The sequence below is a fragment of the Sturnus vulgaris genome, chromosome 3 (assembly GCF_052056855.1).
Source record: "Sturnus vulgaris isolate bStuVul1 chromosome 3, bStuVul1.hap1, whole genome shotgun sequence".
In the NCBI taxonomy this organism is placed as follows: Eukaryota; Metazoa; Chordata; class Aves; order Passeriformes; family Sturnidae; genus Sturnus; species Sturnus vulgaris.
In genome coordinates, this window is record NC_142245.1 from 24366576 (window position 1) to 24509489 (window position 142914).

Here is a 142914-nt window from a genome sequence, read left to right on the forward strand (position 1 = left end):
CCCCACCAATGTTTTTGAATTGTTTTGTCTTGGCTTTAAAAATCTGTTATGTGGTAAAATTGATATATAAAAAAGAGGCTTTAGGATGGCTTGCTAAAGAGAGCTGTATTAACTTCTAATGTGTTTATTGAAGAAGAGAAATCCTACTTTTGAGTAGAGAAGGAAAAATTAAGCAGATTACAATCCAAAATTTTCTAAAGACAAAAGGTCGTAGAAAAGATGTATGATGAGAGTAGAAGGAAGCCTGGCATGTGTATGAACTATAAGTTACAGTTAATCTAACTAACTTTTTGTAACAGAAGGATAATAGCTAAATACAGATATGATTAAGTCACTGCAGTTCTCTATTGCAACATGCAATGTGTCTGAGTCCATACTGGCAACTGAGATCGAGATTAAAGTTTTGTTCCTTTTTCAGAATTTTGTCTGTTGGAAGCGGATGCAATATTGGCAATAGCACAGTGCTGTGGAAGAGCACAGACAGCCATTTCTGGTCAGAACTATCTCTGTCATCCCATCACCCTACTTTCAGCCATTTCTCTTCTCTATTTTATATTCCTCAGCACAGAAGCAAATTATTTTGCTGATTTAATTCAAAATTGAATGTACCCTGTGTAGGTTTTGTTGAAGGAGTTTAAAATAGCCATCCACGTCTTCTGCTCTGAATTTTCCCATTCAGAACTGTAACCTGAATTTTTATACAAGTCTTTTATAGTCGTACATGCCAGTTACTTCAAGGTCTCACTGTGTCTTACTTATTTTTTTCTTACGTATGTGACAGTGGGCAGACATGCATTTAAACTGTAGGGATACAGCTGTAAAGATTTAAAAATGCTATTAACTCACATGGCTAGACTGATACTGTATATCCAATATATATACAGTATTTCTGTTTATAGTGATGTAGGGCACTTTACATCATCAGAAATAAGCTGTACTGTTTCACAATTTTACAGTGATGGGAATGCACTTACAGTAGAAGACATCCTCCTTTACATTTCTGTGCCACTGTTTTTGTTTGGTGGCCCCAAAATACTTGAGGAGGTGGGAGCTGCACTGAAAAACCAAAAGCAGAAAATACAGTGAAGTTACTGTACAGCTGCAGTGAGATAGGGAACTGCAAGGAACCCCTATAAAGCAGGTTAACAAAATTAATAGTACAGGGAGACCAATTTGCTCTATAGCTGTGAAAGTTTTGCCTGCAGCAGCTGAAGGGCAGCAGATGACAAATCCAGGCATATGTAAACACGTGAAGTCTTTCTGATGGACCAATTTTACTTCTAGAGAAAAAGAAACTGTCTCCATCACATTCAAATGGCCTGTGGATCTCCAAATTAGTGTGGAAGTTGGGAAATTAAACAGGGGATCCCCAGAGCAATCTCCTGTAGTGCTCCTGATGCAAGCTTAGGTCTGTGAGACTAAATTCTCAGACTTTTGGGTCTGTTCTGCTGAGAAAAGAGGTAATGATGAAAATTAAGCATGAGATTTTTTTCAGAGGTGAAAAAGAAGAGACCTTCTTTTGGGTCACTAAAGTGTGGAATTTTCCTATAAAATTCTCCAAAATTTTCTTCTAGCAGTGGGTAGTACAAGCTGGTCCTCCCGTATCTGAGAGCTCCCTGGGAACCCACCAATAATGACTGGATAACCTAGGGACCAGAAGGCTCATCTTTTAAGTCTGCAGTACCTACCACATTGCCAGCTTACTAGAAAAGCTTGAAGAAATATGGGGAAGGAAAAGAGGTTTCTTAAATTAACTTTTGGTTTAGTTGATGTGCTGGTCTGCAGAATCCATTTCACTTTATTCCAAAATTCTAACAACAACAAGGCATATATTTGTGTTTTGCTGGGTTTATATTTTACAGCTTATGCGTCTTCTTACCATGCCAACCCATCCTCTAAACCCCTTTGAGAGGGCAAGTACAGTTCCATGGATTTTTGAGTCCCAAGCCAGTTGAATAATCTAGCAGCTAGCAATAGCTGAAGATTGAGGCACTGATAATTCCTCTGCAGCCCAGACAGGGGCAAAGGAGCTAATTATACTGTGATTGTCTATCAGTTGAGGAAATCCCCAGATGAGGAGTTGTGGGTGTGTTTCGCTTTTCATGCACTGCTTGAGTGATGCGCTGGGAAGAAAGGAGGGCAAAAAAATAAATTCAGCCCTAATTACTCATACTGAACTTGTGGCCTTCTTAAACTAAGCTCAACTAAAAAAAAAACCAGGGTTGAGAGAGACTTCTTCCAGACTTGTTTTAAGACTGCGCCATTAGAGGCCGTTCTCGCTGAAGTGTCTGCCAAAACCCTCTTGAGTCTGTGTTTAAGGAGCAGTCCTGCGTGGAGGTCCTTCCCTGGTGGTGTGCCAGTGTTTTTCCCTTCCTATTAGAATACTATCTGAAGATCTTGGACCTGTTCCACACTTCAACTCCAAGCATCTTTATTGTCCTTGCAATATGATAGGCCAGAAACTTTTACTGTCTGGCCTTTTGTAAGTCTTGTTTCACAATACGGGTAATATAGATTTCTGTTTCCCATTTCCACTTCTGTAATATTTGTTCTATACAATTGTATGTCTTGGGGTTCATTTCTGCAGCTCCTGCCTACCTTTCATGCAGTTTTTCTTCTTATCTTCAATTGCTATCTATACTCTCAATCATCTCATCTCATCTCATCTCTCTTTATTAGTAATAGATCCAGTCAGTTCTTATGTTTGCATACACTCTAGGATGGTAATGTTTTGTCTTGCCAGCAGACAGAGATTTTAAAGTTGTGATAACCTATATGCTTGTCTGAGGGATGTGAAAATAGTGTTATGAATGTTGTTTATGAAAACTGGGGTTTGCAACCTTCAGTTATTTTCACATACTGTAGCTGACTGTCCTCAAAGAAGGGACAAGCAGAACAGACAGCACGGCAAGCCCATCGTTCACATCTGATCCTAACTAACCGACCAGGAAAATCCTCAGCATTTTCCCTCAGTTACCTCTATGTAGATACCACTTTGAGGATAGTTTTATTTAAATCATTCTACACTTTCTTTGCTCTATTTTAAACTCTGATTATACCTTATTTCCTCTTCCTAATGTTGTCTTCTACTGACCTTGCACTATGCACAAACATTCTTCATAGGGAAATTAGTGAGCTATTTGTTGTTAATTTTTTATGTCTTAGTTTTTGTGCCCAGTACATAATGATCCACTTACATCTCAACTTGCATGCTGTAACCTCCACTTTTGACTTCTCTTTCCTGCCAACAAAGCAAGTTTATTTTCTAATAACTTAAAGTACCTCCTTTTATTCTTAACTCTCTAAAGATGATTTCCTCCTTCTTTGTTAATCAATTCTCTCTGTTTCCAAGGATCCTCTGCCTAGGACTGTGCCTGTCTCCTGTGCCATGTCATGCTCTGAGATGGAAAGTGACAGGTAGGCGCTCCTGTCCCCCTCCCATTCCTGAGCATTGCAGTAGAAGGATGCCAGCTTGCTCAAAAGGGCTCTTGGCCAGTTTTTGAGAAAGTGTTTTGAAAACTAGTTAGGCAGTTTTCCCACTGTAGACAGGCTCGTGGAAGGACCATTAATTACTCAGTGCAGGCTTAACCATGGGCAGAAAAAGGGGGCTTTTGTGCGATTGTCAAACCCTCACCATTATTTGTACATGTTGGTTTTGTATTTAATAGGATTACATGACTTCTTTGCTCTATATGCCAAAATGGATGGTTCCATTCAGTAATAAAACAAAGCCAATAACCTGAAAGGAACCACGGCTCAAAAGCACAAACTTGACCTCTGAGTGACCTTGACATTTATAGACTAAAAAGAACTTTTCTTTGAACAGACAGAAGTCAGGGAGCCAGCAAGAACCAGGAGAAAATGGTTTTGTTGCTTTCTGATTACATTGTTTAAACCAACATACTACATGGTTTACAATACTTCATTACAATGTATTAGGGCCTGGAGGTGATTTAATGTCTGTTTATAACTGAGACTAATCTTGAAATAAACAAATGAATGTTTGGAAAATGGATGAAGCTGTTCTGCCGGAGACAGCGTTAAATGCATCTCTGAAGAGTAAATCATGGATGTAGAGCACTTAAATGCTTTTTATTTCTACCTTCAGTTGTATTTCAGTAGTTTTATCTAACAAAATTAATCATGGTGCAGTAAAAAATTTCTAATTGGTTAGGACTGCCTAGCAGCCATACATTCTATAACAAATCCACAATTTAAAAACTGTTTAGCCCTTTAAAATCGGGGAAGAAGATAAACTAGAATATGCTGTAGCATTATACTAGGCACCATGGTGATCTAAATTAAATCTGTTACAACCTGTTCTAATTTAAAATTGCTCTGTTGTGTGAATGAAGGGGAAAAGAAGAAGAGTTAGTTCACTTGTTCAAAGCATTTTCATATTCCCAGACAAATCTTTCATCCACCCTGCTTTTGCTTGTGAGCTGCATGTTCCCATTTCCTTTGTGCATCCCTTGCATAACTGCACATAAATGTGGCTTCAGATGGAGTCAAGAACTCTTTCTTCAGCGATTCAGTATCAGTTCTGGTCTCCATCAGCCAAGAACAAGCACTGTCACCGAGTGTCACCATCGGATGCCCAGCTGCTCCCGCCGCTCAGAAGCTCCTCTGCGGCGCTGAGGCACGGACCTTGGTACAGAAGGTTGCTCCAGTTTCTTCTCCCAAAGGATAACTGCAGCAATCATCCTGCCATCCACTTCTGCAGACAACTCCTTGGCCACTTCTGCTTTCTCCCTGTCTTGCTTCTCCTACCACCCAAAGTCCCATCCATGGCCTCCAGCCACTGCCCAGCACATTTCTCTCCTTCTAACATCTAACTCATTCCAAAAATGCCTTGAATTTCCCGAATTATCAGCTACTAAGCAGTTAAAGCTTGATTTGAGGGGGGTGGGGGAGGGAAGCGAACTCGCATGGCTGCTCCAGCCCAGCACCCACCCACACCCTTCCGGCTGCAGGCTGGAGCGAGCGGGAGCTGGGAGCGCAGGCTGGGAGCGGCGGGAGCGGGGCGCTCCTGCACCGCCGTGCCCGCGCCGCCTGCCGACACCTGGCGCCGGCAGCGGGAAGAGCAAGGAGAGCCGGGCTCTTCCCTCACCCCTCGCCGGAGGCTCCGGTGGGAGCCACGACAGCGGGCATGGCTCAGGAGGACTGCTTAACCCGTCTACCTCACCATGTCCTACAGCCGCTGGAGCAGCTTTGAGGCCCCGAGCTCTGGCAGTGCACTTGTTTGCGCCGCAGTGGATGCTAAATGCCGTGACCGCTCTTTGATGGTGCAAGGGTTCTAAAGGTCTGGTCCTACGGCAACGCAGCATCAACAGTTGCACTTCATAGACTTCATAGTGAGTATATTTAGGGGCTGACCCCCCTTCCTGCCACTTGGTTTGCCACGCAAACACAAGTGGCAGAAGTCTCAAGAATATTTAAGTTTGTTCAAATTTGAAAAATAGCCAACCACGTGAAAGAAAGTCCTGCGGAGAGGAAGGTTGCAACATAAGCCTGTATGTTCATTGGCATCAATAAATGGAGGGGAAGGGCGTTAGCTACAGAACAGATTTCAAGTGGTTCTTGCACATTCCTAAGTGTTAAAGCTGACCACCCTGCACCACAAACATAGATTTTCTTGGTACCAACCCACATACCACTTTGTATCCTAAAATCATGGAACGATTCAGTTTGGAAGTCACCTTAAATATCACATAGTTTGAAACCTCTTGCTGTTAGCAGGGACACCTTCCACTAGAGCAGGCTATTCAGAGCTCCATCAAGACTGGCTTTAAACACTTACAGGGATGGAGCATCCACAGCTTCTCTGGGCAGGCTGTTCCAGTGCCTCACTACCCTCACAATAAAGAATTTTTTCCCAATATCTATTCTAAACCTCAGTTTGAAGCTATTCCCCCTTGTCCTGTCACTACATGCTCTTGTGAAAAGTCCCTCCTCATCTTTCTTGTAGGATCCTTACAGGTACTGAAAGGCCAAAATTAGGGCACTCTGAAGCCTTTTCTTGTCCAGGCTGAACAATCCCAATTTTCTCAGTATTTTCTCATAGGACAGGTGCTCCATGCCTCTAAGCATCTTGGTTGCCTCCTCTGGATTCCCTCCAGCAGGTCCATGTCCTTCCTGAGCTGAGGACCCCAGAGCTGGACACAGCACTGCAGGAGGGGTCTCACCAGGGGGGAGCAGAGACAGAATCCCCTTTCCTTGACCAACTGCCCAGGCTCCTTTGGATGCAGCCCAGGACACGTTTGGCTTTCTGGGGTGCCAATGCACATGGCTGGGTCATGTCCAGCTTTTCATCCACCAGCACCCCCAAGTCCTTGGCAGGGCTACTCTTAATCTGTTTATCCCCCAGCCTGTATTAACTGCTATGTCTAAATACACACTAGCAGTGTTCTGAATTTACAGTGAAAACAGATGAGATCAGGCACATTTTTGCATGTGCAGTTTCTTTTTTCTTTTGCGCCCTTGTTAATTTTTCCCCCTGTGCAACTCATTAGAGACTATTATCTTAGCTCCAGTTAAATCTCTTTTAGAGGCTGGTGCTGTAACTTACCAGCTTGAGCTCTAGACTGTTGACACGTTACGCTGCAGAAGGCAGTGAAATTATCATGGACTGAGTTGGCACTGTATTTTTTCTAAGGCACTGCGTGATGAGAATAAATCACGTTGTCCCCTTGACATGATCCACTAATGAAGATGCACATCCTCTTGCCCTGCCTTCTTACTGGATGTAAGTGAGAGCCCTTCCTCTGTCTTTTTTCTTCATTTCCACTGTGGAAGAAGCTTTCTAATTCTGCACATTGGTTTGCTTAGCAATATTGCTGTTGCCTAATGCAATAAAAATCAGTTATGTAACTGCCTTTGCTAGACTTGCAGAGAGCATTCACCAGACGGGAACATGGCCACAGTATCTTTATACTTTCATTATGCTTCCTATGTTCGCTGTTATTATGCAATATTCTCTGCTTTCAGTGTCTTTTTAAAAATAATTTTCCTTGACATCATGTTTAGAATATTATACACCTATAATCTAAGTTCATGCAAAGACAGAGCAGAGAAAAGAAATAAGCTTATTTGGATTTATTGCTAAAAGGGCTGATATTATAGCACTAGTGCCTCCAAGGAACAAAGAATCACCTACAGTTTGTCAGATAGTATTTTTAATACTCTAATTCAGAACCAAATTCCTAAAATAACCTGTGTTTGCAGATTACCGTGTGCTCTTTTGTTCTGAATAATGTCTTGCTTAGTGAACTATGTCTTATCAATTCACCAAGTACTGGGTGTCATTGTTCACCTCATTCACAATTCATCTTTTAATTAACATTATCACAGGAAAATTCTATTTTGGTCAGCATAATTTGTCATTGGAATTGGCAGTACAGAAATAAAAGAATTACCATCTGAATTTATCTGAAGACTATGAAGGAGATGGTGACTACAAACCTACCTCATCTGGCACTGAAAGGGAAGGGAGGGAAACCATGTAAATGATAATGACTTTAAAAATTGTATTTGCTATGTAAAAATCACTACTTTGGTCACTCAGTATCTGCTAAGCAAACAGATTCATCAAAATTACTGTTACTGACCTGAATCCTACATTGAGACACATGCTTTATTTGGTGGAAAGGATTGCTGACTTAGGGAAGATTTAAGAGATACAAATGTCTTTTCAAAGTGATGTTTTTAGATATAGATATGTAATATCAACTTCATGCAGCAAAATGCTGATGATTTGCTTTAATAGTTAAACCTCAAATTAAGTTGCAAGTGCATCATTGTTTGAGTGAACAGACATGGAAGTGCTTTTAAAATGTTTTTTAACTGTACCAGGAAACATTTCACAGTGAATAGAAACATTTCTGAATCCTTTTCACAAGACTCACCTTTCATAATGATTTCCAGAAAACTGTATTAAATAGCTTGTTGTTTTTCTGAGTCTTCTTTATAGACATTTATCCCTGCAGTCTAGATAAGCAGTATTTTTCTATTTACATTCAAATTAATACAGTGATGTCAAATCGACTGCATCTAAGGTACACCAGCAAACCAGCTGCTTAAAAATTCTCTCCAACATCCCTTTACCTTTTGATTTCATCCTTTTCTAGCTGCAAATACAACAGGTCCTGAAGATGATCATGTTCAAGTAGCATTCAGCCAGGATAATAGGAATTATTGTATGCTGAGCGTGCTCTACTGGAGGTCCTTTCTCTTTCAAACCAGCTGGGCTTCAGATTTACTGCTATGGGTGAGTTCTGGGGCATTGAGAAACAGTCTTCCAGTGGGTGCTTCATTAATACCTTCTAAAATAGATTTTAGAAAGGAACCATTAGTCCCCACTGTGACAACATTTCCTCAATTATGCCTATTGTGTTGGTTAAGGATGGGGTAGAGTTAATTGTCTTCCCAGTGGTTGGTATGGGGCAATATTTTGGATGTGTGCTGAACACAGGATTGATAATATGGAGATTTTTTTTGTTATTGCAGAGGGGAGACTTACACAGAGCCAAGGCCTCTTCTGCTTTTTTGTGCTGCCACACTGGTAAGGAAGCGTGGGATGTTGGGAGGAGACACAGGTGACAGGTGACCCCAACTGACCAAAGGGATATTCCAGACCACAGGACATCATGCTCAGGATATTAGGTGGGGGGCAGAAGGAAGAGGGAGGAACTTTTTGAGTGATACTGTTTTCTTTTCCAGATAAATGCATGTGATTGAGCCCTGCTTTCCTGGAGATGGCTGAACAGCTGCCTGCCCTTGGGAAGCAGTGAATTAATTCCTTGGTTTTATTTGTTTGTGAGTGCAGCTTTTGCTTTGCCCATTAAATTCTCTTTATCTCAACCCACAAGTTTTCTGCCTTTTACCCTCCCAATTCTTTCCCCAATCCTACTGGCTCGAGGGTAAGCAAGTAGCTGGATGGCACTTGGTTGCTGTCTGGGGTTAAACCCAGGGCACCTTTTTACATTTTTGTGTTCTTAACGGACACAGCATTTATTAAAAATACTGGACCTCAATTAAGTTAATTGATCTCCAGTCAAAGTACCATTTCGTTTTGGGTTTTTTTCTCTCTCTTTTTTTTTTTTTTTTTTTTTTTAATGGTAGAGGCAAGCAGTGCTTGAACAGACAGACCAGGAGATGAAAGACCAGGAGATGACATCTGCATCTTTCATAACCATGGTCTGTAGCATTCTGTGGGCTGTCTTGTGAGTTGAAAGCATGGTGAGATCCAGAAACATTTCAGCTAGAGCAGAGAAATGCCATGAAGGTTTACTATTAACCCTACTGAAAAGTTAAAATTGTCTAGCTTTCTCTTTTTCAGTTTCTATCTGATAATAGATTTGGTAAGAGTTAGGCTTTTTGGCAGAAGATAAAGGCAGTCTCCTCAACCTTAATTATTACTCCTGAATTTAAATAGTACCTTTGCTTATGAAGTAAATGGCACAGGTTAATGTTATGGAAAATTCTTCCCAAAGTTGTAAAAAGTGATACTCAGGAAGTTGTTATGTTCATATTGAAATAATGACTTTGCCGGCTAATTTCTGTTTGGGTTGCCCACTTTGCTATGTAAAATAACATGCCTTTAACATTACTAAACTCCAGGATTTTTTGAACACTTTCTTCATGCAGCCCAGAAAGGGAAACAAATCATACAGCTCTCCTTCAACCTGTGCTATTTTCCAAAGAAGATTCATGTTCTGTATTGTGTAGGTATGCACAGTGCATGAATGAGAAACAGTGTGGGCTTTACTGATCTTCTAAGGAATCTATAATTATTTTCTGCATTTTAAGAACAATTACTTAAGAAGTGGCAAAGGAGATAAAAATAAATACAGTAAAATATGTAACCTGCATACAGGAAAGGTACATACAAAAGGAAATTATGCTTATTCTTGGGAAACTTGATATGTAAATTATTTATTGAGGGGAGAAAGAGGAGAAGGGAGAGGAAAGGAGATAAAAAAAGGGAAGAAGCAACTATGCATGCTCACTATGACAATGCTTACAAAGTTTTAAGGAATGTAGGCTGTGAAGCAGCTCTCACTCTCAAGGCACAGCTTTGCTGTAACTTAGCACTGTTTGGCAAAGGTGACATTTATAGGTGCCTTCAGCTAGTACTGCAGGCAATTATGACTTGGTCTGCCTTTTCTGCCTGATTATTCCCCTCCCATGCATTGTCTAGATTTGGAAGTGTAAATTCTCCAGAGCAGAGATTTCCTCAGCAGGATTTGCTAGCTTAGGCTCTTGCTGGGTGGGTCATTATCTCAACCATGAAGGCTGACAGGAGCTGGGAGGTAGAAGTATCACTCTGTGCATGACACTTAGGTCCATGCAGAAGTTGCCAGCAAGGAAAGGAAGGTGTGTTTTTAAACCTCAGCATGCTCAGGTGCCCTGTGGCTGCACGCATGGTCAGACACGTCTGCTTGCTTTGGGCCCAGCTGTAATTACAGAGGTGCAAGGCAAGCCCATGGGTACAGCAGTGGTACAACAGGTTTTCAGAAAGGCCTCGTAAGATGTCGAGCCTGTATGTGCTGAAAAGGAGTTCTGGAGGATGATCGTTTGCTGGGTTTGGTGGCCGTGACTTGTTTTTCGAGACGTAGACTGGCATCCCCACTTGAGTGAGCAAGCCACGCCTCAGTTTGGGTGGCCCCCTGGAAGCTGAGCAACAGAATTTATAGCTTCTGCTATTTAGTAACATTTGTCCTAAAGCCACAGTTGTCGCATTCATGTAATTCACCAATTTATTTTCTGTCTGCCCTCGTAGAAGGTTGGAGCCTTCCCTGAAGCCCTCACTGACCACTGGCATCGCTGACAAGGGCATTTCAGCTGAGGGGACACCCAGCTTTGCCAGCCACACTGGAGATGTCCCCAGTCCCAGACACTGAGAGACACTGGTGAACAACAAGCTGGTGGTGCTGGTGTTCAACAAGTTGTCCATGAGTCAGCAATGTCCAAGGTGGCCATCAAAATCCTGGGGTGCATTAGGAGTAGCATTGCCAGCAGGTCAGGGGAGGTGATCCTGCTCTGGTGAGGCCTCATCTGGAGTGCTGTGTTCAGTTCTGGGCTCTTTGGTACAAAAGAGATGGAGCTCCTGCAGCAGGTCCAGTGGAGGGCAATGAGGATGATTGAGAGACTGGGAGATCTTTCCTATGAGGAAAGGCTGAGGGAGCTGGGCCTCTTCAGCCTCAAGAAGAGATGACTGAGACGGGACCTCATCAATGTCTATAAGGATGTGAAGGGAAGAGGATGGAGCTGGGCCCTTCTCAGTGGTGCTGAGCAATAAGACAGAGGCAAGGAGTAGAAACTGAGGCACAGAACTTCCGCTTTTTCCATGAGAAAGAACTTCTTTACAGTGCTGTGACCAAGCGCTGGAACAGATTGCTCAGAGAGGTTGTGGAGTGTCCCTCACTGGAGATACTCATAAACCACCTGGACTAAAACCTATGCCACGTGCTCTGGGATGACCCTGCTTGAGCAGGGAGGTTGGACCAGATGTGGTCCCTTCCAGCGTGACCTATCCCGTGATCCTGGGCTTCCGTGAGCCGAGAAGGGCGGGCGGCCCGCGGAGGCGGCCGGGGGCAGGTCCCGACCGCCGGCCCGGCCCCGCAGGTCCCGGAGCGCCGCGTCTCGGCCGAGCAGCGCCGGGGAAGGACTGCAGCCCCCAGAACGCGGCGCGGCGGGCGGTGACGTGCGGGAGGCGGGGCGGAAGTGTGTGTTCCCCGGGCTGGGCGGCCGCCCGGGCCCCGTTCCGGCTGTCCCGGCCTCGGCCTCGGCGGCGCGGGGCAGGGGGCAGGAGGAGGGAGAAGATGGCGGCGGACCTGGAGGCGGAGGTGCAGGCCATTGACAAGAGCCTGCTGGAGTGCTCCGCCGAGGAGATCGCCGTGGTGAGGCGGCGGGCCCGGCGCGGGGAGGGAGCGGGGGCTCGGAGGCCGCGGGAGGCACCGGCCTGGGGAGCCGGGGCCGGGGCGAGGCCGCTCCGCGGGGCGAGCGAGCTCTCCGGGACGGGCCGTCCCCGCCGGGGCTGGCTCTGAGGGCACCCCCGGCCGGCAGCTCCGTCCCGCTGTGGCCTCAGCGCGCTGTTGTCGCCAGCGTCGCTGTTGCAGCAGCCGAAAGCCATGGCAGCGATCAGCCAGCTTTTCCTGTTGTGCCGGCTGGCGCAGGTGGCTCCCTGGAAGCCGCCTGGACGTGGCCATCCCCTGCCGGGGGCGGCCGGGCATCTCGCCCCTTCCTTAGCTGCTTCCCGAAGTTACGTTCCTCCACCTCTGCTGCCCTTTTGCCTCTCTCACGCCTAGACCTGAGGAGATCCCCCCTTCCCCATTAATGGATGAATGTCCGACCCCAATACGTGTCTAAGTGCCATTACAGGATTCTTCCTTCCTCCCCACTATTTAAGATGCGATTCTGGAAAAGCTTGCAGTAGTTAATCTCAGGATTATTAGAATGGGGTGTTTGTAGAGGAAGTATTAGTAAAATCAGTGTAACATTTGAAGAAATCTGCTTCTGTTTATATACTTTTCCTGCTCTTACAAAGGAGAGGAATGTAATCTCGAGGGTAGAGTCTTTGTTTCTGGCATAAATGTTTGTCCATTTAGACACTTGGGCATTTGGGGAACTGGATGTATTTGTTAAAAGTATTGAGACTGCTCATGTGCATATCTGTAGGATAAAACCTCGAAGAGCTGTATGTCTCTCAATGGAAATTACATTGGCTGCTTTCCAAATGAAAAATAAAAGACTGTTGTAATTCAGATTATCCTCAGATTATGCTTGTGTATCTTCAGTGCAGACAAAGGTATGATTAGATGGGCAAATGTGCACAGTTAGCTATATCCTAGTTAGTTTAGCTCCAGGATTAGTTTTCCTTCTTCTCTGCAGCAACCAAATAATTCCATCAAAAATTTATAAAGTAGTCCAATTGAGCCCAAATTACCTTGTCTGTGTAAATAGATGTTTTTTTTGGATCACACTGTAGGTAAACTCAAGACAATCATGTACCCAGGGGAATGCATTTAGGAATTTGCTGAAGGTGGAAATGCCAACTTAAATGTTGTCAATTCCTTCTCATTTTTATTATGTGTTCACCTGCACAAGCTCCAATTCTGAAATCTGTCACTCAAATCTAGTGTGATTTTTCTTCCTCCTTTGCTGATAGCATTACTTTTCTGATAGCCCAGTATTAACAAAATAAATACCATCCCCAAAGCAGTAGTTGCAGCACTTAAGGCTTCAGTTTCTTGTGGCAACACCTTAATGATAAACTTCCAAAGAAGAAAAATCAAAACAGTAAGTTCTCTTTAACGTAACATGAGCCTACATTGCAAGTATTTTTTTGTGTAGCTAAAAAACCCATAAATTATACCTTTTAGCTTTTGAAACAGAGAAGTGAGTTGTTTTATGGCTTATTAGTATTCTCCATTTTGTTCTCCTGGTATCTCTTACTAAGATGGGAATTTAATAGAAACCCTGATAAACCATTAGGTATTTGCTTATGTAAGGTGTTGTTTGATCGATGCTTTGCACACTTTTTTTTCCCAGGGCAGTTAAAGTTGTTGCAGGAGAGTAAGTGTGAGGAGGGAGGAAGTGAAGAGGAATAGACTTCCCTTTTTTAATAAGAACCTCTCTTGGGAGGGTAGAATATTAGCTTTTCTTGCATGTGATTTCAGGTTAGAAGATAGACAAATAATAATTGGAACCTTGCCTAAATGCAGAATGCTTTCATGAAAGAACAAAGTTTTGCGTAGTTTTTCTGGAGTTCAGTGCTCCCCAGGTAGCGACTTAGAAAGGCAGTGCAACATATGTATACATATGTATATATTTCTATTAACAGTCTCACTTGCACAACAGACCTGTGAGTTGCCTTCCTGGCTGCTCTTAGGGTCACATGTTTCCTTGTCCTAGTAGCCTGGATTTCCTTCTGGTATTATTTCATCCACGATCTAATTTCCAAAACTGTATGCAGTTATGTGTGTAGAACTGGCTCCACAAACAGATGTAGGTGTGATGATGCTCATTGTTGCCACTCCTAAATTTCAGACAACTATTCCCAGAATTTTTGGGATGAGAAAGTCATTTACTCGAGGAACAAGAATTTTCTCTGCCTAGGTATTTGTTTGAGCTTGTAGTGTAGATATGCACTGTGTGTTTTCTAGATAGAAATTAGTAAGGTACTGCTGAATTAGGAGACTGAAGTTAAAGGTATTTTGCTGAAAAAATCCTGCAGTTTAATAACAAGTATATGCTATAGAAAATAATGCAAAAACAAGTTTATTAAATGGAAATCATGGAAGTGATTAAGTCACTGCCACTGTGATTGGGTCAGTTCCTGGCAGTAGTAGCTACTTGGCAAAACTGATGAAAGGAGAGGAAAAGATGAATGAACTGGTGGGAAAAATAAAATTCTTGTTGAAACCTTTACTTGTTAACCTTTTTTTCTGAGGTATTCTCTGAATCCTGGTGGGAATGGTGAGGTTATCTGTAAACTTCTAGATTCTTTGCTGTGGCTTTTTGGCAACCTTTTCCCATGGACTTCCTTGGGAAAAAAATGGGCTTTGACCATCAAAACTAGATGAATATAGAAGGATTTAGCAGATCAATCATGATTCTAAGAAGTCAAAATTAGGACAGGAGAAGTGAAGAAAGCACCCTGACAAATTAGGTTTTTTTTAAATACCAAGTTCTACTTTAGAAAAACGTATCTAATAAATGAAACTACTTCAATATATTAAAAAATGGCAAAAATACAGCCAGTCTGCACAGATGCTCAGCTGACTCTTAATGTCTGTATCCCGAGGAACTTACTACAACTGTGTTATCTCAAACATAAGTTCTTTCGAGTAAGTTATAAATAATTCAGAGTAAATCAAGCTCTAACATTTGAACACTAAACCCATTTATTTTGGCATAATTAATTTTGTGTTTTCATGACAGTTTTAGGTTGATTCTGAACTCTTTTTTTGGAAGTTGCCAGGGGGTATCTGGTTGTCACATTTACAATGAGAAATGGCATGCTGAGGCTGTTTATGTAACACAGGATTTAATCAGTGGACACTTGCAGTATCTGCTTGCTCCCGTTTGTTCATTATAAAAACCTTGCAGTCTTAACTTACAGTTTAAACCTCTCTAAATTTGTTATCCACAAGGCAGAAATAAAACAAATGCTGTCCCAGAATATTTTTTTATTCTGTGGGTATATACCAGGGAGAAAAAAATCCTAGGAGAAGCTGTGGGTTTTTAAGTGGCTTAGGGCAGTAGTTTGAAGCCTTTTAAAAACTGCCAACATTGTTTTTTACAATTGATTGACTAAGAGAATTGTAGTGAGTTGACGTTGGCTGGATGCCAGGTACCCACCAAAGCTGCTCTCTCACTCCCCTCCTCAGCTGGAGAGGGGAGAAAATACAACAGAAGGCTTGTGGTGGAGATAAGGAGCAGGAGAGGGCATTCAGCAATTACTGTCATGGACAAAACAGACTCCAGTAGGGGAAGAAATTATTTCGTTTCTCACCATTCAAATCAGAGTAGGGTAATGAGAGACGGAACCAAATCTTAAAAACACCTTCCCCCCGTCCTTCTCATATTCCCTGGCTCAAGTTCATTCATGTTTTCCCTACCTCCTCCCGTGAGCAGTAGAGGTGGATGCAGGATGGGATTTGTGGCCAGTTCCTCACATGTTGTCTCTGCACTCCTTCCTCCTCAAGGGGAGGGCTCCTCACATCCTTCCTCTGCTCCAGCGTGGGTTCCCTCCCACAGGAGACGTCCTCCGTGAACTTTTCCAGTGTCAGTGCTTCCCACGGGCTACAGTTCTTCATGAACTGCTCCAGCCTGGGTCTCTCACAGGGAGTGCAATCCTTCAGGAACAGGCTGCTGCCGTGAGGGTGTCCCATGGTGTCACCAGTGCTGCCAGCAAGCCTGCTCCAGCATGGGCTCCTCTCTCCATGGGGGCCTGCCAGGAGCCTCTTCCATCGTGGTCTTCCCATGGAGTCACAGCCTCTGGGGGGCATCCAGCTGCTCTGGCATGGGATCGCTCATGGGCTGCAGGTAGATCCCTGTTCCCCTCTGGACCTCCGTGGGCTGCAGGGGGATCTCTGCTCTGGTGTCTGGAGCACCTTCTGCCCCTCCTTCTGCACTGATTTTGGGGTCTGCAGGGCTGTTTTCTCCTGTATTCTTACTCACGTCTCCCAGCTGCTATTGTTCTCTTTTTGTCCCCTTAAATATGCTATTCCTCATTAAATCTGTTATCCCAGATGTGCTACTGCTGACTCCAATGGGCTCAGCCTGGCCAGCTGTGGGTCCATCTTGGAGCCATCTGGTGTTGGCTCTCTTGGACATGGAGAAGTTTCTGGCAGCTTTTATAGAAGCCAGCCTGTAGTCCCCTTGCTACCAAAACCTTGCCTCACAAACCCAGTGGAAGAATTAATGGATCTAACATTGCACTTGAAATAGTAATTCAAATGAGTTATTTTGGTTGCAGAAGAAACCAAAACTCCCTCATTTTCACAGGTGATTTGTTGAAATTAAATGAGAAAGGGACTGTTACCTAATGCTGTGTTTGCTTTTCTCCATGTACTTTTTGTCTCTGTTCCTTGCCAACTCTAGGCTCCCGCTGATCCTCTGTGTCCCAAGCTGGCAGCATCTGCACTCCAGAGAAATGTGACCAATGTAGTCTAGGCCATGTCCTAAAAATCACTGCCAACATTTTACTGGTCATTCATCCTGGAAAATTTTAGTGATTTTTTTCTCTTTAATCTTCTGTATGTCACAAGGATAAAATGTGTGAGCAGGGAAACAAATGATTCGTTTCCTGACGTCTGTCTTTTGTGATCATTTAGATTTAACTCTTAGAAGGATGCATGGTTTTCTAGTTTTGCAATGGCATTTTAGATATTTCACTTAGAAATAAAATAACTTAAATGACTAGAACTATGTTTGGTGTGTTTATTAATGAAGAATTTGTGTTCTCATTTCTTCTAATATAAAAGAAATGGCTGCAAGCAAATGACCTTCAGAAAGAGGTATACCAGCATCTGGCCTATTATGTACCAAAAATTTACTGCAGGGGTCCCAACCCTGCCCCTCAGAGAGAAGACATGCTGGCACAACACGTTTTGCTGGGACCAATGGAATGGTATCTCTGTGGTGAAGATCCTGCATTTGGTTTTCCAAAGCTTGAGCAAGCAAACAAACCTTCCCATCTCTGTGGCCGTGTCTTTAAAGTGGGAGAGCCTACGTATTCCTGCAGGTAGTTCAACTTAACATTGTGAAGTATTTATGATTTGTGAAGTCATGGAACATTTTGCAATAAGAATGTACTGTCTTAATGAAAAATTAATAGCCAAAATGTATTTTTAAAGTAACCTTGCAGTCTTTCATGACAGGTGGGATCAGGGGAAAATTAACACACTACAGGTGTATAAACGGAAAAATATTAATTAGTATAATATAGAATGTTTTCTGTACAAAAGAAATACAAGATTAAGAAAACATTTGGAGGGACCTTTCAGGGTGATTTAAGGGCATTAATCAGAAGTAAGTGGGCAAGTGTATGTGTGTGTATTTTGGATATTTAATATCACCTGTTAGTGTTGATCCTGTACTTTAGACCTCTTTCCATGACCTGCTTAACCAATCTATCAGATGCTTAAAACAAGCGTATCAACTCCTTCCCTACCTCTATCTCTAGATCTCTAAAAATACTTTTACTTGAAAGAGAACAGGCCAATTACAGGTATTTAAAAGAATATTCAGTTTTAAGACATTGTATTACTAACTGTAGGTTCATTTTCATCTTCTATTTTCTGAGCTGTTCGTAGTTTAAGTTTTATTTGTGTCAACAAATTCCTTCTTTGTGTGGTGTCTACCACTCACTGGGACACTTGAACACTTGGTAAGGTGACATGGGGACAGAATGTCTCTCTAATTTCAAGCGTTTATTTGTCTGGGTTTCCATCCCCTTCATTTACAAGGAGAGAATGATAGTGGAAGAATTTTTCTTTCTAGTGCTCTCCTCTTCTAGAAACGTAATATCCTACTAGCCTTTGGGTTTGGAAATGCTTTGAGACCTCTTTATAATGAGAGGGATAAGATTAAACTGGTGAGTACTTTAGATACATGTTGAGTTGTTGGTCTTGGAAAAGAAAATTACAGACAACGTTTTCCTTGCTCCATATGAACAGTGTTTAATCATTAATATACTGTTATGTGTTAATTTTCTTTAACTTATGGCTGGTAATGAAGAATAGTGAGAGTTTAATTTAAGCTTTTGTGGAATACAGCAAAGAATTATTTTCCAAGTCCACATTAAAAGCAGTGGATTTTCTGTGCAGTTGTGCAGCTTACAGGTTTGCTTCTGCTTTAGGTGTAGGCACAATTACTTGTCTGAGAAATTGCTTGACAAATGGTACTGAATTTGTAAGTACACTGCCATGAGTTTAGAGCTGTGAAGAATCAACATTCAGTATTATAGAACTGATCTACCAAATCCTGCAGGCACGTTGTTGCATTAAGTGGTGGTTTGTTTGGTTTTGTTTTTTTAATCTAAAAAAAAATAATGCATTGACATAAACTATTCTAAAAAAGAAGAGCTTTGTATAATTTTGCTTTGATATTTTCACCTTTAGAGGCTCCTCTGTAGAAAACACATGTGCATAGTAAAAGTCATGGTTGCCTGATGATCTTTCCATCATTTATTTTGATTAAATGAAATTAAGAGAATTATTGATAATGATTTCATGTGATCTCTAGTGTTTTCTATTAAACAAAATAAGTTGTTTCTCTGAATTCTGGTTTTAATAATAATCATCATAAGGCAAACATTCTCTTGCTATTTATTTTTACATTGCAAAGCCCAGCTGCCTCAATCTTGAGGTGACTTGAAGTCAGTTGCATTACATGAGTTCATGCATTTTCACTGTTTTTCAGGGAGACAGTTAAATATAATGCAGAATTATCTCATTTGTTTTAGCCCTTTTTGCTAGAAATACTCTTTCTGTCTAATACATGAGTGTTTGTGGACAAAACCTTATAATGGTCTCTGATCTCCTGGTTGAGAAAATTGTGTTCTTGCAGCTCACCAGTGAGCTTGTAGGGCTGAACTTGGAAGCAGAGGTTTGATTTAGTCAGTTGGGTGCGATCTTTCTTCCCAGTGTTCAGTGAAAAATATCTTCTCTGATTGCTGGAAATCATTAATGCTGGTACTCTGTACCTCAGAGAACTTACTTGGGTTTATTCTGGGTTATGTAATTAATCTGTTTACTTGCCTATATACTTGTCTCACCTCTTGAAGGCAATGTCTGTATTACACAGCTAGGCATTCTACCCACACAATATTTTAAAGGTTTATTTTTGTTGTGAGAACAGATTTTTTTCCTATCTCATTTGTTTCCCCTCTTTAAAGCCATCCCTTTCCTCTTTCAGAGTAATATATACATACATTAAAAGGTTTATATTGGTGATATTTGAAAATTACGTGTTGCAAAATGTGTAATTAAAGGCAAAAGCAAGTGTTTAATGCTTTTTTTTTTCCTTTCTCTTGTTGCTATTCTCAGAGACTGCGCAGTTGACCCAACTTGTGTGTTGTGCATGGAATGCTTTCTTGGAAGCATTCACAGAGAGCACCGATACAGGGTTAGTGATCTTGCAGGATAATGACATAGTTCTTAGTGATTTTGTATGTGTGTGAAACAGTTTCAAGTTTAAGAATGTATACAGTATTTCCAAATGCTGAATGAACACAAAGTTCAGAATGTCTGCAGTAATCCTATGTGAACTTGACTGTTTGATCTGAGTGTAACTTCTGGAAGTTAACACTTTAAAATATTGAGCAATGAAATTTTATGTGCAACAGTTAAGCTTACAAATGTGTGTTATTTGTAACACATGCCCTTTAGTGAATTTTACAGGTTTAGTCTTGGATTTTAAATTGTTTTGACTTTTGCATTTAACTGTTTTTAAAAGCTATTAAAAAACCTTTATTAAGAAGCCACTTCTATGTAAAACTTAAACATTAAGCTAAAAAACTAAAACTGTAAATGCTGTTTATTTTAGTAATATGCTATTACTACTAGTACAGATTAGTTTAAAAAACCCTTCAAACAAAGCCAAGAATGCCTTGGTGTGTTTTTAAACTAAGAAGTTAAGTGAAAACTACCAGTGCAGCCTTTCTGTAAATCTGTTTTCAACGATACTGCACTGCTGCTAATGCAAATCTGTTCACTGCATGGTTACAGTGAGCAGTAGGATTCAGGAAAAAAACTTCAAGCACAACTTTTATCAAGAAATTAAATCAAATAAAATATGATAATTTGCTGATATCAGCTTAGTTCTTATACGGAGATTTTTACTTTTAGAGCCTATTGAATTAACAAGTCTAGGCAACTTCCAAAAGTATGCAAATGCTCTTTCAGATGTCCATCTAGTTTTGTTGATAGTGTAAGATGTGCCTTTATGCATAGAGTATATCAAGTATGCCAAAAACAGGTGAAAGAAGAATTCTTCTATGCATCAGTTAATAGTTGTGATTCAAAAAAAGAAGTATTATTACACTTATTAACTTGAGGTGGTCTTTAAAATAAATTTTATTAAAACAATGTAAATATACCATCAAAATTTCCAAATGCTTTTTTTTCTGTGCTTGCATATTTGAAAAATTTAAGTATCTCAATTCCTTTTGTCATAAAGCATGTCTTTTACTTGCTGTCTAATAGTACTATGTGAAATTATTTAGCTTTGTTCAAATTAAAACTCTGAGAATTTGGCATAGTACAGATGCCATGGCAAGTAATAAATTCAGAAAATCTGAAAACTTCAGGTAGGGCAGAATGGAGGTGTTTGAAGGTGTTTCGTTGTTCAGGGTTTTTTCTTTTGACATAGGCACGCTGATGTGGTAAACAAACTTTCAGCTGTCATAAAAGCAGACATGATTCCACTGCTATTCTGTCTAAAGCTATCTGGTGTTGTGATCATGCTTTTGTAGTACTGCTGTGACTACTCATTTCTTAATGTGCATGTATGATATATATGCATATTCACATGAATTGTTATGGTCTTAAATAATTTCAGATGACAACATCAGGTGGAGGAGGTTTCTGTGACTGTGGTGATACAGAAGCTTGGAAGGAAGGTCCTTACTGTCAAAAGCATGAACTTAACACTTCAGAAACTGCAGAAGAAGAGGTAATTATAATTGAGGCATCATGTTTCAAAACATTGTTAACTGTGTATGTATAAATCATTCAGGTGAGGTTATTTTTAGTCTTGTATACTCTGCATGAGAGGCTGTAGGAACTTTAACAGTAATATTTGAACCACAGTGTTAGACAAAAATTAATATTTTAAGAAGTTCTTTGAAATGTTTTCTACTTAAAGCTTCATTTTGTATATTCTTGGTCACCTCTGTGGCTTTAGTTCTGTTTCTTTGTTTTTCTGTATATTCTGAGAGATCAAGGGATTCTGCCACGTGCAAAAAAAAAAAAAAAACCAACAAAAAATCTGTATGTAATCATGTGCACCAAGAAGCCAAATTCAGCTGTCTATGCAACAAATATTCTGATTCTTACCAAAGGGAAGTGCACAGATTTTTAAAAATCAAAATACCTTGCTGTCACAGGAAAGTCATAATGGAGACGTAAGGCAGAGGTCTCTAAAAGGGTTTATTTGGTATGGAGAAGTAAATAGAGAACACATCTTCACCACAGATTCATAGCTTAACAACTTGGACATACTAAATGCAAAAAAGACATGCCACATCTTACAGGAGGAACTCAAGCTGTTGGATTAACCACTGCAAAAACACTATTGTTAAGAGTTTATACATGTTTGAAAGGAAATTTAACATGACGGTGGAGGGAAAAATTACCAATGACCATTTAAAATTGTGGGTACCATCTTTGGTACGGGAAGTGTTAGTGTCTTATGTTACTGGAGAGTAGACAAGCATTTTGTCCTCTGCTATACTCTTCTCATTTGTTATTACATCTCAGGAATGAGTGTGGATAATTGGGCTTCTGACCTAGGTACTCACATCTGTTCTTACATAGTGTAACTTCTGTGAGGTTTTTTAAAAGGGAAAATCTAAGGCAAGCACTGTAGTAATTTTGCTGATCTGATGGTTAAGTGAAGCAATTGTAATTGTATTTTCAGTGGCAGTGATTTTTCTAAAATCTGTTCTCACTCCAGCCCTAAGACTCTAGCATGGCTGCTGGACTCACCACTTGGTCTATATGCCAATTTACATTAGTCAGCAACCTTAGGAAACTCCTGTTGTGGTATCTTGGGTGGACTCCTACTTCTGTGTCCGAAGTAATCATCACACAGTGAGTGTGCCTGACAGAAAAATCAAGCTTTTGGGCAGGCTTTCTTCCCCATAAACCATGGAGATTGAGATCTCTTATGCAGTGTTGTGTCTGAGGTAGATTAAGGATGGTTTGTTGAGCATTATTGGAGCCTATTTTCTGCCTTGCCCCCAGGTATGTGCCTTTGTTGAAAGTGCTGGGAATGAACGGAGAGCTGCTGCTTTAGGGTTTCTTTGCTTTTGGTGGCTGATAGTTCTTCATACCCTGGATAATTTTTAAATGAAGAAGTGAAAAAAAGGAGAAATGGCAGTTGTTACCACTCTTGTAAAGCTTTCAAATATTCCCCAAGAGTCTTGAGGTATAGGGGATAAACTTTTTGTACAGGTGAATTGCTGACTGTCAAGAGTCTCCTATAGATGATGCAGACTTGAGAAAAGATTATTGTGGCCATTTTTATACAACCTAAGCTGTAGTGAAGCACAGAATTTAGTATTAGGTAATGCTAAACCAGAAATTGGGCCACTGTTAAATATTTTAATTGTCTAACAATTACACATACGTCAAAATATCAAATGATGAATGGAGTCAGTGACCCAGTGTATAGTGAATGTCCAGGTGACCTGTACGCCATGCAGTGTTCCCTTTCCAGGTTTGTAGAAGAGGAACTCACTGTTCTCAAAATTTCGATGTGATAAAAGACAGCTTCCTTAAGAGAAGAGGTTTATAGTGTTTTCTGTTCACCATCCCTGAAATGGACTGGAGAGAAATGGCAGTGGTACCTGCACTGTCTTATTCAGAGTAGCCAGTGGTTCTCATTTGCTGCTCCAAAATTTAGTCTATTTGACTTGGCAGACTTGGGCAGCTCTCCTCTTCCTCCCCCTCCACATTCCCATTCCCCCACCTGCAGCAGCCTCCATTCTGCTCTGGCACAGAGAGCAGGACAAGTTTATAAGGGCTGCTGCAGTTGTCTAATGGAGAGCACACAATGGGCACAAATGGGTGCACAGTCTACAGACTGTAGGGGAGCAGCTCTCTGTGAGCAAGACTGAGACGTGGACAGATCATTGTGAAACACCTATTTACATTTCAGCAGTTAATTATTTATATACCACGGCATATAAGAGACATGCATCATAAATCATGATGCCAGTGTGCTGCATGTTGTATAAGCCTGGATAGATAAGACTTATGCCTTTTAATGCACGCTGCATATAAAATAGGACAAGAGATGCATGGTCGTTTGTATTCTGCAGTTTACTAATATTGATAAGTGGAACAAAAGATACAGGGATTTGTAATTATGATTTTGAAGGCATAGCAGATGAAGCAGATTTTAATACAGCTGAGGTTAGAGGTCTTCCAAAGAACTATCTTAAAAGGTGTGCAGGAGTGGGAACAAGGAGAGTGAGAATGGAAGAATGTGTGAAAATGTAAATGGGTGATCAGAGGCAAGTTAACATTCAGGTACTGAATGTTAGATTAGAGCTTTGGTGACTGTCAGTGTAGAACTGGAAGAAGAAAACAGGATGATTATTGACTCTCTTCCTTTCAACTGAAAAGTCATTTAAAGAAAGACATAATTAAAGATGCTTACATCATTTTTCATAAAGAGAGGTGCAAATCTGACAGTTTGTTTTCAATGTCATTTAATTTCTCATTTGCTATTTATATTTACTTTCCAGGATCCTCTTGTGCACTTACCAGAAGATATGGTAGCAAGAGCTTATAATATTTTTGCCATTACATTTAAATATGCAGTAGATATATTAACATGGGAAAAAGAAAATGAATTGCCTGGACTAGAAATGATGTAAGTATTGTATTTGTCTTCTGGCTTTTAAAAGCTTAGAGATATTCACAGTTGAAAATGCAAGTTCTGATTTTAAGGATCTTTTCTGCCCTTCTTAAAATTGTCAGAAATATTTTGTATACAATAATTATAGTAGATTTATATTTCTCATATTTTTCTTTTGCTCTTGCTTTTACTTTTAACATTGCTTTAAATGACATAAATTCAATCCTTGCTTTGAAGTGAGAAGAGTGACACTTACTACTGCATGCTGTTTAATGATGAAGTCCATACCTATGAACAAGTTATTTATACTCTTCAAAAGGCTGTCAACTGCACACAGAAGGAAGCCATTGGTTTTGCAACAACAGTAGATAGAGATGTAAGTGAATTAATTGTTAGAACTTTTAATTACCTTGACCTAATGTTTGCTTTATGGCTGTACTTACTCTAGTCTGTTTTCCCAAAGCGTGTGGTTAATGTGAGTCTGTGAGTCTTGTGTGTCATACCCTAAAATGCCTTAATGCTAAATACTAAATGTCTCAGTGCCTAAATACTATTTGGCCAGTCCAAACTAATCCTGATACTGAATGTGTTTCAATGTAAATCTATTCTAGTATGTCTTGTAAGTGTAAAGGTGTTTCTCACTCCTCTGTCAAGGTCAGGCAGCAGCTTTGGCCCCTCCATTACTGAACCAGGGAGCTGACATTGAAGGAGCCCCTAAATATGCTCCAAACATAGGAAATGCCTCTCAGAGTAACATCAGTTAAGTGTGAGGGATAAAATCCAAAACTGACTTCTGGTAGTTGTGGAACTATTCATGGTTTGTGATTTCTTTTTAAAATTTAATTTAATTTTCTTTTTCATAATTGTCAGATTATAGTGGCAGGAAGAGGTAAAAGCATTTAACACAGCTTTTAGGAGGAACAGTGAATTCAGAGTCACTATATGCTGAATATAATTGTAACTAGTATTTCAGTTTCAGAAGCACTCTGTCACCTGTGTTTGTAGTGTGGCTCATGTGCATTTTTTTAAAGAAAGTGATACTTTATTGGGTAGCTGCACCTTGTTATTTTTGAAATGAACCTGTAAGCAGTTGGCATGAAAAATGAGTGTCTCTTTTACTTGGCTTATTTGCTTGTACCTTTTTTGGGGGGGGTGGTGTGGGGAGGAAATATTTTCCAAAATGGCAATGGGAATGTCATTTTGGGTGGTTAAAGTACTTCAAAGAGGTCAGTGGAGCAGGAAATATAACCACTTCTTATTACTTAGCACTGAACTGGATTTTGGTTTTGTGCTATCACTGCTCTATCTTTTGTGATACCAGTAACCAAAAGACTCCCATCTGATCCCTGAATATCAGCTGACCTGAGCATATGCAGTGTATTGTGGGATATACTCAGATTTTTCCCTACTGTTGATCCCTTCTAAATACATACATGAATGCATATATACATAAGCATGTATGTGAAGGAAATGAGAATGTTATGCCTGAAGCAGTGATTTGGCATCAGATCTAAAATACCAGTGAGTTTTCCTGTCTGTAATACACTAAAAATGCAATCAGCTGTCTATTTTGATGTATGGATTGACAGTAGAGAAAGACTGAAAATCTTCCTTTTGGAATAAAACAAGTGCTCCAATTCTATGTTTAAAAGACCAATTAACTTTAATATCTGCTTTTTAAAAGGCACTGAAATATCTGAAATATCTTTAAATTATATCAAAACGAATGAATAATGCCTTTGTACTAATGTTTTCAGTATTCTAATAAAAGAAGTGTAGTTCTTTTCATTATTCATCTTAAGAACAGTATTATACACAGAAAATTTAATGTAGCAGGTAACTGAATATGTGATACAATTTTATCTTTTAAAAAGTACAAGGGAGCATTTGGGAAATCCAAGTATCTAACTATATACAGTACTTTAAAAAGTGAAAACAATATGAAAGGCAGATTAGCTAGCATGCTTCTGAAGCTTTTACTGTGTTTTTTATATTAAAGTAAAACACAGAATTGAGACTTATTGTTTAGGAGCTGGTGGTAATGTTACATCCTTCTGAATTTGCAGGGCCGTAGGTCTGTTCGATACGGAGACTTCCAATACTGTGACCAGGCAAAATCTGTAATAGTGGTAAGTAACGGTGCTAAGGGATCTTATCTACTTACTTGCCTCCTCTTAAGCAAAAGGAGGCTTTACTACCCAGTGTGTGATACTCTTATCATAATGACTCATTATATTTTAATGGTGCAGAGTGTTGGAGATACTATTTACAATACAGTAGAGCTATCAAAATACTGGTTTATGGGGCTTTTGTTGTTGTTGGTCTTTTGTTGGTTTTTTTTCCTACTGTGGCCTGCCCGACACATAAAATAATTTTCGAAAAAGAAGTTGTAGAGAATTTTTTTCCTTCATAAAACAAATGTAGCCTGGGACTTCAAATGTATCTTTGAGAATTACATGCTAGTTCAGATCAGTGAAGTTAGATTATTATAGTTTTTCTCATATAGTGTAAAGTTGCTTATATCTTTCACAGCAACAGTTACAGAAATTATTACTGATTGAAACCAAATGTGAAAATGCAAATACTTTCATTTTGAATCTGTGCATTTATGTACGTATATATATATTAATACCTATATGTTGCAAGATTCTTCCTATAAAAATGTAAGAATAATGTTTTCTTTTAATTTTTTGTTAACTGCTGCATTGCAGTACTTAATCACATGAAATATATAGTTTATGTATGATACTGCAACCACTGAAAAACACATCCTGCAACTAGAGTTACTGTTCTTTAACTATTTCAGGTATTTTGAGAGCATTAGCATATTTTTAAAGATAATGTTGTGCAATATTTTTAACTTCCTGCCCGTGCAGGCAAAGAAAAAATGGCTTTTATGTGTACCATCTAACTGTTATGCTTTCTAACACATAGCTGAGGGTAAAGTATCTCTTGTTTTAACTCTGTGTATTTAATTTGTATTTTTGAAAATAGTCTGTGGACAGTCAGTTTCCATGATGGGCTGCTGTGTGACTTTCCTGTCATGTTGAGAGGGACAAACATGCTGGCTGTCTTGGGCTGAACGTGGGATTGCTTATCAGTAAAATGCAGCAGATCAGTGTGAGCATTGATAACAGGCCAAGAGTGGAAAATGGATTGACCTAAATATGCTGATATTGCATAATAAGGTCCTTCAAATATTAATAGGCAAAACAAAGTTCAGACTTTTTTGGGTTTTGCTACGTAGGTGTTAGTAATTAGAATATGTATTAATATTATAAATTACCAAAATGAAGCATAGGAATGCTGCATTTCTGTATAGAAGTATATACAGTCCTCACTTAAATATTCATTGCCTTCTTTTCCCTTTTCTTTTTAAGAGAAATACCAGTCGTCAGACAAAGCCATTGAAAGTGCAAGTTATGCATTCATCTATTGTTGCCCATCAGAGCTTTGGTCTGAAGCTCCTAACTTGGCTTGGCAGTGTTATTGGATATTCAGGTGGGCAAAATTGTCCTTTTTGAGATAAGTTGGAGAATATTTGCTAGAGGAGCTGATTTTCTGAAGCAATTTTGTCTACTTATTTCAGATATGTAATGTATAAGGCAAAGCTATTAATAACTTGTCAGACTTCATTCTATTTTCTCTTACTGGAGTGCTGTTCTGAATTCTAACTTCCATGTGAAAGTGCTACCAGTCTTATGTAGTCTTTTCTGTTTAGCTGCTGTTGAACAGAAGCTGAGACTCGCTGTCAAATGCAGTATGCCAAAAAGCTATTTTTTCAGTCCCTACTTCTTTTTAAATGAATGCAGTAAGCTGAAAATAACCTGTCTGATTAGATAAAACAAAATTATTCAGAAGTAATTTGATGAATGATGATGAAAGTGATTGCTTCAGATTTTTTGCTAAGTAGAACAGAGAAAATGCAAGGAATTGTGGAGGGTTTTGGTAAGCATAAAAGCTGACAAAGTCTTAATCAGATTTTTTGAAAGAGGTTTCTTCAAAGGAATCAAGATGTACAGCATCAGATTTTACAGGAATGCTCAGTTTTTGTTTTTACTTGGTTCCCCCTTTGTCCTGGTAAATCATAAGATTGTGAAGATGTAGGGTATGAGGGGAAATAAAAGGAAAAGTGACAAACTGCTGATATGGAGAAATATAGATACAAGACCCCCTTGCAATTTGTATTTTTTTCATCTGGAAATGTTAGCAAGAAGTATTGGCAAAGCACGCTCAGCTGTCATATTGCACATATGTTCTGCATAAGGGCAGTGTTTCTTCAGAGACTGCATGTTTTATTAGACTGATAGTTGGAAAGCTAGCCAGGATTTCATGCACAACGTTCTTTATAACATTTTCTCATTTTTGAAACATAGGTAGTTTAAGTTTTAAAGATAAGTAAATCAAAATCACTTTTGAACAAAACTTTTGGTAGCAGTTTGTTCAACTATTTGCTAGTGTTGCTGGTAAACAGCAGGTATTAATAGAAAGGAGTTACGAATAGCTTCTATCTGTGATTGAATTTCCCTTTCAGTGAAACATGTAGGTAGGCACTGTTCCTCATTTTAAGCCCAGTCTTGTGCCACGTCATTTGTGCTAGATGCCACAGTCATTAATTTTCAGCACTAAATGACAGCTGCAAAAAAGTAGCTTGCATATGTCAATTGTGTCTCATACTACAGAAGAAAGAATTGAATTTTGAGTTGTGTATGTAGTGTTTCTGAAGTTCTGAAGCGTTCAGCTCTTTAAATGCTGAATGAAGGGCAGCAGGTATGTTTGATTGTAAACAGCACACATAACATTTTGTCTGTGACCATGTCTTGGGGTGCAGTCTTGTACTCTGAGTCTGGTTTTGTGAAAAGCACTTCTGAAAGAGTTGGTTTCCCTTAGCTTTTTAACAAACACACCCAAACAACTCAATTCTACTCAGTCTTTTCAGCAGTCTGTTACCCTTCATCTGTAGCCTGGGGTGATAGAGTTATGCTGCTTGGGTGATGGCACTGAAATGTCCCTGAAAAAAGGCTGAGTGGAGGGGTTTTCTGCTGTGCTAGAGTTAGGTTGGATGATTGCTGTCAAAGGAATGACAAATTTTCTGAAAAAGGAAAAAAACCTTGCTATGGAACTTAGTCAGAAGTTTGACCATCCTTCCTAGCAAATATCCGTTCTTCCAGATTAGGTGTCTGTTTGGCAATTGCTGAACAATGCAGTAGTTTCCATTAATTTGTTGTCCTTCATAATAGTAATTGGAACTGAACTCTGCAAGGCAAAAAGGAATAAGCCCAGACTGCTGTAAGGGTTCTCATAGTGCATTACTGCAGCACGCAGCTCGTGGTGCAGTGTACACGGCACTAAGCCACTGCCCCCTCTGCCTGAGGAGCTGAGATGCCAAGCAGGGTGTGGAAGTAAGGGCTCTGTAAGACCCATGGTTCTAAGGGAATATGCATTGCCTGCAGTGCAAAGCCAGGTTGAACAGTCTTAACAGGAGCATGTCTGGGTTGTGCTGTTTCAGATGCAGGCTTGTCTGCAAGCATATAACTTATACGTTCATATAATTATAGTTATTTCTTCTTTCCATTAGGAAAATATACGCAGAGAAGCCTTAAAATGATAGCATGGATATATGAGTCATTGCATATATAGATTATATTTTCCTTTTCATAGGAGTCTAATCAGGAAAACAAAACCCTAGGAAATTAGTCTGCTGTAAAACTGTTTCTTATTTTAGTAAGCCATTTTTAAAGAAGCACACTTTTATTTGATTACTTTAAACCAAATCATTGCGTTTGGTGATTTTCACAATGTTCCATAAGGCCAGTGTGAAACTTGCAAGGTGTGAAATATTTGTGTTTGTATTGGCAAAATATGAGTGCTGTTATTCAGTTGTCATGGAAAAGGGGGCAGTGTGAGGGCTTCTGTGTTGTATGGAAATTTCAGGATGTCAAAATAGCACACGTTTGTGTTTGAGCTGTAACTAACTTGTACCATTTCTCTTCATTAAGATGGCCTTCGCCGAATATTGTGTCAGGTTGGTTTGCAAGAAGGGCCAGATGGTGAAAATTCTTCTCTTGTAGATAAGCTGATGCTGTATGATTCTAAACTGTGGAAAGGTGAGTTTTCTCAAAGTTCTGGGAAATGCTAGAGAATGCTATGCCTAAGTTTTCCTTTTACTGTATCTGCTAATGTTTGATAATTTTTACTCCAGTGTTATTATGGACAATTTTGTAACAATCTCTCCCTTCGTGATACACTCCCAAGTGTATTTAAGACAAGAGCATGCAGAGACCATTTGGAGATGGTTTTAGGTCTCATTTTTCAAAGTGGTCTGAAATTAAAACTGATTGGAATATGCAAATGATAGGGATAGTTAATGGAAATCGAGTAAACTATAGAGAAATTGTCTGCTTTATAGGATCTCAGCATCCTTTTCATATCTACCCAAATGCCTATTTTTAAGGGACAGAATCTGTCTTGACTTGTGTTTGTGTTCATGAGGTATTCTTAAGTGTTCTGAGAACGTTCAGTGAAAATTACTGTTCTGTTGTTTTAGAGCTCTTGAAGCTTTGAAAGGCTGTTTGATATAATGGGATTAGCTAGAAAAGTTTGTAATTTTGAGGAAACGGAGGTAGTTAATTTCTATTCCCTCAATGATTTTGTGTCAAATTTGATATCCTGAAAGGGCTTGTAAGGCCAGGTGTAAGAAAGAGAATCACAAAAAACAGGTAGGGAATGGTGCAATATGTCTGCCTAGGGAACTTCTTGGAGCACCAATAAAATAAGAAGTAAGGTGGAAAGTGGATGTAATATGGAGAAAATTATTATTTTAGATTTTGTTTATCTAATACCTTTATCTTGAGAATGAAGTCCTGGCAAATTTTGTAATCTGAAAGCTACTGCTTTTATGGAGCATTACAACATCTTTAATACAGATTTTGTTAGGATAATGTCTTTCATATGAGCAAGGAGTAACTTTTACTTTTCTATTTTGACATCAATATTTCTCTACTTTTTCTTGTACTCCAGAGTTCTCTGAATTAAGGAAATAGTGTCATGGCCTTTGACTTAAAAGTAACCTACAGAAGAAATTATGCATATGTGCATTTGTTTCCAAGCTACATAGAGATGAATATCATTTGTATTGATAATACTTTCTGGGACCCTGTCCATACAGACTAGAAATTCAGAGATAGCTTAGCTGATTATTTTATGGAGATGTTCACAACTAGGAAAATATATTGCAGTTGCCAATACTTCTCATAGTAGTGTTCTCTTATTTTACCATCTAAATTCCCTGCTTATCCTAAGGAGGAACAGATTTCTGTTCTTGTTTTGCAGACTTCCCTTATATTTGATGATATACATTCCCATTTAACAGTGTTATCTTACACAGGAGTAATAAATAATGCCTCTTGAAGAATTTTGGTTTATTATTCTTCTTCATCCTTTGCTACCATCTGACAGACTTAATCAAAGCGGCTTCTATTCTGAAATGCACATTTACCTCATTCTGTAGAAGTTTACTTTTCTAAATATTTCCATATTACGTTGATAGAAAATAGTGACATGCAATATTTCATTCATTTTTCTTGACAGGAGCTAGAAATGTGTATCACCAGTTATTCATGAGCAGTCTCCTTATGGATTTGAAATACAAGAAACTTTTTGCTATCCGCTTTGCAAGAGTAAGTGTCTTTCTTACAAAGAGCCATTAAATGCTAAAACTGTCTAGTGAAGAGAGTCTAGTTAGCATACAGTGATTTAAATGAACTGTTACTCATTTTTTTTTTCCTTTTTATGGAAGTGAAAACTTGAAATGAAATGCTGGAAATTTTACTTTACTCTTCAGTATATTAGTTATAATGGCATCTCATCTCCTCGGAAGGAAATGGCTTTTCAGATGCCCCAGAACTAAAGCAGTTCAGATGTTTTTGTCTTCACCATCAGCTATGCAGGCTATCACTTCTTAAGAGCTAATCGCTGCTCATTGTTGAGGTGTAAGCTGTTACAGCACTGCTCAGAAATAGTGCTGAAATTCAGTTATGCTGATTAGTATTTCTGCAGTAACTGGTATTTGAAATGCTTTAAATCAGCCCTGCAAAATTCTGCTCACTCTGCTGCAGACTCTTGAGTAGAAAATAAAATACTAGCCTTTATTGTGAAAATGAGAGTGAGTAGATCTCACATGTGAGCTGATTAAGTTGTCATATTCTTTGTACAAAATACCCATAATAATAATCTGTTAGAGCTACTCTTCCCTTTTTCATGGCAATAAAGTTTCCCAGAGCAGACATTTAAGTTAAAAAATCAGGTCAGTGTGGATTAGAGGTGAATTTCCCCTTGTTGTTTAGAATTACCGGCAGTTGCAGAGAGATTATATGGAGGATGATCACGAACGGGCAGTATCGGTGGCTGCTCTGTCTGTCCAACTCTTCACTGTACCTACTCTGGTGAGTAGTGCCTGTCTTTCTTTTAAAAACTGATAGTTGGCACTCCTTGCCTTTTTTTGCCTCCTTCTTAATAGAACTATGAGCGATTGCAGAGTGATTTTATGAAAGATGACCACGACAGAGAGTTCTCAATTGCTGACCTCTCGATACAGATATTCACAGTGCCTTCTCTTGTAAGTACTGAAAGACCAAAAAAGGAAATCTTTATTTGTTAAAAGCCTCTCAAGGTTCATAAATCAAGGCTACAGATTTCTTTTACATTACTGTGGAAATGCAGAACAGTCAGACTGTTTGCATACATTGCTATGGGTTTAGAAGTTAAAGCGTTCAACACTGGGAAGTTTCAGCCTGGCTTCCCAGAGTGGCTGGGTGTTTCAGGTTTTTCTTTTTACATTTTTCTTTTACTTTTTTTTAGAAAGGTGCTTTCATATTTATTTGGAGATACAGACACATAACATTTAAATTCCTCATCATACTGAGCCACATTTACTGTTTGCAGAAATCTATATTACGGTTTGCATATCATGGTTTCAGAGTGCCGTTCTGGTGCAGTTTTATGAGTGATCCACTTTATGTTCATTTTCCAATCGACGCAAGTGCAAGCATGGATTGTCTCATGATATTTCCTACGTCTTTTAGTACTTTGAGTCTCAAGACTGCCTTCTTATAGATTTCCAGTTAACTTTTGTTTCAGTGCTACAGGCACTGAATTCTCCCAGTTCACTGAATCTGCTGGTCTTTCACCAGCTTGTTGGGAAACTTTTTTTCTTTGTTCCAGTCTCCATTTAAGTCTGTCTTTGTATTATGAACTAGACAAAATTTGGAGCTCAAGATTTTGTTCCCATGGTTCAGGACAATGTTGAATTGCCTCTTTTAATTTTGATGCTTTCAATGAGAATGTTGCCAATATTCAGACTTACAGTTAGATTTAACCAACTAATATTATTCAGATGGTTATGGTATTTTTCCCTTTGGCAGGCGGGGTGGTACAATATGTGTATCAATACATACTTTTTGAAAAAGTAATTTCAAACATTTCCCAGGGCAGAGTAATTGCAGTGCCTCTTTTGTATGTGTTCTATTTTAAAAGCATGCAAAAAAAGCAAAGCAAATGCATTTTGACTGTTGTGCAGAATGATAGAAGAGATTGAGGACGTGAAAGTAATTATGATAAGCTTCTATCATATGAACTAAGTATTATTTTTTAATATATTTATAGGCACTCATTCCTAACTAAATGAGTAAGTTAAAGAATTTAAACCACCCCACCATCCTCCAGTAACATTTTCAAACTGATCTTAGTAATTTAAGAGTTTGAGTTGTAAAGGAACTGTGGTTTTTGGTTTTGAAGGTGGATGGGTAGCTCTGTTGGTGATGATTTTTTTTGAGGGAAAACGTTAATCATTAGATTCCTTTCCCCCTCTGCCGTAGCATTTTAGAAACTATTTTGGATTATCATTAGCAGCTGTAGAACCTGGAAGCTCTAGTCAAGACCCACAATGTCATTGTGGTAGATCAGAGTGGCCAGTCTTGCCGAGTCTACTAACTAGATCCAAGGACTGCAAGGCTTATCCTATTTATCCTGGAGGACCAACAGAATGGGAAAGTTGTGGAAGTGTTCATGAGTAGGAGCTGGCAGTAACTTAGTGCCCCCTCCTCTCTTGTGAAGTTGGGCTATGTTAGGCTGGGTGATGAAGACAATCTTTATCAGACTTGGCTGATTTGTTTCATACAACACATGGATATATCAGTAGACCTTGAGGGAAATCAGAGGTTATTTCATGAAATTTCACCGTGGAAATTGCATGTGCAATTCCTTACTTGTTCAGAAGAGGCTCTGCTCACCATAGCTCTTGACAGTCTGTAAACAGAAAACAGAAGAGCTGTCACTCCCTTAAAGGGCTCAAACTATCTGAGAGGAGACAACACATACTTAAAGGGAGGTACAAGTTAATTATAAGACACGTAATAACATGTCTTGTGCCATAATTATATAGGTTAGCAGGAACCTTACCATAGACAGACTTTTGTACAGAAAGGATGTGAAAAAAGAAATCTGGCTTATGATAATTTTTTACTAGATTCCTTTTTTTTGTCTTCTGTGATTCTGTGAATAGAGTGCTTTTCAGTGTTCTGTTCTAATTATTGATGTAATTATTTTGGATTTTAAAAAATTATTTTATAAACTGAATGGTGCAGTGTGAAAGTCTTGTTAGCTTTATCTGTTAATTACAGCAAATTTCAATGTCGTTTGGCATAGGCTCGAATGCTAATAACAGAAGAGAATCTCATGACCACTATCATCAAAACTTTCATGGACCACTTAAGGCACCGTGACATCCAAGGCAGGTTTCAGTTTGAACGTTACACTGCTCTGCAGGCTTTCAAATTCAGACGTGTCCAGAGCCTTATTTTGGATCTCAAGTAAGTATACTAAGTGTACTGATTTGAGAAATTGATGAGTTAAAAGAAAAAAAAAAATCAGAAATGAACACTTGGATCTTTCTAATCTCCCCAGGTATGTGTTGATAAGTAAACCCACAGAGTGGTCAGACGACTTGCGACGCAAGTTCCTGGAGGGTTTTGATGCCTTCTTAGAATTACTCAAATGTATGCAGGTATGTAAATCTGTGAATTACAAAATCTGGCAGAATTTAAGCAGGAAGTTAGCTTTTATGATGTCAAAATAGAAGAAATTTGATCTACTCTTCATTTTATAACTTCAGTTCAGTATCACTTTTGGAGCCATTGCATTTTCTTAAAAGGTAACATCTTGCCTCACTTTTTAAAATTTTGTTGTAGAGGACAATGAAAAGCAAGAGCAGTTCAAAATGAGAAGTGTAATTTGGGGCTTATTTTGCACTTGTAGAGGCAGACAAGACAATTAATTCTATGAGCAAAATCTGATTAATCTAAAGTGTCAGCAGAGTTGCTCCTTGTATTGAGGAATAAATTGTCCCTGACACACAAATAGGCCACTTGTGGTTTCATTCCCTTTCATTCCCACAAGGTTCTTTTTACCTGTTGCAGCAGCAGTATTTTTATAAGGATAGCTAACCACTGTCTCACACGTCTGCTAATGCTGTCAGTGTATTTCAGTAATACATTGTTGAAATGTATAATTCTTCTTGTTCTAGGGTATGGATCCAATAACTCGTCAAGTAGGACAACACATTGAAATGGAACCAGAGTGGGAAGCAGCATTTACTCTGCAGATGAAATTAACACTTGTTATTTCAATGATGCAGGACTGGTGTGCATTAGATGTAAGTTCCTTCTGAATTGTTTTTCTGTGTGAAGAGGGATCAAACCCAAATATTAATACATGTAAAAGTTGACCTAAACACAGCTTCACCATAAGCCGAGGACATCATCTATGAGCAAATGCAAATCTTTTCTGTATTTAAGCACAAGTGTGGTTTGTACTGACCAATTCATAAGAACATGGTTAAACCTTTTACAAATACTGCAGAGAGTTTTGTCACAGATCTGAAGATTGTGATTATCACAACACTATCAGGTTATAAATTTCAAAGGGGAGGGAATGGAGGAGTAGGCCCTGGATCTACCAAATACTGCTTGATCATGTTTCTGCTCCATAAGTGTTTCAAGTTTCAGGATTTCAGAACTTTAGCATCGTAAAATGTGGCTGTGGGATAAGTGATCCTGAAACACCTGAACATTCAGGCTGGCTTTAGTCTGTTACTGGTAGATAATGTGCAGGTTTTACTAGCCTAGCATGATCATTGCTCAGAAAGTTACCATAATGTCAGTTACAAAAAAACCCCCAAACCCAAACAACATCCTAGTGGATATTTTTCTAATCAGATATACCAGTACAAGTTCTGCAGTTTGTGCCCTCCTTAATTTGGTTCTTTTGTTGGATTCCTTATCTTAATTTTGCAGGACTGTTGTTAAAGGTAAAAATTGCAAACCCTTCAGGGTCTTTTTTACGTTGTCTGTATTATTTTTCAGAGCTGTGTTTTTTCATAATCTCTGTAAACTGCAATCTTTCTTTTAGGAAAAAGTATTGATTGAAGCTTACAAGAAATGCCTGACTGTGTTGATGCAGTGTCATAGTGGATTTACTGATGGAGAGCAGCCTATTGTCCTCAGTATGTGTGGACATTCAGTTGAGACCATCAGATACTGCGTTTCTCAGGAAAAAGTTAGCATTCATCTCCCAGTTTCTCGTTTACTTGCAGGTATGAACAGTTGGAAAATATTTCAGGAAATGAAAAATGGTTCTGTAAATGTGATTTGTGTTTGTGTGTACATGAAGACACACGAGCATTGTTTAAGGCCTGAATAGGATTAATTTTGGCCATTTTTTAGCTGTTTGGTAGTTTCTAGGCCAGATGTTCTCAAGCACCAGAGAACCTGTTGTCATTCAGGCTGGGGGAGATTGTCTCATGGCTCCGAATTTGCATTATAGGCAGCTACTGCTGTTTTTGTCACTGAAGTGATGCAAAAGAACTGTGACAAAATATGGACTGTGGTTGACTGTTTTGGAATATGTTTAGCTGTCAGATTGAATAGACTAATCAACATTCTGTTAGAGAACAGATTTATCAAACAGATGTGTCACTAGAAAATTGAGCTATGCCTTTCTCTTCATATTGTGTCTAGCTTGTTCAGCTGTTGTGTTGAAAAAAGCTTGGCGATTTTTAGTTTACAGAATCAGAAAGAACGTGATAAAAATAAATACACAAATAATGAAGTGGAAAAGGTAATTCTTAGGTAAAGTGCCATGCAGCTCAGTGTCAAATAGCTTTGAATATTTGAATCTTTGAGCAAAGTCCTTGTAACTTCAAAAGAAAGCAATCCAAAAAATCTTAATGTGTTTTGTAGGGGGCTTATTGTAGTTCCTGAGGTATTTTATAAACCCCCTAAGGACTGATAAAAAGGATGAGGTATCTGCTGCAGATTGTCCTGACAGAGCAAGGACTCTTGGCTCTCACTGTGGGGACATGACAGAGGCAAAAAAATGGCAAAAATCTCACTTGTACTGCGAGGCTTATACAGATACAATGGGAAAACTTCAGTTCTCCTAAAATGTATTCTTTGTAACTTGTTTCTTCAGGAAATAGCTGTGTATCCACGGTGATAAATTTGCAGACCTGTAGCTGTGTCCAGAAAATGGTTTGAGATTAAATTACATGATCTTTTTTGTCCTGTTTTAATTATATAAAATACTGTATGTAATATTCTCTATGGTTTTTTCATGTCTTTATGTAGGCTTGCATGTTTTGCTGAGTAAAACTGAAGTGGCATATAAGTTTCCAGAGCTGCTACCCCTGGTATGTAATTAAATGTTGTATATTCATTAAATATAATTAATGCTGAACAAGAAATTGGTCATGTATGTGTAGGATATTATTAAATAAAACAAAGGGCCTTTGTACTGTGAATTCTACTCAGGAGAATATCTTTAGTCTGTAAAACTACCTCTTAAAAGATTAATATCTAGATATTCATGACAGCATAGGCAGTCAGTATTGCTCTCTAAAGTAAATAAGACTCAAGTTGCATAACCTCCTTTTTGTAGTAGAAACTGCTTTTAGGAGCCCCAGGCAGGATCTGATTCCATCTCCTTGGGCTGAGTTCTAATTTTCTTCCCCAGCTGTTTCTTGCTTTCTGCTTCTTCTTATTGATATGCTATTTTTTAAGGGGTATTCAAAAAAGGTAAAATGAAAAAGGATAAGACCTAACTGAAAGAAGAAATCTCAGTGTCTTTGAAAAGAAGGGGTACTTAACCTTTGAATGAAAAAAATGAAATTACAGTGTTATTAAATTGCTGGTGTTGATGTTTTAAAATATGAAAGCTGCTGTCTTTAGGAATAAACTAAAGCCCTCATGCAATAGCTGTGTGGAGCAAAGAGAGAATGTAAGGGTGATTAAAAATGATTTGAAATATTGTGAATAGGCTCATCTAACTTTTTTGTTGGATTTGCTTGTCTTTTGTAGTGCCCAAATATTTTAATGATCACAAATATCATTTCAGTCCCATTTTCTTTTATTTTCTCTGTATACATCAAAATATTGCATTTTCTTGATGCAGAGTGAACTTAGCCCACCCATGTTAATAGAACATCCTCTACGATGCCTAGTCCTATGTGCCCAAGTGCATGCAGGGATGTGGAGAAGGAATGGTTTCTCTCTTGTTAATCAGGTAAGTGCACAGTAGCTGTAGAATCACTCTTTCCTGGGAACTCCCTCAGGATAGTTTCACAGAATCACAGAACCAACTAGGTTGAGCAAGACCTCTGAGATCATTGAGTCCAACCCTTGGCCAAATACCACCTTGTGAGCTAGACCACAGCACTAAGGGCCATGTCCAGTCACTTCTTGAACACCTCCAGGGGTGGTGACTCCACCACTTCCCTGGGCAGCCCATTTCAATTTTTATGAACCATTTCCATGAAGAAATTCTTCCCAGTGTCTAACCTACCTGAACCTCCCCTGGTACAACCTGAGGCTGTGTTCTCTTGTCCTGTTGCTGGTTGCCTGGAAGAATCTCAGTGTATTTCTTGAAGTGAGGGACCCACAACTGGAAACAGGACTCGAGGTGGGACCTCACCAGTGCTGAGTACAGAGGGAGCTCTTGGTCTTTCAACATCAAAACTTTCTTTTCCTGTATTGATTTGAAATTTTACTTATGTCAGTCTTATGGAAGGCATTGTGAGGTAGGCGTTTTTATCAGTACTGGCATCATTTGAGTATTTTTGCTTTTTTTTTTTTTTTTTTTTTTCTGTCAAAAGTTCCTTTTTTATTTCAGGACTGCTACAGTAACCACTGAACTTAGTGCTTGGTGTGTAGAGTTTTAGTTATGCAATTAATGACTCCTAGCTTTTAGACTGTGTACTGTCCTGGAAGTGCAGAATTAGATCTGAGCATCCGTGGTAATGCATTCATCACCTCCACATAAAAGTGTCTCAGATATAAAAATATGTAGCATTATGGTATTATGGCTGCTTATATTTATAAAGTAACTGAAATCTGAACACCCCACAGAAGCATTAGAAGCACTGTAGAACTAAATATTTCTTGGCTTTTAGCTCTAATGTTTCTAGAGACTTTCATTTCTAAACTTACATTCTCAGTGTTTGTATAAATTAGGTGTTTCAAGCATAACAGCTATAAAATGTGTTCTGTCGTGTCAGTACCACCCACCAGGGTGATTGTCTCAAGTGATTTTCTCAGCAAGACTTAGATTACAACAGGAATAAGGTTTAATTCTGTGAGGTGTTAACTTGATTTATTTGGAAGAAAATTCCTTCAGTCCCATCAGCCCCTCATCTCCATTAGATAATTGCAGTGTATGTCTACTAGGAGTCTGAATTAAACTGCTCAAATATATTATATTCTGACACTTCTTGACTCTTGAAGGATCTTCATAAGGTGATGTCTTTGTTGTCATTACAGCAAAAAGAGCTCTACTTATGTACAGTTATAGCAGTGCCCATAGTGCTGTGAACACACACATCAAATCTGGAATTTCAGCATAGCTTTTGGTAGTGAAATAAGTGTTAATTTCCCCTGGTTCCCCTTGGTTTCCCCAAGATCCTGGTCAAGATCTTGAAGTTAAGAGCTTGGTTTAGCTGAGGTAACATAACTCCCACAGTCTATAAGTCCTTTCTCTTTACTTTGGCTATGGGGAGAGCTCGTGTTTAGCCAGCTCCTTTTGGATATTTCCCAGATAGTAGGAATGGGCATTGATATGTGTGGATTATTAGGATAGAGAAGAAAGGGAAGGCATGCCTAGCTGTCTTCATGTAATTCTGTTGGAAATGGTGTGTTTCTAGAGGACACACTAGCATGCTGAATTTGTTTCCAGGCCTAGGCAGAAACGATTTATTTAGTTGTCAGCCCTGTTTATTTTTCCTTGATTGTGGTAGAATCAAACTTTCCCACCTTGCAGTGTCATGCAGTGGTTTGATGTTGCTGCTGCCTGGCTCAGTCCTGTTGAGTTCCTTCCCGGGATGGTTTGGGTTAAGTATAGTTCTGTCACAATATTAACATTTTGCTGACACTGGCAATTCCTGAAAGATGGTATCTCAAATGATTAAAGAGCAATTCATGGAGTGAAGAAAAAAACATTTCTCCAACTGCAAGGGCTTTCTCTCCTGTGAATTTCAAACAGTTAATTGCTAAACAAATATATTAAAACATAAACTAAGAGGTCAAAAAGATTTTTCCTTGTAAGTTTATGCAATCCAGACATTGCATCACTACAACCCAGCCGGCAACTATAATTGTCTTGTGCTTTATAAAAAAGCTTTTTGCATAAAGATATAATTGTATAATTTTTTTCAAATTACAGATTCATTGTTTGTTTATGAACACAGTATAGCAAAGGTTATTTTTTTCAGAAGTAAAATAATTTTAGATGAAATATTGTCTTTGTTAATGATTGTGATGTGGTATTTTGGGTATTTTTTTCAGATTTATTACTATCATAATGTGAAGTGCAGGAGGGAGATGTTTGACAAGGACATAGTAATGCTTCAGGTAACCATATATACCAGTGTGCATTTTGTCAAGTATTTTCAGGGTGTCTTTGTGTTTATTTTTATCTTCATCAGAACCTTTTTAAGGAAAAAAAGTCCTTTTTTTGTGAAAGGACTTCAATTTTATTATTTTACCTACATAATTATGGAACAGTTTTTAAAGGAAATAATTATTGTTGTAATACTTGTTTTTAAACTGCACTTTGAAAAGTGCAGATTTTTCTGTTTAGTGTATATATATCACATGTTCAAGAATGCAATGTTTAACTAATGGGTGGTGCTGTACTGGCAGTTGCATGAGTGTGCTTGTTGCCAGAAATGCATTCCGTGTTTTTTTGTTTTTCCCCTTCAGAACAGATTTTGCAAATGCAGCAGTCTATTTAGCTCTATCACAGATGCAATGCTTCTACACTGAGAGCAATATAATCTAAAATTTGCAGCTCGGGGTGCATAGTTCACCTGGACAGCAAAATATTTTCTCAGGAAGCCCCTCAAATCTTAGCTAGAGATAGCAATACCCAATAGGATAAACATGCCCCAAGTTACTTCTGCTTTCAGATATAATTCCCTAAGGCTTGATCTGCCACTGATTTTTAATGATAATTTTCTGCCCATTTGGGTAGATATCCTATAGCTTTCTTGGAATTTTTTTCTGTTTTAAAGATGGTCCCATTAGTAACATTAGTAAACTAACAACAAATATTTGTTATTGGGAAACTTAGATACCTTGTTTAATAAATAGAAAAAAACTTCGGCCAGTAGTTTTCAGAAATGGAAATTTTTGGAAGTCAATGTTTGTTCTGCATTGAAACTTTAGTATTTTTCTTTCCAAGAAGGTTTTGGAAGCTTTGCTCTACAATGTTCAGCCTTTCTTTCAAGAATTGGAATTTGTTGCTAAAATCTTCAGTAGTATATACTAAGTAATAGTATGCCTGCTAGAAGATAAGCCAGCAGGAACAAAATTTTAGACATAAAAACAACCAAACAAAAGTCTTGCACTGAAGTTTGTTTAGACTGCTTAAGATAGAAGGAGTAACTGTGAATATTTTGCATGATGCCCTTAAAAGGGCATCAGAAATTCTTGATAAAGCATAGGAATCTTCTTGTCAAATGGACTTACACTTCTGTTTTTGGTGTCCTAAGAGAGTAAACTTTAATATTAAGTCTTCATTCATAGGATTGAGAGAGGAATTAATTTTATAAAGACTATACAGTGAACATCATATATAAATATACAAACATGCTATGATAACACCCAATCTGTTTTCTCTTTATATTCTTTTTTTCCTTTAATAGACAGGTGTGTCTATGATGGATCCAAATCACTTCCTGATGATAATGCTGAGTCGCTTTGAACTTTATCAGATATTTAGTACTCCAGACTATGGCAAAAGATTTAGCACAGAAAATACTAACAAGGTATTTTATGCACTACTACAATAGAAAATCTTCAGTTTTGTTTTTCAAAGTGTATCAGATGCTGTTGTATTGAGACAGAGCTATTTCTTGATAAAAAAGCAAAGTCTATCCTATTTTAATTTCATTTGGCCAGTTTGAAGTATGCATAAATGTTTTTACTTGTCAAAACTGGTAAATGTCAGAAAATATTGCATAATTTTAGCATTTATGACTGTGTTTCAGCATAGCTCAGTTTGGGAGTACTAAGGGTGAAAACAGGCAATGTTTTGAATCACTGAAAACGTATTTTCAGCATATGGAAAAATTATTGAAGAATGTAATTTTTTTGTTGTTGTTTTACTTCAGGATGTTGTTCAACAAAATAACACTCTTATAGAAGAGATGCTATACCTCATTATAATGATTGTTGGTAAGTTCAGAATATATTTAATTAATTTTTTAAATTTAGGCTCTTTAATGGTCTGGGCAATTTTTTATTGCTATCTCAGGTTCAGTCCTGTTGTGAACTTCCTGTAGCTCTGACTTCTTTCTAGGAGAAAAGTCTTGAAATTAGCTTAGATCAATGTGATGAATTTTTGAGCACTGGGGGGTGAACACAAAATTTCACCTTATTTTCCAGCCTTTACTTTAGAGAAAAAGATTTTAAAAAAATGTTTAAAATCCCAAAAGAAAAAGTGTATTTTATGTTTACAGGTGAAAGGTTCAGCCCTGGAATAGGACAGGTAAACGCAACAGATGAAATTAAGCGAGAGATCATCCATCAGCTGAGCATCAGGCCAATGGCTCACAGTGAATTGGTAAAGGCACTCCCTGAGGATGTAAGTAACTGGGTGTGGAGGGGGAACCACTCTTCCACTTTATAAGGCTGATTGCTGAGAAATTGTCTTATGCGAGTTCATGTCACTTAATGTGGAGTGAGAGCAGCATGATTATGCTCGGAGCAAGGTTAGCATGAGTACAGGTTAGTAGTTCTCATGGCAAGGGTAGGAAAGAGGCAAAGAAGGAACAACATATGAAAGAGGCAGGAATCTGAGAGCTTCTTTAGGTCCTTTCTCTTTTTAATACTGTTTCTAATCAGGCCATCTGGCCAGCAGTCTCTGCAGGCTGCTTGTACACCCTGAATTAGATGTTTGGAAGTGGGTTGTTAGAACTATCCAGAAATATAAGCTGTTATATTTTAAAACCTAACAATAAGTGAAAAGACATGGAATCAGACACTGTATTATGACTTGTGTAACATCCATCAGTGCTTCATTTACATGAACAGAATCATTTATCTGAATTCTATTATAAGTACTTCTGTAGGACAGCAAAGCTTGCTTTCCTTTCTCCTTTTAATATTTTTGAAGCAATCTTTTAAAAATTATTTCTGAAGACAGTCAAAATTCCACAGTCAATGTTTTAGTATACTGGTAATAATTTTAATAATAAATTATGAAATATTTAAATTTTTTCTAAATATTTTTGACTGAAACAATTTGAAAAGTTGATTTTTAAAATTATTTAAGAATAATTTAGGGTTGCATGAAAAAGCAAATTCTATTTAAGCTAGAGTTCTAAATTACGTTGTGAGTCCTAAATACTTTTTCCCTGGTCTGGTAACTGCTATGAATATGTATGGGAGGGAGCGGATGGGAATATTAAAAGATAATTTGTATATGAAGTATTCTTACTTATTTGAGCTGATGTCTCATGCTACCTTTTGTAGTTGTTTCAACATTTTTCAGTAACTGTCCTTTTTAGTTTTCCAGTATTTATTTCAATTTAAATGCCTAGAAACCTGAAATTCTGGCTGTGTATTGTAAAAATGTGCTGAGTAAGCTAACTTAGAGTTTTCTTCTGCTACTGCTACATCTGAGTTCATTATGACAGGGAGAAGCAGTACAAATGAAGCACTTAGAATGGCATAGCTTTTTCAAAGAGCCTTTTGCAGAGATGGTATTCCTGAATGTCATTTCATGTTATGTGGTTTAGTGTTCTCTTGAGTACAGATGACTTTGTACTACATTCTACTACTACATTCTTATTCTAGTATTGTGTGATATTTGAATGTGTTTATTCCAAGAACTCCAGTAACACACTGTCTTGCTTTTTCACTCCATGCAGGAGAACAGAGAGACAGGGATGGAAAGTGTGATTGAAGAAGTGGCATGTTTCAAGTATGTTTCCCTTTATTCTAATGATTCAACTCTAGAAATGGAATGTTTAAATTAGTGAAAATGAGAGAATGAAAGAAAGAGAGCTGAGTCATGGTGATTTCCCATGGCTTTAATCATGTGCAAAATTCTTAATAATGTTACTTCATTTCTAGAATGCCTGTTAGGCAGTGTTTGTTAGTTGTTCTAGTTAACTATTTATTCTCAGATGTTAAGAACCAGTTAACATAAAGTGTTTTGTTTCCTTTGGCTTTTTTATAGAAAACCTGGATTAACAGGCAGAGGGCTGTATGAATTAAAACCAGAATGTGCCAAGAACTTCAATCTGTATTTCTATCACTTTTCAAGGGCAGAGCAATCAAAGGTAACTAGTAGTTTAACTTCCTAGGGTTTATTTTGTGCCTTTTTTTTTTGTTTGCCTTTTTCCAAAGCTTTCTTTTGTGAAAAAGTATTACCAGCTGGATATTGGAGAATATTAACAAAATTTGTCCAAGTTTTTGTAGTAATTTCTGTGTCAATGGATCCTGTGATCTATACAGAGCTGTTGAAATCAGTGGGCCTTCAGGAGGTTGTTTGTGGGTTCCCTTGCATCTTCTTTTACTGAAAGTATTTAAAACAATATGTATTTTCCCTTACCTTTATGGAAATTGCCGTTTTAGCTCAAACTTGCCTTACAGTTTTATGGTAGGGAAAGAATCCAGGCTTGCTCAAGAGGAAAGATTAATTTTGAAGTTGCATGCCCTACTTTACAAGTAGAACATAACACAAACTGAAAAGACATGTAAGCTTTCGTGTTTATTTTAGGCTGGGAAAAACAGTAACAATGTAGTAAAGCATGAATGCTTTTTTTATTAGTTTTATATTAGTACAGATTTTGATAATGCTGGCAATGTTCTTCTGTTTCAGGCAGAGGAAGCACAGAGAAAGCTGAGAAGACAGAACAGAGAAGATACAGGTATTTATTTTTGAGAGAAGATGGGAGAAGAGAGAATCACATATCAAGCTGTGTATTGTCCTGATATTTAGACTACCAGCCTGTTCCAGGGCTAGAGTAGAAGTTGGTTAGAGATGAAGCAATTTCCCTTATGTCTCCCTGGCTGTAGTCAGGGATCTGATTTGTCATGGAACCAGCCTTCTGAAGAGCTTCTTCCTTTGGCTTTTCTGTTGCACACAAGGCATATTGAATGGTGCAGCCTGTATTGGTAGCACTGTTTATCAAGCAGCTGTGTTCTGCCTTAGTATCATAGAAGGGTTTGGGTTGGAAAAAAGCATAAAGATCATCTGGTTCCAACCCTCTGCCTTGGACTGAGCAGTTAAATCAGACATTTTAAATAAGTGTTGCAAATTTTGGAGAAATGTCAAACACACCAATTTCCCTTTCAGCACTTCCACCACCAGCTCTTCCTCCTTTCTGCCCACTTTTTGCCAGCCTGGTGAATATCCTGCAGTCTGATGTCATGCTGTGCATTATGGGAACTATACTGCAGTGGGCAGTGGAGCACAATGGCTATGCCTGGTCAGAGTCCATGCTGCAAAGGGTATGGGCTTTTTATTTAAACTAATGCTTATGCTAATTGAGGAATGTTCATTGGGGCATTTTAACATGATTTTATAGATTTGAGTTGTTTGCTTAGTATCTGAAATATCCAGAATACTGTGAATGAGAAATAGGTGATATTTCTTGGTATGCAAAACTAGGAAAACCTCTCTGCCTCTGCATGGAATTTATTTTTAAAAGTGAATGGAAGACCCAGGTAAATTTCTAGTGAGATGCACATGAGAGGGAAGAATTCAGCTTGAATCAATGGCAGTAATGTTTATTGTGGTAGAGAACCCATTAATCTGAGTTGTTGCATATTAAGCAGATACTGATTTTTTTCTTGATGTTCCTTTACTTATTTTCAGTTTAGGCTAAATCACTTTAGGAAAAAAATCATGAAAGTGCACAAAAGAATTTTTTAACTTTGGAAAACTTAATTGAGCTGTTTGTTCCTTGCAATTTGTAATGATCTTTAGAAACCTGGAGGGTTATTGTAGATCTTGGTGGCATGATCGTAGTTTTCTGAGGTGTGCATAGATGAGTGGTGAACTGCCATCCAGGGGCTGTTTATATTGGTTGTTGGTTTAGGGTCCAACTCCAAACTTTTTAAAAATATTGATGGATTTCAAAATAACATTTTGCAATGAAACTCAAGTTTTGAAACGGAGGTTTTTTTTGACATCCAGTCTTACTGAGTGTATATTACCTTTTACAGCTAAGTTTAAATTAACATAAGCAGTTCTGCATAACACAGAAAAAGTTGAAAATTGAATGATATATTGGTATTATAAATCACAACAATGTAGTTATATTTAGGTAATGTAAGAATGCTAGGTCTTGGAGTAACTGAATAAAATAAGTTGGTTGGGGGTGGTTTTTTTACAGAATTAAAATGTCTTCAGCCATTCTCAAAACCATGAAATTCATTAGGGACCTATCACTTGCTCAGAAACTTGTGGCATTTCTCTGTCATGGTGCCATGCAGTTGTACTGCATCTTTCCCAAGTCAACCACTTTTGTCTTGGAAGCACTTGCAAAGGTGGATATGAGACATCTGCAAAAGGTGGCCCATATCTAGTGAGATATCTTGTTAAATAGATGTGATAGACTGAGTAGAAATTAATTGTTGTTTATTAAAACAAATGAAAAAAACGTCAAGACTCTCATCAGGTTTGCCACTTTTCCTGTAGATACTTGGTCTGTTGCATTCCAGTTCTGTTACGAATTTTCAGGTGATTATCCTTTCCTTACATGGTGTCAGTGTTGATTCCAGGCATCAGTAAACCTTTGTGTCTGGAGCATCCTGCCAAATTTGTATAGAGTTGTAGAATGGCTGATGGAGCGTGACAGAATTCGTCACCAAGAACGAAGTAGCTCAGCTTCAAAATATCATTCAGACTATCATAGTGCTAAATAGGGTAATTACATAGTTTAAGTTCAAGGAGATTACAGCTCTTTACTGACCTAAAAAGTGACATTATTTTAAAATGTGTTTCTAGAGAGAATAAATTTAACTTTAAAATTTTAAATTTTTGTCGTTAAACTTTCGTGTGTAAAAAGGACTTAAAGTCTGCTTCGTGCTGCTTCTTCTGAGACGTGGAATGGTAACATACAGGGGGTAGGGAAAAAGTTAAGAAGTACTGACTTCTCACTCACTAGTCAGGACAGCAGACAGAAAGAGACAAGTATTTAATGTGGATTCCTTGTGGCAAAGTTTCAAACCAAACACTGTTGCTCCTGTGTAATGTAGCTTTGGAATTTGGTATATTGAAATAACTTCAAATATATTCATAATATATAATTGTATTTTATGGCTTTCCTCTTTCTTAATGAATTAGTCAAACTATATAACAAGATTATATAAATTATGTGAGAAAAGAACTAAAATTTCTAATTTTTCTCTAGGTTTTGCATTTGATTGGAATGGCACTACAAGAAGAAAAACAACATCTGGAGAATCTCAGTGAGGAGAATGTTGTAACATTTACCTTCACTCAGAAAATATCAAGTATGCCTTTCTTTTCAAATGTATAACAAATTTGAATTGACTGAAAATTCCAGGATCTCATATTTTATTCTTCTGAAACTGTATTTAGCAGAAAAGTGTATTTGCTTATCCATCAAAATGTTATCAAGTTGACTTTAGATAAATGCTTTCTACATGTGTAGATTCTATGATGGTACACTGCTAAAGGCATTTTCTAGAGAAGAAATCCAGAGGTTGAATAATTCCCTCTAGATCTGATTCTTAATATCTTTAAGTAACATCTCGATAAAGATTGCTGCATGTGATCAGATGCAATTGCAAAAATCATAGTTGCATTATTAAATAGTCTTTTAATCTTGACTCTCCTTAGTATTGTCTGACTAAAGCCTCTAGTTTTGCTAACACATGGAAGTTCCATTTAAAGTAGTGGGAAATAAAATATTGGAGGTTCCTTGAAAACAGCCAGGGAGCACATACAGTGCTTTTTTTTTGGTAAGAAAATACAGTCAGTGAGCAAAACTTTTCAGGATTTAGAAGGTTTGCAATGGGGAAGAATTAAAAATTACATATTGTGCCTATTTGTTGAAGGAATTCTTCAATTGCTAAACAAGCATTGGGGTTTCTTGTTTTTCATGTTAGTGAATTATTAATTTGCCAGTAACAGTGTAATCAATTCTCATTGTAATTTTTCTCTCAGAACCAGGAGAAGCACCCAATAACTCCCCCAGCATATTAGCTATGCTAGAAACACTGCAAAATGCACCTCATCTGGAAGTGCACAAAGACATGATCAGATGGATATTGAAGGTAAATATTTTTTATATTACCACTGAAAATCATGGAAATAAGATTTTTGAAACTTTCCTAATTACATTGGCATGATTTCCTTATTTCCCATGTGGATTTGTTGTACCTAGTTTTACTCTTCTGGATTCCAATACTGCACATTGTATAGTTAGGATTATAGTATTTACAGTTATATTCTCATGTCCCAAACAAAGGCTTTTTTTTTTTTTTTTTTCTTACAGACTTTTAATACTATTAAAAAGATAAGAGAAAGCTCTTCTTCAAGTCCTGTGGCCGAGACAGAAGGAAATATTATGGAGGAGGTAAAAGCAATCTGTAACAGCTGATCTAGAACAGGTCTGAGTGGTGACTACAAAGGTCTATATTTCTAATCGTAGCTCTAAATCAAACCTGGGAAACATCAGTGATTTCTGAAAATCTCTCTCACAGTTTATAGATCAAACTCGTTTGTTTGAAGAACCTGTTGGTAAAGTCCCTAAATCCCTAGTCCTTTAGCCTAGTCCCTAAGCTGTTTTTCTTTGTTTCCTATATTGTAGTCTCCACCTCTTTTGCAATTCTACTCCGTAGAGTTGTCTGTAGTACAGTCACAGTACTGAATGTTTCTGCTCTTCCCATAATTTCAGATTCCATGGAAAGTTGCTAAAAGAAATGGTGTCTATGTATTTTTACATGCAAGTCAATCCAGATAAGCTCTGCTGATGTGTATAGCTTGATGTGATATTCTAGGTACTGCACACAGACCTTGTCCTGTAGTGCATTTAGGAATGCAGCTGCTGGGGAGGGAGAGCAGCACCAGAGACAAGACATGTCACTCTCTTACCCTTCTATCCTATGAATGTTTAAAGTGAAGAGAAATACAAAACACAGTTAAAGGTTGAGGGGAAGAGGTTCCCCTTCTACATCTGCAGTTCTGCCTGGCATTGAACCCAAGCTAAAGAAAAGAGGGCATAAAATAATTCTTTGGTAGACTTTTCTTTTGTCTTTTATGAGATTTTTATTGTTTGGAGGTTAGTACAAGTTACACATGGCAGTTGCTAAAATAAATAATCTGTTGTAAGAAGACTTTAAGAATGACTGAGTGAGCACCACAATTTCAGAGTTCACGTGATAAAGACAAAGCTGAAAGGAAGCGAAAAGCTGAGATTGCCAGACTGCGAAGGGAAAAGATCATGGCCCAGATGTCTGAGATGCAACGGCACTTCATTAATGAAAACAAAGAACTCTTTCAGCAAACTCTAGAGGAGCTGGATACTTCAGCCTCTGGAGTCCATGAAAATAGGTAAAGGCATTTTGTTTAAATTTTTCCCCATTAATGTTTACAGATTGTCCTATTGTTATCACTTTCAAAAGCTTTTTTTTTTTTTTCGATCCTGATGGAAAACTATTCATTAGTTTCAGAGACAAAAAACCAGCAGTAAATGGAATGCCTTCCTCCCCCTCTCTGTCAGAATTCTGGGGTAAATATAAACATAAACAGGCAAATGATTTTTTGTACAAAATCACCCAGTCAATTATTAATAATGCTGAAGAGACTGTGTTATTAAACATAGTGAATTGGGAATGGCTGATTATATGTCTGTTGAAGATCTGGAAGAAAATCTGCTTGGTAATTGGCAATATAAATTAGAGAATGCTAATGATTTTGTGGGGAAGTTGAGTGTTTTCAAAATTCATATCAGACACTTAAGGGATGGTGATGATGGAGGGCTGCAGATTCAGTTTTTGTGTTAAATTGGAGCGGATTATACTACTGGGAGGGTATAAAGTTTTTCTGGAAAATACATGCTACTTCTGGGGACATAGGAATTGTTATATAAATGCCGAAGTTATTTTTTTGTAAGAGAACATTTATAATAAATTTAAGAAACTTACTAAACACACTTAAGTCGTGATCTGAATTATAATGTTTTTCAAATAATTTGCTTACTAATTTTCTTTGAATATTCTAGCCCTGTAATTTCAGATGCAAAACTCACAGCCTTGGGTCCAGAGCAAACTAGAGTAGCTGAACCCAGGCAGGTTGTTATGTGTATATTGTGCCAGGAGGAACAAGAAGTTAAAGTGGACAGCAGGGCTATGGTCTTGGCAGCATTTATTCAGCGATCAACTGTGTTGTCTAAAAATAGAAACAAAATTACTTCAGATCCCGGTAAGTAACTGTTCATAGTTCTCTTAAGTATTAAAGAATGTTTAAGTTACTGTGACAACAGCATTTTTTCATCTGAGACAATGACATAGCCTTCTTATGTTAACTGTTTGTGATTGGCTTCATTGTAATCAGTGGCAAAACTATGTTTTCGGTGAGGTAGAAATGTGTGTGCTGAATAAGGTAAATCACTGTGAGGCATGAGCTCAATGTTCTGCCATTCATTTGTGACAAATTATTTATAACCGTTGAAAAAACCCTTAAAGTCAGAAGTGTTTGTTCTTAAACCATGCCTGTAACATCAGAGAGAGGAGGTGTTAATGTAGTGCTTTAAGAGCACAAGATGTGCATTTTCTTCCTTTCAGTTATATCATCTGAAATTCCTCTTTGTGATAATAAAAAAATCTCAGATTTAGGTACTTTGTGAAACAGATCACAGCAAGCAAGGCCATTGTTACAAAGGTTTCTCTGGATTCTGTATGTGTAAACACATAGAAATCTTTGCACTGAATTGTTTTGCCTTCTCACTCTGAAGATGAATGTCCTCGAACTCATTGTTTGATGGTGCTGAACGACCAAAACTGCAGGTCAATCCTGGGGACTTTTACCAGGGCCCAACACCTCTAAAAGTATGATTTGAAGCCTTTTAGTACAGTACAGTACAGCACAGCCTTTTAGTACCCTCAAACCAAAGGTGATACTCATAAATGGTTTAAACAGTTCAGATTGTTATGGATTAATAATGTGTTTTATATTTCATCAAACAAGTTACAATTCTGTGATAAAGTTAAATTAGAATGTAAATGTGGTAGCACCAATCTGCAGGCAAGTCTTTTGATAAATGTTTATTTTAAATTTGTTTGTTTTTTTCCTTTAAATGCAGAAAAGTATGACCCCTTATTCATGCACCCAGATCTGTCATGTGGAACACACACGGGTAGCTGTGGACATATTATGCATGCTCATTGTTGGCAAAGGTAAAAAGTTATATTTAAGTTTTTAGTTCAAATAACATTTTATGTTACCAGTTTGCCTAATGGCACTAATTCTAATGGCAAAATTCCTCCAATGTAGTAAACTTGAAAAGGAATTTCAGGAAGTGACTAAGCCAATTTTTTTTCTGTTGGAAAAAAGAGTAAAAATCAAATGCTGTAAACATACTCAAAATAATTTTCATTTACTGTTATCTTGGTAAAGAAGGGTCCAAAGCATACATGGCAGCTTTCATTCCCTTTCCTTGTTTATCCTGGTGCATAATTCCTTGTGGTGCACATGTATCTGGAGCTCGACTTTTTTTTTGTTTGCTTTGCAGTTCACTGCTAGACATGCTTTTGCTACTGCTTCTGCTCTCTACTGGAGTTTTAAATGACAGTGCATCCCTTACACTTTTAATTCCTCCAATAGGTTTAATTTGAAGTAGAAACATCTGTGACCTAGTTCAAGTTCATCTTCAACATAAACTCAATTTTATCCTTTGTTTCTTAGCATTTTAAGAAAGCCTTTTGCAGTTGTTTTTATTCTTTGTTTTTTGGAGGCATATAAACATGCTTAGTGTTGTATGGTGCTAATGGCACATGACAAATTCAAACCATTCATGCCCCTGACTTCAATTAGGCCCTTGCTTTGTCTTCTGAAGTGCCTAATTTCAAATTCTGCCTTGTGTATGAAGACTGTTAGGAGCTCCCAGAAATTCTGTGGCTGTTACCACACAGGTAATAGCACAGGCTTCATTTGTGGTCTTTGATGTCACTGCTCACTGAAGATAGGTTTTTAATCTTCTTGTGTAGCTCGTGTACAGTCCTTTGTGGTTGCCATAATCTCCTGGAAATGCCCTTAGGTGCCTGTATTCAGATCATTTTGGGGTCATCACTGGGCATGCTTTAAACCACATCAGAGGCTTCTGGAATAGGAGTTACATTTAGCAAAGCAGTGAATTCAGTTCCTTTTTTATAGAGAGTTCAGCCAACAGCTTTTTCGGCTGCTGCTGTTTTGGTTGTGGCCTGTAACAGAAAATACCCAAGGGTAGTGCTCATGGCATCTTCCAAAAAAATTTCTTTAAAAATGAGTTGGGTTTTTTGGTTTGGGTTTTCTGTTGTTGGTTGGTTTGTTTGTTTGTTTGTTTGTTTGTGGTTTTTGTTTGTTTGAGGGGCTTTTTTGCTTGTGGCGTTTTGTTTTGTTTGGGGTTTTTTGTTTGTTGATTTGGTTTTGGATTTATAAGGCTTTAACTTTCTGTCTACCTCTTCCCCTTTTTTCCCTAAATGTAATGTTCAGACTTAACCATTATTTTAAGAGCCCAGTGAACTTCAGCACTTTAGGGTAGATTTTGGCAGCCAAAATCACTAATGCTTTATCAGTCAGAGGGTAGAGGCTTTTTGTTCTGATAATACTCTTATCTATATTTGGGGAAAGACAACGTTGTGTCTTCCTAAGAATTTTTAAATTTTTATGTTCAAGTAATAATGATTTGCCACTAATGTCTTGCTCTTTTCTAAAGGTATTTTGATGCAGTCCAAGCAAAAGAGCAACGAAGACAGCAAAGATTACGAGTACACACAAGTTATGATGTAGAAAATGGTGAATTCCTTTGTCCACTTTGTGAATGCTTGAGCAACACTGTTATTCCTCTGCTTCCTCCACCAAGAGTTTTGTTTAACAGGTCAGTTTGATTTATAAATGTCCTCAATAAATATAAAAAAACAAGATGCCAAAGCAGCTACACCCCAGAAGACCTTCCTGGATGTTTGTTGTCTTCTGTTCTGATAAACTCAAGTGGATTGCCTGTATGCATATTTAGGTTTTTGGATTTTACTTTGTTATTGTATATTAGGAAAGGATAGGAGCTGTAGAAAAATGCATTGGCAGCAGAGAAAGAGCCCAATGAGAAACAGATAAATTATGTAGGCATGCCTATGAAATACTAATTCTGTTTATGGATTGTTTTAACAGTTTTTTGGGGTTTTTTTGACAGGTTAGACTTTTCAGGCCAACCAAACCTAACTCAGTGGATCAAAACAGTATCCCAGCAAGTAAAAGCCCTACAGTTACTTCAAAATGAAGACTGTGCAAGTAAGTCTGAAGAAATCTGTGTATTTGTTTGTGAAAATGTTATAATATTCATGGAAGAGACCAAACACTTTGATTTTGCCACAATGGAGTTGAGAGATGATGGCAAAATTGGCAAGAACAGTTTGGGATTTCAGTTTCTGGTGATGGAATTTTAGATTCTGCTTCTGCACCTTTCTATAATGTAGAAATTGTGTAGAGTGAATAATCAGTGATTTATTACTTTTTGTTTGTACAGGCCATTCTGGTCATTCAGAAAAAATGGATCAGCTGCAATTACCTGAAGGATTTAGACCAGATTTCAAACTCAAGTACGTATTTATATATTAACAAATCATTAAAAATCAATCATCAAATCATAATGTGAAAATAGAACATAATTTCCGTGATAGAAGGTCTCAATAATTAGGGCAAATATATGAATTTTGCTTTAATTAGAGAAGTTAAAATCATTATGATGGTAACATTGAAGTCCAGCCCAAAAGTTCTAAGTAATTCAGTAGAATTTCAGAAGTGAATGTGCTAAGTCGTTGTGCAGAAAGCTGCAGTTATATAAATTATGACATGTACTTGTAGCTGGATGAAAGATTCATCATTATAGCCAGCACAACATGTAAAACATGAAGGAAGACTATGAAATGGAGAGAATGTTAATATGTATTTTCAGCTGTAAAGAAGTTTGGTTCTACACTCTCTTCACTTCAGGAGAAATTAACAAAACTTGTTAGAGTACACACATTGGTCTGCCAGCTGCACACAAAATGCAAGACTCTTACCCCAGCTGATAACAGATTTAGCTTTCAGTCACACACATTTCTTGTAATTTAGCCTTGACGTTTGTCTTTGAAGTCTAGATATTCTTAACACTAAAAATGAGATTGGTTCCAAACAGATAATAAAAAATAATTGGGGATCTGTCACAAAAAAAATGAGGTTACACAATACTAGATCCAAAGAAGGATATTGGAGTTGTCACTTAAATTTTAAAACTCCAGTTGTTCATCTGTGGGGTGAATGCTTATCATTAGAGGTACTATGCTGCCAGTGGAGGAAAGAATGAATTAGTAATATTGCTTTCTTTGTTTCAGGAACCCTTATTCTGAGAGCATAAAAGAGATGCTGACAACTTTTGGTACAGCAACTTACAAAGTAGGCTTGAAGGTTCATCCAAATGAGGAAGACCCACGTGTACCTATAATGTGCTGGGGCAGCTGTGCTTACACAATACAGACTATAGGTACTGATCTGCTCATTTGGCTTCTTTATAGGGGATTTTCAAAATGTGCTTAAACTCACAACAATGAATTTTGTTTTCTTTTTCCAGAACGAATTTTAGCTGATGAAGATAAGCCATTATTTGGTCATTTACCTTGTCGACAGGTAAGGAACAAGTAGCAATTCCTCTGAATTGGCGGAAAAAAGAGGGACTTGTGCTTCATTAGTGAGGAATATCTACATTTTTAAGTTATGGTTATTGGATAATTTTATTTGTTGGACGCTATTGTTTAGTTGATCTGTATCTGATTATTAAACTATTTAAAAATCACATCTAGAAAAACTGTTATGTTTTTTTCCTACAAACACAGAATTTATTAAGGCTTCAGTTTCTCCTGGTAACAGTCAAAATAAGAATGCCAAAAGGAACTTGCATACTTGCATAAACATAAGTAACTGTCATGTACTTAAACAGTCAAACTGCCCCCATAAACTGCAGTTGAAAGGCCTTAAAAAAATGCTGTTAAGTCAAAAGACCTTTTCATGTTGGGGAACTTCATTAACTGTGGCAGTGTTTCTTTTTCTTTGTTCTTACAGGATGACTGCCTTACATCGCTAACAAGATTTGCAGCAGCTCACTGGACAGTTTCATCTCTCTCAGCAGTACAGGGTCACTTTTGTACTCTATTAGCATGTAAGTTGCCACCTTATGCAGTTTTTTTTTGTGAAGATACACATGATTGCTTTCAGAATGACTGTTAGGATTGATTAGAAGATTATTTTATGTAGTGGTTTTAAGCACTAAGCCAAGAGCTGCTATTTCCACCTATATGTGTTATGTGAAGAAAAAAGACATTTCTTTTGGACTGCAGCTCCAAGAGAAGCATGGATATTTTGCTGTGAACGAGTTCTGTTGATTCTTCATTAGAGAAAGATACACAGAGCAAAGGAGAAGGAAATGTGGTCCTTCACAAAAATAATCCACCAGAGCTTTAAAGATGAAGAAACTAAGATTGGTGTGGAAAGGATATTTGCAGAAGTCTGTAATATATCTGCAACTTTTCTCTCTTTGAAAAGCAGGATCTCTGATAAGACAGGACTTACTATGTAATGTCATGTGTTAATTGAGAATTTTAATGAGAACAGCCAAAGTGTTCCAAGCTTGAAGCATTAGTAGATATAGATGAAAAGTCTGAAGTTCAGCCTAATGAAGTAATTGGCCATGAGAGGACTGTTCTGAAAGGGTATTATAAAATGTGATAACTTTAATATCTCCAGCCAGCTGAGCAGAGAAACTTTTAACATGCATTGATATACTGAAATTACTAGTAGATGGATACCAGCTACTTCAGCAAACAGTTGGCAGCTTAATGGGGAAAATCTTAATTGGCATCTGTTTGTAGCAATGGTTGATCTGTTTTCTGTGTGAAGCACAAGAGAAAATGCTGCTGTTTGACTGGAACTTTGCAATGTATGGTGTTCTGAGTGTTTTGAGTTATCTTGAGAACTTGAATCAATATTTCTTCAAAGCTCTTCTTCCTTGTGACTGACAGAAGCAACTGTACTGCTTTTATTTTCATGAAGGAAAAGTTTCTGCTATTTTAATTTTTCAGGTTAGGAATAATGAAAATTATGAGCCTTTGATCTCTCTGTATTCTGTAAACAATACATAAAGATGACTTATTGAAAATAAGTTCGGTTTTGGAAGTCCCTTGCTCTGGTCGTGTTTTTGATACAGACATTTTTCACACTTTTGGATTGAGTTCTGTGGCTATATGCTGACAAAAGGAAAAGCATTTGAAATCTGAGTCGTGGTGAAATATTTGCTAATAGAAATAGCTACCAAATGTCACATGTCTTCAGCTCTCCATTTTTTTGGCCACCAAGGCAGCAGCCTTCAGCTGAAGTATTTTCAAGTTGTCATGATGAGACTGTTTTTTAATGTAGTGGTGTTTTTAAACTTGGCAGCTTAATACTTGCAGCTACATTGTAAAATATACCCAGAGCTGCATTACAAATCAGATTTTACTGCTTGGAGTAATGAAGTAAGCAACTGTTCCTTGATTGTTACTTAAAAATGTCTTCTAACATTTTTCAAAACACTGAATTTGTGTTTGCTTTTAGGTGAAGGTGCTTGCAATTCGTTAAGTGTGTGAATTTCTGTTGTCATCTCGAGTGATTTTGGTTAATACTTTGTGGTTACTGTAAATACTACAGAGAGGGAGAGGCCAACACCTGGCTCTACCTTAATCAGAGATAAAGTGATGAATTCAAGAGACTGTAGCAATGCATTTTTGAGTCAGTAAAGCAAATGATTTATGTAAGGCTTCTTCAGGCAGTCTTGTGAAGTTAAGCAAATTGCAGAAGTTTTATTTGAGCAACTGTCCAAGAGATAACAATCAGTGTTCCTGTTTAGTCACTATTGTTTGAGCTTTTTTCTGTCAGAGCTTGAGATACTGTCTCATTCTGTCTCCCCCTGGAAACCCAGGCAGTGAAAGTTACCATGGGAGTACAAATGGCTACCTGGGTTTGTTTTGTTTTAATACAATAAAGTAAGCAAAACTCTTTTCTGATAATGTTGAACAGTTCTTGAATTGACTCTGGCCAAAACAGGTACATTTGTATTTTAAATTCTTTATGTAAATGAAGGAGATTGCTCTCATTTTTTAACTAAAGTACACTAAAATGTTTCCATGTATAAATGTTCAATTAATATTGTTTTTTTTCTCTCCAAAATACGTAGCACTGGTGCCTAATGAAAAAAATGGGAATCTTCCTTGCATACTTGATATTGACATGTTTCATTTATTGGTAAGTATTTCTTAATATATATTAATAATATTTTGATCCAGTAGGCACTGGATAGTAAAAACTATTGAAAACTTTCTCTTTATTCTGGGTTAGGAGCCTTTAGAAATGTTCAGTTTTTTAGTATTTTTTCACTACTTAATACATTTGGAAGACTTCTTAAATTTAGTAAAATGAAAGTATTAAATAAAAGTATTGAATAAAAGTATTCTTTTCTATAAATTAAAAAGGGATGAGACAGAATGCATACTCTTTGTGTGCTAAAACCCCCCAAAATACATGAAAACAACCCCCTCCAACAAAACAACAAACCCAAAAAATCCAAACAGACTCAAAACTCTCCTGATAGATAATTGCTGTTCCTTTAAATAACGTCTGTGTAATTAGCTTCAAAATTAGCCTGATGTAATATGCTGCCTTCAAGGAGTGTAGTTGTAGCCTGAGCAGAGAAAAGGGGAAGATTCAAAATGAAAAGCAATGTACCAACTTTCTTGTTTTCTTTCACAGGTAAGCTTGGTGCTCTCTTTCCCTGCCATACATTGTCAGGATTTTTCAGGGGTTAGTCTTGGCACTGGAGATCTTCACCTGTTTCATCTTGTCACTATGGCACACATAATACAAATTTTACTTACCTCATCAACAGGTAATACCACTTTGTCTCAACTTTTATTGAAAAGATTCCTCCAGTCTTTACTTAGGAAAAAGCTATGGTGCTGCTGGTAAATGTGTGCAGTTTACAGTTACACAATAGAAATGTTGGTGCTGTCTTTGAGCCCACGAAGAGTATTGATAAATTGTACTCATCAAAGCTCAGTCACATTGTCTTTATGACTCTACTCTGGGAGTTTCTTGGAGCATAGCTACTAATGAATCCTGGCTTTCCAGTTACTGTAGCAGTGCCTGGTAGTGTTCTTTTCCAGACTTGGCTTAGGCATTGCATGATGAATGAGTTGCAGTTAGCAAAGTAAGGAATCAATGTATCTCCTGGCAGGAGGAGCTGGATAAGGCTGGATAGTTTTGCCAAAAGCAAAGAATTCCAAGCAGCTACGTCAAGAAACCCAACTAATTAAACAACTAAACCAGCACGTCGCTGGAGCTGACAATAGCAAAAACTTACCACATGAGATGTGCAGCAGAAAACTGCTGTCTAGTACATCATAGTCTATCCCAGTGAATTTTTTTTATCAAAACTTGAAAAAATACATTCTTGTTGTATAAACCTGTATCTATGAAACAATTTGTTACTTATGTATTTCTTCTTCAGAAGAGAATGGCATGGACCAAGAAAACACTAACAGTGAAGAGGAAGTAGCCGTGCTTACACTATATAAATTTCTTTGCCAGTGTACAGGAAGGTAAGACCATGATCTTTTGATAAAATTTAGTTGTTTTTCTCCTTCCTGAACTGAACATTAACTACTGACTGAATTCTATATACTAGTGCTGTCAAAGATGACACTTTTAACTTGAGAACTCTTATATCTTGTTCTTAGCCAGCACTTCTAGATTCACTTAAGTAACCATTCCTGTAAATTCATCTGTGATCAGGAAGATACCTGCTCATGAAGATTGTGCTCAGAAAGATTTTTTTTTTTTTAATCAGTTTGCAGAATCTGGAATTGGCAGTGTTTGAGTACAGAAAATTTGTTAGGATGGGAATGGCTTTGAATGGAAAGAAAGTAGGTTTTAGGTGGAATTGGGTGTTAGGAAGAAGTTGTTTTCTGTGAGCATGGTGAGGCACTGGAACAGGCTACCCAAAGAAGTTGTGAATTCCCCATCCCTGGCAGTGTTCCAGGTCAGGCTGGATGGGGCTCAGAGCAACCTGGTCTAGTGGAAGGTGTCCCTGTATATGGCAGGGGGGTTGGAATGAGATGGAATTCTTCTTAAATTACTGGGACTTAAATGTCTCAGTTGGTGCCATTTTTATGAATCTCTGGTTTGTTGTTTTTCTTGGAGTTTGCTTTGAAATGAACACTTTGCATAGTGGTTGTTTCAGCTGAAGTCAGTCATTTAGTATGCAGTGTGACTGAAGACTTACCAAATATAGCTCTGAAACTGAAATGATTAAATAAAAGCAAACTTTTTTTTCTTTTATTCCCTTAAGTGCCTTGAAAGAAATTTCCTCAGGCTGGCACCTGTGGAGCAATCTAAAAGCTGGAATCATGCCTTTCCTGAGATGTTCTGCTTTGTTTTTTCATTACTTAAATGGAGTCCCAGCACCCTCAGAAATTCAAGGTATTGTCTGCTTTGTATTACATCAGTTTTCAAGACGTAAACATTAATTATCAAAATAAATTACATTTAAACACTCTTGTCTGAAGAACTGATTGCATGGATGTGGGCTTGTTACCAGTGCAGCATCATATCAGCATAGTGAAAAAGGCAAAAAAATTCAATTTGTTTGTTTTTAAAATGTATTTTTAATATAGAGGTAAATGCCATTCTAGATTACTTAAAACAGAAGTTGCTTCACTTCTATTTATAAGGGAAATTTTGATTGTTTCAAAGCTCCCACGGATTGCTATTTTCAAATGAGACCTACTTTTGCTTGCATTGATTTCATTCAATCAGCATCTGCTAATAATTAATATTAAGGCCAGTTAGGATGAGGCTTTGAGCAGCCTGGTGTAGCAGGAGGTGTCCTTGCCTATGGCAGGGGGATTGGAATGAGATTGTCTTTAAGGTGCCCTCCAATCCAAACCATTCTATGATACCTCTGTGAATTCACTATGTTATGTTACACCCCAGATAATCTATGTAGGTAACATGCTTTTTTGCCCTCCACAAATGGCACATGTGGGGATAGAATGTAAATCTGAAGGTGGACATAATAGACATTTTAAATATGAAGTTATGTGAGTTGTACCTTTTTTGTTTTTCAGTAAATGGAGCAAACCAGTTTGAACACTTATGTAGCTATCTTTCCTTGCCAAACAACCTCACTTGCCTTTTTCAAGAAAACAGTGAGATTCTGAACACATTAATAGAAAGGTAAGTTGTGGTTTTGTGCTAAGTTTTAATATAATGAAGAGTCCTGCACAAAATAGTAGTATAGGTATTCTCCCAGGAATACCTATAGAAGTGAATTGTAGATTTTGAAAAGTATTTATGAAGGAAGCGTTTTGAAAGAAACCATTTTGGTTGTAGTGGGTTTTTTTAGTGGATTTTTTCCTTATTTGTTTTTCTATCATCTATTGAATTAAATTTTTTTTTTTTTTCCTGTAGTTGGTGCAGTAACAATGAAGTAAAAAGATACCTGGAAGGCAAGAGACATGCTATCAGGTAAACATAAAGAGATTTTATGCAGAGACAGGGAAAAATGTAAATGTTGCAGCTTTCTCCAAATTTTTTTTCTAATGGGTGTTTATAATAACATAATATCTGTTCTGCTTTATTGAATAATAAAGATATTAGGGAAGAAGTGTTTTTTAAAAAATTTTATAAGAAAACGAAATATTGCTTAAATGAGTAGATTTTAAAGGCAAAGTTTAATAATGGGGTTTTATTTAGACTGATGTGCAGGAATTAGAAGTAATAAAATTTCATCTCATGTTTCCTATTATTTGGTACCTTCTGATGCAAAAAAAAATGATGTTGCTAAAAGGTGTGTATAACCTTCCTTTAAAAATACCAGGCATTTGAAGAGCTTTTAAAATTGTCTTTTTAAAGAATCCAATTCCTTCAGTAAAGCCAACACCGAGTCAGTTGCTGAAAAGAAAATCAGCTTTTCATACATTTGTTCTTGCTGCATAATTACTTTGAATTCAGAATGCTTTTAATACTTAGTGGGTGTAGAAAAGCATTTAGGGTGTTGTTCTTTCTGAAGGCTGGGTAAAAATAGTGGTTAACAATTATCCTAATAATTAGCAATGAATGGGAAGTTCACATTGCTGTCATTAAAAACATATCCCTGCTTTTTAAGTTCCTGTGCTAACTACATAAAGTCAATCTTTTAACATTGTGCATACAATAAGGCTCTGATAAAAATAAAAATTAATCACTTCATCTGTGAAACACCAGACCATTAACAGAATTTCTTACACAGTAAGAATATTCTGGTTCTGTAATTGATTTCTTGCCACATGTGATTGTTGGAATCTTTTCCATGTGTTCCTTTTGCTGATTCTTATCTGCTCTTCCCAAGCTTATGTCTAACTTGACAGTGATGATTTCTTTTTCCTCTCAGCATATTCTAGTACATTGCTTCTGTTGCAAACCTCTATTTGCATTTCAGTCTAATTTGTATTATTCCTAGACTTGAAGATTATTATAATTTTGTGTATAGTATCTGTTACTTTTATATATACTTCAAATATATAAGTATTTTATAGTAGATAAGTCCTTTACATGGCATGCATATTTCATTCTCTTCAGGATACAAGTTCCCTAAACTTGAAAGTCAGACTATTTTCCATTCAACATTAGTGACAAAAAGAAAATAGAAACAAACTTATACAGGAGAGCAAAAATTTTTTTTAAATCTGTAGTGACCTAATAATTAGATTTGCTAAAGGCATACAGATGACATGTATTTTCCACCTCTGCATTTTCTCAAATTCATAAAAAATAAGGCTAATAAAAGGGGAGGTGGTTTATTTGAGAGATGTTGTGCGTTCGTCTTTTTATGTGCTACAATTTTACTCAAAGAACGGCAGAAAATGGTGAAACTTAAAAAATTAATTACTCACAGATGCTGTTTAGATGAGTCAGGAAAACATGAATGAGTTTGAAGTTGCTTGTGTATTATTCACTGAAATATGAGTGCTGATTTGATTGCTTTATTCTAGCTATGCAAGAGAATCCAACAAATTAATAGACCTTCCGGACGACTACAGCTGCCTCATTAACCAAGCATCCAATTTCTCGTAAGTTGTGTGCAATTACAGTGAGCGCCCCAAAGTCTGCTGCTCCTTTCCATCAGCTGGGAAACCTTTAACCTAAAAGTCTCAGCAAGTTGTGTATGAAATCATAAAGGGCACGTAGCATTTATCAGCCTACTGCCCTGTATTCAGTGAAACAGTGAAGTAGAAATTTCAGCTGTTGATTATATGTGATCAAAAGTAATTCTGAATCTTTTTTACAATTTACACATACAGTGGTTTTCTTATTCTTTCCTTTTTTTCTAACAAAAGGTGTCCGAAATCAGGTGGTGACAAAAGCAGAGCCCCAACATTGTGCCTTGTGTGTGGGACCATGCTGTGTTCTCAGAGTTACTGCTGTCAGACTGAACTTGAAGGGGAAGATGTTGGAGCTTGTACTGCACATACATACACTTGTGGTTCTGGAGTGGGCATATTCCTTAGGTAAGGAGCTGAACACCTCTTCTCTCATTGCTGGGTTAGAGGTCATTAAATTAATAGTTCTATATATGTGATTGCAGAGGTAGTTTGTAAAGGCAGTGTTTTGTTAACAGCAGGGTTGCCTAAAAACTGAAGTGTATTCATCTTCCTATGCTTTGGTGTTAGGTTCAGAGGTTGCTTCTTTGAAGATAAAATTTCAAAGAAAGTTGAAATTTCATTTTCAAGGGAATTTGTTTTGCCTGTGCATTTATTTCTACTCAAGTATTACAGAATTATGAAGGTAAATACTTTGATTTTGTTGCTGCTGTTGCTGGTGAAAACATAAAAAATCATTTTAGTTGTCTTCCTGCATACAGGGAAGGGTTAGATAATGTCTGTTTTCACTTTGGCAAAGATTAGTGGGAAGCAAAATAGTTTTATTTTCTTGTGGTTCTGTTGAGTATTTTACACAGACTGCAAATAAGACATGAAACGACATTGTTTTTAGCTGCTACTGAGGAGTTATAACAGGAAGAGAATAAGATGCAGTTTTAAAAAAATTGCCTTTAAAAATCTGTACGTGCGGATTATAAAGAATGAGAGTAGGTAAAAACAGGAAAAGCAGCGTCTCTGAGAGTGTGAGAAACTATTCACTTAAAAATCAACACCTAAAAATCTTCTCTCTGTTTCTCTCCAGAGTACGAGAATGTCAGGTGCTATTTTTAGCTGGGAAAACAAAGGGCTGCTTTTATCCTCCTCCTTATCTTGATGACTATGGAGAGACAGACCAGGGACTCAGGTAAATATTTTAAAAACTACATCCTTTAAAGACAGAAATTAGAGAAGTATCTATAATTAAGAGAAATAACTTTTTATGTTATCTTTTTGTTTTGATTATATAGGTAACATTATATTTTGACATTGCTGCTGCATCTAGTATCTTCAGGTGTTTAAATGTTAATATGTGGCTTTAGGTCACAAATATTTCATGAAAGATCTTCCCCAGGTTAAAAACAGTTGTCTTGAAAACTGCTAAAAGTTTTAAATCTTTCTAGCATCTGTGAAGTTGACTAGAAACTAAGGCTGAAAATTTCATTTATATCTAGTGCATTTATTTTTATAACCTGTGTTAATTTAATACCAAGTGGAAATAATGTGGTAGTTCGTTATCTTAACTCCTATTTCTGCTTCTTATGTGAGCATAATTTAGGGACTGGGTATTGTTAATGCTTCCTATTGCTGAAACTGCCAGAACCAGAGAATATGAGCTGGTTCAGCCCAGAAAGGTTGCTAAAAACCTGCATTTGGAGTTCTGTGGGCTGGATTTGAGGTTCCCAGAGCCTGGAGGGAACTGCTGAGCTGTAAGGAAGGGGCACCAAACAAGGTAGCACTGCAGGATACTCATCTAAATACCTATTGATTTGCTCTGATAACAGAATAATGTTAAAGGATTGTCTAAATATTGTAGTATTTTATGGGGTTATCTAAGACTTAGTATTGTCACACCTGAGTGTTTGTGCTTAGTTGCAGTGTTTTATCATTCCTGATAAGTGTTATCTCCTTTTCAGACGTGGGAATCCCTTACATCTGTGCAAAGAGCGATTTAAAAAGATTCAAAAACTCTGGCAGCAGCACAGTATTACAGAGGAAATTGGACATGCACAAGAAGCAAATCAAACTCTAGTTGGCATTGATTGGCAGCATTTATAATGATTATCTGCTGAAGACTGGAACTTTATTAAAGATTTTTGTAATTCAGTAAGCTTTTCAAAGGAGGGATGAGGAAAAAAGTCAAAGGAAAAACCCCCCAACAAACTCGGTCCTGTTATTTAATCTTTGTTTTACAATGTATTTCATAAAGATACCAGTTAACATTAATCAAGTAAACTTCTTTCTATGTAAGCAGGTTTTATTAGTCCTATAATTTGCACTGTGCTTCCTTCACAGAAATGTCTTGGGTTATAAACCTGGGCAAATGAACTTAAGTTTCTGATAAAAAAAAAAAAGAACGACTCTTTTTGGAAGTCTGACTATGATTTTTCATATGAACTGAAGAGAAAAGGACTGCTGAAACAGAAACTAGATAGAGCACAATTCTGGATTGTGTTTTGCCCCTTGCTAGTAATCTGAGCCGGTTTATTTATTACTCTGCATTTGAATACTTACGCTGTGTGTACATGCAATGGAATGAAGTAAGGAAGCAAATAATGTAGCAAATGGATGTTTCTGTCTGCATCAGTGGATAATTCACCCTTTCACTTGGTGTATCTTAAAAAGGATTTTGTCATTTGTACTCTTGCAGCTTTCTTGCTTCCAGTTGTTTTTTAACTAAAGAAACCCTAACACTAGCTTTACAAGTAAAATAATTTAATTTAAAGCTTTTTCCAGAGTACTGCACTCCTTAGAATGATGTAGTTTTTAATTTGAATTTAGCTGGGAAATCCTTTCACTTTCGATTACGTGATTGGTTATTGGTATTCAAGGATTGACATTGTGCTTTAGAAGTTATTTTAAGATAACAATAATATGTAAAAGTCACGAAAGCTAATTTTATGTTAATTTTCAGAAGCACAGAAGATATTTTTTTCATTTTTGTTAGCAGTCAACTTTTAAGGTGCAAATCCCATCCTTTTTGTTGCAGATAAACTGAGTGGTTTTCTCTGGCTTTGAAGGGTCACAATTACACTGCCCATATTTTTTTTGCCCTTGTTGTCCCATCAAGTATATTTACTTTTTGGCTTGATTTAAAGCTCTGTAAAGATGTTTGCATATAGTATATTTTATAAATATATTCTATAACTGCGCAGATTTGCACTTGATATGAGGGTGCCTGAAGGCAGTGAGTTTTCTAGTTGTATGTAATTAGACCTCCAAGGTGTCTCTAAAAATCACATTATGCTTACTGATTTAAAATAAAATCCATTACCTTTCCCTCTCCTATCTTCTGAAAAATTAGTAAAATCTTAATTTACATAGTTCTGTTTCCTTAATAGTCTATGGTTCTTTTAGTTAAGTCTTAATTTCTGACAATGTCTCAGCCCGGATAAACAATTCCCTTCACTCTCTGCCAGGTCTTCAGTTACACTTGGTCTGACTGAATTGTTCCTATTTTTACAGATTTAATGCTTCAGATAAATTTTGTATATTCATGGTGTACAGGACAATTTTTCAAACATTCAGTAATAGTATTGAGTGAAGATGTGAAGTATCAAATAAAGAAACTTGGCCAATGTGGATTTCCTTTTCTTAACATCAGTACAGACTACTTTTGTCTCTATTACCTGTCATAGATTGGATCATTTATATATTGCTGTCACTTTTTACAAAGGGACATGGAGAAGTTGCAGGGGAAAATGATATTTAATGCTTTATCTTTGCCATTCCCTACTTAAGGTAGTTGACATACCAACAATTTTCTATGCATGGTACTTAGAAATCCCACTTTTTTGGTGATGTTACTATTCCTCTGCTTTTTAAGCTATGTGCCACGGTTTCAAATAATGTGTAACTGCATTGAAAAACTCTTTTCCTGTAATCATAATATTAAAAAGATAATTGATGGTTCTGACAGATTTCTCTGTGCAAACCAAAATGCTGACAGCAAGAAGGATTTTTTGTTTTTCCTCTGGGATCAGAGTTGGATATTGCAACCACAAACAGTTGCAAAGTACACAATTTATCTTTTTTTTTGCAATTTGATCGTTCTTTACTCAAGACTTCCATTTTCTGTTTTGTTTTGCATGTGTTTATATTAATGTAGAAATATTTATATATAACAATGTTTCAGTATCAGGGAAATAATATCTGTAATAAATTGGCTATAACTTTAATATTTATGTATTATGTGTACAATCTAGAATATATTTTGTGTGTGGGAGGAGGAGAAAAGTCCAACAAAACCCACAAAAAGTCCCAAATACGAAACCTTCATAACAAAATACAAAACAAAGCTGAAAGCATCAAGTATGAGCTTTTCATGTCAACATTCAATAAGTACTTTCTAAATGTTGTTTTTAGAATTTTGCTGAGCTTGTTCCTTCAAGTGTGCCCCTTGTTAATCACAAGCTGACAGAAATACCTGGATGTGCAACATCTGCAATTCCCTGGCTATAAGTGTAAGATGATTATATTATTAGTGTCACTTGCTTCAGTCAGCTAAACCTTTCTTGACCTCTACCAAAAAGTCTAATCGTCTTTTTAAAGGATTGTAAGTTATATTTTATAAAAGGATAAGGGTCGAGGTTCACATCAGTAACATTATTTACTCTGTTCATACTAGAAGATAACACTTTTTACTCCCCCCAGTCTGCCACAGGAGGCTCATTTTTACTCTGCTGGAAGTCTTTAACCAAGATAACAAACTCCTGATGCCTTCTGACTTGTGCCAAGAGCCAGTGCTCCCACAGCTCTCTGACCACTTCATGTCATGTTACAGGGAATTTGGCTGAGATGAAATGCTTGTGGATTCTCAAGGCTGTTTCCATTTTCAGCTCTCCTCTGGTTCTCTACAGCTGCCTCCTATGTCCCTCAAACTAGTCTTCAATGCTGATCACTAAGCAAGTAAATTGTATGCTTCCCACTTTATTAGCACTGGGAACCACCTGGAATTGAAGGGTTCAGTGTGTTCCTGCACTATACAGTTCACTCCTTTTCCTAGGATGGTGGAAATGGAGTGTGCAGCTGCACAGACCCTTTTCTGTCCTTTCTCCTTCTATGTGAGCCCCTGCCAGCATTCGTGCTTGAGCCCTGGCCTCTCATTTTAAGTGTATTCTATTTTTTATTTTATGTTAAATGACGGTGTTCTGTTTAGAAGCTCTGTTGTGAAAATTTTCTCTGTGGCCTGAATGTGTAGAGGAGAAACTGGATGCTCAACTCACCTTCAGCTTTAAATCCCAACTGTTTTCCTTTCTGGAAGATTAAGTTGTACAAGGGGAGTCTCATCTCAAATCTCTTCACAGTAGTGTCATGTCATGATCGACTGAGTTTTCAATCAGCCTCCCTTCTGCCCTGGACTCTCCTCTGCTCCTTTCTAGGAATTGCCTCCAGCAGTGGTGACCCTCTATTTCCATTCTGCTGTTGAGATTATTGATTATAGAAGTCAAATATGACAGTATTAAAGTTTGGGATTGAATATCAGCCCTGGGGAATTTTGCTTGTAACTGGTTTGCTTCCAGCTGTTCATTGCCACCCTCTGAGCCTGAAAATCTGGGCAAGATTCTGTCCACCTTGCAGTCAGTCTAGTTTACATCTCCACAAATTGGTTATGAGTATGTCAGAAATCATATTGAAAGTTCTTCTAAAGTAAGACATCTGCTGCACAGAGAAGTTGTTCTACAACAGCAAAATATATAAAAACAGACATCTCTGGTAATAGCAAGAGATAGTGGGCTTATCTCTATGGTGTTCTATGGGTCTTGGGATCTGAGTATTTTTATATTAGAATCAGCTTAGCTTTTGTTGAGCCAGTCCTGCATCACAGTGGGAATGGAATGGTGCTTTTCATCTCTTAACTGGCATTAAAGGAACTTTCACAGGGAGGCATCTCCTTCTCTACCATTAGCTGTTCAGTTCCTCAGCTCCATACTGATTGTCCCAGAGTTCTTGATGCTGCATGGAGAAGGTTGCAGACTTCATGGGAACAACACTGGATTCAGTTGTTATCCAGGCTTGCCTTCTGCAAGACTGCTTCCAGGTGCTGAAGGAGTGGTGCAAGCCAGGGAGCCTGCCAGCCACCCCTCTGTATGCACAGCTAACACACCCCTCTGTATGCACAGCTAACACTTTGCAGTTTGACTCTGTTTCTCTGGGTAGCTGGTTCAAGCTGCATGGAATGGCTTCCACGTCTCCTCAGGGACAGGCACACAGAAAGGTTGCTTAGCAGCGATGGGAAGTCTTAACAGGCAAGTTGTCTTTAGGGAAATGGCTCTCTTACCATGAATTCTTCTTGCTTTTTTTTTTTTTCCCTCTTGAGATTTGAATGTTGAGGAATTAGAGTAGACTTGGTGTTTCTTTTTGGGCTGTGTTCATGCAAATGTGGGAATAATCTCTCGGGAAGGATTTTGTAAATAAGTATTGCTGAAACAAAAGCTGTGCATCTGCTAGTGACTGATGGAAGCCACATGGGTGCATGGATAGCACACTTTCATCTCCACGCTGATAACTTCAAGTAATGAGTGAGCTTTACCCCGTGGGAGTGTCACTTGCTGGTTTGGAGAACTGGGAGTGGCTGATGGAAAGGCATCCCTGTAAGCCTGGGATAAGTATGTAAAATTGCCTGCCTGGCTGCTGGGACTGCAGGGAGAGCACACACCACAGGCAGCTCTGGAGCTTGGAGGCATGGCCAGGAGGAGCTGGAACCTCCCTACCTCTCCTTGCTGCCAGCCAACAGTGCCCATGGAGCCTGGGGATTCTGCTGTTGTGGAAGTTTGAACTGTTGGGTCAGGGACAGAGAAGAACTTGGAGATCCCAGCCTTGGCTGATGCTCTCCATCTGTCAGTGCTTTCACTCAGACCAGGTTCTCGAAGTTCATCCATTGGAAAACTCTAAGGGGCCTGACTAAAAGTCCCACAGAGCTGTGCTTTTCAGACAGTTAAGCAGTTTTTTTTCCAGTAAGGAGAAGAAGGGATTTCATTATCCATTTTATTCCAAGGCTGAGGGTCAGGAGAAATAGTGATTCCTGGTTGTGTTCTGGGAGAATCAGCACTCTCATGGCTAATTCAGGTGTGACTTTTATGCAAGAGCATTGAGCTAGTTTTGTTGATAATACTATTTGACACCTTATAGTAGTCAAGGTGTATTTGTTAAATGTGTGACAGGCTGATAGAGGAGTATAAGCTGCAATAAAATAGTTCAGGTTTTTACAAAGGAGAGCCCTATGATTACCACACTTGTGCATGCCTTGTACCCCTCTGCTCATGTTGGGAGTGTTTTGATGATGTTCAGTGCCCCTTATCACCAGCTGGCCCTGAGAAGTATTTGGGTGTTTATGATGTATGTATTTATGAAAGCTCAGTACTAAAACACCCTCTCACTTCAGCTTGAGACCCTACAGAAGGGCATGGTGATTTCATCTCATTGAAGTTCACAGCGTCCACCCACACACAGCCATGCACACCAAGGCATGTGTGTCCAAGTGGTCTGACCAGGACTAGGTGCTACAGAGGGCAGGAGCAATGGCTTTTGGAAATGTCTTTTATATTCTTTGGGATTCAGTAGGACTTGTGGGGCTGTGTTTTGCCTCAGTATCCTCTTTACCCATCCTAAATCTCAAGTAAGGCTGTCTGATGTCTTTTCCTGTTTCGGGTGCCTTGGCTGGTATATAATAACGGGAAGAGGAATGGCACACACCACACACTCTCCCTCTTGTTGCCAAAGCACAGGTCTGCTGCTGAGAAGGCAGCTGTACCACGGCCATTTGGAGCTTAGGCTTCCTGAGCTGGGTGGAAACAACACATTTCTCAGCATCTTCCCACTTTATTGCTGTCAGTCACATCCCTTGTTATCCATACATGCTGCTCTTTAGAGGCTTGCTCAGTTATTTCTTCTGCTGCTTCATACATGTGTGTTTCTATTCATACTTCATTCGTGGCAGTTTTAACATTTCTTCTACAAATCTTTGTTCCACAGATAAAAACTGCTTTGCATATTTTTATCTTGAGTCTTTTGCATATTCATCCTCTTTTTTTTTTCCCTGCTCTTCTGCCACCTTTCCCCCTCTTCTGGCATGCAAACATTAGATGCCCAAATCTTACATCTTTGATGGAGAGATTTGTCAAACACTCCTCTCTTGGAGGAAAAAAGAAGAGGGAGAGTATGAGGAGTTTCGCAGTGCGCCAGGTGTAGGAGCTACGAAATGGCAAGTACTGATCTTCGTCTCCATGACAGCAATGATTAAATGTTACTTTTTCATCAGTTTGTGAATATATATTTTCACAGTCTCTTTTCAGACAGCGTGAGCTCGGAGGTGGTAAGTTTTCCAGCTTGTCCTTTGCGTGGGATCCTGGAAGAAAAGCCAGACTGGGTAGAGAGCCCCGGGCAGGGTGGGACAGCTGAGCTCAGGTTAGGGATGGTGTCTGTGCAGACCACTGCGGAATATTTTAGTGACTTATAAAACCAAAGTGTTGATTTGAAATCAACGATGTATTTGAGGAACAACGTGTGAAACGTATTTCTGTACTTGCAGTACTCCTAAGTGTGGAGGATGGTATTGTGCTAATGAATAGGAGAGAAGATTATATAACAATAACAAGGGTGAAGGGATCAGCAATGTGTTCACTGATGTAATTCGCTGGTGTCCTCTAACTAGAGATTCCTGCATTAGAAAGGTGCTGTTTGCTCCCCGTAAAGACAGCTCCAAGAAGCTTGTGTTTTCTTGCAGTGATTGTATCAGTCTTGGAATGAATGTGCAATTTAGCACAAAATACGTTATAAGAAGAAAAAAGATCTGCAGTAATTGCTAAGCATCTGCTTAATGCTGTTGAACTAGTCAGGCATCTCATCTATGTATAATAACTCCTTCCAGGTCAGGTTTTGGTAATTCATAAAGTGCTCTAATAACTGAAAGCTTGGAGTATGGCATGAACTGTGAAACAAAGAACTTTGTTGTTGTTTTTTTTTTTTTTTTCTGTGTACTACTTTGTAATCCATGCTTTAAGCTCCACTCTGTGCTTGGAGCTTGAACAGGATGGAGCTGAAAACAAGGAATTTTAAGGATTTTTTTTTTTCTAATGGAGTGGTAATGCTCTACACCAGCAACATATGTGTCGCTTGGAGCATGCAGGAGCACAGAGTGTTCAGCTGGGAGGCTGGGGGTTACTGCTTCTAATGCCAACATGTGTGAGACAAACATTTCTGTGTGGGGAGCACTTCAAGTCGTTGGGCAGATGTGCAAGAGCAGTTATCCAGGCACTGGAAGGTGTCACATCCATTTAGGACAGCAAAGTCAAGACCACGTGTGGTTGTTTCACTGCCCTGGAGCACAGCAGGTGCTCAGGGTGGGATGCCCTGCTCCAGGCATGGCTGCTGAGGTGCAGGTGGCTCCCAGGGCGGCAGCAGCAGTGCATGTGGTGAGAGGAGGACGGGGTTGAATCCTGCTCTCAGAGAGTCGGGATCCACTTGATCCACCTTCACCAGTGACAGAGACATCGACCTGGCTGTGAAGTATTTGAGGAGGGTGTGTGGCACTGGGAATGTCTACCTGTGTAAGTAGCATTCCTGGTTGAGTGCCACCTTGCAAAGAGGGAGGGGATAGAAAGTTGTTTTCTCCCACTGGAGTCAGGGATATGGTGTGATAGTAATTACTTGAAATCTAGACATACCACTGCAAGCTTTTCCCTGAATAAAATGCTTCCTGAAATGCATTTGATCCATTTTTAGCATTACCTAATCTCAAAAATAATCTAAAATACTCTAAAATAACAATAAAATAACTTTGAGAAGTAGGGAATAAATTTGAATTTTGAGTCCTAATTGCATTTAACATTCTGAGCTGAAAAAAAGAAATACTGTCAGAATTTACTTTAAATATGCCAACAGCAACGTTACAGAATCAATTTTACTTACGCTCTTGATTAGTTTATGTAATTAATGAAAGATTCATTCATACAAAGTTGTGAATTTACCTTGCCCTTGTTGATATGTCCCCCATGTATTTTTGTTATTTTTAGCCTTAGCCTTTTATTCACGCTGGAGAAAACGTGTATAAATAAGAAAACTCACACCCGTCTGGGAAAGTGCTTGTCTAAGGCAGAGCTGTGCCACCCTCTGGACAGGTTATTTGGGTGACTGGGAAGGCAGGAGGTGATTTGTAAGAGGAAAACTTTGAGGATTGTATGTGCCCTGGAACTGATGAACACAGCCAGAGTTTCCTTCCAGCTTGGGTATCCTGACATTGCTGCCTGGCTGGAGCAAGGGCTCTGTGTGTCTCCAGCTGGGAAGGACAGCATTTCTTTGGTGCTGCTCTTAAATTCAGTATCATCACGGACTTCAAAGTGACTTCCATGGAGTTTTTTTCAAGAACTAAACATTTTCACCCTATTACCAAGGGAGTCAGTCTGGGGAATTGTGTGCCTCAGATTTAGCCCTTTGTTCTGCTCCTTTCATCACCCTCAGCTGCAGTTGTGCCTTTCCAAGTTCCACATGCCCAAATCTCCTCACATCTGCTTTGCAATGCTTGGCCCTGTTTTGCCTGGGGATGTTGTGCTTGGTTGCCTGGTGTAGGGGGCGTGCATCAGTCTGGTGGCAGGCTGCAGACCTGCCCTTTGGTCCTTGTTTCACTGTCTGACTGATTCCTGATTCCTGCAGCATCCTTTGCTCTGGGGAGCTTTGAGGACAATCCGTGGTAATGTACTTCTTCGTGGTTTATGAGCTATCCTCTTAGAAACAATCACCAGGAGTAGTTGTTTGCATGTGCTTTGAGGGGAGCTGATGGGATGGGAGGTGGGGGTCCTGCTCAGCCCTCCCTCTGTGTAGCTCTCCCAGATTTTAGGGAGGAACTGCAAAAAGGAGTTCCCCAGGGCAGGGTGCTGCAGAGACTGTGATGGAGACTAAAAAGCTGAGCTCCAGGCCAGGGTTTCTTCCAGCTTTCCCACCTTACAACTGTGCTTTGGATTCAGATTCAGAAATACCTATGAAGTGACATGGGAACAGCAAATGCAGGTGCTTTGAGAGAGGCATTTTACTACAGTGTTTCGGTCAGTGACTGAACACTATAGGTCTGATATAAATCAGAAAATGTTCCACATAGGCATGACTTCAGGCTTGAGACAGCTGCATTGCTGTTGCCAGAAATAAATTTGCCTAAGCCTATGTCTTCCCCACAGGGGGCTGTTATCACATGGTTCCATTCTATTTTTCTGGCCTTATCTCTTAATTAACTAATCTCTAATAATGCTCTTTCTTTTTTTTTTTTTTTTTTAATAAGCATTTGCGATCTGTCCCCGTTTTCCATTGATTATGCTAAGAACAGCATTGGCTTTCACAAAACATGCAAGTTGGGTGTAAATCAGTCACTGTTTTGCTGGGATCCCTTTTTCTTTATATCAACCTTGAAAATCTTCCCAGCCCATCAGCTGGGAGGTCTGTGGTGCCTGTGTGCCCAATATAGCATTCCCATGCTCTTTGCTAAGCTGCACACTCGTGTTTGTGTGGTATTACCAAATGCCCAAGCTCATGTAATGCATGGAGGCTAATCTTATCAATTGTATTAAGGCTACTTAGGAACTAATAGCTTTAAGGAAGCTGTTTATATTTCCTCCTTTAAAGCACTTTAGTTAATGTTCTGTGTCCCTTCAAATAAATGTCATCGGTAAAATAATGCACTTTTTGTCATTCTTTTAAAAGTTATATTTCTTAAGAGTTGACACTTCAAGGCCTTGGGCTGACTCTGAGGTCTGGGTACTTGGATTTAAGCTGCTAATCCATATGGAGGTGCCTAAAAAGAAGTGGCCTGGTTTGCATGAATTAAGTTCACATCCTTCTGAAGTTTATTAGTTTGAAAATCAGGGCACGGCTCTGGAAGTCGTGGGATTGCTGCAGAGAGATTTGACTTTGTGAGCTTTAGACTTAAATTTCAAAGAAGAACAATGTGTTCTTTTGAATGTCCATTGCAAGTTAGATTTGAGCAGGGGGAGAAAAAGAGGTTATAAACACAGCTGATTGTCAAAGAGCCCGAGGATGCCAGTGGTTTCTCTGGTTCAGACCGCCCAGAACATCACGTTCATGGCTGTGAGGATGTTTTAATTCCTATGTACTGCAAGAGGATGCTATTAAAATAGCACAGAAAATTCTGTTTCTAGAAAGAGGCAGGTGATCTAGGGGTCTGCTTGCACATCCTGAGCTTAGCTGGGCACATGAAAAGAGGAAGGTTTGCTTTCTCTCAGAGCTTTATATAGAGGTGGGGAAAACCTTCCCACGTATAGGAACACATAAAACAGATCCAAAAAAATGAATTCTGAAGGAAAAAGTCAGCAGTAACGCAAATTAAAGAAATCTGTATTAAATTGTATATATTTAAACATTTTCTTTAAAGAGCTCTTTACTTGCAATAACATTTTAATACCTAAATTTACATTTGCAGTCAGCAGAAATACCTTTATCTAGAACAGCATTTGCAGTATCACAAGTAAGTATGTGTAAGATTGGACCAGTGATATATTACACGTAATATTGTACAAAGCAGTCATATTACAATCTTGTGGTAATCATAAGATGTCACAAAGATCTTCATCAACCAGGAGGCTTTATTTTAGACAGCATTAGCCCATATACTCTTTGTTCCCTGGTTCCAGTACTGTTCTTTGTAAACCTGTCTCAGATGGTCTCTTTATCTATCTGATACCATTGCTCTGGGAACTGGCTTCTCCAGTGTGGCATTGAAAGAATGGTTTGAAAATGTATTATGTTGCTTGAGCAATAATGTGATAAAAAATTGGGACCACGAATAATTGGAGACTCCTGTCTAAATTAGTGCCTAAGCCAGATTTCTAGGGCAGCAATAAATCTAGATCTCTTTGAAAAGTCAGTCTAGTCACATAACTGGTATTGATCACAGCTTGCTGAAGCCTCCCAAGGAAAGACTGTAATTAATCCTTGTAGTGTAGCTCCTATCCACATAGGAGTGACTCCTCTGAAAAGCTCTTCTCTGGTACATGTGGCCACATCGTGTGCCATCCACAATCCTGTTCTTCTCTAATGGGCCAGCTGAGAGGGGCAGCTGGCCCCAGTGCCGTCCTACAGAGCAGGGAGGAGCTGCCCTGGCTCATACAGTTCTGTCCCTCAGCAGAGCAAGAGACGATAGGCTGTGGTGAGTAGCAAGTTGGCCTTTTGTCAGTGCCCTTGTCCTAGTCTTATGCACACAAGAGTGACTTTTTAATTCATTATTGTAACTAAATCCATGATCATAACTGAAGTTGAAAGCTTTGACAGCTTTGAGAAAGTGAAAGGACACCAGACAGCTTGTGTGCAGGTGGCCTGAGACAGGCTGGGCACTGAGATGGAAACTACAGCTTGATGTACGGACACATCCCTACTTGTCCTGCCTTGAACTGATCTGTCTGTCCAAGAAGGAATTTGGACAGAAGCCGGAGGAGCTGAGTGCTGCTGGGACAAGTGCACAAGTGATTAAGAACAAAAACCAGTGGGCTCTGCAATGGTGATGCAAACACTGCTCCCTTTGAGGGCTGGCCACCAGAAACCTCTCCCGGGTACGGCCCCAAGAAGCAGAGGGTTTGCACTGCCAGGGGAAAAAGGAGTGTGGTGCCTGGCTTGCAGGGAGGGGCTGAGGTGTCTGCAGTATTTGGTGCAGGGGGCTGGGGCTTGTTCTCTCAGGTTTCTTTCCCTTTAGATGAAATTATCTGGCAGCTGAAAATAAACTCAAGATGATGCTCTGGTCCCTTATTAGAGGCTGCACACCACAGCAAACTCTTTCCATATTTTATTCCAGCTCGAGAACAGGATCCTCCAGCTATGACATAATGTTTGGAGAGATGCAGCATATGCAAAATGTGCCTTGCCTTTGATTTAAAAGATATAATGAGCGGTATCCCCTCACTGATAAAGTAAAATTTGCACATTGGGTGTTGATTTAAACTTAGTTTTCCCTGGCCTGCAAGGGTGAGGCTTGATGTACTTGTGGATGAACGATATCCACTTTCTAGGCTCCTGGAATATATTTAAAGTGTGAGTTCTAAGCGGCCTTTCTGGATTTGGGTTTGTCTTTTTCTTGCCTTAAAAATAGTTGAGCTTGAATATTCTGGAGCAAGTTATGAGATGACATACTCTGTAAAATGTCCAGAGTATCCATAACTGGCATATGCTCATAGCCTGGATTCCACCCACTAAAAGATGAATCTTCTGAGCTTCCGTGAAGAATTTAAATACAAGGTGAAGCCTAAGTCTACAACACGTGCATCCAAGATATACAGCCTGCAAAAAAAACCCTGAGAAACAAACCCTCTGAATCTTACCTGAATATTTTTTTTTATGATGCTTGGCTGCTTCATTAAATTATAATTTTTACTTAGTACATAAATTCTCAGCATAAGTTTGCATTTTGTTCTATGTACATCTTAAGAATACAGCAGAAAATATCATTGCTTAGCACATTAACAAAAATCACATATGAGAGGTTTGTCAAAATACCTGTATACTAAGTTATATACAATGCTGGAAATCCTTCTTTCTTTGAATACTATCATGCTACTCTCCAGAAACCCAATCTGTTTGTACTTAAAAGCTGAAGTACAGAAAGTATGCTGATGAAACAACTTGAGCAAAAAAATATTAACTTTTCGAATTCCACTTTTAATTTCAAAATAAGATGGAATGGTTTGCCATGCAATGCCAGCAATCTTTTTTTTTTTATTTTTATTTTTTCTTAAACTAACTGTCTCTGATAAGGGAACACGTGAATATTGTAAGTCCTAGTTGGGGTCACATTCCCAAAAGGGTATGGATATTGTGTACTCACATTGTGGTTAAGTGTTTTATCCCAAGGTGCACTATATTGTATGCTCCCATGTACAAAAGTGAACATGCGTAGAAATGTGTATTCTGGTGGTTGATACATAGCTTTTAAAATGTAGATATATTCACAATTCTCAGTTTGTGTTATTTTTCTCTGAGAAAAAGTCCCCCTCAACGAGCAGCTCAACTGACTGTTGTGATGGCTGGCGTCTTCCCACCTTCCTCTCCTTCGGCCCCTTCGGCTCCTGCTTCCACCTGGTTGAACTTACCCAGCTTTTTCAAATTCTCCAGGGCAGATTTGAAAGTGTCCTTGAGGCTGTTCTCCAGGACCCACCCTTCGCTTTCGCATTCGGGGTCTTCGGGATTGGCAATGCTTTCCAGGGAGGTGTGCAGGAGGCGCAAGCCAACCATCACCGACATCTGTGCCAGGCAATGGGAAAGGCAGAGAGGTCAGCCAGGCCTGGGCACTGCCCTGCCACCCTCCCTGTCCCCTGCTGTGGCCAGCCCGGGCTGTGTGCCCTCTGCATGCCCCATCAGTGTCCGTGCCTTCCCTGGAGGTTTCGAGGCATCCCTGACTGCAGTGCACTGCATGTCCAACAGGCACTGTGGATGTGTGACACCGTCCTTGACCACTCCGTTTTAACTGAATATTTTGGCTTTGCATTGACCTCAATATGCTTGGTGAGTATATTAAGCTGATCAGGGAGATATTAATGAATCAGCGTCTCTGCAGAATGAGCAGCGTTAGGATTTGAGCCATTAGTTTGTCTGCTTCAGATTCTGATTTTGTTTTAGCATAGGTATGTGCAAATTAGGAAACCAAGGCAGCAGAAGATCTCTTCCCTGGTTCCACCTAAAACAAATTTGTATTTCTGATTAAATATTACCTAGTCCCAGCAGCCCTGAGACTTTTTCTACTGTACTGTGTAACACTGCTGACACTGGCAACACCCTGCACCTGTCTCCAGAGAGAAAATGTGTTTTTAGCCAATCTACTGCCTTCTAACACTGTTCAGAACAATCTGACCTCACCCTTGTGGTGCTTATGAAGAAAATGATTGATGAGTGAAGTAGAGGAGGACAGAAGAGCAGCTCCCAGAAGAGCCAGCCTGGTGACATGGTAGGGCTGCTGGTTGGGATGGGGCAGCAGTAAAATTGGTTTGGTCCTTCGTGCTGGGTAAAGCTCAGATGGAGAACACCTCCTGCTGTCAGGACCTCATAGGATTTGTTTGCTAAGGGAAGTACGGTGCCTCCATCTCCCTATCCAGTTTTCCAAGGAACTGATCACCTTTGGTCCTCCTCAACCCTGATGGCTGCAGAGGCTGGCAGATTTGAGGTTGAGATTCAGCCACGTGGCAAGGCCAATGGCAGAATTCACATCTGGCTTTTGGACTTGAAGGACTGCCCAAGGATATGCTTCCATGGGTGATCCTTCAGCCTGTCTACTGGGGTCATCCTCCTTGGGTGTGATCAGAGTCTCCAAATTCTGGGAAGACTAAAGCTACACTTGGGTACTCTCAAAATTTGCAGATGTTCATATTTCTCTGCCTTTACTCAAGATCAGAAAGGGAAAAACATTGGTCAAACAAACAAGTTTCATCAAATACTTCTACATCCAAAGGCAAATGTTCACACTGCTTAACACAGGAATGTCTGACTAGCCACACTTTGGTCACTAAGGGAGTTTCTAGTGGCTCTGAGTCTGGAAATAGTCTCATCTAGCCAATAATATGATGACTTAAATCAGTTAAAGCATTATTCTATAAAAGTCACAACAAGTGACAAATCCCATCACGTTAGTCTTGGGATTTAAAGCCTCGACATCTTCCTTCCACTCTGAGTCCCAATTTTGCTGCTCTCACTCATGGGACTGATATCTTTGAAATCAATGGCTGTTGCAAGTGCACATTGACAGGGCTGGGTGCAGGAAATGACCTCCACTTGCTCTCTGCTTGTGCTGCCTGGCAGCATGTCAGCAGGAGCTTTGTTTTGAGATTGATTTGCCAAGTGCCACAGCCGAAGTAGATGGACTGGCTTCCTGGATGGCTCTAAGCCACTAAATATTATCATGCTTTTAAAAAGGAAGGTGCTTGTGCAGCTCTGAGCATCTGACCTGTCCTTGGATGAGATTTTGTGACATTTTCTCTCAGTCTAAGACTTTGTTTTCTTGATATGAATCCCTGAAGCTGAGATTCTTTAAAAGTAATGCAAAATGTCTGGACTCTTGTCACCTCCAGTGATCTGAGCCTGCTTTCTCTGCCAGATGAGAAGAGAGCCCAGGAAGTTTGAGACAAGTATCTGGTAAATTAATCTATCTCCTGTATGATCACAGAGAGTCTGGGACCACCAGTTTAGCTGGAGTCTCACACCAGGGAAGACATGACCCCATGCACCAGCATGTGCTGGGGGTGACTGGCTGGCAGCAGCTTGGCAGCAAAGGGCCTTGGGGCTCTGGGTGACCCCAAGCTGTCCCTGAGCCAACAATGTGCCCTTGTGGCAAAGTGGGAAAATGGTATCCTTGGCTGCATTGCTGATTAATACTTGCCAGCAGGATGAGGAATGTGATCCTTCTTCCCCTCTGCTCAGCCCTGGTGAGGCCACAGCTAAACCTCCAACCTTAACCAGTCTACGAGCTGTAGATGTGAGCTTAACCAAGTCCAGCACAGAAGGCTGGGGTGTCAGAGCCCCAGAGCAAGGCCAGTCTTGCTGAGGGATGATTTCCCTCTCATGGAAACTCTTGTCATTTTATAGCAACTTTAAAGTGCCAGGAAGAACAGGGCCATGGTGTTTCTCCAGGGCTAGGGCTGTGCAGGCTGGGCTGTGGATCCCCTGCACCACAGCACACTCAGCCTCTTCAGTGGGACAGCCGAGCAAACTGTGTCCATCTGGAGGGTCCCTGCTGCCTGTGGGCTGCTTTTGGAGATCACCAAAGCTCACTCCTACTGTTAATGCATCAGAGAGCTTACTCTCCAACACAGGACATGCAATATGCCTCCTGGCAATGTCTCAGTGCCCTCTTGGAGCTCAGCCTGAGCCTGGTCTGTGGCACATGTAAGGGGAATCCCAGGCTCTTGGCTGTTGTGGCAGCTGTGACCTATTGAGATCCACATGTTTGCACAACTGGAAGACCTAGAACATCTCAGGAACCAGCCTCAGCTCTCTATTCCTTTTGAAATACTTTATTCAGGGCACCCTTGGACCCTTTTTTTCCTTTGCTGGCTGAGGCAGGTCAAGAAGACATCCAGGCTTGCTCTTCTTGACCTTCTGCAGCGAAGCCCATCTGTTTGCCAGGGTTTAGCCTCAGGCGGCTTAGCCAGAGCAGGGTGTGATCTTTTTTTGTCATCCTCATGACTGGTTGTCACACATGGGAAGCCTACAGCTTTTGTTAGGAAAAGCAGCTTCTAGATGTTAGCATTCTTTTCAAATAGAAGTTTTGATGTTTCAAAATAGGTTCATTCCTCTTTGTGCCTAATATAGAAAGGTGAAATGGCCTTCCCTGAGGTCCCTGCACCAGTTTGGCACATTTCCTTTTTCTACAGCTCAGAATAACAGCTCTGATTAGTATTTCCCTCCATGTTCTCTCCCCCTTCCCACACCTCAATTCCAGCAAACCAGTTGGAAGAGTCATCCACAGCCCCTAGAAGGGCTTTGCTGGACAGGTACCTGGTTTGAGTCCATGGTGGCTGCAGGTGTAAAGCAACCCAGGATTTTGCTTTTGCACTTTTCTGTGACTTCCTAGGAAGTCAGTCAAGGTGGAAACGAGAAGTGCAGAGCCAGCACAGCCACTGTCCCTGGGCTCACCCTGCTCAGACCCACACTTACCTTGGCCAGGAGCTGGAACCTCTGCTGCCCTCCTACTCAGCATAAAATTGTTTCCTATCCTGACTGGAATTTAAAGGAAGTGGTTATACTTCAAGGGAGACTAAATTAATGTCTGTTTCCGGCTTTGCTTCCTCCCTTCAAAGTTTGCTTTAAAAGCAAAGGGAATTTCAGACCCAAATCTGGGCCCTTTATGATAGAATATCAGGCAAGTCATAAATATTCAGGAGGGCAAGTTATTGCAACCCAGGATTGTGTTGTTTCTTTCAAGTTTTGCCCTAAAAGTCCCCTGATTGCCTGATAAAAAGTCTCACCTTCTATTTTGAAAAAGACAAAGAAAAGAAGAGATCTTATTTCTCATTATGCCACAGGCTGAAAAAAATACCCAGGTGTACTTTGAAGAGTTAGACATAAAATACTGCATTTTTATCACTGCTATTAATGTTAACATATCACTGTCATTAATCTCTTGCAAGTTAGCAGAGGTATGTTACAGGTTCCTAGTCATGATTTTTTGCAGCTGGCATTGGTATTTTTGTGCATTTTTCCCCTGAGTTTTTGAATTTCTTCGACTTTCAAATACAGTTGAAATTCTCCTGTCTTCAAGAGCACTGCACTTGAATCTGGGCTATAATAAAAACCTTCTCTTTTTTTTCATACAAACAGTGCAAAGAGGTAGTACATTTCTCTGCAGTTCAGAGCAGCTATTTTTAAGACAATGCAACACAGAGTAAGTTTATGATTTTTTTTTTCAGTTCACAGATTTAGGTAGGTGTTTATTTTCTAAAAAACATCTTAATTCCTGGAAGGCTGCTAGGCCAGTGCTTGTATCAAAATGTAACTCATCTTTTTAAAATTTGCATGTGTCTAAATTTTTTAAAAGGCAGCTGAATCATTTAAAAGAGGCAATGCCATTTGCAGCAGCCATTCCAAGGATAGGGAAGGATCTGCTGCACCCCAGGGAGCTGCACCCTCCCTTTTTCCAGCAGGTCTTGCCTGATCTCCACATCCAGCACCTCACGTTCCAGCCCTCGTGCCACTGCCAGCCCACGCTCCCCCAGCATTAGGGTTGATTAAACCCCCTGGCTAGAAAGCTGCCCATGTCCCAGAGGCAGGAGATTCATGGCATTGGATGAACAGAATTTTATCAGCCGAGCTGCACTTTGGGTTATGGTGCCCACAGACACCTGCCCTGGGCAGTGTTGGCACCTGTTTGCATTTGCGTTGCGGTTTTAGGAAGCAGAATAAAATAAATTTAATCCACCTGCTCCACCTAAACCACTTTTTCTGACCAAAAACCTTGGTGGAGCTGTTGAAGGTCCACATGCTGCCTTGAAATCGTTCCACTGTGTGTGGAGCCTTAAAGCCTTATTTTGTTCAGTGTGTAAACCCTTTAACTGCACTTTCTGTCCCACTAATTACTGTCACATCTTTCTGATGTGCTGCTCTTTCGTTTTTCTTTTTTGTTTTCCCCACAAATGGTGACACGTGTGAAGTTAATGCATCTGGACATCAAAGCCCTTGCACTCTCTTCCCTGCTCAGCACCTTGCTTTTGACAGAAAATCACTCCCTTTTCCCCCTCTTGCTGTGGGATACTCCAGGCTCTGCTAAGAGGATTCTGTGATCCCACAGCCCCTCCACCTCTGTTTCCGGCTTGGCACTCTTAGATATTTTCTCAGCCAAACACCGGGGACCTTTTTTTTTAAAAAACAGGCTTGATTTTCAGACTGAGAAGCCCTTGCTGAGAAGGGCCCTGCTCCTGCAGAGCTGTCAGTGTGACAGAGGGGAGCGAGGGGGTTACCTCGAAGAGCCAGACGAGGAGGATGACGGCGCCCATGGAGCTCATCATGCCGCTGTAGTAGTTGAGCAGCGCTTCCCGGCAGCCGCGGCGCCACAGGTTGAGCTCCTCGGTCTGGTAGTCGTAGCTGTAGTGGGCAGAGTTGTTGGTGACCTGGTACTGGATGCAGGGCCTGGGGGAGCTGGGGTTGCAGCAGCTGAAGGGGACTCCGTCCACCAGGTACCTCCCGTCCACGTTGCTCTTGATCCGGCTACGGGCGAGAAGGGAACGTGAATACACAGACAGACAGACAGACAGACAGACAAAGATATCCAGGAGCAAATCTGCATGAGGAAGGAAAGCAAAGGCAAGGAGGATTTTCCACCATGCCTTGTTCACAGGTGTGTCCAGGGTGTCCTTCCTCCCCGAAATCCTTTTCTATGTCAAGGCTACACTGAGTCTGTAATTAACTCCTCCTGGTGGAAACTCATGCTCTTGGGTCACTTCTTCAAATAAATTAGTTTTTAACAAAAGTAAATGGCAGAGAGAATTCAGGAGGGGCCATCACAGAACAGTGATCACAGCACACTAGGATGGAAGGGAGGTGCTGGAGCTGACCTGAGCTTGGAAAAGAACCCAGAACAGCCTTAGGACCCACCATATCCAGCTAGAGCATTGATCCAGCAAACCTAAAAGCTTCTTTCTGATGATAATAGCTCCAGGGAGGTGTTGTGCATTTATTCGTGGCTTGGGAAGGTAGCCAGTATTGAAAACATGAAATATGCTTCAGCAACAGGATGTTGCAAAATTTCCAAAGTCCTTGCAGGAGCTTCCCAACTATTGTTCATCTGACACTGTGGTTGTTCTCTGTAAATAATCATTTAGCCTGGTGTCTTAGGAGATGTTTAGATGCAAGTTAACTTAGAAGGCAAATAGTTCCACTGACACTGCAGAAAGACTATAATAAAAGGACTGCAGTTTTAAAACAGGTCATTTTGCTTAGAAAATCACAGAATGGAGAGTCCCAGTAGTGTAGAGAGGCAAAAAAAAAAAAATCTGAGTGTCACTTGTAGCTTTCTATATGGATATTTTAAAATTGTGTCATAGAGAGAGAAAGGTGATTCCAGCAACCTGGTGAAGGGAAATTCCACTTTGCAGTCATGACCTAAACCTATCTAAGCAGCAAACGCAGTTGAGGTTTTCTCTCTAAATGTAAAGTGTGCTCTGGATTGGGTCTAATTCCCATTCATGTGTAAATGCCCCACCAGTTTCAGAGAGATTGGATATTGGATCAGGCCTTTGCTCTACAAATAATATAAAAATCCTACTGTGGGGGACAGACTCCCACGTTCCTTGGAACTAAGGAGAATTTCATTATTGGCTTCAAAGGGGCCAGACTATCCCACCAGGAATGGGAGCAGAGATTGTTCACCACCACATCACACAAACCCTGAATTCACTAAAACCCATGTGTAGACTTTTAATGCCCTATTTACTGCCTCAGTAGTACAAAGAAATTACCTTGAGTCTCAGTCCCAAACAAGGCATTGGTTATTAAGGACAGTATAACCCCGTTTTCCCTCTGTGCATTGCCCTTCCACTGCTGCTGGGTTAAGTTACAGCTCTCAAATCTCCATATAATGCTGGCAAGGTTTTTTCAAGTAGTTATTTATACCCATGGGCATTCTTTCGCAATGGAAACACCCCCTTATTCAATAGTGAATGTATTTGTTATAACACCCTGCAGTGCAATGGGTTAAATCTGTAACAGTTTTCACTAAAAAAGTCCTCATTCAGAACTGCAAAAACAACCAGACCACCCAACAAGTCAAAAGAACATGCAGAGAGACACACACAAGTGAAATACCATTTCCACAGTCAGGCAGGGATCCCAAGAGATCCCAAGAGATACACAAAGCTTTTTTTCCGAAATTACTTCAGACATTTTTAATACAGGCAGTATATTTAAAAGGCAGATTGCTTCCAGTTTACAGATCCCATTATGCAACCACAAGGCATAAACATTAATGAATGATGTTCCCAAAGAACCCGGAATAACCATCTCTTTCCCCGGTGCTTAATTTTTTAAAAGGTTGTGGGTATTTATGCCTAATGCAATTTTTTTAATTTCAAAGGTTCATTTTGTTCTCATGTTTATTTTCTGCTTGAGCTTACTGCACCTAACCTGATTTTAGGATTACAGCCTCTTTGGGCACTGACATCAAAGCCATTAAGGTGTTTCTGGTCAACAACCTGGTCTGGTTTGTATAGAAATAATAAACTAGTGCTGCTTTCATGTGAGGTTTTAAAAAATTAGGCACAGGACAGAACTTAAAATACATATGGCTACAAAGGCCACTGTGTAAAGCTAGGAACATCAGTTGATGCCCAGTATTATCACAGCACTGAAGCAATCCATTGAGTGAATATTAAAATGAAACTCTAAATCTTAAGGATCTAAAACACATGAATTATTAGCATAGCATTACTTCTCTACTTATTTCCATGCAGCTGATTAGCTGCCAATATCTAAGTGGAGTTTTAAATGTGTATCAGCAGTATATCTCCAGGGAATTATTTTTTAGGAAATCAATAAATAACATTGACATCTGCTTAAGGATTAATAAAGTTCTGATACTTTCCTGTTGATTTCGGGAGTGTGGCTCAAGGTAATGGGTTTATAAAGCAGTAAAAGACAGTAAAAACTAATAAATCTGTTTCTACCACACTGAGTAAGGGTGGGAATTGTAGTTTGGTGCTTTTTAGTTCATATTATGGATGACTTTGGAAGAATTTGTCAGGGGAAGAAGCAATCTAGCTGGTCATTTGGGATGCTTTATTACACAAGACCCCATTTGACACAAACCCCCTTCCAGTCAGCGCCTGTTGGCACTTGAGGACAGCACTGATCAAACATCGACACTGTGTGACACAAAGCCCACCAAGTCACTTACTCTTTCACTTCTTTGGAGCTGAAGTCCAGGTATCTGTTGCTGATCCACTGGATTTCGAACCAATCTTTGTAGCCGTTGTTGCCACAGCACTTGAACTCAATCTGGAGCATGTCGATGGTCTTCTTCATGAAGCATCTCCCGGGGGTGTCCGTGTCCCGGTAGAACTTCATGCCGTTCTTGAGCCCCTGGGCCAGGGTGCTCTCCAGGGAGCCCCGCATCAGGAAGCAAATCAGAGCAACGAAGAAAATGAGCATGTTAAAGACGCAGCACAGTGCCAGGTAAGGTTTCAGCATAGGCTTCCACTTGGCAAATTTAGCAGGATCCAGAGAATCGTAACAAATTTTTCCAGCAAAACCATTGAAGGCGCAGGATAATATACCCACCAATATCAAAGAATTGGGCACAAAGTGGCTTTCAGAATTGTCCATCACTTCGCTTCGCTTCCGGAGCTCAATTTTGAGGAACAATCCCATGCTAAAAACAAGGATTCCAGCAAACACCGAAAACCAGTTCATGAGCCATAGTCCCTGCGCTAGTTTTACCCGTTTCTTCTGATTGAATTTGACTTTCAGCAGTGCCATCTTTGTAGTGGGAGATGTTGGAAGATTTCACAGCCTGGACCCCTCTTCTCAGCGTAAGCAACTCGAGGAAGAACCATTCAGGCGTCGGAAGAGATCCCGAACAGCACATCAGGAAGCGAGCCACTGCACAGTCCTTCCATCTTGAAGTCCCCTGTTTAGGATTCAAGTAAGTAAAATGTTCAAAGGTCCCAATTAACAATTTCACATTAGTGAGAATAATGGGCAATTAGCACCTACAACTATTTCTGGTGGTTTCTTCCAAGCGAAGGAGAAACACTCTCAAGGTTTCAAATGATTTGATCTGGATCTGCAAGACGTCATTCTAATACCTTTAATCATTTGATCCAATTTGGAGAAATGTCTGTCAACAGATGAGTGGAAGTAATCCCTCATTTTACTATTTAGTAGATTTGTGCTCTCCTATGATAGGCTGCTGGGTGGAATATGAAACTCCAGAGATATAAAAAGATCTTTGTCGCCAGAAGAATATGGAACCTTTGAGGAAAAAGGAAGAGGGCTCTGGATTAAAAAAAGGCTGCCTGTATACAAACATACACTTCCCCACCATGATCCCAATATATTCATATCCACAGCCAAACCCACCTCCTGGTCCTTATCCTTCTGTGTTGACTTGAGAGGACATCCTGTGGCTTATGTATTCTGAAAGCAGATAAGCGTGTCGTTTACGGTGACCTAAAAAAACTAAGCTTGGCATTTTCTATTTACTTCCAGCGCTTGTACCATCTCTGAGTCTTGGCAGGAGAGCAGGAGAAAGGAAAAGTGCAGAGAAACTCAATAAATAAACCTTGGGCTGAAATCTAGAGATGCTTTTATAAAAAGTGAGCTGGCATGAGCAGCTTACTGGATAATCACCAGTGAGGTGAGCAGGGCTGCCCAAGGAGACCCACACAGGAGTTTAGACCAGGGAGGAATTCTCAGCAGCTGGAGAGGGACCCTGGGGATGTTGTATCTGAGTGCAAGGGAGGCATCCTGGGGGTCCCCAGGCTCTGCTCAAGGACCTGCAGCCAGCTCTGCTTTCGTGCTGGAGTGGGCAGAAAGGGGGGTAAGACCCCTCCTGTGGAAGTGGTCTCCTCCTTGCAGCACTCAGCTGTGCCAGGCAAGCAGAGGAGCTGCTCCAGGAATTCTCCTTGCTTTGGAATATCATCTCCCACTCACCCCACAGGGGTTTGGAGCTACTGGGAAATTCCTGCACTGCCTCACCCTTGCCACGACAATGCGAAATTAACCTCAGGCAACCTCCAGCAGTGGAATATTATCCTGCAGGTGTGTGAGGGCGTGGGTGCTAATGCTGCGGGGAGAAAGGAGCAGCCCCAGAAGAGGGACTGGCAGGATTCTCTCACCCCTGTGAGCCAGACCGGCTGCTGCCACCACCCAAGTCCCTGGGGGCATCCTCTAGTGGCTGCCAGCAGCATGGCCACCAGCCCTCAGGGACAGAGAGGGGAAGGGTTCTGCTAGGAGGAAGGCAAGTGTGAAAAATAATAACACAAATAATTTAAAAGCCCAAACACAGACAAATTACGTTTTGATGCAGCTCTGTGGTACCGTGGATGCTTCTGAGTTACCATTTGAAAGCCTGGAAAGCTGAAGGCTCCTTCAGGAAGGACAAAGGTTACTTTTTCCTGTCCTAATAGGTTTTTATGGTGGGCCTTTCCCAGCTCATCCTGGTGCTATTGCAATGAGCTGGAGAGCAGCTGGTAACTGGGAGTTTTCTAAAGCAAACCTGGTTGTTTGCATTGCTGCTGCCCTTGCTGGTGAAGAGTGAGTGTGTAAGATGAGAGGGAAGGTGATTTTCCATCAGGGACTATTCTCTCCTCTTGCTGTGAAGTGGATGAGAAGTGCTATTTCTTGAGAGAGCCTATTCGTGTTTTTGTGCAATAAGTCATGGTGCTGAAATAGCATCTCTCCTGGCAAAATATCCCTCAACCAATGTAGCACATATTGTGTTTCACTGACTCTTTCAGGGCTTAGCTAAGAGACTTGAGTTTCGAAAATGTATTTATCTGACAGCCTGGAGTTAATTCTAGATAAAGGAACTTGAAACCATTTCCTTTCTTGTCAGTGATGACAGTGAAACTGTAATTAAAGTGGAAAAGAATTCTGTACCGGGTCTGCAGGTCATGAGGATACATAGTGAAATACTTCCTGCCCACAGCAGATGTGAGCCTGGTGCTGCTCTGGATATGGGTAATTTCGTATTCAGGAGCACAGATGGATCTGAATACTTGTCAGCTTAATAATTTAACATTTAGATACCCATGATAAATCTGATGCAGCAAAATCATGTAACTGTATACAGTACGGTGTTTCCTCTAATTCAAGAATAAAAGTATTGAAGTAGAACATGCAGGACATGCTTCAGGGCTCACTGATCCCTCCAGATTTACTCTTTTGCCTATAAACAAAAGAAATGGGAGGGGTCATCATAAATCACTGCTAAATTGCTAGTGTTAGCTGGGAGATGATCAGTAAAAATCCTGAACCTGACGTTCAGGAAGGGACACTCACTAATTAGACCTGTGAGACTTTGGGTGGTACCTTTATAAAGCCATCACGCACTACAGAAACAGCCTGGATTAGGGAAAATGCTGTTTGTTTAAGTAGTTTTCAACAGCTCAATACCGGCTGGGGACTTAAAGTGACAAAAACTACCCCACCCACGCGGCTGACTCGGGACTTTTAAAGGGGATTGGTGAACACTTTTTAAAGTGGGAATGAATGCTGCCCCATTATCCCAGCCACGGAGCCGACAGACCCTGCGCAAGCATCGGCACAAACGCGCCAGCCAAGGGCTGTCCCTGGCACAGCAACCCAAGGGAGAGGAAGGTGATGGGGAATCATGGAGAAGCGTTTTGGGGTGGGCACAGTGTAAAAAAGAAAACTCTTCTTGCCTGGCATCTGCTTTTCTTAAAAAGCTTTTTCTTGGCTGCCATCCGTCTTTAGTTTGGCACTCACTGCTGCTTTCTACTTCAAAAAGAAAATGCTGAAATTGATCCATAGCAGATAAAAGCTAAATGCTGCAAGAATGTTTGAGTTAATGGTCTCCTCAGAGGTTGTATATTAAATTCAATTATATAATTCATATGCCAATATTGGAGAAAAAAAGGTAGAATAAAATATTCAAATTATTATTGATCTCACCATGAATCTGTTCAAATTCAAAATCTAGTTAAAAATTACAGTGTGTATGTATAACAATACAATATAGATACCTTTCCAAAAAGCTGTGCCTGCTAACCTACATATAAGCTACAAATTTATCAGTTAAGAGAGAGGAATGTAAACAATTTAATCTGGTATTTGTTAAACAGTCTGGTGCTCAGCCCTGGACCAATCTTTCCATCTTCAGGAGTATAAGATATAAAGCACATACAGGCCTAAACTATGGAAGTGCCCTCAGTTGGTAAAAAGAATAATTTCCTGGCCCAATCTTTCTTTCACGCTGCTCTGTGATATGAAATGTGTGCCTTTCTGAGCTTTTTTTTTTCCTTTCCTCTCCCTAGGAGTGGTTATATTTCACTGCAAGAATAATGATGTCTGGTTTTACCTTTGATGGGAAGCTATTGTGTAGAGAGGTTTGCTCATGTACCCTCACTTACTGTTTTGTTTCAATTGTAACTGTGGTGTGAACAGGGACACTCCTGAGGAACAATGTGATAAAAATGCTGTACCTCACTGTACCATTATCAGGTGGAGAAAAGTCTGATTTATGACTCTTTTTTTTAACCTCCTTACACAGGTAACTTGGTAGGCTACTATTTTTGTGGCATATGAAGTGACTGCAGGTTCTGAGGATGGAAATAGAGGCAAGTTCTAAATTCACTGCTGGATTGTAAATCCTGGGAGGGGTGATTTGACCTGCTGGGCTCTGTGGCTCCTGCTCTTTGCTGGGGCACACTGTGAGAGTTTTTGGTGTGGTTTTGCTCTGGGTAATTCCCAGAATTTCAGCCATCACTCATGTGGTGGTGTGTAAAATGGTCAGAAAACACAGGGTTTTTTTGACATCCAATATGGTCATTATGAATGTTTTTTGTATTATTGCGATGCCTGGGGTGTAGCATTCACTGCTGAAAAAATTAGAGTTAGAAATCAAAGTTTATATTTGCAGAAACAGGAAAGAAGTATGTTGGGAATTAAAAGAAGCTTAGAAAAAGCTCATGATAGGCATTATTGCTGGAAAACATCTCAGCCTAACAGGTGGATCCCCAGGTCAGTCAGATAAATCAGATCATGATGTGAATGGAAATGCTGAAATTTCCCCAAGTTGCATAGATTCTTTTTCTGGCTATTCCTGTCTTTCCTTGTACGTAATGAAATTGGCTGTTTAGTAAAACCTGAAGCAATTCCAGGCAAAACCATTGAGATTTGAACTTTGTCTACATGCAGCTATTGCTTAAATTAGAAACTTTGGAAAAAAATTCCAAGCCTTCAAAAATATAATGCATAAAAGTGTGTAGGAAATTGTCTTATGCATGTATTTCTTACCTGTTTTTTCCCCAAAACAATTCTACTACAGCTCACATCAGAATCTACTTAAATGAAAGAGGGCTGGATAAAGAGACAATGCAAGTAACTCCATTTCTACTGTTATTCAGAGAAGCAGGGGCAGACAGAGGGAAATGGCTGGATTGACTCCAAAGGGAACAGAGGGGCGTTGATCCCTCTCAGGACAGATCTCTGGCTGCTTCTCTGGTTCAAGCTTTGGTGCCACCCCTCAATGCCTCAAAAATGGCAACGCTCAAAGCTCTGTGTGGCCTCAGTTTTCTCTCATGGGTTCAGCGTTGTGTATCTTTGCACAGAATTGTTTTATTTCCTCCACAGACACACATGGGAGCTTTAAAACACTGAGTAACAGCCCTGTGGTGGACAAAGGAAGTTTCACTGGCTTTAAAGATTTTGGTAAGGCCACTGGCTGGAGGAAGGCTGTCCAAGTAGGCTGTCTTTCAAAAATGTTTGAAACAGGACTGCTTTCCCGACTCCCTGTGGAAAATGGCTCTGCAGCTCAACGCCCTTCACTATTTTTATAAACTTTCTGCCTGTTAGCTTCTCTTCAGGGCAAATTTGCACAAGGCTTCTGGTGCTGATGTTCTGTTATCCCGTGCCTCTGGCAGGCATTTATTTTTCAGCCCCTTGTGATGTCTAGCATCATTAATTTCTTTAAAGTACGTGATTTTTAAAGAAGTTCCTGGTGGAACTGGTGGCACTGTGATGCAAACCAGAGCTAGAGCTCTGGAGGAGACTTTATTCACTTCAGTTGTACCTTATGCAGGATAAGTGATTGCTAGCTGATTAGAAATATTTAGGGATTTGGCTTCTCTTCCTTAGAGATCCCAAAAAGTTGCAATTTCTATACTGAGTAGTCCATGAACATGCTAGCAAACCTTTACTAGTGCTTAAGTTCTCATACAACACTAACAGACTTCTGTTTCAAAATAGTCTTAAATTTCTGTTATGATTCTACATCAGGAAAGTATAATTTTAAAAAGGTGTATGGGAACATGTGCAACTCTGTGTATATATATATATATGAAGTTGTATTTTTAGAACTATAAATCACATTTAGGTATTTGCCTGACCACATTTTTCTGGACTTGCTGTTCTCAAATTGCATTTCCATGTTTCATGCCATGCCTGAGACCAAGAGGCAGTTACGTGTTTTGTATTACCAAGGTATTGCTAAATCTTTTAGCTCAATTGTCTGGCAGCATGTTTCTGAAGAGTATCACCTGCTAACCGTGGTTTGACCAAAATTAAGTATTTGGAGGAAAAAAAAAACATTAGGAGCTGGGATGTGAATAACTGATTTGTGAAAAACATCCCCAAGGAAGCAATTTCAGAGAGAAACTGAAGTTTAAACCTCCGTGTTTTGACTCCTGCTCTGTTTATTCAGGCAGTATTGCATGCCATGGGCCAGGAGCTGGAACAGGACATGGCACTTCCACGTTAAGTGTGCTAGGAAGCCTCAGTGCACCCCTGGTACCTGCCACAGCCTGGAGTCTCTCTCCCTATCTGGATCTGCCAGGATCCATCACCACAGGAAGGAGGTGTAAATGTTCAGAGCTTTGGGCAAGTAGAACAGAGGCATTACTGCAGTTCTTACAGGCTGAACATTTTGCAGTCTCAAGGCTAGAGGATGCTAACGGGATTAATCTGTCACTACTGGGATCTGTGGAGAACAATTAACTACACAACCAGCTTCTGTACCAAGATGGATGTGTTCAAATTAAGACACTTGAGAGCCTCCACTGATCACATCCCTCTAACAAAGGATATAAATTATGTACATTAAAGTAAGACGGAGGGTGTATTCTTTAAATCATTTTATGATGCTGTCAGTGCAAAAAAGACTCATTAGTAAAGGAACAAATGAAATAATTCAAAACAAATATGTTTGAAATGCAAAATCCAATTCAATCAAAAATATACAGTAACAGAAGTAAACAAATGTGAAAGTTGTCATGAATTAAAAAAAAAAAAAATCCCTTTTACCCTCCCCCTTTAAATTAAATATGCTGAAAGCAACTTGTATAAAAACATTTTCTGCTCAAAACCAGTCAAGCACCTAAGTGAATTTTCAGGTACTTCTGGAGGTGGTGCAGTTTCTGATGGTTTAGTGTCTGCTAGAGGCACATAGATGATGGCTGCACAGTGTAAACAATTTGAATTTTTAAAATTAAGCTTTATGCTAAGGCAAGATAAACAATTATTTATTGAAAAATGTCACAAGCTAAGGAGGGGTTTTAGAAACCTAAAATTGCTAAGTATACTTTGTAAACAGATAGTGGTCACTTCAGCACCTCTAAGAGGGAACTGTAAAGACATTGCATTCCCCAGTGCTGCTACTTTTCAATTATTATTCAGCAGGAGTGAAGAGACTTAAATTATTCTGCACTTTATGCAAGATAACATGCAATTTTGGAATATAGCACCTCATCTTTCTGTTTTACTGACTCTCTCAGTCAACACTGCACTTAGGCAGCAGCAGAGTGCTGCAAATTAGGATCACAGCACACAAAGCCTGTTGTCTGGAAAACCAGTGGGACAACCCTGAACTCCTCTCCCCTGAAGCTTCAGCTTGCAGAGGAACAGTTAATCCAGCTTCTGTGATGCTCATCAGCACTTGCTGGATGCCTCTGAGTTGCTCACAGAAGCAGCATCCTTTCACATAGCATTCAAGATAGTGAAGCTTTAGTATTTATACAGACTCCATAGGTTTCTTAATTTTGAGTAATCAATATATCAGGAGAGCATTAGATGTTTATTAGAACACCTTTTTCCTCTAGACTTAACTCACTTGAAATAAAAAGCCTAAAGCCAGCTTACTGATTTAACCTGAATCAACAGAAACTGGCTCATCATTGTATCATCTGCATCTCAGTCTGCTGCACTGTGAAGTTACAAACTCTTCCTTTAAATGAACCTTTTTCTGCCCCATTACCTCACAGCAGTACTGCCCTGCACTGCCCCTAAGATATGCTGTGCTGCTGTCAGCACCATGAGAACCATAAAAACATGGAAAATTTGGTATTTGAGCTTTTCATTCCAGTGCAGTTTGCACTATTTGCAGCTAATTCAAAGTCTGCCTGGGTGAGTGAAAGCAGCACAGCAGCTCTAACAGAGGCTCACCTTTGTTTGTGTTTCAGTGGCCTTTGCCCCCCTCCACCTTAGTAAGTTAAAACTCACAATGAAGTACTTCATAAATTGGCAAATCCCACAGTGATACATACAGATTATAGCAACAACCTGTGCAAGAACAGTAAACAATATCTGACTGGTACACTTCAACTAAGAAATCCAGCCATACATTATAGTTCAAAATTTGAATACAGAATGGAATTATTTAATGGCATATCGGGGATTAAGTCCCAGAATTTGTGGATCAGTGCGTTTACACGAGGATCCCTTGCACAGCAGAGCTGCCTCCACAGTCAGTCCCAGCAAGTGATTCTTTCCTGCTCGGGGATCAGGCTCCAGTTGGGTGAAGGCTTGTCAGCCGCCAGCCAGTCAAAGTCATCCACCAGGTTCCAGTTGTTACTGTTTCTGTCGAGCCCAGACGACTCGAAATCTCGCTCGATACCAGGGTAGCTCCAGGAGTAGGGAGCGAAGGAGACCTCGGAGCAGGCCTCTATTACAGCCCGGCTGGTGACTTGCACGTAGACCCGGCAGTGGTGGGTGCGGTGGGTGCGGAGCTGCTGGCAGGCCAGCGCCAGCAGGCAGTCGCTGCAGCCGTCCACTAGCACGGAGGTGGACACGGGCCCGCAGAGCACGGTGCAGCCGCGGCAGTCGCGCACCCGCAGCGTGTTGGGGTTGCCGCGGAGCCGCACCCGGCAGCCGGACAGCTCCGACAGCAGCACGTCCCGCTGCAGCAGCTCCGCGGGGCCGAGCTCCAGCTCTTCGTCCTGGACGCCGCTGAACCCGCACAGCGGCAGCCCGCCCGATTCACCCTCGGCGAGGCCGGGGCCGGGACCGGGCGCGGCGGGGCCCGGTGGGGGGGGCTCGGCGGGGCGCGGGGCGCTGCCCGGGGCCGCTTCTTTCTTGAGGGCGCGGAAGGCAAATTTCTTCTTGGGCTGCAGCTGCTGCCGCCGCGCCGCCAGGTCCCCCTGCAGCCGCGCCACGGTCTCCTGCCCTTGCCGCACCTCGTAGGCCGCCAGGAACCGCACGCTGTCCGTCAGCAGCTTCTGCAGCGCCTGCAGGCGGGCGGCCGCCTCCTCCAGCGTGCCCTCCGCCAGCAGCGCCTCCACGGCCTCCCGCTCCCGGGCGAAGGCGGCCAGGAAGAACTCGCTCTGTTCCTCCTTTACTACCTGCGCCTCCTTCTTCTGCCGCTGCCGCTCCACATCGTGCTGCCGCTCCGCTTCCCGCCGCTGCAGCCGCTCCGGCAGCACCACGGCGGAGGCGGCTGAGCCCGCCGCCATCTCGGGCTGTGAGGGAGCCGCCACGGCCGCCGCCGCCACCGCCTCGCCCGGCGCCGCCATCTTGCCGCTCGCCTCCCCTGCGGTCACTAAGCGGCGCGCGGATTGGCTGCCCGCAGCCCTGGCTGCGTCGCCGCCGCCGATTGGCGGCCCGGGAGGCGCGCGGCGGGGGAGGGCGGGAGGGCCGGAGGGAGGGGTCTCCCGCGGTCTTAAAGGGGCCGCCGCCTCTCCGCGGGATGGGGTGAGTGCTGGCGGCAGGTGCCGTGGGGGGCGGGTTATCCCGCTTCCCAAATTAGCGCCCGGGATATAAATAAGCCCCCGCGCCGCTCTCTCGATGTGCCCGCGAGGAGCTGCTCGCTTCTTTCCGCTGCTGTGCTTACGCTCACACCTCCCCGCCCGGGCCGCGCCCGTCGCCGCTGGCCCTGGGTGCGGGGGCTCCCGCGGGCGGCGGGGCCGGGGAGGGCGAGGCAAGGGGCGGCTCGGTGCGGGGCCCGGGCGGGAGGTGGAGGGCAGAGCCTAGGGCTCCACCTGCCCTCCCGAGCGGATCCGGGGCCGCCCCGAGCTGCTCCCAGGCTCCGGAGGCGTCGGGCGGTCCCGGGCCCTTGCCCGGCTGGGGTCCCGTGGTCTGGTAGCCCCTCACGGCCGGCGCCTGAGGCAGGCTCCGTACGCGCCGTGTTCCAATAAACCTGCCCTGCTGTCCCCTCTCCCGCAGTGAAGTGGCTGCGGAAAAGGCTGCGGAGCCTTGCAGGTAACTGCAAAGGTGCTGCCAGATGGATCAATTTCTTCCTCGCTGCTTATTTGGTTTCTGGAGTGTTTTATTCCAGAAGAGAGTTCGGTTCTGGAGGGAGCAGTGCTAGTGGATTACCGTGCCCCATAGGGAGCACTGTATGAGCAATCCACGGAGGCCTATATGGAAACGTGGGAAGGAAGGCTTTTATAATTATGAGACGTGTTTTAAGTAAATTTGCAGCAGGAACCAGAAATTAAGTACACCGCAAAGTAAAAAAGTGGCAATTTTTTTTTCTGTATTAATTTGAGAGTAGTTTTTCTATTATTTGGGTTTTAATTTGTGCAAAGAAAGTTAACACTAAGCACTCTTCTAGAAATATGAAAACACATTTAATTCCTGTCCATTGCTATAAATACCATCTCCTTTCCCTTGTCATTTTAAAGTTACTTGTAACAAATTAACACAGGACCTAGGACTATCCATTGAAACAAAAAGGTGATAAACCCAAAGCAGATAATGCTGATTTTTCTGTCTTCTGTTTGGTAATGGCATGATTTTTTTGCCAAATGTTCCTGTTTGAAAGTATAGATTGTTATGTCCCTTAAGGTTAGCATTTGAAAGTACCTTTAGCTTGCAAGTAGCTGTTGTTTTCTGTTTCCTGAGAAATGTGGTTTAATTTCTGTGTTAGAAATGATATATTGTTAGAACCTAAGGAGTACCCGAACCTTTCGTGTGATAATGTCAGTCCAGTTCGGATGACAGAGGAAAAGCAGTGAAATGCCTTTAATCCTTGCAGTGTATTGAGGACTCACACTAAAATAGAGAAAATTCCTTCCTTAACAGTGTTAACATAAAAACGAAGGGGATTGCAAGGGATGGTTATGCAACAGCAGCACTTTGGAGCAGATGGGATGGGCAGTGGGATAGGTGAAGTGTTTGATGCATTACAGCTCTTAATGCGGCATTACATCTGTTGCTTTACTGCCTGTTCAGAATTTTGATTCTGAAGAATTAGATTGAGCCTTAAAAATTAAAGCCTCTTACTCTGTAGAAGGGGAGTATGCTCAGTCATGAAAAAGAAAGGGTATTGAAATATTCTCACTTGATATTTTTTCCTACCAATTTGTTTAAATTTAGTACATTTAGTAGTATTAGGCGTTTTTTCCTAATAAATAGTCAAATCTACCCCTGCAGTTATTGCAGCACTGTTCCATTAGGCAGGAATATGGTGCAATTAATTCTCCGTAAGGAATAAAATCCTTATTTCCATGTTGTTGAAAGATATAGAAGTTTCATTTTAGCTAGCAGGCTCTTTTTGCCTTATGCTCCCATGAGTCTAGCTAATACAGGTGGTAACAGTGATGGAAGTGCTTATAGTGAGGATATTGACAGAAAAAGCTTTTTGCTGTTTTTCATATGCACAAATATTCCTGGAGTATGGCTTTGGTGTTGCTATATAGATGTGAGCCAGTAGACGAATTGCACTGGGTAAAAGAACTTCATGTATGGAAGGATTGCAAGCAAACGTTACTGTACACAGCACAGAATAAATGTTAAGTATTTTATACTGTAGTATAATTACTCATTGTATCTGGGCACTTAGAGTGCTAGATATTCTGAGTTGTTTTTTCTATAGATGATTGGAAGTTTAAATTAATGAGGACCAAATACCCTTGTGAATAGGAGCTTCTGGGAGAGACTAGAATCTTTTCACCTTGCTAATGCACACAATTGGTTATTTGGTTAAAAGCAAAAAAATACCCAGACACAGGAAGGTGAGATGTATGACCATAATGAGAAATTAAAAAAGGAGCTCTAAAATTCTTCCAACTGCTTCATCTTGATGTTCCAGTATTACTTTCCAGACTTGCAATTTGAGGTTTTTGTATAATTGATACTGGCATGTGCATACGTGCTTTTTTTTTTGTGGTCATACAAAGACTGACAATTTTCTTCCTGACTTTGCTGGCAGCAACTTCTATGTTTTGAGGCTGCTTAGTGTGCCAAACAGTAACCACCTGAATAAAATGTAAGCCTTCTAGCTCAGGCTTGGAGTCATTTGGGAAAGCTGTAACAAGTAGTTTGTCTGTTTTAGGGTATGAGAAAAAAGTAAGGTACATAATTCTCTGTGTTATGCTTTTTTCTATTTTTTCCCACTTGGATGTGCTTTCATTCTTCTCTGGTTAGAAAGTATATAGCAGTCATTTCAGTAAGACCTTCTGCCATTGTTTGGACTGTACAGTGTCGTTTGTTTTGTCTGTGAAGTTGCAGGTTGCACTTGTTTACTTTGATCTAGTGCTGTGAAAGTCCAAAATATGAGCTCTGTGCGTGCTTCCAGATTTAAATCTGTGTCCCATGGTTATCAGTCATGAATGCTATCTACCTGAAATATTTCGTACTGATTTGCTATAGCTCAACAGCTTTACCTCACAGCCTTTTAAGTGAGATGTATTGCGTAGTTCAGCTGAAGGTTCAAGATCCTGTCTTGTTCCATCATTATTTTAAGAAGGCAGGGAATAAAAGGGAGATCCACAGAGGCAACTGTGTGTTCAGCTTCATAACAATGGATTCTTACACCTGAGGTTCCTGTGCTTGTGAAAGTCAGGAACCTCACAGATGTGGCGTGATTTCAAGATGTAGATTTGCAGTCTCTCAAGCAGAGGAAGGAAGGAAGTTGAGTTATTCATTATCATCAGTATGTGTTCCCAACACTGACAATTTTTATTTCAAAGGTGTGCATGTGTGTTGCACCGTCACACACACAAAATGCTGTGTGTGTTTTCAAGAAAAGCAGCAGCCTCTGTGCCTTGCATAGAGCTCTTATCTGATAGATGTGATCTCTGTCTGTTAGATGGAGTTTCTGCAGCAGAGATTAGCAGAGCAGCATAATTACTTCTGGCTACAAAGTAGGTACTTCAGTGGCTTGTGCAACCAGCATATTCTACTGATGGTTTTAGTAAGGGCTCTTTGAACTCCTCTGGTACTGTGATCAGACATTAAAGATGTAAGCATATTATGATTCATTTAAGACACTGTAGGCTGCACATTTTTCACGGTGCAATGGGGCTTCATTAAAAGTGCATGTCGAGTTACTGTATCTCGGTTCATCTGGAAGAAAGAAATTCTTTGAACATTACGTTTGGCATACTGATTGTTTTTTTGAAACCCTTTGTTTCCACTAAAATGCTGTGCTTTATATATCTGGCCATATGGAAAGCCAGGACAATGTAAAATACATGTGTTTTTAAATCACTAATTAGCGTGTTAAAGCTAAAACTATGAAACTTACTTGGTGCAACTTAATTGCTGTGAGTAATGCAAAAGCTTTGAATGTAATCCTTGGGAATGCTTAAGACAGTAATTATATTCCAACCCGTCAAGGTGCACTTGTTTGGAAACTAGTCTGAGCTGGTCCCTTCTGAGAACCTGGTATTTCCAGAGCTAAAGGTGGAGAAACAGATTAATTTCTACAAAAATTTGTTATCCTTCCAAACCAGGGACAGACTTCAAAGCACAGAATTTTATGACAAGAGGTACTTCCAGATTAACAAAGCAAGGCCCAAATATGCTAAACACAAGAGCTCAAGAGCAGCAAATCACTTAGGTTTGGTCCAGGTCTAGCTGCTGACTGCTGTATAGAATCCTAACTTGCTAATTGACTGTAGTTAAATTCTGAAGACATAGTATGTAAGCTACAGATACTGCTTTATGGACTTTCCCTTTGAGGCAATTATTCCATTAATTATGGAATTGCTGAGAGACTTTTTTCATTGCCTTGCTTTACATTTCAGATAGTTTCACAATTATTTTTTAAAATGCATTTCAGAAAACTATGGTTATTGGACTAGCCAGTTCAATGGACCACCTAGGTTCAATAGCATATCAAAGTTTTCTGTTTTGGAATTGTGACTCTTACTTGCAAAAATACTCCATTTATCTTTCTGAGTAATTTAAATGGAATTAACTCCAAGTCATATCCAAGTTTTCCTATTAGCTCTCCTGTAGTATATTCCCTAGTGGATAAAACTATACTTGTATTCTTTTTGCCATTTATTCATCTTATGAAAAAGTCTGTCAGCTATCATTTTGAATGAGGGCTTCCTCCTCCTATTATTAGCATTTGTTCTTCAGTCTAAATCTGAGAATAAATTCCATTCATATTGATACCGTTTCTAGTGATAAAATGAAGACTTCTTTTGCAGCAATCTTCATTCATATCCAAATCTTACCCAGTTGATCTCATAGCAGAGACTCAGTAATATCCAAGAAAAGCTGTTCTGTCTCAAAAGTTTTGACTTAGGTGGTGCTTTATAATGTCCCTTCTGTTCCTCCATTTTGTCTTGTCCTTATACAAGTATAGCTTAGCATGCCTGTGTTTCTTTCAAGAACACAAATGCCTTTGGTATAATTTACTATTCCACTGTGTTTCTGTATCCATATGTCACCTCATTTCATGTTTTAGGCCTCCTTTTTTTGCTTAAATTCCTCCTATTATTTGTTTGATTTTAATTTTTTAAAATATCATCCACAACACCTCAGTTGCATTAGGAATGGTTCTTTTGTTAGTTTCATTGCCTGGATGCTGTTTTAAATTACTGCTGCATTTGAAAAAAAAAATCCCAAACAAGCCCCAAACCTTTGCTTCTGTCTATTCATTAATATCCTCATCTGTATATTTCTGTATCCTTACTTACATGATTTTTTTCCCATTCCTCTGTGCTAGCCAAGTTAACTCTGAATATGATGGAAGGTTATCCCAGTCTCTGCCTTCATTTTTAGTTTAAATTCTTCTATCAATTTTGGCAGTGTTAGTTGTGCAAGATTACTTCTCCATTACTTCTGTAGTAAAGCTCTGTCTCCAGAGGTGAGGGTTTTTTTTTCTGATAGATTTCAGCAGCTGAATATCTTCAGATTATTTTAACTTGGAAGTGAGAGCTATTAATCTTTCAAACTTAATTCTTCTTTTTAAGGTACTGTAAGCTGAAGAATATGAGACTATTTAAATAACCTAGAGAATGATATAGTAATTCTAGATCTGTTCCAGTAATAATTCTGAATTCCCATTTGTTTAAATGGGACCTCCAGTCACTATGTGTTCTTTGGCTTTACTTAATTGTCTGCTGTATGTCAGATTCCCATCTCAGAGAAATGCAGTTCTCCAAAATCTCCTCTTCAGATTAATCACAGACCAGCCCTGTTGGCTTACACACAATCTCCAGTCACAGAAACCTGTCTGTCTTCTAGTATTGGTGTAAGTCTCTTGTTCTGAGGTTCATTCTTCATTACCCCCTCTTACTACCTACGTCCTTACCAACCACCCTTAAGATACCTTTGGTTAGGTAGTCCTGTCTTTGGTATGATGATTGATCCTAGAGTCATAGAGCTTTACAAATTACATCATGCAGTTATGACCCAGGTTTTGTAAGTACTGTTTTGGGTAAAGAAGGCATGGTATCAAGCTGAACATGGTAATGTTTAGGCAATTTTTACTGATGAGTCATCAAAATAGTGGTGGTAATTATTCAAAATTTGGTGGTTAATATGGATATTGAACTGAATTTTTCATGTGGTATGTTACATTTGTATTCCAAGTTCAAGTCCTTGTCTGCCTTCATGGCACTGTATTTGGGAGCCCTACTTTTCGAGTGACCTCTACCTCTCTATTGCTTGTGCCCTTTAATGATGACCTATTTGCTTCTGTGCCTTCAAGCTTAGTTATTTATTCTTATTTAAATAATTAATTAATTAAGCCACATGTAGATGGGTAAAAGGTGTGACTGGTGATGAGCTGACATAAGAAACACATTAATGAATGAAAAGAGAAAGCATGGGAGGAAGAAGTGCCATTAATAGAGCTGAATGATTCAGTCTGAGGAAGCAAGGCTGCAGTGGAGCAAATGGCATTCTTATCCATGCAATATATCCCTGAAAGGATGCAGTGAGTTGGGCTTACAAAACATCTATTCATGCAAGAATCTTGGGATGGCTGTGGAATTAATTCCTTTAATGCACTAGCATAGTCCTTAAATTCTTCATTATGAATCTACTGCTGCTTTACCTTCTTTTGGGGTACTAATTTATGATTGCACAAGAATTGGAATGCATGTGATGCAGACCTGGAAAAATGGGCTGAATACAACAAAGTGACTTGAGGTAGGAGAAACGTGGAGACAGAATGAATGAGGGTGTTTTGTACCCCCTTATTTTCTCCCTCTCAATATCTAAGCATAGTTTTTGGTTCCACAGTCTGTCATTTCAGGACAATGTATCAGATCACTCCAAATGTCGCTTGGTGTCTTTGCACACCTATGAGAGTGGTACTTGTTAAACAGCATGGCCACAGTTTGACAGCTGGTGTCAAAATACAGCCAAGTAGTTTGTTGTGTGATGGGTGCATGTGATGTTCCCAATAGCTGTTTTTACACCAATGTCTCTCTGTCTATCTAAAGATTTCTCTTATTCCTTTTGACACTGGCCTTTCCTTCTTCTCATGCTTATTTCCCCTTGCTCCTTATAAAGCTTCTTCAGGAAAATGTATTAATGGGATTGTGAAAGCTAAAGAAAGGCAGCAACTGATTGTGCATTGTACCTAGGACTCTGGTTGAAGATGACAGCTCTGAGCAGGTGACCTTGAGGTAGAAAAATGTTGACATACAAGGGTCTTTTGTATTAATGCAGTAAGACAGTGAGAAGAGGGGCAACCTCTTGGGGCATTGACACCCAGTTCTGAAATAGCACGTGATGCTCTTAAAGCAGCATGAGTACCTGCCAGGAAAAAGCAGTAGTTCTTTACAAACATGGTCTGGGAAATTCTGTAGTACACCTGAAAGTGATAACATTACAGCTGATGACTGCATTCAGACCTCTTAGTATTGCAGGTAACATTGTGTGTACTTCAATATGACCTATAAAGTTACATCCAACCCTTGATTTTTATTTTTTTTTTTTTTGGTAGCCATTTATACCTGTGAACAAATATACCAAATGTGTGTAGATAAGGAGAAATCTAATTACTACAGGGTGCTTCATTGTAGAAATGGTGTTAGCTCTCCTTCCCTTTTTGTACTGTACCTGCTTAGTAATGCTCTTGTCAATGCAGCCTTGAAACATTCTTCAGGGAAAGTAAGTTATGGTACGTACTTACATCACGGAAAATTTACGTAGGACTCCTTGTGTTTCTTATGATAACAGAATCCATTCAAAATCATTTGTCTTTCTTTTTCCAGTTCCTTCTTTGTATCGTGTTGCCTACTTCCTGTCTGTGGTTTCTCTAGGACTGGGAGAGTAATAAGAACAACATACTGATCAGATGCTGGGCCTTAACCTCTGAAGCAAAGTTCCTTCCTGTTAACCAAATCGGAATGCTCGTGGTGTCCCTCCATACAAGTTCTCACTTGGGCATACTCTCCAAAGCCGATGGAGCTGAGTAGGTTTGAATTCAGGCAGGGTTTGGCCTCGAAGCATTTACTGAAGTTAGGAACCTTGAAGTGTTGGCCTTCTGGGTTTTCTAACGCTGGTGTCAGGAGTGTAGGCTTATCACTCTTCCAGAGCTCTGGAATGTGGCGCTTCTGTCCATACTGTGGCTGTTGGGGTCCCTGCTGCATTCATGAGAAGTGCAGTTAATATTCTGGCTGATGGCTGAGGCACGGCCTGTGCAGGTTCCGTCTGGGCTGCACAAAGGATCTGGATCACGAGCTGGACTCGTGCTAAGGTTTGTTTGCTTGGGCCCAGCCCTTCCACTAAGGGAGTGACTTGAAACTTCACCTCAGTTTTCTGCTGTGGGTATGCATATAAACAAGGTTTGTAGGTGAGTTTTGGCTTTGGGAAAAGTTTGGAATTGTTTGATTAATTAAAAAAAAGAATATAACCAGATTCTAATTGAAAAACAATGCTGAGGTGCTGAGATTTTTTAAGACAAGCAATCTGGGCAACTTCTTTGAGAAGATCCTCTTAGTACACTGCCCATAACCATTTTGATACAGTTGCTAAGAAAAAGGAAAACATTTTAAGAGTTCTTTTGAGCTGCGTGAAGCTAATAAAGAAGGATGTGCTGTTAAATAAAGTCTTCAAATCCTTTTCTCTAAGGAGTTTTAACAAAGTTACTTAGGAATAAAATAGTAAAGTCCTTGGGAATTACCATTACTAGCAGAAAAAGGGTCTTAAAGAGATTTTTTTTTGTTGTTTTAAAAGCATTACTATACATAGCTCTGCATGCTAAAAATCTGTTTTCAATCAAAATTCTTTAAAATAAACCAGGCTTCTCTGAATTATCTGCAAAAATATTTTTTAGAATTAAATTGTTTTCAATTAATGAATTAAGTGAATGGTGTAAGTTAGATTAGTTTTCTACAACGAAAAAGCCTTGAATAAAGTTGTTAATGCTTTTAGTTAAAGTAAACTGTAGAATAGCATCAATGAACTCTCAGTGCTATAACCTTTGACTTCAAATTAACATCTTTAGTTTACCCAAAACTTTTTAAAGCAGTTGCAGTTAATGTGATTTGCTTCCAGCAAGGCTGGTAAGAACATATCTAAAAATATTTAAAATATTGTAGCTTGTCAGGGGATCAAATCTTGTCTTTTTCAAGGTGACCTTGCATTTATTTTTCTGGGGAGCCCCCTGCCCTTGCATTTATTTTTCTGGGGACCCCCTCCCGCCCACAAAGCTTATAGTGGTTTACAGCTTTAATATGAAGGAGACCAACCGAATTGTTAACATTAACGTTAATTTTAATAGGATAAAAACTTTATTTTACTTTCCTGTACCCCCAAACAAACCCCAACTTTTAACCTAAAGCCAGCAGCTCAGGCTAGGTCTCCAGACCTCCGTCTTTGAGAAACACAACCCAAAAAACCCCCAAAAGAGCCAAAGTTGATTAAAGGGCCTGTCTTTAAACGCGGAGCGAGGATCGCGCTGGGGCTGGGGACTCATCATGCCAGGGCGGCGGTGCGTGTGCCCGGGCGCCGGTCTGCGGCGTTGTGTCCCGGCGGAGCTGCGCGGCCGTGCCGAGCCGAGCCGTGCCGGGCCTGGCCGTGCGGTGCGGTGCCGGTGGCGGTGGCGGTGCGGGCGCGGAGCGGAGCCGAGCGGAGCCGCGCTCTCCTCCCGCTCGCTTTCTCTTTCCCCCTCTCTCGCTCGCTCCCTCTCCCGCTCGCTCTCCCCCCTCCCTCCCTCGCTCTCTCGCTCTCCCTCTCTCTCTCCTACACTGCCAGCCCCTGATGTGATGGCGAAGAAACCCCGTTGACAAGGCACTGCTTTTTCATGACGGTGAGTTTCCCTTTGAGTGTATTATAATTTTGTGATAAAAATTTCAAGGAAAAAAAAAACACACAACCTCCTTCCTCCCTTCCTTCGGGGAGGGAAAAGAGAGGGGGGAAATCTATCTCCAGACAGACAGAAAAGAAAGAGGAGCAAATTAACAGCCAGGAGTTGCCAAAACCAGGATATTAGGTTTCAGCCCAGAGAGCTATTGGCTCTGGGGCTATGTATATAAATATATATCTAGAGAGAGAGCGAGCGAGAGGGGAGACGAGGAGGAAGAAGAGGGATATTTTGTGGGTGGCTGTTGTTTGGGCAGATGTGGATTCACATGGAAATGAACTATATATATTAATTTTTTTTTTCCGCGAGGCTGGTGGTGGTGGCTGCTGAGGGCACTTAAAAAAAAGTTGTTTCTTAAAATAAAGGCGCGGGGGGGGGGGTTGAAGGGAGAGATAAGGTTTCAGGTCCGGGCTGATAGCTGCAGAGAGGGGAGAGGTTTGGGGTGGGTTTTTTTTTTTTTTTTTTTTCTTGCTGATGCCATGCAAATTCAGGAGAGGAGGGAAGAAAAATCTCTTTTAATGACTCATTGATTGAGCCGGTTTAAAATTAGTTGTTGTTGTTGTCTTTTTTTTTTTTTTTTTTTTTTTTTTAATTTTCCGCCCCCTTGATGGCCATCAAGAGAGGGATGGAAAAGAGGAGAGGAGGGAGAGAGAGTGTGTGTGTGTGTATGTGTGAGTGTGAGAGAGTGAGAGGGAGAGAGGGGGATAGAGAGAGTGTGTGAGGGAGAAAGAAAAATAATCTTTTCAAATCTCCTCCCTCTTTTTTTCCCCCCTCGTTTCTTTGCTTTTCTCTAAAGCTCTGTGGTCTGTGAAACAGTCTTTTCTTCCTCCTCGTCGGGAAAATGGAGACACTTCGTCTCTCTCCTGGCTGTGCAGCTGGGAAGGATTTTTCTTTTCTTTTTTCCTTTTTCGCTCATGGCTTGATTTTTTCCTTTCCCCCTTCCACTCGCCACCACCCTAATCTTGTCTTTTCTTTGAGCTTGTGTCTCAGATTTGTACCTTCTGGGGATTTATTTTTCACTCATTTTCTCGTTTTCGGTGTCGCCACTAGATTTGATTTGATTTGTTTGGTTTTTTATTTGCAATTTTCTCCGAATCGCTCCGTGCCTCCTGCTTTTAACCGAGGAATGGAAACCGTGCCGCTTTTTGTGGGTGCGCGAAATGCTCGGGCGGTAGGTTTGGGCTAATGCGCTTTTTTTTTTTTGTCTTTTCGGGATCAAGTTTTTCGATGTGCCTTTTATTTTATTTATATGATTTTTAAATTTTTCTTTTGGAGAGAGAAAATATTTAATTGTAACGCCTTTTTAAAACACAATAAAGCGTCTCTTTCTGGAGTGACCCCTTTGGTTTCGCTGTAGAGTGGATGTGAATCTGATCCTTTGTGTTTCTGGGATTATTTTGCGTAAAAGAAACAATATTTTGTAAATAGATTTTTTTTTTTAACTTGTGGCTTAAAACAGTATTCGGTTGCGAAGGGGATTTTCTGAAATGGTCACTGTTCACATTTATTGAGTCATGGGCGGTATTCCGTATGTAAATTATATTTTGCTTTTTGGTATTAATTGCAAAATTCAGTTAGATAATGGCAGAAAACAGGTATAGAGACGTTAAAAGCCGGCCAAAATCGAACGACGTATAAGGGCAAGTTTGTATTTACTTAGAGCTGTTCCTAGTCACTGTGGGGAGCAATGAGATGTGGAGGCCTCTGCCTTTGGCCATTGCCTGCTCGCCGGTGCTCTCCCTCCTTGCCCGGCTCGGCAGCGCGGGGTGCCCGAGGGGCTGCAGGGGAGAGGGAGAGCGGCTCCGGCGGCGGCCCCGGCCGTGCCCGGGCTCGGCGGGCAGGCAGCCCCGGCTGCGCGGGGGAGCGGGAAGATGGCGCTGCCTGGCTCCCTGCCAGCGTTTGTTGCGCAGTTTCACCCGCTCTCCTCCCCCACGGGCGCCATTTTAAGGTCCTTTCTGCTGTCGCCGCGCCGTGTGGGGCGGTGCCGTCGCTCCGGCTCGGGCCATATTTCTGTGTCTTTTCTGAGAAGCGTTCCTGCCTTGGGCTTTGGGTGCCTCTCCCCGAAATCCTGAAAGCCTTGCTTCCCTCCCGTCCCCCACACTCCTATCCTAGTCCTTGGTCACCGTCTTGCGGAGCGGTTAAACGGGCTCGGCTCACACGGGCCCGTGCACGCAGCTTCAATCCCGCCGACATCCCTTCTGAGCTTGTTTCCTTACCTCTGAAATACGCGTTCCTTGTCATTCAGCGTATAGCTGAATTAAAAAATGATTTGGATCTTATGAACGATGACCAAAAAATAAAACATGATATTAAAAAAGAAATCTACCTTTACAAAATGATCCGGTGTAGTACATAGGGCAAGGTATTCTTTGAAGAGCCTTCAATACCTGTACAAGTGCTTGCAAAAAGAAAAGCTTAGGTAATTTTTTGGTGGGTAGGTTGTTCATTTTGTTGCTGTTACTTTGTAATTTTTTGGTGGGGGGGACAAGCATATTTTCAAATTTTTATTGCTACTTTGTCTTAGATGAAGCTGTCTCTTCCAAATCACTTAATTTGGCAGCTCCAACTTCACGTATTTTTAGTTTTTTTGGGTGGTGTTTTTAGGAAGAGCACTGCAAATACTTTTTTTCCCAAAACCACGTGGTTTTTTTTTTTAAAAAAAACCATTTCTTTATGATCTGCTCTGAGCTCATGAGGCTTGAGTTTAATGCAAACATCACCTGTACCTGGGAAGAGCAAAGTGTGCTGCCAGACCAACTTAATGCTGTGCCCGCTAAGGAGTGTGGAATGCTTGTGTAGTTCTTGGGTTTATGTTTTTTGACACATCAGAGGAGGGCTTCCTCATTTTCGTTGTTCATTCCAGATGGAAGTGGGAGATTTTTTTTAAATTAAGGAATAATCTTAAGGCTCTTTAAATTTTTTTGCCTGTTGATATTGAAGGGTTTTAGCTGACATTTCTGTGAGAGACACTGCTTGGAATATATTAAAAAATTGTCTGGATAGAAACTCTTTTTTTAAAAAAGACTGAGGACCTGGTAACATTTTAGCTTTGAAAAAAACACCAGCTATGAAACTTTAATTGTTTACAAATATTTTGAATGTGGAGTACAGGATTTGTTCACATATTTCAGAAATCTTACCTCATTAAAGTCATTGTTTCTTGAAGTGTTTGTTTTTGTTAACAGGCATCTTGGGATCAAGGCAGTTAATTCCTTTTTTTTAAATGGTAGCATACTTTTGAATAATAAAATTTCTCTCGTGTGCCCTAATGTCTGGAAGACTCTGTGTGGTTTTCTTCATTAATTTGTGAAAATAGTGAAGAAATGGCAGAAATGGGATAAAAATGACTGGTTTATGTTCTCTCAGGGCCTAGTACTTGCCAAATGACTATATATATATATCTGTACACTGGCCTGCTTGTGTTAAAGCACAGTATATTCTCATCCTGCACTGAGAACTTTGTTGGTTACTATTTAGAAATTCCAGACCTGTTATTTTTAGATGTGTTTTATTAAGCCTGTCTGAGCTTAATAGTTTGTCCTTGTTGTTGTGAGCAGCACTTTGCATTGGGCATGGCTTGTTGACGTTGTGGGAGGAATGCAAAGCTCCACATGTTGATACAGTAGCCTGGTTGTGCTTCCATTCATTCATACACCTTGGCTTACTCACTGGTGTGATACTCGGGTGTTTAGGTGTGTGCTTGTTTCGTTCATACTTTGAGTGCTTGCTCTGTGTGTGATACCTGTATCCTTGAATTGAAAATACTGGTTGTGCTGTAGCTAAGTACATCACTTAATGGATGTGCAGCTCCCCTGCCCCAACTCCTTCACCTGTCCGTTTCCAGTACAGTTTATGTATTTAGTTTAATTGTACTGAGAGGAAACTCTCAAAGTTCCTGTAGTATAAGCTGCATTTCCAGTTTCCTCCAAGGTCCCTTTCTGTATTCATGATATTTTCCAGTAAAGTCTGTAGTCTAGAGCTGAAGAGCTTTGCAGTCAAGGATGCCTGGGTGTGCTGCCTGCTGTCTTTTCAGATTTTTGCTGGTGTACTTGCACATGGGTTCCAGAGAAGTTGTATCTACATAACTGCAGTTGAGTTTCACAGTGAGGCTCTAATGGTCAATGATCGTGCCTCTTCACGCTGCATTAGGCTTGTGGTAAATCTAATGGCTGGTGCTTTTTAAAGTAGATGTAGCAGTGAGTATGAAAGTGTCATTCCTGTCTAAGTAGTAGCTACAGAGCAGGCATAAGAGCCTCTTTGATAATGTAGTCACTGTGCAGAGAGCTGGCAGAATTCCTTACAGTGGTTCTGCTGGAATAAGCTGCATCTGTACTTGAAAGGTTTTTTTATTGTCGTATACCTGGTCCAGCATAGACATGGGGGTTATCTACAAAAAAAAGTTTTTCCTTTTTAATGGTAGAGCAAAAGCAGTGAAAATAATACTGTTCTAACATTCATTGTGACCTGCCACTATTTTAGTTTGAAAGACAGAGTGAGCAGTTTGGGGAAGGCCCTTGTTGCACCACCATAAATGCATTAGCACCAACCTGAACTGAGGTTTTTTCCAGGTAATCACATAGTTAAATGAATGTGTGTATCTTTATTTCTAACTGTTTATTTGTTCCTGCTTTCATTGTTGGGAAAAAACCCAGCTACTCTGTCAGTATTATTTGGCTTTGTTTGAGAATTGTTGATGTTTTAGACAAAATAAAGATTACCATCATTAACTAGCACAGAGAGACTATCAAGGTTTTTTTATTTCTTTCTTTTCTTGCACTAGTTTAAAGATCTTCTAGAGTTAAGAGAATCCTTACCAAAAGAAACAGAAAGCAGGCAAAATCACTGTAAAAATGTCACACAGTAAGCTTTCTCTCTTTGAAGGTACAGGGAAAGGGTGGTGAAGAGGGGGAAGGCCTGGAGAGAAAGATTTAACTTCATTACAAGAGGCTGATTATTTTTGTGAGGTCTTTATGCCTTGTCTCAGGTGGAACTTGCAGTAGATTTACTGTGAACTTGATCCAAGCGTGGAATTTCGAGATCTGGTGTTGGAGCTTGAATTTGAGATAAGTCAACTACAGAAGTTATCTTGGCTCCACTGAAATAGGTGGTGAAATCTCCAATTCAGCAAGGCATTGGCTTCAAGGACAGTGTGGAGGATTTTCAGCTTGGATTTGGGGTGTTGATATGGACTGCACTGCTGAAGTAGTTACACATCTGTCAATTCATCCTATTCAATTTTCAGTAGATTTCCCAAACATAATAACTGGAAGGAGTATAAATGGCTGTTCAGCTAATTATTTGCTGTTGGTAGCAGATAGTAGCTCATCTGAACTGTGCTTGTGGCAAAGATTGGTTTTTAAACTAGCGTGGACTAGAGTGGCAATGAAAAGGTATTAATTGGGCATTGGTTTATAAATCACCTGGGAAATGATCTGTTCATAAAGAAGTTATGGGACTGCAGAGTATTTTTTCAAAATCTCTGAAAACTACATGCTCACAATGACGACTATGAAAGTGGAGTATTCTCGAGTAAGGTAAAAACCATCTGAGGGACTGACTCCACGTTCCTTGGAGTATTGTTTTGCACAAATAACGTGCTAACAGTCTCTACTATAGCATACAATAGTTTGTAGAAATGCTTAAGAGCATCGAATATCTTCTGGGCTGTGAATGTTTCCTTCCTAAGGAGCTGCTGAGATCACACCTCCTGTGCACCTTTTGGGGTGAAACCGGGACCTTTCAAAATGTTTTATGAATATTGAAATTCCCGAGGAATTGTGTATGTGGTGGAGCAACTTGGAGGACAGAGCCCAAAACAGGCCATAGCCTAGTGATGAGGATAGTCACTGCTGGGGAAAATGTCTGACTGAGCCCAGCCTTTAGCCTGGGAAATCCCATGGGATAAGGAAGCATCCTGACTTTCAGGCTGAGGTTGCTCTGGATTTTCTCTGTGTGGTTTAAAAAAGTCTGTTTCCTGACAAAAATTTTGTCAAGATTTTAGTATTGCCAAGAGTGGCTCTGGATGCAGTAGGAAAAAGCTTGTATTGAATAAATTAGAAATTCTGTGCTGAACATGTGTGTGAGGGAAATCAGACTGTAGAAAGCCACACTGGGGGTTTACACGTGTACTTGACTGTAGCTGCATTAGCCTTTACCATACATACTGTTAGTTGAACTGCACATTTCCTTTTTTTCCTGTAACATACTAAAATATCACGATAGTTTTTGGAAGTTGGATAAGTTACCACATTTGGCAGACTCAAATTAGTATTTTTTTAAATGGCGTACTAAAGGGAAATGTAGGAGTTGGATAAACATCCTATTGTAGGTTGTCCGTGTTTTCGTGTGTGGTGTTTATTTGCCCTTCTGTGTGTGGAGCTGGTATTTCACAATTGTGTGAGGATCCTGCCTGTGCTCTTAGGTGCTCATCTGCCAGATCTTAATTATCGTGAAGAGGCATAATGTTATGCCTGGCAGTTCCTGAGAGGAAGCACTTTTTGTGTTCCTTTTCTTGTTGCTGTTTTTCTGATTCCTGAATAGTTTCTATTTTTTAGAGCAGTTTTTCTTAGAAAGATCCTACAAAATTCTTTTGAATATTTAAAATTACCAATTTTTCTCATACTCTGTTACATACAGATGTCTTTGAAATATTGATGATTAAATTCTACAGCTAATTTCAGGCATTGTAAATTCATCTTAGGAGTACTGTTCAGATTTAGATTCTTGGAATGAAAACTTATTTTTGTATAATTGGAAAGTTAGTGCTTGCATAATGAACTGTGTTACTACTTTGTTGACTCTTTTTTAGAGCACAGTTCCTGGTAGATTTTGCAATAGTGTAGTAGTTGCTTTTTTTGATTACTCTGGAAAAGAAAATATTCATAAGGAGTGATTTCACATTGTAGGATATAAATACAGCATAGTTAGTTTATAAGTGAGTAGTTAAGTCCTTGTGTTTTACAAAGTGCATTTTAAAATGAATATTTTTTTCCTTAGTCCTGTTGTCCTGAAGTGACATTTTTTGGATAATTATGACTTTGGAGTGAGGTTTAGTTTGGAATGAATTTTTCAATATTTACCTCTTTTCCCTTGAGTACTGTGTCATTATTCTGCAGCATATAATTTTTTTACAGTAATGAGAGGGGGAAGTAGAAATACCTCTTAATAGCAATTTTTGTATTCCATCCATGTAAAAATGAATTCCTTGAAAACAGAGGGCTTGACATGGAGAGCAGCTTTTAAGTTAATTATAAGATACAGTCTTGGTTACTTACAAGAATCTGAAATTCACTTTGCAGGATACTAGATTGCTCAAAAGAAGTATTGACTTGAAATTTAAGAATAAACTATATGGTAATAAGAGTTTGAGTTGATACTCCTTTCTTACACTTGTGTGTTGCAGAGAACGCAGATGAGGTCGGGTTGTTCCTGTGTAGGAGCTTCCTTCACTGAATCCGAGGCTGCCTGTTGGATAGGAACCTGAGACAGAGCTGACAGGGTAAGGCAGGCAGTGGTTACAGCACCTTAGCAGCCTGTAGTGCACACTAAGATGATATGTTACCCAGTGGATGAGAAAACAGCTCAGGCTTTTCCCCTCTAGTTCAGAAGCACACAGAGCAAAATATTAGCACTGTGGAAATTAATGAGAGTTGGGGTGAAAATTTGTGTGGGAAGGACTTCAATTCTGGGTGTTTGACTTCTGCAGTCAGTGTGGAGTCACTTAATGCTGCTGCAATCCTTTTATGTAATTTAGCAAGAGATGGGTTGGGTTAAATAGACTTATCTTCCATCTGTGCTCAGAAAGGTTGTGAGGGATGAAAATGGCATGAATTTGATGTAGCACACTTGGTTCACAGCAGTATTATTCTCTGCAGTGACTGTTGCAGTAACTGATTTGTTCTGGTTTTGTTGTTGTGGTCATTGTTTTTCCAGTGGCAATGCATTTCTTCAGATATTCCGTAGTGAAGTTACTGTTGGGATTGTAGATTAAAATTCTGAATGGAGAATGATAGAGCAGCAGAACAATTCAGAAGATTTGACGGGACAGGTTCATTATAAAGCATGAGAGAGATCTCATCAGAATTCCTGCTGACAGGGTGTGTACAAAGGCATACTGAAGTTGTGAGGGTTAGTGGGTGTATGTCAGAACTCCAACAGTAATTGCTTCAGGTGCTGTATATGTTACTGTGTGCAAGTTTGATTATCTCCCATTATAAAGGTTTAGCTATAGCAGTCATTACCTTGCTCTAAAGCATCGATTTCCAAAGGTCAGTGTTCACTCTCAGGAGTCATGCTGCCGGTCAGGGATTGATCCCATGTATTTGCACAAAATTTTTAAGGCTCGATTTCTCCAGAAATTTTGCAGATAAAATTATGTGTGACTTACCAAGTTTTGATGTTGATTATAACACACTTTTTGGAAATTACTGTTAAAAATGTTGCTCTTCTAAGCTATCCATTATCTTGTGCTTTTTACAGAAAGTAAAAATAGTGGCTTATAGCTTTGTATCTGAAATGATCTATTAAGACTGTATGAAATTATAAGTGACTTTGAGAAAGGAAAAGAATTATTTTGTGGCAAGCTTGAATATAATTTGAGTAAATTTGAAATCTAGTGTTTACAGCTCTTAGAATATGGATAGTATATGAAGCATGTGTGAATAGTTGGACTGCTTCTGGGCAAATCTGGTTTTAATGACACTGCAGGTTGTAGACCTTGCATGTGTTACATTATACTGTGGATTGTGTAGCATGTTGGTTAAAAATTTAGGCTGGTAAGGACCACTGGGGGTTACCTGGCCCTGTCCCTTGCTGTAAGTAGAACAAGCTTCTCAGTTAGAATAGATTGGGCAGGGCCATTTGAGTTTTGAAAATTTCCAAAGAGGATGATTCCACCCTCTTGCTTGAACATTCTTCTTGTGGACAACCCTTGCATCAGGTTAGGATTTTCTGTGTTACATGTTTTGGCTCTTGCTTTGTGTCTTGCTGTGTGTTGATGAGAAGAAAGCTGCTTGGCTCATCTTAGTGCCCCTTTTAGCAGGCTTCAGGTAGCACCTGGTTTTGCCTTCTGTTGTCCAGGCTGAGGAAAGGCAGTTTCTTCACGTGACCACAAGATTTTACTTGCACTCTGTTGGACTCCTTCATGTTGTTTTCTGTTTCTTTTTAGAGCTGTGTCTGTGTGTAAAAGCCAAGCAGATTTCAGCTGGGAGCTCACAAGTGCTAATAGGAAGGGAATAATCACTCCACTGGACTGCTGCCTGCACTGTGCTAAAGTGAGGGTGGTGGTTGTATTCACATGTGTGCTACAGCCCCACACGTGCTTTAAGCTGACTGAAGCACTGCTGCCTTCCCCTTTGTTTAACTACCCGTCCATCTGATCTGATTCCCTCTCTTGTGCTGGCTCTAGCATTGCTGTAGCCCTGTGGCAAGCCAGAGCCAATCAAGAAGCTCATCCTAAGTTGAAGCAGATCAAATGTATTTTATCAGATCAGGTTTGGGTTTTTTTTTTTTTTTTTTCAGATGACTCTTCAAAGCCTTGAGCTGACCCGGGGAAAGTGGATGAGAGGAGGGCAGGACTGCTCTATTCATCTTCTATTGCTCTTTGCTCTGTAGTAGGTCAGAGTGTTGAAATGAAGGCAGAGGCCTTAAGGCCAAGTAATAAGAGTGTCCCAGAGGACTGACTTGCATAGCTGGGATTTCCTTGTCAGTTTTATTACTTTCAACTTCTTTTATATTCTGTTTGGGAGCATGTGCTGAAGGGCACTCTGGTTATTTCCCAGAAGGGATAGGCAGGGCTTCTTGCACAAGTACACGTGATCCAAGTGAAATATATGCTATATTCACCAGTGTTGTAGCAGAGGTATGAAATAGAATGGTGTGGGCTTTGCTAATAAGCTACAGGGAATATCTGTGCCGAGTTGTGACTAATTAGTGGGGATTGCTCTCTGTAAATTAGTTGGATGCACCAGCAGGGCTGAATTTGGCCTACTTCTTACAAGCAGATTTTTTTGTGGCTTTTTTTCTTTTTTAAACACTGTAGACCAGTGTTGATAATTAGATATTTGCTAGGCTACATTGTAACAGTGCTCCAACAGGCTGTGTGACTTTTCCCTAGCTGTCTCTAGTGTGGGCTCTTGGCAGGACCCTTGATGCATTGATGGATCCCAGTGGCCCAGCCAAGCCTCACCTAGAGCCTCCACTGGCTGAAGTCTCCAAAGACTGATCCAAACACAGAAAGGGTCTAGGCCAGCGGTCTCCAATATTTTTGACCGCACACCCCTATTGGTAAGATTTTTGAGCATGCACCCCTAATCTATGTGTATTAATTTGCATACAAAAGTATATGTGTGTATATTAAAACTTTATATACTGGTGAAATTTTAGTATTTTCTTCTTGCACCCCACTGGATTTTTTTGCACACACCCCACTTTGAAGACTACTGGTCTAGGCTTCACAACTCTTAACTCCACTCATTGTGGCAGGTTTTATTTTCAAACCCTCATGGCTTAATATGGTTTATAGCCATTTCATACATGACTCATTGTTTTGACCCACTTACTGTATGTTAACAAACAGTGACGAGGACAGAAAACTAGAAAAGATGGTTGATGAGAAAAGTGACAAACTTTTCTATCATTTGTGCCGTAGAAAAGGCTTTAGGAAAATTCCTCAGCATAGGCTTGCTTTTGTTAACACACTTTTAAATGATCATCTATGTCAAGGTCACATGTTGCTTAAGTTCCTCTTTTTGAAGTAGACTGAATAACTACTTTTGGGTGAATTTGCTTTTGGGTGTACAAGTACTCTGTTTGCTGCTGCCTCTGTTGCCCTGCTGAAATTAGCAGGGCACTAATCGTTTGGTAATCCTTGTTGAAAATAGGCATCAGTTAAAAAGATTTAAACCTGTGGTGTCCTGGGCTGGGATAGAGTTGATTTTCTTCCTAGTGGCTGCAACAGTTTTGGCTTTAGGATGAGAATAACACTGATTTTTTTTTTTTTAGTTGTTGCAAAGCAGTGCTTGTACGAAGCCAAGGCCTTTTCAGTTTCTCATACTGCCCCACCAGTATGGGGGCTGATTTGTATCTGCAAGTAGTAAAAAATACTGTGACCAGGACTACAGGGGCCCTGCCTCCAGCTGGGTGAAAGAAGGGGACTACCAGGTTTGACTACCAGGTTTATTGTGCTGTGGATTTGGCACATGAAAGCCACAGGATATACAGGACTGTGTTTCCTCAGCAACCTCATAGACACCTAGGCCAAAAAGTTGGATATATCATCTTCCCTATCATGCATCAGCCTCTGGGAAAATCAGACAATACAATGGACTGTTAAAGGTCACTCTGAGAGCAAGGGATACTGGGACATTGGGATATCTGTTTATCAAAAGCCATCTGGTTAGTTAACACTAGGGGATCTGCTAAATGGGCTGGCCTTGCCCAGTCAAAACTTTCACATACTGCAGAAGGGGGGATAAAGTTTCTATAGTGCACACAGAAAATTATGTTCTAGAAGGCAATCTGGGTTGTTCTGTCTTGGGCACAGGCAGACCCATCCATGGGATTACATTTGCTCAGGGACCTGGGTGCACTAAGTGGGTAATGCAGAAGGATGATTAAGTCTGATGTGCTCAAGGGGATTTGATTTTGGGTAAAAAAACCAATGAGGATGTTAATTGCTGTATAATACTCTATTTCATCACTACTCTGGTTATTTTATGCCATATCAATGGTATTAGAGTTGCTCAGATTAATGAAGAGTGAGTGCTGATGAAACTGAGCAAAGTGCAGCGATGATAGAACCAGACAAGCACAGCAGGAATGGAACCAGAGTTCAGCATGTCATAATCCCAACAGTTTACCCAATTTACCATCTTCCACTTTGAAGGACTGATATGACAGAGCCCAAAGTCCTGGACTAAATGAACCCAATGGACATCTTAGAGGGATGGCCCATAGATTATGGGCGTGTATGTCTGCACATATGTCAAAAGACAGGAAAGGTGGTTGTGGTTATGTGGGATGTGTTGGAAAGTGTGGGATCTGGGCATGATGAGGTTGGTATAGAATAAGGGGTGGATATCATTCTGGTGTTGACTGGGGTAGAGTTAATTTTCTTTCTAGTAGCTGTGTTTTGGATTTAGGATGAGAATAACATTGATAACACACTGATGTTTTAGTTGTTGCTGAGCAATATTTGCACCAAGTCGAGGACTTTTCAGCTTCTCACAGCACCACCAGTGAGGAGACTGGAGGTGTGAACAAAGCTGGGAGGGGAAATAACCAGCTCCCCAGCTGACCAAAGGGCAGTGTCATACAATGGCATCATGTGGAACAATAAAACTTTATTATTGGTGGTAAACTCGTAGGAGTTTACAGTATGTCGGGCAGATTTTTCTTGTATCACATTTAGCTAGTAAAGCCAAGTAATGTTCAGTAATGGGTGTGATAGTGAAGATTATGTATTACCATTAGCATTTTCTCACACTGGTATTCTCATGCATTTTATTTTCCTTCTGATCATTCTATGTGAGTTTTGAAGATTTCAGTGACCTTAACAAATTTATCTTAATTTGTATCAGTTGTTTTAATACTTCCAGGAGTATTAATTGAAGAAAGTTCTGTTGTGTCACTTCAGCTAATGGTGAGCCTTTATAGTACAATCACAGAGAATAGTTGGTTATGTAAAGCAAAGACATTTTATGGTGTTTAAATAATGCTGTCAGTATTGCCATAGACACATGGGCTGGGAGATTCAAAAGTAGGTTTGGTGTGTGAAAACAAGGATAATTTGTACTTTCTGTAGATTTTTGCTTTTGGGTTAGCTAGGAGGCTTTGGAACCTTGTTCTTAAAACATGGATATGCTTTCAGCAATTGGAGGAAATAACTAGTTGGTTGTAACCAACTACTTACAACTAGTTAGTAGAAAGTAAGTACTACTTACTAGATAGTATTATCTTAGTAATATACATTTGCATTTAAATTTTGTGGCATCCTACTATGCCATACTATTTGCTTAGCATTAAATTGCAGTATCAGTGTTCAAGCTGGTGGCTCTAAGCAAGAGTAAGCAGCTGGAACACTGATTTGCTGTAGAAATTCCTTTTCTTAAGATGCATAATGACCTCATGAATGCTGATTTTTATTAACATTGAGGTAGTTCTCTGTAGCTGTGCTTTGTTTTTCTGTCCTCCCTGAGAGGTGATACTGAATGATCCTCACACTTATATGGGCTCCATTTCTGCTTCACCCTCACTATAAGCTAAACCACAGAGAGAAAAAAACCCAAATAAGGCTCTGCAGTGTACAGGACACGGTACCCTCTGCTAGTCTACAGTATAAGCTATTTTCAGAACCAGTGGAGTATAGAAAAATTCCGGGAAAGAGGTTACAGAATCACAGGGCAGCCAAGGTGGCAATGAATATCTGGAGATCATGTTATCCCCTGTCCTGCTCAGAGCAGGCCCAACCAGAGCAGACTACTCAGGGTCAGAGCAGACAGCTCGAGGCTGTGGTCCTGCTGTGCCCTGGGTAACTCCAAGGATGGAGACTCCATAAGCTTGCTGAAAAACTTGTGCCAATATTGGGCTACCCTCAGAGTTTTAAAAAAGTTTTTTCTTTTGTCTACATAGACTTTTTGGTTTATTTTGTTTTGACTTGTGCCCCTTGCCTCTTGTTCATATGCATAACACTCTCCTGCCAAGTATTTACACACAAGATAAAGATTTTTCCATAGCTTTCTGTTCCTCAGGCAGAGCTGTCCTGGTGTTCTCAGCCTCTTATATGGCAGGTGCTTCAGTCTCTTCACTGTTTTAATTGTGAAGATCAGAATGAGGAATGATTCACATGATCTCTAGTCAGGGGAGAACAAGTTTCTATTTGGCAACAAGTACAAGTTAAATGAATGAATTAAAGCCAAAGCTATGTTAAAACATGAGTGGTAAGTATCACAGTACAATTTTTAAGGGAAGTTGAGAAAAAAAAAGCATGAAATGCAATGATCAACTTGATGTGAGTAGAAAATATGGTAAAGATGAGATTGGATAACTTAAAGGAAGCCAGGGTACCAAGAGTTTTGGAAACTCTGACATCGGTTGATAATTGAACTGGTGGATTAGACTGGATGGTCCTGACAGGTACTGACCAGGACAAGGGGGATGATATTCTGAGATGAATAGGAGAGCCCAGAATGTACAAGCAGAAGCTTTGAAGGAGCAGCAGTTGGAGGGGAGAGTGAGTGTCAGAGTTCTTGGTGCAGCAGTCCCTGATGGAGTAGGCAGCGTGTGAGGGGAGTTGATGATTGAGAGACTGTGAGGTTTAAAATGCTCTGCATTGGATACTTACCCTCACATTAGGCAGTGCACATGAATTCCCTCCCTACCCATTGTTAGAAGGACTGTCAGAACTCTGTACTGTTAAACACAAGTATATTCCTGAATATTGCTGAGGAGAAACTGCAAGTGGTTACATTGTCACTTAGCTGTTGCTAAGGGAGGTCTGTTAGAAAACAGTGTTTCTTTTCATGCTTAGTCATGTCTCGACTATATTTTTGTTTCCAGACTGTAGCAGCATCCTCATGACACTGACCTGAGTTTATTTACCTTTTTGGCTGCTCAGTGTTACAGCCACTAATTTGTAACAGTCTATTTAGGCTCCATTGCTTATGCCCTCACTGAGATGAGCTGGAAATAAATTCCTATAGAAACATTTTAGTTGGAGTCTTAAATTGCATTAAGTGTTGATATTTTTACTACTTTAAGTCATAATAGTTCTTTTAAATCAGTTTGGTTAATCATTTGTCTTTCTCTGATTTAAAATTCTAAAAACCCCCTGGATGGTAAAACATTGCATGGGATTTTGTAAATCTTTGCCTGTAACTGAATTTGATTTTGAGATACATATCAAATATACGTCCTCTCCTTTATTCTAGTTGTCATGGATGATGACGATGATGAATCCTGTCTCCTTGATCTTATTGGGTAAGTTTTCCAGAAGAATTATTGCAGGAAAGTTGGGAATAATTTTGTGAAGTCATCTTCTAGAAGGTGATTTTGTCTCAATATTGTCTAAAGATGAGGTGACTTGCAATGAAATGAGCAGACATGCTTCACATCTTCCATGTGGAAATAGATAATTCATTTATACAATGCTTGTATTTTAAGGGAAAAGTAATTTTTTTTCTTAATTATAAATACTTGAAGATTTAATTTCTACTTATAATACGCATTTCAATCTAAATGTTAGAAAAAAGAATAGCTTTCTGTACTGTTGTATATTCACAGGAAACAAGAATTTACCATCATTTTGGTCAAAGATCAAGGGACAGTTTTAATAAAATAGAGACTTTGAATGGTCATGTGGGTTGTTGGGGTGGTTTTTTGCCCCTCCTCCTCCTTATTTCCATAGCAGATTAATATGAAGTTTTACAATTGTCTATGGCAATCTCCAAAAATAATTAGGATAGCTGAAGCATGAGGAAGTTGTGTGGATTGTCTATATGAGAAGTTGCCTTCCTTTGGCTACCATTTCTATCAGTATTTGAGAACAGATAATATGCCAGAAATACATATAAAACACAAGAAGAGACTTGAGCTTTTCATGCTCAGTACTTGGTTCAAACTCTGCTAGAAATTAGACTGACATCAGTCTCATAGCAGCTGCTAAAAGATCATTCCCAGTTCATACAAGAGTTTTTTAGAATCTTAAGTGTAGGAAGTAAACAGGCTTTTTACCTTTTTCACACACGTGAAAACTTCCAGTGGAACCAGTGAGAGGTTTAACTTCAGAAAGACCAAACTCCCCCTCAGTGGCTGCTGTAGTTTGAGGGCTGCTCTGGATGCTGTAGCAAAGGCAGTGCCAGTAAAGGCTCAGTTCCATTCTGTGAAGTAACTGTTGTGTGAGGTTACTGATTGTGGCCATGTGAAAACACTTCCTGCCTGGAACATAAAGATGATCATGGGACAATTAAGTACTCTCTCGTGAGCATGAATCATGAAGATCCTGCTACAAGATCACAGGTGGTCCAGAAAATGAAGTGCTCTCTATACAGATGAGTGTTGTGAAAAATTAGAGTGTTCTTGCTGCTGCTGGCAGCAATTATTGTCTTAAGTATCTAGAAGAATGGAAAACAATTTTTTTTCATCTGATCTGTGATTTGGTAAGTGCCATTTAAAATTCCTCCCTTACTAGAGACAATATTTAAGGTGATAAAGTGTTCTTAATTTTTAATTGTGTTTTTTACTGTTGAAAGACAGTCAGGGTAATTAGTATTAAATGGCCTGGTTATTTTACTGATCAAATTAATGATGATAATAGAACCCTATACGAAATCATGAATTCTGTGTTCCTTAATTTTGAAATTCAGTGAAATCTACTATGACATTTTTGTTATAAAATACATGTAACCACTTCAATATTGTAAGCATAATAGTACCATAAAGTCTCTGCCAAGTATTATCTAGCATGTCTTTTGTAAACTCATGAACACAGTTTGTTTTTTAGAAGAAAAAAAAAGAGGTGTGTTTGTCCTTTTAGGAGAGTAGTTGTGAACCTGAAAGATCTTTGACTTTATGCCTCTTTATTTTCTAGGACTATCAAACAAGAAGGAGACATTTTTAATTACTACTTTTTTACATGATAATCTCCTGTTTCTAAAAAATGTTTTATTATTACTTGTTAATCAATAAACATGTTTTAAAAATTAAAGACATCCATGTCAATTTATTTTTTATGCTAAGGGAAATGCTGTATAATTGTTGTATTAGAATAATCCCATGTAACACAGCCTTTTATTCTTTTTACTTGGTCTGTAGGTACAGCTAAATTAATGTAATTATATTTGTTTCAATTTCTGACACTCATTCTGTCAGATTACATATTTAATATGAGTTCTATTTAGTACTAAGTTAAATACATTGAAGTTCATAATATTTAGTCAATTATTTCTATGGTTGGTTCCACTTGGAAAAGATGCCACTTTTTCTTCATGAGGAGACTGTTACTCTGGCAGTCATAAACTTTTATTAACTTGTGTTAAAGGTGCCAGGAAGCCTGTCAAAGAATCAGGTTTATAAATATCCTATCATTAGATGCTAGCTAAACAAGGCATTACATTTTAGCTATAGAAGAGGTGGTACCTGTTTTAGTTCTCACGTTTTTTGGTGGTAGTATATTCCTTAGGTTTTATACTGTGTGCTGTCATATAATACCATGTTTTTCAAGAGAATATCATCCTCATAAAGGGAAATACAGTAGAGTGCATCTAAAATTTTGTGATCAACATAGTTTACTTGCTTGAAATGCCTTCAATATGGCAGCAGATATGATCAGCATCTGGAAGTTGTGCTGGTAGAGAAACACAGATTCCCAGATGATATAAACTTTCAGCTTTGCATTGGATTCAGTGAAAGATGTGTTTTTACTAGAAACCTGATTTATATCAGTATGTGGCTCAGTTAAATGAGTCTTAGTCTTAGTTAAATTAATAAAAGGGACTTCTAAAAAGTGTTAACTTCTTTTTTTTTTCCCCTTCAGGGACCCACAAGCGCTGAATTATTTTCTACATGGACCTAGTAGTAAATCTGTAAGTAGCATTGCTATGTATTAGACATAGATAAACTTCATTGAGTGTGTTAGTTCTAAACATGATTTTTGTCTTTTACCAGAGCAATGAAGACTTGACTAATGCAGAATATTCTGTAGCCAACTCAAATTCAATTTTCGCCAACTCCAATGTAAGTGGGCACGAGATAAATTACATTACTATTGAGATTGCATGCTTCTGTATGGCTTTACTTGGCTTTTATTATAAAACTGAATGAAGTAGATGTGGGTTTCAGCTTTTTCATGTGAAAATTCTGAATACTAACATAGAACCTATCTTGTGCTGTTAGTAATTTTAGGTATTTCAGTGGGGAATTAATTGAAAAATACTGCACTGTTGGGAGGTGTTTTGTAAATATGTAAAGCAGCTTGCTGAGCAGTGAAAATGCTCTCTGATGTAATTCTCCTGTAAACTGCACTCATGGCTTTAGCGATTGTAGGAGTAGTAGTGCTCAAAGATAGGCCTTGAAAGTTAGTCATTCACATGCTTCCTGTGTGTGTTAGGATGCCTTTTTGTTTCTCACTTTATGTAGATTCAGAGCCGGCAGTTTTGTAAAATTAATGAGTGGGTTTTTTTCTCCCTTTTTGTATTTTTTTCTTTAGGCTCATGAGGTAGTTTGGGATGTGTCCTTTGTGTAACTTCAATGTTAGGGAAGTTGCTTTAAATTCATTAGGTGTTGCAAGAAGCCTTCAGTGTTCCTTCTTGCCAGGAGTTTATTGCAGCCCTGGACCATGTTTCACACAATAAGGTTGTAGAATCCCAATCTTTGGTGATAAGTTCAAGGCTGATCTGCTCTAGTGCGGGTGGTAGTCATGTTTTGAGTAGAACATTGGACTGGATGACTCGAGATCCTTTCAGACCCACATTTCTTTGGTTTCATTGGTGTGTTTTTAAAAACAACTGAATTGTTAATCTCACAATTCAGTTACTTGAATACACAGAATAGGATTTTCTTGGTCATTCCTCTTGCTATTGTACTGTTACCTTGACTCATGTCTGTTTGTTCCATATTCATAATAGATACATGGATACACTTTTAGGTGTGTAGGACCTTGAACAATTGGCATGAAGAAATTCTGAAAACTCTTAGTGTGTGTGGGGAACTAGTGACTTTCCTGTAGGCACAGTAGTGTAATGGGAAGTGTCTGTCCTGTCCTTCCCCTTTCAGGATTGTTATTAAATATTGTAGAAAAAACAGACAAGCTGGTTGAGATAATGGTAATGAGGGAGTAGGGTACCCAAGAGTAACAGGGCATGCCCATTTTTCAGCTGATGTGGAACAGTGGTTTCAACTTGGTACCAGGCTGGCCATTAGCAGACAGCAGCTTCCTGTACACAGGACTGGCAGAGGTGGGGTTTGAGGACTTATCCTAAGAAAAAACAGGTTTGGGAAAAAAAGGGTGACTTATGACATGCAGTTGTCATGGCCTAGACTTCCTAGTTGTTCTTTATAGACATCCTTCTGATAAGCTTGATTAGGTGGGCAGGAGTCAGGTGTTTCTGGTGTATTTTCAAAAAGTCGGTTTCTTTGAGAAATTTTGAGGGGCAGTGGGAGATTGTGGACAAGGTGGGTTTGTTGCCTAGGGAGTAGCAGTTGAAAGAAATAAAAATATTTGGTGAAAGCTAAGAGTTTTTTGGTATGAGAGTATGAGATTAGGGGTGGGTAATCTAGAAGGCAGGTGATCAGAGGAGCAGGGATTCCTAGTGTATGTTCCTAGGATGACATATTACAGTTTAATTCTCAGCGTGCTCTGTCCTGATCCATTTATATCTTCATAAGGAACATCTGTGACATCTTCCCTCCTCCCTCCTGTGAGAGCCCTGTGCTGACATAAGTGAAGAATGACTTGATTATAAATGCAGATTCTTACACTTCATTGGGAAGGAACAAGTGTTACCATAAAAAGATGTTTTCCCAGTCCCTGCTTATAAAATGGGATACCTGAAAAGTTACATGCTTCCAAAGCTTTTGTCTCTAAAGTTTTTGCGGATACTGAAAGTTCTGTCTTTGTATATATTCAGAATTGCTACCATGAAGTAGGATTGACTGTCTTGCTGCCTGTCTCATGCCTTTCAGTGGCAGAGTTTACAAATTCAGTGTCGAGGGTTCAGTGCCTCAGCTGGTAAGCATGCTCAGCCAACACCTAACACAAGCAAGATGAAGTTCCTGCTGACTGAAGGAAAAGAAAGCACTATCCACTCTTCCCACTTGCTTATACTGGCCCCCCATGCCCCATCCCAACCTTCTCTGAGTTGACTGAGTCTGTACCACCTCTGCTGATTCCAAATTGGATTATCATGAGAGGCTTCCCTAGCCATTGCCCTGTTATCTGCCTTATACTGGGTGGCTGCTTTCATTTTCCTGTTACAGTATAATAGGACAGCATAAGAGAGCAGAATATTCATGGAGCCAGTGAGAATAAGATTCTTCTTTTTGGTCAGCAGATTCATGAAGATGCAGAGGCTTTGATTTCTTCTTGAAATTAGCATGGTATTCTGCATGGCTCTTCTGAATCTGGACACTATTGATTCAGATGTAAATTTGGAAGGTTCCATTTTTGCATATGAAATTGTTTTCTAATGTTAAATAGTCCTGGGAGCAGGGAATGAAACTTGGGATTCTCCGTTCCAGTGGGAGAGTTTTAAGCTATTATTATTGATTGTGTGTAATATTATTTATTAGTGTTATTATTGGTAGTAGTAATAGTTGTATTGTTTGTACTGCCTGGGATAGCATTAGTCAAACTGTTTAAGTTTGGTCATTTCCTTAGAGACAACTTGCAGATGCAATAGCGAATTCTCCTCAGAACCTGACAGTTAAGAGTCCTAATTATGGCCTAATTAGTGATTCTTTTTTATTCTGCCCAGTGGTAGCTAGGTACGGTTGAGAACATGATTTGTAGCTTTAGGTGTTCCTGAGGTCTCCTCAAACACTGAGACATTTTAGCAGTGGTTTAATTCCTCTATTAAAGTAAATGTTAAAAGATTGCTGTAGTTTAATAGTTGTAACTTGAAAATATTTTATCTAATCTTAAGAAAAATCTTTTAATATCCTAAAACATGACTGAAGTTTCAGAAAATACACAGGTTTTCCAGAAACAGATTGGGGTAAAATTCTGAATAAATGTGCTTGGGGAGCTGAAGTTAGGGTGGGGACATCATTGCATGTGATAATTATGGCTTGCAGCATCTTCAAACTGTTTACATGAGGTGAAAACAAGCGTCTATGACCTTCAAGGAGTGAAGGCTTAGAGTAAGAATGTGACTGATAATTGCACACCCACAGTTTCCATTTATCCTGACCTAAAAAGAAACTGGTTGTTGCTTCTGAATAGCTGAGATGCGATCATACAATTTAGAAAGGCGTACTTTGCCTAACTTAAAACTATAGCGAGTGTTATTATGCGTTTAAATAAAAAATTCTATCTGCAGAAGCCTGATGCTTGTATTGTCTAGAGTTTCTGGACAGAACTTTTTTAGGAAAATCTTGACAGTAGCCAGAGTAAATAGGTTTTGATTTTCCTTATCATGGTGTTAATGGATGTGGAATTGAAGGATTTTTCCATTAAAGGTGCCACTTAATATTTGTGGTAGTTCCAGTGTTTGTAGTTCTCAGTAATCTTTTTATGGGCATAAACCACAGTCTGACACCTTTTTTTCTTACTCCCTTGTTTCTAATCTTTTTTAAATAAGAAAGTAACATAATGCCTTAACATTGTGAAATGGTCACTAGTTTACACTAAGTGATTATAGAAATGCTTGGAGGTAAATCTCGTTTGATAGAAGTCAGTGAAAGGAAAGCTTTCTTCTACCTTTTCTCTGCTTCTACTGTTGCCACCAAAGCCTTGCCCTAAACTGAATTAGAGTGGGGGTGTTTTACCTCCTTGTTTCTTTTATCCTTTTTTCACTAGAGTGCTCAGCTTGAGGAAGGGAAAATGGCACTTAAAGAGTATTTCATGTTATCTTCAAACAGTGCAGCTGCAGAGCTAAGTGCTGAGTATTGAGAGATTTGAGAAGGGAAAGGAGAGAAGTGTCTCCAGCAGTCTGAGGGTTGAGCAGGGTATCCATGACCTGTTTGTGCTGGCTCACTGTATGGGGTCAACATCACCCTGCACATGCTATGGGAAGAGTATTGTTCTGTGTAGAAAGTTTGTTTGCATGAAAAGATAACTAAAGAGGAAACAAAGCAGGTACTGGAATTTCTGAAAGTGATTCATTTCTTGTTTTGCATTTCAGAGCACTGATCCTAAGTCGTCTGTAAAAGGTGTAAGTGGTCAGCTTGGAGAGGGGCCTAGTGATGGACTGCAGCTGTCCAGTAGCCTTCAGTTTCTTGAAGATGAACTCGTGTCTTCTCCTTTACCTGATCTTACTGAGGATCAGCCTTTTGATATTCTTCAGAAGTCCTTGCAGGAGGCCAATATTACTGAACAGACTTTGGCAGAAGAGGCATATTTGGATGCCAGTGTAGGTTCTAGCCAACAGTTTGCACAAGCTCAGCTTCATCCTTCTTCATCAGCATCCTTTACTCAGGCTTCTAATGTTTCTAATTACTCAGGTCAGACGTTGCAACCTATAGGAGTTACTCAAGTGGTACAGCAACCTGTTGGAGCATCTTTTGCAAGCAATACAGTTGGTGTGCAACATGGCTTTATGCAACACGTTGGAATTAGTGTTCCCGGCCAGCATTTGTCTAATAGCAGCCAGATTAGTGGTTCTGGGCAGATACAGCTGATTGGTTCATTTAGTAATCAACCTTCCATGATGACCATCAATAACCTCGATGGATCTCAGATCATACTGAAAGGCAATGGTCAGCAAACACCTGCAAACATGAGCAGTGGCCTCTTGGTTCATAGACAAACTCCAAATGGGAACTCGCTGTTTAGTAACTCAAGTTCAAGTCCAGTAGCACAACCTGTAACTGTTCCATTTAACAGCACAAATTTTCAGACTTCGTTGCCTGTCCATAATATCATCATTCAAAGGGGTTTGGCGCCAAACTCTAACAAAGTTCCTATTAATATCCAACCAAAGCCTATTCAGATGGGTCAGCAGACTGCTTACAATGTGAATAACTTGGGAATACAGCAACATCATGTACAGCAAGGGATTCCATTTGCTTCTGCAAATTCACCTCAAAGTTCAGTAGTTGGTCCTCATATGTCTGTTAATATTGTTAATCAACAACAAAATACAAGAAAATCAGTTACTCCTCAGACAGTTAGCAATGCTGGAGGTAGTATTGTTATCCATTCTCCTATGGGACAGCCTCATGTACCTCAAAACCAGTTTCTCATACCTACAAGTTTGTCTGTTAATTCTAATTCAGTTCATCATGTCCAGGCCATAAATGGACAACTTCTTCAGACTCAGCCTTCCCAGCTGGTTCCTGGCCAAGTGTCTGCTGAGCATGTAATGCTCAACAGGAACTCTACAAACATGCTAAGAGCCAACCAGTCGTATTCAGGACAGATGCTGAATAATCAGAACACAGCTGTTCAGCTTGTTTCAGGCCAGACATTCACAGCTCCTGGAAACCAAGTTATAGTAAATCATGGAACTTCCCAAATTGTCGGTGGACAGGTGCCACTGCAGCAGGCGTCACCAACGGTGTTGCATTTGTCACCCAGCCAAGCTAACGTTTCTCAAGGCAGATCGAGTTTTACCACCATGTCACCTGGGCAGTCCACAGTCTCAAATATGTCAGCTTCTAATCGATTTGCTGCTGCGAGTTCTTCTGGTTCAGTGCACCCCAGCCTGGGAGCATCAGTGCAGTCTGTCGCATCGGGAGGGAACTTCACAGGGGATCAGCTGGTCCAGAACCGAGCTCAAGTTGCCGTCAGTGCGTCGCATCGTCTTCCAGCATCCTCCTCCAAGTCTGTCAGCACCTTCAGTCACACGTCTGTGGGAGTAACACAACAACAGTTTGCCTTTGGTCAGGTATGAAAGCTGCTTGAGAATGTAGCCAAAGAAAGGCTTCTAAGCTGTGCTAAAATCTGGTTAATACTCAGAATGTTAATTTTGCTAGTTTGTTTTGTTGCAAATACTGTGGAACTGCTGAAAATTACTGTAACCCAGAGTCATCATTTCACCTGGTATTTTCTAAATCCGTCTGAGTGAACAATGCTGTCACTTTGGTTAATTCCCAAGATTTTGTTAGTGATTTATAGTAGTGTTTTCAAAAGTGCTTAGCATTGATCTAGTTCTGCTCCCGTTTAAAGGAATGGGCATTGTAAGTTTATACAATTGGGAACTCTTCTGTAGGCTAGATGTAAAGGCTCAGGTTCATTCTTAGTGCTTAAGAGTCTTTTGATCTCACTAAAACCTGTGCATTTTCAAGGTTTGACTTACTGAAATTAGAGATGAAAAGGTTTCTTGGGCTTCTTTTTATTCTTTATCACATTGACACTTTTGTTATGTGTCTGGAGCAGTTAGAAGCTTGCAAATTTGATGCAAAGACAATAATTAAAATGTTTCTTAGTATCCTTAAAAAGAAATACCTTTTAAAGCAGTTTGTAAAAGCATAACATAAAAGAAAGCCCTCTAAGAAGTCAAGATAGTAGTTAAAAAAATCTGAATTCACTTTTAAGGTTTGATGTGGTCCATTTTGTCTAGTAGATAGCCTTGCAGTATATATTCAACTCAAATTTTTCTGTTTTCATAAGTGAACTTAAAAACAGTCAAAACTTTAAAAGATAAAAAATTCATAAAGTTCCAGAGTGAACTGCCAATTTTGACTCAGTGACTTTTCACACAGTTTGCAATAAGCTATTCATTTTCAGTCCTTTTGAAATTTTTAAATTTTTTTTTTTTTTTAATTTAGTTTCAAATACTGGTCACTCTCTCAGAATGCATTTGCACCAATTAGATATTTTTCTTTTTTCTTTTACTTCTTTCTCTTGGATCTTACTCTTTTTTCAAAGGCCTGATGGATTTTTTTTTTTTTTTTTAAACAAACCCAAAATCTGCAGTGAAATAATGCCTTAGAAAATGAGGCATAGTTAAAAAATTAGTATGAACATGATGTAGAAACACATTTGTAGGCTTTGCCAGGACTTCTGGTGCAGGTTGTAACATTTTGTTTGCAGATGAGTAATTTGAGGCCAGTCTGACTTTCTCTTCATGTGTCTGCATCTTCCTGTTTGCAGGTTATGTGCTGGGTCAGTGAGTTTCAGCAGTTAGAAAAGCAGAGTATTTCTTATTGTTGTAAAAGATCTTTTTTTTTTTGCTGACATTTCAGAGCTGTAAGTGGGAGTTTACATAGAACAAATGCCACTATTTGCCATAATCTTTTTAGTCTGTTTGTACTTGCGTTTAAAACATTGTACTCTATGCTAAACCATGTATCATTTAGTTGGTAAGTGGTGGAGGGTTTGTTCCACTGTGGGTATTTTTTGCTGGGAGAGCAAGGTTGTCATCTTGCAGTTTGGGAACTCTGAGACGCTGAGTTTTCTGAGGGCCACTTGTAGTGGGAAATCAGGGGTCTTGTAGAATGCACCTGGTATGTATTTGTGCTGTTAGTGTGATTTCTGTTCCTCTCTGATTTACTTTAAAAATTTCTTGCACTTGGAGGGATTGACATATGTGAAATTTCACGACTGATGATTTTGAAGTTAAGAAAGTATACACAGAGATGAATTTTAGGTGTCTTTTCCTTAAAGCTTTCAGTAAATATTTCATTGTGATTTTTTTATTTTTTTTTATGTGGCACAGAAAAAGGCTGTGAACCAGACATCACCAGTTTCTGCATCGAAGACACAGGACAGTTTGAGACAGCCTCAGCTAACAAGTCTTCTGAGCAACACACTATCAGGTCAACTAAGGTCTTTTTAACATAATTTTCTTAATTTTCTCTGGCAGCAGAGATTCATTCTTCTTCAGGGTGTCAGACTTGCATTGATGCTTCATGCTCATAGGGTTCTAAAGGTTGTTGGAGTTTTGTTTTTAGAAGAATTCAAGCTATATTTTTTCAGAATTGAATGTGGGCTTTGATACTTTCCCAACCATGGCACTTCATTTTCTAGAGTGAAAAGTTGAATCTTCACAATTAGCAATTATTTCTCCCCTCTACAAAATCCAAAATTGTACCTTCTTTAATTTTTTTTTCTTCAGCTTAGCAAGATAGAAATAAGTGATTTTCAAAATACAGACATCTGCTAAAATTCCATGAAACTTCTAGAATGCAGTGGCTACTTCAGTTACAGAGGGAAGAGAAATAGGTATTGCAAGGTTAGGTGCAGGCTGTCATCGCTCACTTTGTGCTTGAATGTATCACTTTCAGTTAGAATAGTTCACGCGTTGTTCATGGCAAAATAGCAGCTTTTCAAGCAGCACCCTGCTACTAGAAGAACAAAATCAGTACATTCAAGGCAAGCAGAAGAATGCAGTAACCTTCCTGTTCTCTTTGTACCTAAGTAACCTTTTGAATAAGGTCCTGCATTCTTCCTTGTTTTTTATTTCCCTGTGTACTGCTATGTATAAGCCGTCCAGGCAATCCTATACAATCTGCGCAGTGTGCTGGGTGTCCTTGGGGGAAAAAAACCAATAAATTCTTACTTGTTTCGGTGGTAGCATAGCACGACTAATAAGATGCTGTTTGGATTATGAAGCAAGGCAATTGGAAGAAGTCTGCTTATCTAAAAAAATCTAGGGGAAAAATATGCTTGCTGTCTAAGTACTTCCAGGAGCTCTAGAAAAATTTGTGTAATACACTTGAGGAAGGGTTAGTATTGAAAAGCTTGATAAAATTTAGATAAAATTGATAAATTTTAGATAAATTGTTGGGACACTAAACTTAAAATACTTGAGTTTCTTCTTAAGTTGCAGTACCATGGTAGGATGTAATTTATACCTGAGGATTTTTGTGGTTTTCAGAATAAAATATCAGTCCTGTTTAATTTTTTATGAGCTGTTTTCTCCACAGGATAGCTGCACTAATGCTTTTAAGCATAAGATGTATCTTTCTTAAAAACTCACATAAAATTATCAGGATACGTACACAAAATTACTCTCCTCTTGCTTAAGATGACAAGAATCTTTTAAACTTTTTTTATAGGACAGGACTCTGGAGGAAAAATCATACAACAATCTCTAGGAACAGCACAGTCACAAGAAAAAGTGATAGGATCATCATCAGTTCAGCAGAGTATACAGGTAGAGAATACTTCTATTTATATGTTTCTCTGTATATCCTGGTTTTGTCTGGGATAGAGTTAATTTTTTTCTTAGTAGGTGGTACAGTGCTGTGTTTTGGATTTGGGATGTGAGTAATATTGATAATGCACCTGTGTTTTAGTTATTGAGCTGTGCTTACTCTGCAAATCCCCATGCTGTGCCAGTGAGGTGGTGCAGAGCCAGGACAGCTGGCCCAAACTGGCCAGAGGAATATCCCATACTATGGAACATCATGTTCTGTGTATAAATGTAGGAATTGCCTGGGAATTTTTGATCATTGCTCGGAAATGGGGTGGGCATTGGTCAGAGGGTGCTGTGCAATTGCATTGTGTATCACTTGTTTCTTCTGGGTTTAATTCCCCCTTTTTCTCTTCTTCATTACAACTTTATAATAACTATCATTACTATGTTTTATTTTTTTTCTGTTTTTCAACCTACAAGGTTTACTTTTTTTCCTAATTTTCCTCCTCTGCTGGGAGGTAGTGAACTAACAAGTAAAGAATCATTGTAGGTTTTTTGTAGAGTGCATGAACCTCCCTCAAACTTGACAAATTCTACTTTGACGTAATAAATGTTGATTATTTTGCAAGTTGATACATTGAATGCCACTTTGAAATTCAGTTCAATAAGTGGAGTCTGACTGTACTGTTCTCTGAAGATAATTTTGTATGACATAGCAATTCTTCATTGAGTTGGCCAAAAGTTCAACCTACTCTTCTCATTATTTTTTAAAAACTCAGCTGTTCTCTAGCTGGGAGAGAGTGCTTTGTGAGAAGTAGCAGAAAAGTTCCACCTGGTCTTTGTCTGTTTTATTCTTTACTGCAGTTCTGTTTCTTTACCATCAAAAGTTCTCCTACATAATGCTAGTATGTATGAAAACACTCTGCAGGATGAGGTTTTTTGGAGAGGATGTGACTTAGAATTTTTGTTTGTAAATGTATTTGTCAATGCAGTAGGACAGGAATATTTTACTGTCTTACTGATGTATAAGTAGAGCAGAAGGTACAGTAGTGCTCAGTTAGGAGGTCAGCCTGGTTGTGTAATAGTTGGTCAGATGTTCATTCTGCTTGGTGGTGACTACTTTTTATGCTCTGAAGTTTGAGGTTTTTGAGGCAAATACTATTCCAGTGTGCCTGCTGTGAGTCTTTACCCCCTCAGAGAACCTCAGGTCTTAGGAGAATGTTCCAGGGAAAAATCTTTATTTCATTAAATGTCTAAGCAAAGGAGAAAATGAGTTCAGTCTCTGCCTGAAGGGTGTATCTGTAGCATTGACACTGAAATAGAATTCCTAGAATGACTTTTACCACCCCCTAGCCACTGTGGCTTTTGAGAATTTAAGTGCACAACCTTAGCCTGCTTTCCTCACAGATACTCTCATCCATCAATATCAGGGAAGATGCCATCTTCTGAGAAATGCAGACAATTGTTATGAGCAGATTTGTAAAAGTTCTTAGTTATACCTTTCCTTCTTTGCACCTGTTAAATTTGATCATCTCTTAGTGAAATATGTATAATGCACAACAGTGGAATTTGTCTACAAACAGCATTTCAGACCTTTGGTTCATGTCACTTCCGTATTTTGTGGATGCGGTGCCTTGTGAAAATAGGGGATAGTTGAAAGTGTTTATACTTATGTAGTGGTTACAGTTAGTGTTGGTGACCTAATTGACAGAAACAAATCCTGAAACTTAGGCTTTGCAAATAAGGAGATTAATTGTAATTTGTCTTTTATTTTGAACTTAGGTGGATGGTCATTTAGTTGGACAGAAAAGGCCTGCTGCTAAACAGTTAACTAAAGGAGCTTTGTAAGTTGTCGTTTCATTGTAATTTTGTTTCAGAAACCTTAATTTTTACTTTTGTCAATATAAAAACTGTACAGTACATTAAATATATATCATTGATTTTTTGTAGTATTCTGCAGCAATTACAGAAGGATCAGGTACATGCTGTGACACCAGATAAAAGTCGGTTCAGATCATTAAATGACGCAGTTCAGAGACTCCTTTCATACCATGTGTGCCAGGGGTCGCTGCCAACAGAAGATGATTTAAGAAAAGGTAATTTTCTTTTTAAAATTTGACAGTAATTTTTTAATTAGCATATTGAGATAATTCTTAATGTAAATTAGAGCAATAAGAAAAAGAACATTTTAAAATTTATGCAGGTTATTGAAGAACACTGTTTGAAAGTGTCCTTTGTCTTTCTAGTGGACAGTGAATTTGAATCGGTAGCTACACAGCTTCTGAAGAGGACGCAGGCTATGCTGAACAAATACAGATGTTTGCTTATAGAAGATGCAATGGTAAGGTGTAGAACCCAGGTACACTTTGTTTATGGGGTGGGATTCAGTTTGTTAAAAAATATCTACAGAACAGGCACATGAACTTCTGTTCTCTGCTTTGCTCCTACACTGAACAGGCTGTGATAGTCAAGAGGGTGATTTCTGTGTATTTCTGTGGCTCATGGAACCTGAAATAGTGTTGATGTTGTCCATTCAGAGGCCTCCAGCCATATTATAATTGAAGCCAAATGATATTACAGTTTAGGAAATCATTGTCCTTAAAAGCTAGGTGGAACTTCATCAGAAGTTCTTCTGATATAAGGGCTTTCACAATCCCAGGCATGAGGTAAAATAAAACTGAGAAAGTTACTTTAACAATGTATTTTAAAAGGATCAGGAAATGCCATTGTGACTTCAGACATGCAAGTTTTCAAGGAAAAGTTTTGAATTTGAGTATAATAGACATTTAGATATTTAGAGACAGGAATACATAATATAACTGTTAGAATTAATATGGCTTTAAAAGCTAGCAGTTGTGTTGTAAAAGGTTCTAGCCATTAAATATTTGCAGGTGTTTGCAGGTGCAAAGAGAGGATGGAGGTTGAGATTTGTTCTTTTAGCATCTAGTACATTGTATGGCAAATCCCATTTAGTAATTTTGAAAAGTTTATTTCACATAGCATTCAAATTTGAAACCAGTTGCCTGTGTTATGGCCTAGTGCAGTGAACATTTTCTGTGATGGATGGATCCAACTGACTTGAAGACATTGTCAGCAAAATGCAGCTCTGCCACCTAGTTACAAGGATGGGAGAGAAGTGCAGGGAAGATGATAGGGTGGTCCCAGTTCAAGGTTTTTGCTAGTTGATCCCCTAAAAGAGAAGGATACTGTATGAAGTAAAAAAATTGTGGTATACAGTAGTAAGCATACTCAGTCCTGAAAAAGTACAATTGATATAACTGGAATAGCAATTGTCTGGTTTAAAGTCTTTCCGAAATAAAATATGCAGTACAATGTGAGTAATATTTCATGATTGAGTTTCAGTAGTGGTTGGGTCAGAGTCAGGACTGTTGACTTGTGAGTGTTCTTTGCAAATACATAATAAAAGAAATTTCTTTTCCTCTGAAAATTAACTAAGCTATCAGTGTTTTGATTTGGTACCAATATGAGCCACTACAGAGATTGGTTGTTTTTTTTCTTTTCCTCCAGCGGATAAATCCCTCTGCAGAAATGGTTATGATTGATAGGATGTTTAACCAGGAGGAAAGAGCATCTCTGACCCGGGATAAGCGTCTTGCACTTGTGGATCCTGGTAAGTAATGCTTAACTTCTAAATTAAGCTTGCAGTATTTAAAAATAGTTGTGGCCACAGTGAGGCAGTGATTTCTACGGATTCCAGTTATTGAAATCCCGAATAAGCATTTGCAAGATAACTTTTTATAACTCCAGAATCCAACAATCCAGAAACACTGTAGGGTTGAAGCAGTTATTTGTGGGGAAAACAGTATTTTACCTGTTTGGCAGAGAAATACTTGAGCTTCTTTTGACAGCAGTCATGACTCCTGCGGTGCCTCCATTCTAGCAGGGAAGAATCCCTGAGTATGCTTGCAGTCAGAAAGAACAGCACTATTTGAAGCATGAGTACTCTTGTTCATTGTAATGAAGTGTTACTCTTAGAGTGTTATGGCCATTTAAATGGCAGCATTTTAAACTGGGATATTGTTAAACACAGCACCTGGAAACACATTATTTGTGTAAGATTACTGCTACTATTTGTTTAAAGGTTCTGCATGATCTGCATATTTTAAAAGATATTCACAGGTGTTGTAGAAATTACTAATCTTCAGAGACCATATTTGCATATTTAGAATGCTGGGAGGTGCCCTTAATCTGGTTTTCCAGTGCACACACGTGAACAGTATGCTGATTAATTTAGTGCTAATCTCCTGCACTGTATGCAGCAGAACACTTAAGCATATGAACATCTCTTAAAGACCCAGATCTGTAAGCTGTGAATATTATTTGAATTTAAGTACTTAAGAACTGTTGGAGTGTCAGTTATTTGGATGTGTAGGCAATTTTAGTAAAATGTTGCTACTTAATTTTCAGATGGTTATCAGGCCGATTTTTGTTGTTCTGCCAAACAATTTGAGAAAACAGCTGAAGAAGCACAGTCCAGCAAAAGTGACCATCAGTCTAGCAAAACATTACCTTCTCGAAGTCAGACTACCAAAACCCAAGCCAGAGACCGACCAAAATCCAGCTCAGCAGAGTCCACAAATCACAGTAAACTTCCTCTAGTGCCTAACAACATTCTGACACCGCAAGAAGGAAAAGCTTCCTCTAAAAAATCTGAGAGCCTCACTAAAGCTTTAAAGTTTGAAAAAGCTAATTGTTCTTCTGAGAGCCAATACTTGGCCCTTTCTGAAGAAAGGATGAGTGGGAAAGATCTTGCCAAGTCCACTGAGAATTCTTCGAGTTCTGAAGACTTGTCAAAAATTGTGTCAAGAGGCAGTCAAGGAACACACAATAAAATATCAAGGAACACAGTTCAGTCTTTCTCAAAGGTAACGTGTAATAACTCACTTCAAGACAAAACTCTGAGGAGCTCTCCAAAGAATGAGGTTTTGCATCCTGATAACAGGAAAGGCTCTGGTGAACCCCAGCAAGACTTACTGCTCAGTAAGAGTTTAGAAACTACATTTAAAAACATCTTGGAACTTAAAAAAGCTGGGAGGCAGCCACAAAATGAGGCGGCAAGTAGTGGTTCGGTTGAATTAGAGTTCCCTAATTTTTCACCTATCGCTTCACAAGAGAACTGCCTGGAAAAATTTATTCCAGACCACAGTGAAAGTGTTGTAGAAACTGACTCTATTTTAGAAGCAGCTGTAAATAGTATCTTAGAGTGTTAATAGTTACAGTACCATGGACAAGTTATGTTTCTCTTAGCAGAAGCAAATGTGAATGACACCACAAGTACAGCCTGACATGCATTTAAGATTAACCTTTCTAAACTAGATTCTGTTCTGTGTTTGAGAGCAATACTCATTGTGGTTACAGTGAGATATCCAAGTAAAGTTAATCCTTGTTAGAATGCAGTCTGTTAGGGCCTTACTGTTTCAAGTATTATGATAGTGCTTTTGATAATTGAGCAGTACTGCAATGTAACAGAGTTGCAGGTTGTTAGGCCCTATGTAATACGGTATAATATACTGACAATCACAGTCATTTGAAAGGATATATTTATTGAGAAAATGTTTTTAAAGAGTGATGGAAGCAACAATTCTCCCCTACCCTTCTCTTCCACAAATCGTCAAAATTTTAGTTTTTCTGGAAAACCCACTGTACCTCTATTCAGAAGTGATTATTTGCTTTGTTAGGATTCTTAAGTTGGAAGGAAATCATCAGTGTGTTTACAAGGCTTCATAATTTAAACTTTAAGTGCTTTTCTATTGCTTTCTGAGCAGAAACTAGTACTTGATATATTTGTAGTGGGTAACTTTAGTCTGTGGGATGATATTATATGATCTTAGTCACAGTGGCATGATATGAAGTAATAAATGCTTGACTAAGGAAGGTAGAATGGAAGCCAGTAAATAGCAAAGTGTACAGGATGAGGCCATGATAGAGCCATGAATTTATATATATAATACATATATATGTTATCTCTTGAGGAAAAGATTTTGCATTTTATAATTGGATGTAGTCAGCCTTGAGTCTTTCTGAAGTGGTATAAATGGTTTTTTTGGTTTTTTTTTTTTTGTTTTTTTGGTGGGTTTTTTTTGTTTGTTTGTTTGGGTTTTTTTGTTTGGTTTTTTGTTTTTATTTGTTGTTTGTTTTTTTTTTTTAGACCAAGTGTCAAAAGCACTTTGATTTGAAAACTGTATTTGTAGCCTATATTTTAAGAGGATGTTAGCCTTACTCTGATTAAATTTAAAGGCCAGTGTTTATTTTTGATTTTTTTGCTTTTTGCTCTCAGAGAATGTTAAATCATCCACCATAGCAGTCATAATTTCAAGATATGTACAGACCAAAGTTGATCAGCAATCCCATTGTTTAAACATATCAAAAAAGTGTAATTATTAATTCATATTGTAAAGCCAAGTGAAACCATTGCATGGTTTGTATTTGGCTTGCTGTCATGTTGTTAAGATAGAATCTTATTATTTTATTTATTTATTTTAATCTATGACTCTTTTTTTTTTTTTGCTGCCCATGCTGCTTTGTTCTAGTTTACTTTGGTCATGAGTGCTTTTGTGCACATAAGCGCGCTGACGTTCGTCACGTGTGTGTAGTACATATGTCTGCTCAGGAGGATACAGCTTTTGTGGTTTCTAAGGTATGCTCATGTTCTCCCCCCAGAACTTCTCCACCATTTCTCAGAAACATTACCAGCCATTTCCCAGACTTGCTGATTTTATGATTTTCATGATGTAAGAGGCTCATTGTGACAAGCTGTGGTTGTCAGTCAGATTGCCAGGAGAGAAACCAAAAGGTTTTGCTGGTGTGTAATTCAGTCCCTCTGAATGGCATGGAAAGAAGCAGAATTAGATCCTTGGGATAGTAGAACATTACAGTGCAACTCAGTATTGAGCTACAGTCCACTGTCTGACCACTAAAGGAAACCAAATCTAGAAAGCAATGAGAGAAAGATGAACTTCCTTAAAATTCATTTCCCCTTCAATGTGAATGGAAGTACTGGTTTTGTATGTTACTTATTGCCATTTAAAAAAATTGTGCCAATTTTAAAGTACATGTTTGTAAAAACCCAACATTCCCAAGTGTTCTAGGAAATATTAAGTATTGCCAGTTTTAAATTTCTAGTTGGGTGTCCACAGAATAGAGACTCAGGCAGTTAGTTGTTTTCTTATTGGCAAAACTGACAAGATAGTCTTCACCTATTGCCTTTTTAGATTTAATAATATTCTCATGGCTGTGTATCCTGATGCATATTTTATTTTATCTCTTTGGAAATGTAACCATTCTGAACTATTTAAGAAGGAGAGCAGTAAGTTACACAGCTGTATATTAACTAGTTAAATTTTTCTTTTATTGAGAAAAAAAAAGTGAAGTTGCACATTCATCAGTCCCCTTGCTTATTGTACCACCTCTAATGGGTATGGGGTTTCCAGCCTCTCTACAGCAAATCCATAACTGAAGTAGCAGGGTATGTGTCTTCTATTGGGTCTCATTGGGAAGGGGGGACAATGGCATATAAAAATGACAAACGCAAAAAGTAATCGTGGTTTATTTGGTCAGACACATTTCTCTGAACTCTGATGAGAGGAACCCCTTGAACAATCCTAGTAAGATTGATCTTAGATTGTTAATGTCGTGTCATTCACTCCTTTGAATTCAATTCTAAAGGAATTCTGGTACGTGGTGAAGCAGTAAATGAAAGAATTGTATTTTTGTGGTGCTTAAAAAAAGTTCATTAATCATATGGGCTCAAGTCCAGCAAAGTATTGTGAATGTGCATGACTTTAAACATGTTTTCATTATTTTGCTGGATCAGCATTGTGATTTCAATGTTATTTAATACTGCCTAATATTAAAACAAATTTTAAACTGGCAATTAAGAAAACTATGTTCATTTTGAAGATTTTGGTATAATTTATCTGTTAGAGTAGGGAGGCCTTACAGACTGACTTCACTTAAAGAGGATGTGTCACTTATTGTCAGCGTGGTATGGACTTTATTTGCTTAAATACCTTCATTTGTAAAGTATGTCTCACTTGAAATTGCTTTGTATACATTTTGTAAAAATATTTATAAAATGTTTTGTAAAAAAAAAAGTATAACAAATTGCAGTTTATTTTGTTATGTTGGATAAATACTGTTAAAAGACACAAGTCAGTAAATATATTGTTAATCCATGGATAGGAAATGTTTAGTTGGAGATTACAAATTGAAACAACCATTGCAATACAGCCAAAGATTTGGGAAAAAATGTCTATCTGTGATTGTCTTGATTTAACCAAGTTGAGTATTTACATTTCCAAAAGATGATTGGTCTCAGTTTTAAGTAATATGACTACAAAATATTCTTGCTCTGCTTTTCATGATGCAGCTCTGTTGTAATATACTTAGTAGGTCAACTTCCCATACTCTTTATGCATCTTTCTGAACATACACCATAGGATTTGGTTCGTGTGGCATTATAACTATGTTCAGCAGTGTTAATCTCCAAATTACAAGAGAGCCAGTGGTTCTGCCTTGTTGGTATTTGTAGTCTTGCCACAGCGAGGTTCTTGAGACATGCTCTCCTTCTCTCTGGTGTATTTTCACAAGGTAGAGGAATCATCTTCCTGGTGCCCCAGGGAGAGGGAAGATGAGAGGGCTTTTGTCAGTGAAGTGGCTGCTGCACCCACTCTGCAGGTTTGACTCACATCAGCTGCATTTAGTTCTAGACACCTGTGTTTGGGTATTTTGTGAGAAGATGCTGCAATTGCAGATGCTGCAACATATCTTCCTACTTTTATTAGAGGGATGATGAACCTTTCCTTACTATGATTGAATTTTTCAGAGAGTATGCTGACACTCTGATCTAGTAAAGCACTTTTGCCTGGAACTACCTTACTTTATTTTTGGAGGATGTGGAAGTGGAGCATTGGTGAAGGGCACTACCTCTCATCCTGGAGTAGGGCTTGCACTGTTGAAAGGTAGAAATCTTCATGGTTAGTATTTGTTATTTTGTCAATGAGACAAAATAAACGTGCCTTTTGAATGCTTCCCACGTGGATTCAGACAGTAACAAAATGAATAAAATCAGTTACATAATATTTTAAACCCTTTTTGGGTTAGGATGGCTAAGCATCTTGTTTTTTTGTTTCATATACCTGTAGAATCACCAGGCAAACCTTCTGCATTGCTAAACATTTTATATGAAGTCTACTGTGCAGGTATCTTCACCTGAGAATATCTTTGTTATAGGAACATGGTGTATTTTTTATTGCTTTTCAATAGCATTTTTATACTGGGGTTTGTTATGTTTATTCCAACGTATGGGGTTGAATTTTGGAAGATTTGGGCGTGTATGTTAATGCACAGCTGATTGAAGAAAGTCAAAACAACATTCATCTTGAGGATCTGAATGAAGGAAAAAAAAACAGATTGGCAGAAGGAAAGGTAAGTAAACAATTTTAAAACTTGGAGGAATTCCTCTCTTCTTCAGTAAGTTGGTTTTTTTGTAAGCCTTTGAATTTTTCCTTTCAAATCATACACACTTTTCCATGGAGTTTTCACAACAATGCATTTGTCAGCTTCAAGAAGTGGGAGAAATTGTCTTTGTGACTGGGGGTCAGCTCTCACTTTAGTTAAAGAAAGTCACTGTAGAAAAGAAGCAAGGTCTGGTGAAAATCTGCTCATAGCAGCTCTGGTGCACAGGTGCAATGCATGTACAGATTTCAGATAAGTAGTGGTGGGTGTACTGAGTTATTTGTGAATTATGAATTGGCATTTATGAGTGCTGCTAATCTTGCAACTGGACATTGTATTGGACATGGAAAAAAATGTGTAAAATAATGAGCTACAATAGGTAAACACCAAGTAAGCTTGAGGGAGCTTCTACTAGGGAAGAAAACCACCAAGGACACAGACTGTCTAGCTGAACCAATATTTTTGGTGTAAAAATGAAAACCTTTACAGTTGCCCTGCTGTGTGCTGAGGATAAACCCTATTTTATTTTTTTTCTAGAGTTCATATCTTTCCGTGTGGGGAAAAAGTATTTTATAAATGGAGGAACTAGCTGCATCAGAATTTAAGGCTTCTGTATTTTATGTATTTATATGTATATATACACATATATATATGCCAGGTG

At 39.4% G+C, this 142914-nt stretch overlaps 4 protein-coding genes and 1 long non-coding RNA gene across 12 annotated transcripts; 3 read left to right on the forward strand and 2 right to left on the reverse strand.

Moving 5' to 3' along the window:
* Positions 1–6555: 6555 nt before the first annotated feature.
* Positions 6556–10913, forward strand: LOC148224230 (uncharacterized). 2 transcript variants are annotated; one of them, XR_015802201.1, is made up of 5 exons: positions 6556–6745; positions 8127–8266; positions 8506–8560; positions 8719–8814; positions 10781–10913. It is a non-coding gene; the product is annotated as an uncharacterized LOC148224230 (long non-coding RNA). The 2 variants fall into 2 exon arrangements; XR_015802200.1 differs by lacking the exon at positions 10781–10913 and having other exon boundaries at positions 8719–8866.
* An 807-nt stretch (positions 10914–11720) lies between these two features.
* On the forward strand, positions 11721–67300 carry UBR2 (ubiquitin protein ligase E3 component n-recognin 2). Of its 3 annotated transcripts, XM_088161217.1 has the most exons (48): positions 11721–11900; positions 16992–17251; positions 19557–19635; positions 21070–21183; positions 23984–24111; positions 24334–24472; positions 26163–26225; positions 27477–27597; positions 30096–30203; positions 31687–31775; positions 32442–32540; positions 32615–32713; positions 34801–34964; positions 35059–35158; positions 35678–35806; positions 36562–36745; positions 37779–37840; positions 38602–38712; positions 40986–41051; positions 42347–42469; positions 42815–42878; positions 43163–43287; positions 44576–44628; positions 44887–44989; positions 45532–45580; positions 46009–46163; positions 48071–48173; positions 48850–48959; positions 49181–49261; positions 50057–50238; positions 50909–51108; positions 51989–52082; positions 53600–53761; positions 54074–54171; positions 54407–54479; positions 55257–55405; positions 55493–55548; positions 55981–56077; positions 58127–58194; positions 58699–58834; positions 59456–59546; positions 60296–60426; positions 61074–61182; positions 61417–61473; positions 62979–63056; positions 63324–63494; positions 64168–64269; positions 65039–67038. In XM_088161217.1, exons 1-48 carry the CDS (start codon positions 11823–11825, stop codon positions 65178–65180), a joined length of 5355 nt encoding a protein of 1784 aa, XP_088017343.1. In that variant the 5' UTR covers positions 11721–11822; the 3' UTR covers positions 65181–67038. The 3 variants fall into 3 exon arrangements, with proteins under 3 accessions (XP_088017343.1, XP_014742892.2, XP_014742893.2); XM_014887406.2 differs by lacking the exon at positions 32615–32713 and having other exon boundaries at positions 65039–67300; XM_014887407.2 differs by lacking the exon at positions 32442–32540 and having other exon boundaries at positions 65039–67300.
* Positions 67301–77993: 10693 nt separating this feature from the next.
* PRPH2 (peripherin 2) lies at positions 77994–87179 on the reverse strand. The gene is made up of 3 exons (XM_014887391.2): positions 86485–87179; positions 83555–83801; positions 77994–78353 (listed from the first exon to the last, which is right to left on the reverse strand). The coding sequence occupies exons 1-3, from the start codon at positions 87063–87065 to the stop codon at positions 78117–78119; spliced, it is 1065 nt and encodes a 354-aa protein (XP_014742877.1). The 5' UTR covers positions 87066–87179; the 3' UTR covers positions 77994–78116.
* Positions 87180–93388: 6209 nt separating this feature from the next.
* Positions 93389–96090, reverse strand: TBCC (tubulin folding cofactor C). Its single transcript, XM_014887390.2, has one exon. It carries the CDS (start codon positions 96053–96055, stop codon positions 95012–95014), a length of 1044 nt encoding a protein of 347 aa, XP_014742876.2. The 5' UTR covers positions 96056–96090; the 3' UTR covers positions 93389–95011.
* A 103-nt stretch (positions 96091–96193) lies between these two features.
* BICRAL (BICRA like chromatin remodeling complex associated protein) lies at positions 96194–140900 on the forward strand. 5 transcript variants are annotated; one of them, XM_014887410.2, is made up of 13 exons: positions 101590–105987; positions 113444–113539; positions 120969–121017; positions 123572–123620; positions 123703–123771; positions 127878–129581; positions 131355–131454; positions 132697–132794; positions 134559–134620; positions 134727–134872; positions 135023–135117; positions 136305–136407; positions 137205–140900. In XM_014887410.2, exons 3-13 carry the CDS (start codon positions 120974–120976, stop codon positions 138005–138007), a joined length of 3273 nt encoding a protein of 1090 aa, XP_014742896.1. In that variant the 5' UTR covers positions 101590–105987; positions 113444–113539; positions 120969–120973; the 3' UTR covers positions 138008–140900. The 5 variants fall into 5 exon arrangements, with proteins under 5 accessions (XP_088017344.1, XP_014742896.1, XP_014742897.1 ...); XM_014887408.2 differs by lacking the exon at positions 101590–105987 and adding an exon at positions 106506–107212; XM_088161218.1 differs by lacking the exons at positions 101590–105987; positions 113444–113539 and adding an exon at positions 96194–96233.
* The last annotated feature ends 2014 nt before the right edge of the window (positions 140901–142914 follow it).

Excerpts from the sequence above, each read along its gene's own strand:
- BICRAL (XM_088161218.1), top strand. The coding sequence starts at position 120,974 with ATGGATGATGACGATGATGAATCCTGTCTCCTTGATCTTATTGG. Across the intron at positions 121,018-123,571 it reads TGTCTCCTTGATCTTATTGG|GGACCCACAAGCGCTGAATT; the intron begins GTAAGTTTTCCA and ends TTTCCCCTTCAG. Across the intron at positions 123,772-127,877 it reads CAATTTTCGCCAACTCCAAT|AGCACTGATCCTAAGTCGTC; the intron begins GTAAGTGGGCAC and ends TTTGCATTTCAG.
- PRPH2 (XM_014887391.2), bottom strand. The coding sequence starts at position 87,065 with ATGGCACTGCTGAAAGTCAAATTCAATCAGAAGAAACGGGTAAAACTA. Across the intron at positions 83,802-86,484 it reads AGCTCCAAAGAAGTGAAAGA|CCGGATCAAGAGCAACGTGG; the intron begins GTAAGTGACTTG and ends TCTCGCCCGTAG. Across the intron at positions 78,354-83,554 it reads TCCTCGTCTGGCTCTTCGAG|ATGTCGGTGATGGTTGGCTT; the intron begins GTAACCCCCTCG and ends TGCCTGGCACAG.
- TBCC (XM_014887390.2), bottom strand. The coding sequence starts at position 96,055 with ATGGCGGCGCCGGGCGAGGCGGTGGCGGCGGCGGCCGTGGCGGCTCCC.
- UBR2 (XM_088161217.1), top strand. The coding sequence starts at position 11,823 with ATGGCGGCGGACCTGGAGGCGGAGGTGCAGGCCATTGACAAGAGCCTG. Across the intron at positions 36,746-37,778 it reads AGTTTCTCGTTTACTTGCAG|GCTTGCATGTTTTGCTGAGT; the intron begins GTATGAACAGTT and ends GTCTTTATGTAG. Across the intron at positions 42,470-42,814 it reads GCACAGAAAATACTAACAAG|GATGTTGTTCAACAAAATAA; the intron begins GTATTTTATGCA and ends GTTTTACTTCAG.